This window comes from Elgaria multicarinata, chromosome 23 (genome assembly GCF_023053635.1).
Source record: "Elgaria multicarinata webbii isolate HBS135686 ecotype San Diego chromosome 23, rElgMul1.1.pri, whole genome shotgun sequence".
NCBI lineage: Eukaryota > Metazoa > Chordata > Lepidosauria > Squamata > Anguidae > Elgaria > Elgaria multicarinata.
Window position 1 is genome coordinate 169,199 of NC_086193.1, and position 136,015 is coordinate 305,213.

Here is a 136,015-nt window from a genome sequence, read left to right on the forward strand (position 1 = left end):
TGTAGCTGCAGAGAGGTCAAAGGTGAATGCTTACCTGTCAGACAACACACACACACACGCACGCTTGCTTTCTATATAGGAGAAGTGGATCGGTCTCTATGCCGCAGGATAAACGGACGAGGTGGAAGATGATTATTATTATTATTATTATTTATATAGCACCATCAATGTACATGGTGCTGTACAGATTACACAGTAAATAGCAAGACCCTGCCGCATAGGCTTACAATCTAATAAAGTTGTAGTAAGCAATAAGGAGGGAAAGAGAATGCAAACAGGCACAGGGTAGGGTAAACAGGCACCGGGTAGGGTGAAACTAACAGTATAGAGTCAGAACAAACTCAATATTTAAAGGCTATAGGGAAAAGAAAAGTTTTTAGTTGAGTTTTAAAAGCTGTGATTGAGTTCGTAGTTCTCAAGTGTTCTGGAAGAGCGTTCCAGGCGTAAGGGGCAGCAGAAGAAAAAGGACGAAGCCGAGTAAGGGAAGTGGAGGTCCTGAGGCAGGCGAGAAGCATGGCATCAGAGGAGCGGAGAGCATGAGCGGGGGAATAGTGTGAGATGAGAGAGGAGAGATAGGCAGGAGCTAGACCGTGAAGAGCTTTGAAGGTCAGCAGGAGAAGTTTATATTGGATTCTGGAGTGAATTGGAAGCCAATGAAGAGATTTCAGAAGCGGAGTGACATGGTCAGAGCGGCGGGCCAAGAAGATGATCTTAGCGGCAGAGTGGTGGACAGAGACCAGCGGACTGATGTGAGACGAAGGAAGGCCAGAGAGAAGAAGGTTGCAGTAGTCCAACCGAGAGATAACCAGTGCGTGAACGAGAGTCTTGGCAGAAGAGACAGACAAAAATGGTCGAATCCTGGCAATATTATACAGGAGTTCTGCCTGTTCTGCACTCCCAAACCGCAGGGCTGTTGTTGTGGTTTTTAAAATCCACTGAGAGGCTCTGCAGTCACAAGGGGGAAAGGGTTTTTCAACCAAGGCTCCCCAGACGTTGCTGGACTACGGTTTCTATTATCCCCAGCCAGCAGGGCCAATGGTCAGGGATGGCAGCCTTATAGCTCAACGATATCTGGGGGGGCTTCTCCGGGTTGGGGAAGACTGGTGAACAGCTTCCCACTTCTTCTCAAGGGAAACTCTCCCTCCCTAAACAGTACGTAATGAACGGCGGTGGCCAAACTCTGGCTCCATAGCTAGAGAGAGCTCAGCTCCTTTTCCCTCTCGGTGTTCGTTCTGAACCAGCTTTTTACTCGGATTATTTCTGCCCCAGACGGAGGGGGAAGCAGAGACCCGGCAGCTCCTGCTGCCCAAAGAGGACATTGCAAGGATTCCACGGCACTTTTGGCCTGGGCCCCAAAGCGGGCCAAGAGATCTCTTGAGGAACTTCAAATTCAGACAGCGACAAGGAACTGCATCTCCGGACCATCTCTAGAGCTCTGCTTTGACCCAAAAGCCTTCCAATAAAACAGTGGGCTGGTTTGTGTAAAAGGGAAGTTAGATTCCCCCCCCCACATTGCCCCGAAGTAAGATGATTTCTAGCTCTCCTCCGTCTGATAGCTTTCACATTCCACAGCATTACAAACACAGGCACAGGACAGGACAGCCTTTGGATAGATTTTATTATTTATGAACTCAGGAATTCTCCTCCACCAGAGAGGAATAAAAAAAAAATTCAACACCTGGGAACGGAGAAGTTCTGCACAAGCTTCATTCACATTCCTGACACTTTGTGTAGCCCATGAAGGAAGACGACAAGACTCTGCTCTTCTGTGCTCCCAGCCCACACCCCCGCCCCGAGAAAGGAATGCAGATACCGTCAACAGGAAAAAATGACGCCCCGGGGAGACCACAGCAAGCTGATCTGCGAGGAGGAGAAAGGAACGAGGGCTTTCACGGATCTCCACCTATGCAATGCTTTCCTGGAAGTTCTCGTGCTATTTCACTGGCTCAAGACTTGGGGGTCAGAGTTCTGAAATGGACCGGGAACATCTCCCAGCTGCACGGCACACATCCCCTCGCAGTGCACAGAGCCAAACCACAAAGTGAAAACACACAGAAGCCCCAAGGTCCTTCTCCTGTATAAAACGAGTGTAAAAAAATAATTCTCCTGGGGCGACGTTGGTCTTCCAAAGTCCTCCTGAGATGTGGGGGAAAGGGCTACCCGTCTTGCTGCTGAATGAAGGGATTCGGGATGGCTTCCATCCCATCCTGGGGGCAAATGAGGACCACAGAGGTCCCTCTGCAGACCACCAGCCCCAGCTGGCGGGTGTCCTCTGTGAGCTTATATTGATCATCTGGATCTGAAAGGAAAAAGCCCCAGAAAGAGTTACCGGTCTGGGCCCAAGGGGAGACGCGCCAGCATCCTCCCACTGCGAAGCTGGAAGAAACCGAGAGGAGAGCGCTGGGCAAAGGCACCTGCCGCTCCGCTGTGAGGCAGAGTGGTTCAGCCACCCTCCTGTTTCTTGATGCCTTCAAAGGCTGAACTGAGCTGAACCTCACCGCCCCTCAGCAAGACGAGAGGCTTCTGGGCTCAGCGCAGGCAACAGGATAACCTCTGCCAAGCAAGGATCCTCGTGACGTCTCTCGCAGTGGCCGTGCACTACGAGGGCTCAATGGGAGCAACGAGGCCGGAGGTCTGCGAATACTTGGGGCAAACGCAAGGGGAGGAAAGGCGCCCTCCTGCACAGCTCGTGGGCTTCTGAGCGGGCGTCTTCCATGGCTACGGATGAACCCAGGACTCACTGGACCCACATTGGTCGGACTCAGCCGGGCTGTCGTGCAGTTCTTACGCAAAGGCTAAGCGACCGATCCAGGCAGGGGGAAGCGGACCCGTGAGCACGAGCCGGAGCCCCGGCTCAAAGGCAGCCTGATCCTTACGCCCACGGAGTCTCATACGTACCTCTCATATACTCAATGGTACCATCCAGCACAAGGTTTAGTAGTGGGTCAAAACCTTTCAAGACACCACTGGCTGTAAGGAAAAGAAATCAGGACCTCTCATTAACCCGCTGAAAGCAGCAATCTGTGGCGATGAAATCAAGCCCCAGATGTTAGACTGGCAATTCCCAAAATAATGAGACAAGCAGGGCAGGTAAGGGGGGGCCAGAGGAATTACAGTGGGAACGTAAGTTTAACGCCTGCCCCGCTCCCAATTCCACCTGGTGAAGAATCCTGCAATTCCAATTCCACTTCGCTGTCCCCCCGCCCCCCCCCCACTGGGATGGCTTTTAGAAGCCAGGCAAAACCATTCATCTCCCAGGCTACTGAGTTATTGCAACGGATCAACTGGATTTCACTGCCGCCATTGCAGTGTTTGAGTTGTTATTTGGTGATCTATTGTTTAAAATAAAATAAGCTACCTTGAAAACTATGGTTGAGAAGCGTGTTTTAAATAAATACATCCTGTATTTATCGAGGAGAATCCTCAGCATCCTTGCAAAACTACAATTTCTTGGGGGAGGGGGGGACACAGCTAAACCATTTCGCCGAAGGGCCCGTCCTCAAGAGACTTTGGAGTTTCATGTCTGCGAAGTCTGGTTGGTGAGGGGCTGCCACGCGCACAGGGCCACGGCCGCCCCAGTTCCACGGGAGAGAGAGAAGATGACAATGTGCAAAGGAGACTCCAGCGGAGCAGCCGTTCAGGAGGGGGCCCTTACCTTCCCGGCCGCCCTGGAACTTCACACGGATGGTTTTGTCGATGTATTTGGAAAGATCCAAGATGCTCTCCTTCTTCTTCTTCTCCTTGTCCTAAATCGGAGCAGGAAAAGGAAAGGGCTCCCATGAGCTCATCACTCGGCTTGCATTACGGTGAAGCTGAGAGAAGCAGAAGGCTGTGAAGGAGCGCAGCTCCCAGCCAGAGCCCCTGGCACCTCCAGAAAGACCCCCCCCCCAAAAAATCCCCAGAGAGCGTAAACGGCACTCGGCCAGGTGGACCAAGGGCCCGACTCAGCACAAGGCTGATTACCTAACCCTCCCCGAGTGAGGGAAGCCCCTCCTACGGCGGCATCCCCAACCAGGACAAACAGCTGCCTCTACACACACACACACACACACACACACACACACGTACGTAGGCACGCACACCCGGGGCTACTCCCAGGAGAGGAGGATGGCCAGGGGGTAGGGGCCCGTGGGGGGGGGGAGTAACAGGCAGGGTCAACGCTGCAGGTGGGCGGATAGAACTGCCTCCCCTGCCCGCAGCTGGACCACCAGGCCCAGGGCAGCCCATTCCCAGTGGCGGCAGAGGCCCTCGTGGAGGAGTCAGGGGCAGAGACTGTGTGACCGGGGTGGGGTGGGGCGGGCTTTCCTTTGCTGCTGCTGCTGCTGCCACCAGAGATCCTTTCCCCCTGGAGACGCCTGATAGGGAGCCAGACACACCCACACCCACCCCACCCCCTTCAGCCTGCCTCGGCCAGGGAACCCTCCCTCGAGCGGTGGGGGGCTCTCCCCCTCCCCCTCCCCAGGCTTTCAGGCGTGGGTCCTTTCCAGCCCCCTCTGCCTGGGGTCGCCCCTGGGGCGCCTCTACCGCGCAAAGCAGGGGCTCCTCCGCCAGAGCGCCACGCGCCCTTTCCCCTACGGACGCAGCAAGGCCCTAGTCCTCATGGCCCCGAGAAAAGGCCGGGTTTCAGCAGGAAGGTCGGAAATGGCCTGATGTAGGGCCAGGCCCCCACGGAGGGGCCTCACGCCAAGGCAGGCCCACACGGGCTGGCAGCAGCAGCAGCAGGGGGCTCTGCAGGCGGGGGCTCTTCTTCCCCCTCCCCGCAAACCCGGAGGCGCTGCCGGGGATGGGGCCGTGAGGGGCGCCTGCCTGCCTGCCTGCCTGCCCGCCCTTCCGCCCGCCCACGCCGCCCTTCCCCTTCCAAGCTCCTAGTCCTCAGGGGCTGCGGGGAGAGCGGAAGGGGCCTGATTCCGGGCCCGGCCCTTGGCTCTCGGGGCAGAGAGCTGCCCGGGACGGGGGGAGGGAAGACGCTCCCCTCATTTACATAAATCTGCATAGCCGCCCCCATCCCACCCGGCGCCCCGCTCACCGCCATCTTGCTCTCCACAGGCATCCCGCCCCGGAGCTCGCCGGCCCCGCGTCACTTCCGCTCGGCCCCCGCCAGGCCCCGCGCGCCCGCCGCCTTTTCTCCAATCGCCGAACTGCAATTGAGCCGCTGGGCCCGCCCCTTCCGGACACCATAGAGCTGGGCGGCGGAGAAGTCTAGACTGTTTCAGTTGTTGGCGTCGCTCTAGGCTTCGGAGCCTCCATGGTGAGACCGCTCCCTCCCGGGGCCGTTTCCGTTTCAGACCGGAAGTGCCGCCCCTCAGTTATTAGGCTATTAAACGACGGGCCCGAACCTCAGTAGGGCGGTCGAGGGGATGCCCGGGCCTCCCATTGGAGGACTTCCGGGTGGGCATGGGGAGTTGGATGGTGTCTTCCAGGGACCCAACCGCGACTGCGGTTCCTGCGCCCACGAAAAGAGCTCCCAGCCTGCCTAGAGCCGCTGAGGCCGGGCAAAGATCCTACAACTCCCAGCATGCCCAGCCAGCGGTTGCGCCTCTCCATGCGGCCTGTGACGCTCTGGCCCCGCCGTCTCTGTGCGCCTGGACCGGCCGCGGGAGAGCATAGAGAGGCGAAGAGAGAGCGGCCGCGGTGGGTGGGAGGGCGCAACTTCCGGATCGGGTTGCCGGGTAACCAGGTCCTCACTTCCGGCCTGGACCGGAAGTAAGGCTCCCCCCCCCCCTCTGCCCGCTCCTCCTCGCTCCTCCCCGGCTCCAAGGAGGACAATAGAGGCGGCGATGGCGGCGGACGCGGCAGCTCCGGCTGCCGGGCGGCGAGTCCAGCCTGGGTCGCGGCCGCTCCGCCTCCTCCTCTCCCTCCTGCTGCTGGTCTCCCAGGTGAGGGGGGGGACGTGGGCACGCGCGGGTTCTCTACCCCCCCCACAGTCCTCTCCTGGGTCCGGAGGGGAGGGGTCTTCCGGCTGGCTGCGCCGCCTCCGCGACCCTCCTCCCCCTCCCCCTCCTCTTCCTAACCGGCTTCGCAGCGCTGCCTTTTAGCCCCGCCCCTGCCCCTTAGCCCCGCCCCTGCCCCTTAGCCCCGCCCCCTGACGCCACGGCCTCAGTTTTCCCGCTCCATGAAATGGGCCCGATCCTCCCTGCCCCTGTTGGAACACGGAGCAAAGCTCTGCAGCGCCCCGCAGGCCAGAGGAAGGCCAGGAGGGCTGGGTCGGACCCCCACCCGGGGCCCCTCTCTGGCCCAGGGAGCCGCAAGAGGGACACGGCTGCAGCAGGAACCCTCCCACCCGTGTTCCCCAGCAACTGGGGCGCATGGGCTATACTGCCCCTGATGCTGGAGGTGGCCCATAGCCACCAGGGCTAGGAGCCGTGCGCCCAGCTTCTCCCGAGCCACCCAAATGGGTGGCCGTCACCACATCTCGTGGAAGCGAGTTCCAGAGTTCCTGTGTGCTCCGTGCCCTGGATCTCCCACCCGTCAGCTTTATGGGGTGATGGGTTCTAGCATTCTGGGGGAGGGAGGAATGCGAGAGCCCTGATGGGTGGGAGGTTCAGGGCAGATTCACGGACCTCAGTTCTCCCCCTCTGTGAAATGGGCTCCCTGCGTGGTCTTGCCGGCTCCGCGCCCACAGGCGCCCCTGGAAAGCTGCCCTGGGTTGCGTCGGCTGAAGAGAGGGCAGTTCTGCCCCCCCCTTGCCACTCGAGCATGGCCGCATTTAAGACACTGCTGGTGTGAATGGTCAGCCTGGCTGCCCCCTAGATACCCCCCCCCCGTGAAACCCAGCCGGCCCCCCTTCCTCAGGAGGGTGGGCAGCACGTCTCTGTCGCGCACCCTGGCACCTGCGCACGGAGCCACGCAAGACAGCGGTGGCGCGTGAGGCCTGCTTTGAACTACTGGTGGCAGAGAAAGCAGCCGAGCGCAGCGGGACGGGTGTGGGCGTGTCAGTTGCCGCGTCCCCCGGGCCGGTCGGGCTGCCCTAAAGCCACCTGTGTGTGTGTGTGTCAGGGCTCCTGTGAGTTCGGCATGGTCCACGTCTTCTCGGAGAAGGAGAGCGGCCCAGGCAAGGACTACTGCATCCTCTTCAACTCCCAGTGGGCCCACCTGCCCCACGACCTGGGCAAGGCGGTGAGTTGCTGCGGACGGGGTCGCGGGAGGCCTCCTGGGCCCCTCCCCCGAGGGGCAGAGCCCTCCAGCCGGGAGCTGCCCCCCTCCCTCCCTCCCTCCCTCCCTCCTAATCTCCTGGCTCGCTCGTCTCCCCCTCCAGTCCCTCCTGCAGCTGCAGGACCAGACGGTGTCGGTGCTGTGCGCTCCGTCCGACGTGCCCGACGGCGGCTTCAGCAACACCATCCCCATGGTGATGCGGGGCAACTGCACCTTCTACGAGAAAGTGCGGCTGGCGCAGATCAACGGGGCCCGGGGCCTGCTCATCGTCAGCCGGGACCGGCTGGTGAGCTTCCTGCCTGGCCTGGCAGCGAGGGGGCTCAGGGGAGGGGAGGGGGGAGGCTGGCTGGGCCGGGCGGGGCCCGAGGGCGGCACACGCACACAGACGCTCCCGGCCCGTTGCCCCAAGCAAGCGGGCATTGAGAGCGGAGCTGCCTCTGGACCGGGCTCTTCATTTCCGTGCTTGGGGGAGTTCGGTGCTTCCTCCCCGCCCCCTCAAAGGCGGATCTCCTTTGGACCCTCCTGGTTTTACTCCTCGTTTCGGCCCCCCTCCCCTCGATATTCATATTCCTCAAAGCCTTCCCGAAACAATTGGAATTCTCCAGCCGCCACGGACCTTCCTCCGCCCTGCAGGGCTCCTCGGGTCCCGCGCGGAGCATCGGCTTTCCTTCTGGGAGGGCGCCAGGCGCCTCTGCCAAAGAGCCTTCTGTTCCGAGGCGGAGGCTGGGGGGCTCTGGTGCCACCCCTGGCCCCCGGCCAGCCCCCTCCTCTCCTGCTCCCCTCTCGCCGTTGTGTTGCGCTCAGGTTCCGCAGCAATTCACGTCTTCAGCTCACAACAAAGCAGGTAACTCGAGCCGGCCGACGGGCCAGGACCCTCCCGGAGGGCCGAGTTCCGTGCTTCCAGCACCCACTTGAGCTTCTGGGGTGGGGTGGGGGGCTCGGGACTGTCGTTGGGCATGTTGTGCGTGGGGCTCCCTCCCGTCTTCCTCTGCCGGGACTGTTCTCACCTCCAACGTGGCCCCTTCCCAGGTGCCCCCCGCCGGGAACCGGAGTCAGTACGAAGAGATTGACATCCCGGTGGCCCTGCTGAGCTACACGGACATGCTGGACATTGGCCGGGTAAGTCGTCGTCCCCCGCCCCCCCTGCCCGCCCGTCTCGAGGCCTGAGCAGGCGCTTTTGAGGAATCGCCACGCAGGTGTCAGGTTTGCGGCTGAACTCTCTTCTCCCTCCCTCCCTCCCTCCCTCCCTCCCTCCCTCCCTCCCTCGGCCTGCGCTGCCGTTCCTCCAGAGCTTCGGCCACTCGGTCAAGGTGGCCATGTACGCCCCCAACGAACCCGTCCTGGACTACAACATGGTGATCATCTTTGTGATGGCGGTGGGCACGGTGGCTGTCGGCGGGTACTGGGCTGGAAGCAGAGACGTGAAGAAGTGAGTGGGGCTCCCGCAGGAGCGATGGAACCGTAGAATCCTAGAAGGGTGGAGCTGGGAGGGGCCTCTAAGGCCATCCAGTCCAACCCCCCTGCTCCATGCAGGAATCCACCTTCAAGCATCCCTGACAGAGGGCTGTCCAGCTGCCTCTTGAAGGCCTCTAGGGTGGCAGAGCCCGCCACCTTCCTGAGTCACGGGTCCCATTGTGGTCCCATTGCATCCATTGTCATACTGCTCTAACAGCCAGGGAGTTTTTCCTGTTGTCCATCCGGAATCGGGCTTCCTGTCGCTTGAGCCCATGATTCTGTGTCCTGCACACCGGGAGGGTCGAGGAGAGATCCCGGCCTTTCTCTGTGATGACCGCTTAGGTCCTTGAAGAGTGCCATCGTGTCTCCCCTTAGAACGGCCCTCGCAGCAGGGAGCTCCCGGCCCCTCAGCAGCCTCCGGGCCAAGCCCTCGGGGGCGCCTGGCGTGGGCCAAGGCCTCTTCCCTGCCCCTGGGCTTGTGCCTCCGCCTGCTCCTCCTGGCTCGCAGGGGGCCGTTCATCCCTCATTGCCGGCATCTCCCCTCCTCCAGGCGGTACATGAAGCACAAGCGGGACGACGGGGCGGAGAAGCAGGAGGACGAGACGGTGGACGTGACTCCCATCATGATCGGCGTCTTCGTGGTCATGTGCTGCTCCATGCTGGTCCTCCTCTACTACTTCTACGATCAGCTCGGTGAGGGGCCACTGGCTAGGCGGAGGTGGGCGGGCGGGAGGCTCCGGGGTGAGCGCTGGCAGGGGCAGGGAGGGAGCCCCCTCCGTCAGGGTCTCCACAAGCAGAGGAGCACGAAGCACGCCTCACTCGGACGTTGTCCTCGGTGGGTTTCGAGGGCTGTCTGTCGCCCAGCTGGGATGACCCCTGTTGCTTCGTCGGGTGGGTTTTAGTCCCGATTCGCCCTATGGATTAGGGGCAGAGCAGTGGGTACAGCCAGCCTTCCTCGGCTTGGACTGCGACTCCCAGAGTACAGCAGGGGTGGGGAGCCGGGCCGAGACCCCCACCCCTGGCGCCAGGGGGGCCTGGCTGCCTGTGTGCCTCCCGCCTGCTGGGACCGAGGGGCTGACTGGGCCGCCGTCCCTCCCTCCCTCCCTCCCAGTGTACGCCATCATCGGGATCTTCTGCCTGGCGGCCTCCATCGGCCTCTACAGCTGCCTCTCCCCGTTTGTCCGGAGGTTCCCTGTGGGGAAATGCAGGTTGGAAGCGGCGTTGCGCACCGGGGGGGGTGGGGGGGTCGTCGTCGCCGGTTCTGTGGGCCCGAGTCTCTGTGTGTGAAAGGGGCGGGACTCGGGCGGGGAAGGCGGGGCTTCGAAATCCCGCTGCCGCCGCTGGTGGCGACCTTCCAGTTGGGGCGCTGAAAAGTCTGCCCATTGGTAGGGAAAAGTCCTGCAACTCCCAGTGCAGCTCCACCGGCTTTGGGTCGCTCCCTAAGGAGAACAAGGGGAGCAGCGTTGTCCTGCTGGTGCCTAAGTGGGCAACTTCAGGGTGGCTGCGAGGCAATGCCCCCCTCCCCCCCAGAATGTACCTGGGGCTTCACGCCCATCCCATGGCCAGAACTCCCACCTACACCCACCCCTCAACTGACTGCTGGAATTTGGAGGTGCGGCCATTAAAAAGCCGCATGTTTTCTTTCCAGCCAGGCATGGGTGGGGGCTGGGGGGCTGGGCCTTGCTTTGCATTGACATTGTGAGGCTGCAGATACGCTGGGGGGGGAGGCGCATCCCCACCCCTGTTCTGGTGTCTGAAGTGGGGGGCCCAGAGCAAGTTGAGCCAGGGGGCACTTTAGAAATGCATGTTCGGCTGCCTCGAGCAGGTGGGATCCATACAGGGAGATGGAAGACGGGGTCTTGAGGAGGAGGCGGGGGAGGGACGCCCTCCTGGCAGAGAGCGCCTCCGTGGCTGGCTGGCTGGCTGGCTGTGGTGGGTCTCACTCCCCCAGCCTCTGCTGCGCCCTGGAGCTGCCTTCCGCCACGTTGCCCTCTGGGAGCCTGCTCTGACGGGCAGCCGCACCTGCTCCAGCCAGGAGAGCGAGCGGGAGAGATGCCCCCCCTTCTGGTGGCTCTCGGCAGTAGGGGGGCTTTGGGATTGAAGGGGGGGCGGCTTCTGCATGTGGAGCAGGGGCTCCGGCTCCTCCCCTCACATTAAAGAGGGGGAGGGGGGCTTTGAGCGGCCCCCTCCCTCCCTCCCTCCCTCCGCTTCACGCCACCCGTCTCGCTTCCAGGGTTCCGGATAACAACCTGCCCTACTTCCACAAGCGCCCGCAGGTCCGGATGCTGCTGCTGGCCGCCTTCTGCGTCGCCGTCAGCCTGGTGTGGGGCGTCTTCCGGAACGAGGACCAGTGAGTCCGCCTCTCTCCAAGGGGGGCTGAGGATGCCCGGGGGCCCTGGGACGGCTGCCTTGAAAGCTGCCGTGTGGCAGGGGGCCCGTGTGCCCTGCCTCTGCCCCCGGAAGGGGGCAGGGGATCCGCGGAGCCCTGCGCTCAGCCGCGGCCCTTTTCCTCGCAGGTGGGCCTGGATCCTGCAAGATGCCCTGGGAATCGCCTTCTGCCTTTACATGCTGAAAACCATCCGCTTGCCCACGTTCAAGGTAAGACACCCCCACTCCCCCAGGGGGCAGGGGGGCAGTCACAAGATGGTGGTGGAGCTTGGGGCTCCGGGCCGTGGGGCTGGCCCTGCCCCCTGCCCCACAGCACCCAGGGGCTTTGCAGAGGCTCCGGAGGGACCCCTTCCTTTTCGAATCCTGTGCTTCCGGGCAGCCCACTGGGTCCCCTCTTAACAGCCCTGTGAGGCAGGCGAGGCAGAGGGTCCAGTGACTGACCCGAGCCCACCTGTGGCGAGGGGGTGTCCCAGCTCTCATTTTGGGTCACTGGAGGCCAAGTGGGCAGCCAGGTTGTGGGGGGAGGGGGAGGGATTGTCCCTTCCTCCATCCCCCCTCACCCCCAGCCGTGGTGAGCGCTGGTAGGTGAAGCCCCCTTTCCGAGGAGACGCCCGTCGCCTCCCTGCGTGCCCACTTCGTCTCTCCCCCTCCCTCCCCCCCTCCGCCCAGGGCTGCACTCTGCTCCTGATGGTCCTCTTTGTCTACGACGTCTTCTTCGTGTTCATCACGCCGTACTTAACCAAGGTGCGTGGCCCTCCAGCCTCCCCGGGGGGCGGGGGGCGTTGAGCTGCTCTCTGCCTGCGGTGGGGGAGGCGGGTGGGGGGCGCAGCTGGGAGCGAAGGGGGCGCGGTCAGAGCCGGGCGGTGGAAACTGACTCCTCCCACTGCTCTTGGGCAGGTGGGGAGCCTCGAATGGGAAGCTGGGAGGAAAGTGGGGGGGGGCAGCCTGAAGGGATTCCCCCCCCCCACCAGGGTGGGAGGGGAAGGCAGCCCTGGGCCGGTGGAGGCTGCCGGTGAGAATCCTGAGCAAGGCGAGGCCTGGTGCTCCTCGCTCTGGGCCTCGGTTATTATTATTATTATTATTTATTTATATAGCACCATCAGTGTACATGGTGCTGTACAGATAACGCCGTGGGGCCCCAAAAGAGCTACCTGCAACCCCCCACCCCACCCGCACCCCGTACACTTTGAAGGAGAGCACGCGGGGGGGCCCTCGCTGCCGGAGGCAATTGCTGCTCCCACAAAGGCAGTGTTGGCTGGGGGTTGCTCATATGTCTTCCCTCATGCGTGCAGGCACGGAATCTCCTCCTCTTCCTCCTCCGAGGTAGAAGGAACGGAGAGTGGGGATCTCATCCATCTCACCTCAGGGAGGAAGGGGGATCTGTGGCCTGCCGGTGAGGACGGCGTTTTGGGGGCTCTTCCGGCCTGTGGGGCTCTTCCCGTATGGAAGGCCGCTGCCGTCCACACTGGGTCCCATCGGTCGGGGAGGCTGGAAGGTCACTGATAAGTGGCGTTCTGTCTCCCCCCCCCCCCCCATTCCTGTTTCTTCCAGACAGGGGAGAGCATCATGGTGGAGGTGGCCGCCGGGCCCACGGATTCCGCCACTCACGAAAAGGTGGGGCCCGAGAGCTCTGGGGCGCTTTCATAGAGCCACTCACGTGTTTTTATTCATGTGCAATAGCAGTAATGACCAGAGGATGTGCGTCTGTCTGCCTGCCTGTGCTGCAAAGCCCAGGCACGCCTCCCGGGAGGGGGGCCCCCTAAGGTCCGTGCAGCTCTGGGGCGGTGGGTCCTTCGAAGCCCCGTCATTGATTTAATTTAGCTAAAAGATGTCCTTGTGGTAGAAGTTTTTGCTTCAGAGACGGTGTTGGTGGCTGCAGTCTCCGCCCGCGCCCCCCCTTCTCCCGCTGTGTGGGAGGCAGGCTGGGCCTGGGGCCCGCGGTGCAGGCGGACGTACAGCTGAGCCGTCCCGGAGCCAGGCAGCGCTTCCGTGCCCTAGCTGGTGGGGAGGAAGGTCTTTCCTACAGGCTGGGGCCGGGGGCATTGTTGGAGGGAAGCCACAGCAGAGCACGGAAACCAGGCTGAAGGTGGGAGGGCCCAGGCCTCCGCCCCCCCCCCCAGCCTAACCTGTGGCCGTCTCTCATTGCCACAGCTGCCCATGGTGCTGAAGGTGCCGCGGCTGAACTTCTCCCCGCTGGCGCTGTGCGACCGGCCCTTCTCACTCCTGGGGTTTGGGGACATCTTGGTTCCAGGTAGGATTTCTCAGGCATCGGGGCGGGGGGTGGGTGGGCTCGGCCGGGCCACACCTGAGGAGGCACCGGAGCTCAAGGGCGGAGCACAGCCCAGGCGCCGGCCAGCCAGCGGTTCTTGGGTAGCAGCAGGGCCTGGATGGAGAAGCCCCCGCCCTGTACGAGGAGGAGGAGGAGACGAGCTCCCTGGCTCTGAGGCAGAGCGGCAGCCCCTCCTCACGAACCTCCCTGGGGGGTGCCTGGGGGGCTCGATGGGCCCGCGAGGCCTGATCCATCTGGGCTGTTGCTCTCCTGCCGTTGTGGGAAGCCGAGGCTGCCCTGGGCAGGATCCGGGGGCCGTCGCGGGAGGGGCAGGGCAGCTGGCCAGAGAGGCGGGGGTCTTTGGCACAAGACACAGAAGGTGGTGGGTGTTTGGGGGTGTTCCCCCCTCCTCCTGGTCTCACCCCGCCGTTCTTTCTTTCTCTTCCCTCAGGTCTCCTGGTCGCCTATTGCCACCGGTTTGACATTCAAGTCCAGTCGTCGCGCGTCTATTTTGTCGCTTGCACTATCGGTACGTCCGGCTTCTTCTTGGCCTCCTCCCCCACCCCCCATCGGAAGCCCCCCTTCCCCCACCCCCACCCCGGCTGCTCTTCTCACTCTTCTGCAGCATCTTCACCGGCTCCTCGCCTGGGCTGGTTTGCCCCATAAGAAAGGGCCTCGGATTGCCGTGGGCCCCGTCCTGTCTCCAGCGGGTGCCCTTTGGCTGGGGCTGGCAAGACCCAGAGGGCGGGGCCTGTGCCGGTCAGTTTGGTGCCGCGGTCGGTGGGCCGACCCGGGCCGTGGCGAGACTCACCCCCCCTCCGCGGCTGACCGGCTCCCCTCCCCCCCACCTTCTCTCTCCCCCTCCCTCTCCCTCTCCCCCCCGTCCTGCAGCCTACGGCATCGGGCTCCTGGTGACCTTCGTGGCCTTGGCGCTGATGCAGAAGGGGCAGCCGGCCCTGCTCTACCTGGTGCCCTGCACCCTGCTGACGAGCTTCGCGGTGGCCCTGTGGCGGAAGGAGCTGGCCATGTTCTGGACGGGCAGCGGCTTTGCGGTGAATAATGCCCCTTTGCTATGAGTCTCCTCGAGAAAAGCGCGCCTGTTAGACATGCCCCTAACTGGGATTAAAGTTGAGTAAAACTCTCGTCCGGGTTCTCCCAAAAGAGGCCGGAGGGGCTCTCTGGGCGCGTGTGGCTCTCCTCTCCCTGCCCCTCTCCCTAACGTTCCCGTTCCGGCCTTCCGAAAATGCTCCCCCCCCCTCTGTCTGTCTGTCCACGTGAAGCTTCTGTGTTTGTGGCATGCAAATCCGCAGAGAGGGCGATTAGTCCTGAACGATGCCGACGGGGCTGAAATCCCGAGTTCCCCCCACAAAGGCTGCTGCACAAGGGAGGGGTTTCCTCACATGGCCACGTTGCTAAGCGGCAGGGTGGGCCTTTCTCAAGATCCGGCCCCGGCGTAGATGGGTTTCCCAGAGGCCAATCCGTGGGGACTCCGGCTGTCGGCGTCCCGCTGCCTGCGGGAGTGAAAGAGGCTTGGGAGGGGCCCTTGGGTCTGACCCAGCCTCAGGGCTCTTCCTGCGCGCCCCACGAGGGAGCGGGCTGTGGGGCGCAGAGGCCTGGATCCGCCTGGCAGCCGTCCCACCCACCCCTGGGTTGAAGTGGGGCTGCCTTGCGCCCCCTCCAGCCCCCCTAGTGCTGCTCCAGGCAAGAGTGGAGCGGCGCTATTCTGGCTGCACTTCTCCGTGGGGAGAGGCAGGACACGGGCCGGCATTGCGGTATGGCCCCAACGGAAGGCAGTTCTGGCCTTGTGTGGGGAGGGGGAGGGGGAGGAGGAGGGGGAGGGGGAGGGAGCTTAGGGACCTGCTGCTGCCAGAGACCCCGACCCCCCCGCCTCCTCCCAGGTGGGGCGGGAGGGGCCCCAGGAGCAGCCGTGGGCAAGGGCTTTCTTGAGCGGCCCCTGGGCGCCATGCCGGATAGAAGCAGGAGTGGGTGGGGTGGAGAGGACCCCGGGAATTGTAGTTCTTGGAGACAACGGCAGATCCGTAGCTGAGGAGGCCTTTGCAAAACGACATTTCCCAGAATTCCTCACGGGGGGTGGGGGGGTGGCGTTGTACCTGGGCTAGTCTCAGCTTTCCAGGTCCAATGGGCTCCCGTTTGCAGCCGGCTTGCCTGGTCTGCCCACCTGGGAGGTCCCGTTTTGGGTGCCGTTTGCCCTGGCGTGCTTCTCTGGGAGCTGGTCTGTTGAACTGGTTGCAGAGGCCGCCTCTTTCTCCCCCCCCCCCCAGTCATCCTAACGTGGTTCGTTCTGCTCTCCACAGAAAGACCTACCTCATCCCCCCTTGGTGATCTCCCCCGTCAGCTGCCCTGCGCCCCCGAAAGAGACGGGCTCCCTGCCACCCCCGCCGGAAGCCGACGACGGAGCAGCCAGCCCGGTTCTCCCCACCGAAGGGCCGCCCACCGCCCCCTTGAGCCCTGGGGAGCCGCCCGAGGGGGCCGCCCCGGAAACGGTAGAGGAGGCAGAAGAGGAGGGGGCAGAGGAGCAGACGGAGCCTGGCGAGTCACCGGCCGAAAAGCCAGCCCCCCCGTTGCCCCATATAGAAGACCCCGCCGCCCCTCAGGACCATGGCCCAGGAAGCAAGAGCCCCCCGGCGGCAGGGCCGAGCCAGTCTGACTAGGAAGAGACCCCCACCCCCACCCCCTTTCGCTTCCCTCCCCTCCCCCCATCACAGACCAACCCGAGGCAAAGCAAAGGACCCGTCCGTCCCCCGTCTGCCCCCCCCCCCCCCCGGCCTCCAGCACAGGAGCGCGTCTCATATCTGATCATCCCACACAAGGAAAACTCCGTGGCTGGACTCTGGAGACACGCAAGATAACGGCATTTCACACCGAATCCTGCGTCCCGTCCCCCAACTGAATATGGTGCTTTCACGAGGCTTCCGGTAGAAGTCCGGCGGTCAGTTTAAAAGAGGAACGAGCGGACGGCTCCCCTTTTCCCTCTCTCATGGCGCTGGGATGGTATTACGATAACTCTTTTGTAAAAAAAAACAAATGTAGACAGTATTTTCCGCTTGCGCGGCTGTGGAATCGCTTTTGCGTGGCCTCGGGCGGCGTGGTCAAACCACTTCTCCTCCCCCCCGCCTGCCCGCAGGCCTTTTTTGCTTTTCTGGGGTGGGGGGAGGGAGACGGTATTCCTCCTCCTCCTCCCCCCTGGAAGGAAAAGGATCCGTTCCGCCCTTCTGTCTCGTTTTCCCTTCCATCCAACGGTTCAGATACAAACATATCAAGAAGCAAGCAGGACGCTGGCAGGGGTGCGGTTCGTGCCGACTCCCGTCTTTCTCTGGGGGGTGGGGTGGGTGGGGGGCGCTGTGGGACGCCAGTGGGCTTGGGAAGGGCGCTGGAGCTTGTAGGGGGGTGGGGGGGTTTGTAGAGACCTCTGGTTGCAGCCCTCAGCTGAGCAGTTTGTGAGCCGGTAAGGGCGTCCCAGCTTTGGAAGAGGCGGTGGCTGTACCCCGAAGGAAGGGGTCTGCTGGCGTGCCACGAGCTATGGAGGTGGCGCGGCAGCGGTGACAAGAGGGTCCACGTGAGCTCAGTGGATTCGCCTGGGCCCTGGGGTGGCAGCACCCCTGCCAGGCCAGAGCCTAGCGTTCAGCTGCTGGGCTTCCCTGCCCAGGGAGAGGCTGGACAGGGTTGGGGGGAAGAGGAAGGCCGCCCAGCACTCCTGGGCAACCACCAGCCCTGGCCACCGTCTCCTGCCCGCCCTCCTTCTCCCCCCCCCCCCCGGGAGGGGCTGAGCCTGGGCCGGTGTCTTGGGTTCTGCCCCTTGGGGCCAAGATCCAAGAGCTGTGGCAGAAGAGAGAGAAGCCCCTCCGTGGCTTCCTGTGGAAGAGGCCTGTGGGAATTTCCGCCGCCGCTGCTGCCGCCGCACCTCCTCCTGCTGTGCTCCCTGGAAATGGCCCCAGACAGGTGGGGGGCTTTGGGGGTGGGTGGGCGGGCAGGAGAGGCCGCCGCTTGAAGCTCGAACCCTGACTGGGGCCGTGATCCATTGGGCTGAATTTCTAGCGTGTCTGCAAGTGGGGGGGAGGAGATTTAAAGCCCACAGGCAGTGGCTGACCCCCCCTCCAGCCCCCTGAAACTGAAAATGGAGGGGGCAGGTTCTGAAATCGGTCTGGGACCGGTTTTACCATCTAAATCTCCCCTCCCTCCCTGTATAGGAACTGCCTGAGGCCGAAGCCTCCGGCTACCCACCTGGCTGGTGAACCCCCATAATCCTGGGGGTCCTCAGCAGAGCCTTTCCTCATCCATGGGGTGAGGGTGGGGGGCTTGCCAGGTCGTGGGAACAGCCGAGCGAGCCAGGTTGTGCCAGCTGCTGTGTGGCCTCCACCATTCGCCTAGGGATGGGGGGGACGTCCTGAGAGAGTTTGGGGATGGACGGATGGACGGGCACCTTGCCCTGTTAACACCTGGCCGCAAGAGGGCTGCAGGCAGAGTTTACGCCTCTCCATGCCAAGAGTCTTAAAATTTGGGGGAAGGGGTGGGGAGGGTGTCCCCTGTCCTGGGCGGAGTGTGCGTGAGGCGTGAGTCTTCTACGTTGTGTTTGGGGGGGCCTCCCCTCCCCTCCCCCCACACACAACCAGGCCCCTGTGAGCTTTCTGGGTTTCTTCGTCGTCTTTCCATGATCATGTTCCGTGTTTGTGTCCTTTCGCTTTGTATGGCATAAGCTCTTTAGCCCTAGATATCAACGTTGACCAGATTCTGCGGCGCTGCTGGCGATCCGGCCAGGTCCCGCCTGCCTGCCTGGGTCCCGAGGCCTGGCTTTGGGGTGAAGGCTCCCCGGCCCCGTCTGGCGTGGCTCCGTGGCAGGTTGCGTGGGCAGTAAGCGGACGCAGCGTTTCGTCTTTCTCCAGCAGAATGACAGATGCTTGTCTTAGATACAACAGGATTATGCCTTAATTTAAGCCATTTTATAAATAATGTATATGGGACCTTTATTTTACAAAAGCAGGTTGAACAATAAACTTGAAGCATCAAGGTCGTTCAGAGCCGTGGTCCAGGCGTCGTGCTTTCGCTTTCTTTCTTTGCTCCATCCATATCTGACGCCTCAGCTCTCCGCCTTTGGGGCCCGAAGGGGGGGGCTGGAGGTGGGCCTCTGGGGACCCCCACATAAATGGGGCCGCTCAGCGAGCGTGGCGTGTGGCATCCACGTGGGGAGGGAGGGAGGCGTCTCTTGCCATACGCAGAACCACCCACCGCTCAGCCTGGCCTTCGACAGCCCTGCAGATGCTGGCTCTGCTGTTGAAGGGCCGAGCTCTCTCGTGCACCGGGATTTTCCATGCGGGGGGTGGGGGCAATTCCGGCTCTTGCCCCATTCCCGGAAATCCAAACCACGGCTGTGGTTTCAGCACTTCAGGGTTGCTCTCGCAGCTGTGCTCTGTGGGGGCCCCCTTGGATTCTCACACCCTTCGGTTGTGTTTGACTGCAACGCCTATTATCCCCATCCTGGCTCGGAATGATGGGAGTTGCAGTCCAACACTTCAGAAGGACACTCATTTGGGGAAGGCAGAGTGAAGGTGTTGTATAGAGGGCAGTTCCTCAGTCTCTGGGGGACGTGGGTGCTGTTGCGCCCGTGTCCCGCTTGTGGGTTCCCCGTGAGCAGCTGGTCGTCCGCTGTGTGAACAGGATGCTGCTCTGGGTCCAGGGAGCAGCTTCACTGTTGGGCCAATTCAGAATGTGTGTGTGGGGGGGGCATCCTACGTGCCCCACGCCACTCTGGCCTCTTTGGGACATGGTGTGCTGCTCAGCCACCAATGCGGCGTGAAGGAGTGAGGCTTTGCGACGTGCGTCTGTCCTTGGGTTACCACTTGCTTTGAGGACCATGTCTCTGGGTGGTTGGGGGAGGGGGTTACAAAATGCTGGAGGTCCAGAGGAGTCCGGGAACCAGAAAGACCAGTTTCGGTGGCACCAGGGACAGCAAAACCTTTTCAGAGGGAAGAGGCGGTTCTTGAGTGCAGTTCGAGGGCGAGTCCAGGATGCGTTTTCCTCCGAGGCTTCTGAGTGGCCTCGGTGTGGTCCCAAGGGGGAAGGAGGGATGGTGGCAACCACAGAGCCGGGATGACGGGCTGCGCTGGTCGGCAGCCACTTGCCACGGCTTAAAGGCCCCCTGCTTCAGGAAGAGTCTTGGCAGCTTTTTTCTCAAGCACGATGGAGCTTTCGTGATGGAGGCTTTGGCTATTTGGGCTGCAACGCAAGGGGGATCTCCAAAGGACGAGCTGAAGGGGGGTGCAGGACCTCAGCCTGGGAGTCCCACCCACTAGGGTTCTCCAGAACACTCCTTCCTCCCCCTCCCCATGACTTCCAATCGGTCTGTGCTTTCCTCGGTTCCCACCCACCACTCCCAAAGGTCCCGATGCCTCCCTGAAGGAGGCTTCGTTGCTGGCAGGAAGAGCTGTAAGATAAAATAGGCAGAGGTTTTGGGGGGCCCTCCCCTTTTCCCCCGCACACCCCATGGAATGCGTCCCCCGAGAGTTTCTGCCTAATAGCGCACGGCCCCCCACTGGCTCTGCTCGAAAGCCTGATGAAATGAGCCACGCGGAGACCCCTCTCTGTTCAGTTTTGGGGTCCGTTCCTGCTCGGGCTGCTCTGCGTGGTCCTGAGGGAACATCTGCCCCCGTGCTCTTTAGCCAGGGTGCAGGTGCAGCAGCTCACAGGCATCTCAAGAGGACGGTCCCACGTCCCAGCATCAGGGTTCCTTTCGAAGCTGGGAAAGGAGCCGTCTGCTCTGCCGGAGGCCCCCAAGAGCTGGTGCTGAGCGACATGCCCTGGCAGGCTTCGGTTGCTCATTGGGGGCTTGATCCTGGCCTGGGGGACCCCCAGAGCTCCGGCGGGAGCTCCCTCCCCAGGGCTCTGTGGGTGCCTGGGTGCAGCTGAAGCAGCATCCCATTGTCCTGGTCTGCGGGGGCCCTGGGCACCCAGTCCGCTCTCCTCACTGGGGCTCCGCAGGGGCGCTCGTGGGTTGTGAAAGTGAGACGGACGGCGGGAGAATAGCTGGCCTGGCCCAGCGCCCGTTGCTGGCGGGGAACAGGAGGCCTCCTCTCCTTTCGGGTAACCTGAATATGACTCATCAGAGAAGCGAATCAAAGGAGGCCTGCATAATTACAATGATCTCTTGTGCTCATCCGTAATGATAAGGGCGCTGAGCAACAGAGAGCCGCTCTGTCTGGAGCTTGGCAGCGCTGGGCTCTCTGGCCACCCCCACCCCGCCCCGGGCCCACCTGTGGCCGGCACCTTCCTTCAGCTGCTGCTTCATCGCCATTCATCCATCGTCGTCAGTTTATTTGTATGCCGCTTTTCCAGGTAAAACTGCTCAAAGCAGCTCACAGCAAGATCAGAAGAGAGAAGGTTACAGGATGCGCAGCGTTTTCTGTTAATGAACAAATACACACCAAGATGAAACGACCCAAGAATAATTCCTACTGAAATCTAACAAAAGAAAAAGCCAAAGCCTAAATCTAGACAGGAAGAAAAATGAAATCTAAAGCTCAAGCACAAGTCCACATTCTCGAAAGCCAAGTGAAGAAAAACCTGAAGGGCCCATCCTGTGGGGCTCTGGCCACCTCCAGCAGCAGCCGCCGCCTTTGCGCTGGAGTCCAGAGTCTGCCAGGGACACTCCCAGGCCGGGCGCGAGCGAGGCGGAGAAGGGGGCCAGGTCTCACAGGACTCTCAGGTAGATGGACTCTGTGCACAAGCGATGAGGCCGGTCTTTCTATGGTGCTGTTTTTAGCTCGTAACTCACCCAGGGCACAAGAAGGCTGGAGTGGGATGTCTAGCCGTCCAGCGGTGCGGTGGCAGATTTGGAGGTGCAGGCACTCATTGCAACAGCCACGGACCCACGGAGAGTCCCCAAATCCAGCCAGCTTCCCTGATCCGCATCAACCAACCAGTTCCAGCAGTTGGGTCTTTTTGCAAAGCGAATGGGTCTCAATTCCCATATCAAATCTGATCCCACCCTCTGCAAACACCTTCCACTACAACAAGGAACCCCATGTCCCCAAATGTTGGGAGGAAGGCAGCTAAGCTCAGCAGGGACAAGGAAGGACTTCTTCACACAGTGCAGGGTTAAACTATGGAACTCACTACCACAAGATGTAGCGATGGCCGCCAATTGGGACGGCTTTAAAAGGGGGTTGGATCAATTCCTGGAGGAGGAGGCGAAGGTGGTCATGGCTACCAGCCCTGATGGTTCTGTGCTACCTCCAGTATCAAAGTCAGTAAGCCTGTGTGCCCCAGTTGCTGGGGAACATGGGCGGGAGGGTGCTGTTGCACCATGTCCTGCTTTGTGGGCCCCTGTGTGAACAGAGTGCTGGACTAGATGGACTCTGGGTCTGATCCAGCCTCAGGGCTCTTCTTACATTCTGCATCCTGGGAGATGCTGTCAGCATCCCCGCTAATACCAAAAGTGCCGGGGCTGCCTCCCTCCCTCCCTCTGTGCCCTCCCCACTTTACGCCACTGCTGCCTTCATGAGATCGTTGACCGCCTTTGAGGTGCTACAAGGCTCCAGGTTGCTTCTGCTGCTGCTCTCTGGCAGCTGCAGCACCTCGGGTGGGCAAGGGGCCTCCAGCCCAAATGCCGGTGGGTTTCTTTGGCTCAAAACAAGGCCGTCCGCCTGTCTTTCCTCCTCTCTGCAGCTCCTGGGTCCCGTTCACGTTCTCTTCCATTTCTCTGCCTTTTGCCTCTTCCCCGGAGAGCTCTTATTTGGCAGCACCAAAGACCCAAGTTCCACAGGTGGCTGAGTCAGACCCATCAACCCCAGGATTGCTGACACTGACCAGCAGCAGCGGCTCTCCGGGGTTTCAGGTGAGGGTGGCGAGGTTTCATTCCCAGCCTTTCCTGGAGATGGAAGCTGGGATCTGCAGCGTGCCGGACGAGTGATCGGCCGCTGGGACTGCCTCGCTGGGAGAAGGAAGGGCCCGGATTGGCAAAGGGGCGCCTGAGCCGCTCCACGAGTGTGTCTGGGGCTGCCTTGGGTCAGTCTTGGATCTCCTGTCCAATCAGTTCCCGTTTAATGACCTTCTTGTGTTATGTGGGAGGAAGGAAGTTGGCAAAGCCGCGTATTCTAATCTATGGCCCCTTTGCCGTCTGTTTTTAACTTTTATTTTATCATCCCAGAGGGCTCAAAGGCTTCCCTGGATGGGGCGGCGCTTGACCCGAAGGCCCAGCAGAGGAGGATGGGCGGGTTGGACGTTCTGCTCGGAGGGCCGCCGAACCTCGCCGCTGTGCCCAGCCCCCCCCCCGGGGGGGCTTCCGGGCCGGGTCAAAGAGCCCCAGCCCCACCGGGCCTGACCTGGCCTCTGGGCACTCTGTCCAGCCAAGGCAGGTGAGCAGGAGCAGAGGCCCAGCCAAGCAGGCCTCCCAGCTCTGCTCCTGCCCCTCCTGCGCCTTTAAGCCCCCCCTCCTCCTCCTCCTCCTCGCCTGCCCATCAAAACGCCCCGTCGGCTCCCCTCTCCGGGCGGAGTCGCCACGGGGGGAGGCAGCGGCGGGCCTGGCCAGGGCCAAGCGAAGGCAGCCGGCAGCTCCCCGGGGCGGCCAGGTGAGTCCCGCGGCGCCGGGCTGCCCTTGCGCTGCCCCCCCCCCCGTTGCTCCGCGGCGCAGAGGAAGCGAGCGGACTGGGGCGCTGGCAAGAGACCGGCAGGGCAGGGCAGGGCGTCCCGACATTTCAGCAGGCGCACCGGGGCGGCGGGCGGGGGGCTCTCCCCTCCCCTCCCCTCCCCTTCTCTCCTCTCCTCTCCCTCCTCGGCGTGTGCCTTTCCGCACAGGCTGCGCCTCAGAACTCCGCGGGTTGAACCGCGGCACTGACCAGGAGGGTCCCGAGTTGCAGCGTCAAGGGGCGCGCGGCGGGTGTTTGGAGGGGGGGGCTGTACGCGCCGGCTCCCCCGAGGCATTTGCATTTCAGCCGCCGAAAGCAGGGGCCGAATCCTGCCCGCCAGGCTGCGCCCCTTTCTGCCCTCGATCCCCCTCTTGCGCGAGTAAGCGAGCCGGCGGGGGGATCCGGGGCCGGAGGGGGTGCGCGTGCCGCGGCAGCCTCCGCGGCGTCGGGCTTTCTGTCCGCTGCGCCGCGCGAAGGGGCGCGCGGGGGCGCCTGGCGCCGCTCCTCGTCTTTGCGGGGCGCCTGCTGGGCCGGTCTTCCTGCGCCGGAGCCAGAACGGGCTGCGCAGGGCGCGGAGGGCCGGCTGGCCCCGAAGGGCGCCCGCCCGCCCGCTCGCTGCCCCCTGCCCCTGTTCAGAGCGCCTCCTCGGCGTCCTGTGGCGCCTTCCAGCTCGCACCTGGAACTGGAAACGGGACCTGGGTTCGAGTTCTGCTAGAGCCAGCTGAAATGGCTTTCTGCTCTGGTCCCAGACTAGACCGGAGCTACTAAGCCACGAAGTTTGCTTTAATGAGACTCATTTGGGAAGGAGATCCGGGTGGGTGGGGGTTGCGATGGAGGGCCAGCGGGAGGGGCCGGGTGCACTGGGGGTAGTGGCAGGGCCTGCCGCCCTGGAGAGGCGCATGGAACGCATGGCTGGCGCACGAAGGGTGCTGCACGCGTACGGCAACATCTCACTCCGGGGCAATAATGGTTTGGTGCGACATTCCTCTCTGGACGCGAACTGAGGGGTGTCCTCAAGGTGTCTCTGGAGGTTAAACCTCTCCAGTGAGGGCATGGGTGCATCTTGTCTGCATCACCCGTGTGCCCAAATGCACAGGCGTGTGAATGCTCATGGCTTTGGACGGCAAGAGACCCTGGGGGGGGGGCTTCCTCAGTGAGCCCAGCGTCTCACCCCAATTGTCACCAGCTGCTGTTCCTCCAGGTTCCCACTCGCTTGCTTGGCAGGCTGAGAGCCCCCAAATTTGGCCATCATGTGGAATCCCGACTTCACAAGTGTGGGAAGCTGCAGTCATGGAATCCTGGAATTGTGGGTTTGGGAGGAACCACAAGCATCAGCTAGCCCAACCCTCTGCAGTGTGCAGGACAACCAATTGAACCAGAGGCAAAAGAGGGTGATGTCCTCACAGCCGGAGGCCCCAGCTTGGGGTCTCCTGATCCTGGCTTGTGTGCCACCCCCACCCCACCCCTCCAAATGCCTGGAAAGCCCACTTCACGTAGCAGCTGAGCCCGGCCTGAAAGCGGAGCCCTTTTCTCCCGGGCAGAGAAAGCGGAGACTCAAAGCCACCCCCGAGGGGGAGATGCCTGCCAAGCCAGAGCAGAGGCCTTCTCTTTGCCTCCGTGGAGATAAGGTCTCTCCAAGGCAGGTAGACGTGGTGAGGGAGTTGACGTAGCACGTACAGTGCTCTGGGGCCCCCTTCCCCGTCCCGCCGATCTTGATTACGGCTCCTCACTGGAAGAGATTGTTCCTAGCGATTTGAGACTGTAAGAGCACTGGGGCAGGGACCTCTTCCCTTGTTCCTCTGCAAAGCAGCGCCCTGCCTTCAGGTAGCTGTTTCTCTCAGCGTCTCTACGAACCACCACCACCACCACACCTGTGCCTCCTGTACCCCGTCCCCCATCAGTCTCCTCCCCTTAGCTGGGGCTGGGGGGGGGGCGTGTCACTCCCCAAACTCTCACAGCTCACACAAATCCCCACCCAGGGCTGCCAGGGAGAAAACCCATCTTGGGCTATTAACCGGCAGTTTTCTTAACAAAAGGGATGGGGTGTGTGAACTGTTTTGCGGGGGAAGGTTCCTCCTCGCTGGGAGATGGTTGGAGGATCCGCAACTGAGCCAGGGCCTGTTTTGATGCCTGAAGTTTTGGGAGGAACGTCGGTCGAGGGAGCCGTGGTCGGTGGGTCACAGACCACATCGTTGGCTTCAGAGTTCCAAACCCGGAAGTGCTTCCTGCACCCCTGAGGAAGCCAGGGCTGAGCCTGCTCCTGCGTCGTCTCTGAGGGCAGCCCCAGGTAGAGCCCCTTGTAGAAGTCAATCCCGACAGGGACAGCACCGAATTTTGAATTGGTATAAGCCCGTGAGCATTTCTGGGTCTCGGGCCCGTTTCCTGGTCCAAGGCACATCGTGTGCGTGGCTTGGCTTGGTCCCTGGAGGCACCTGATCTGCGGGGGGCACGTCTGCTGCTTTGGAGCTCGTGGACTGGATTGGGCTGATCCGCGGGGGCGGAGGGGGACTGACAACCCACGTGGCTGATCTCGCTCGGGTGCGTTGGGCTTGTGGACGGGTGCAATCGTTGAGCACAGCTGAGGCAGGGAACCGTCTGCTCTGTGTTCTCCCTGCTGTGTGTCATCTGAGGACCCTTCCTCATGTCCCCCAATATGTAGGGAGAGGAGGAGGAGGAGGCTGAAGGCAGGTGGGTCAGCTGCCGTTTGGACGAGGCGTGGGGTGGCGGCGTGGGGAGACGGCCAGAGAGCTTCCAGGGCTTCCTCCTCCTCCTCCTCCTCCTCTGTTGCTCCTCTCCTGGTTATTCTTCTTCTTCCTGTGGCCGCTGGTCCCTGCAGGTGCCAGAGAACGGCCCCGAAGCCAAGCAGGGGCGCCAGAGTGGCTCATTGACATGCAACCAGGTCAGAGCCACCGAGAGCTTGCTTCTATCAAACCACGGCATTGTTTGCAAGGCAGCCGGGACGCTGCTGTCTCCTCGGGCCGGCTGGGAAGGGACGCCCCCCCTCCAGCGCTCCTTGCTTGCTCTCTTATCGGGGTGGGGGGTGGGGGGGTGCTTTGAGCTGCCCCAGATGCCTTCCTTTCCCCCTCTATGGCTCTGTTTTCAGTGGCACTTAAAGGTGCTTTATTTGGTGGGTCGAGAGGACCCAGGCGCCCGGGCCAAGGATTTCCTCCTCTTGTGCTAGGATGTAAGTCAGCTGCAGGGACATACAGCCTTCTGAGATCTACTTTGGTTTTTACTAAAAAAAACCACGCCACCAAACCAAACACCTGAGATCCACCCAGCAGGACCCAGTGCAAAATAGGCATTAAGGACGAGGGCGCCTTCTGCCTTATCAACCCACCTGGTCACCGAGGGCATCTAAGGGCCTGATCCTGGTCGTTCCACATGGAACTTTGGCCTGATTGGAGTCCGCTTGGAGAAGAGCCTTCCGTGTGGTGGCCCCCGTTCTCCGGAGGTCAGGAAAGCGCCACCGCTGTGTGGTTCACAGGGCCTCCTGGAAGCATCTTTATTTCGGGGAGCCTCCCCTGACTGACCAGCCACAGTTTTTATTGGTACTGTGTCTGTTTGTTTTCAAATAACGTTTTTAAAAACCATTTTATCTTTTATTGTTCACCACTCCAGAATCTGTTTAGATGTGGAGCAGTATATAAATCTGTATGCCACCCTGAGATCCTTGAATTCGCGCTCCCTAGCAGGGCCCAGAGCACCTGTCCTGTCACTCAAAAGTCCCCTCCTGTCTTCCAGAAACCCAATTCAGACTTTTTAGTGAGACAACGGGGGTGGGGGGAAGCGCCCCCTTCCCATCCACGTCACGTCACCCAGGGATGACCCAAGAGGCCCCAAAGACATACCTTCTGCCGAGCCCTGAGGGGCACAGATCAGCAGCCCCACCGACGGGCCCACGTCATGGGCTTGTGGGGCAGAAGGATCCACGGGGATCCTCCGTCTCCCCCCACCTTTCCTGGTTAGGCTTCGGGTGGGAATTCCCAGGCTGTGAATGAGCAGCCGGGTTGTCACCGGAGGAGGGGAGAGTGAACGAAAGCGCCCCTGTGCCGTCCGTGGAGAAGGCAGCCTTTAAGAGACCAGAGGCCAGCTTTGGACTGGCGCAGAATCCTTCTTCGGAACAAGGGCCTCGGAGCAAAGTGATGCCTGGGTGTGCGGATGGCGCACAGGCTGGCATCGCTCTCCCAGAGGGCTCTTTATTGATCGGTTATTGATGTAAAGTCTACTGGTGCCGCTCCTCAGCCAAAAGAAAGCAGCTTACAACCAATCATGTAACCCAGATGATCCCTGCCCCGGCAGGTTTACCATCTGAACTGGTTCGCACGTAATGCTAACCCATTGTTAACTCCTTCCTGGACCCTAAATGATTTTGTCTGCTCTTGTATTGCCATGTAGAGAGGCTGGGTTTCCTTGGATCACTTTTGCCCATCTGGCAAAATAACCTATGAACAAGCCACAGTTCTGGGTTTGCGAGGATGTTTAAACAGCCCAGAGTTCCCAACCCAGCAATAAAGAATGCCTTTTTTCTCTGGGTTGTTTGTGGTCAACAAACCACGGTTTGTTAGTGTGCCTGGGTTTGTACATCACAACAACCAAGAACTGAACAAACCATGGGTTAGCATTCTGTGTGTGAGCCAGGTCACTGAGATGAGACGTTCACTGTCAACAGGAGGAAAAGCTTCCTCCAAGCTGCAACGTAAGAACCAGTTCATACAGTCACTACCAATGACACTGACAACTAAGGATTCCACGTTTGCACATTTGGCTCAGGAATTGCCCAGCCAGCCAGCCACCCTTCCATCCCCCAGGGCAAAACCCGTCTGAGTCTTTCCCCTGCCTCTAGATCCTCTGCAAATTGTGGGGCAACCATGGATCTGCCTGCCGTAGCTGTGAAGCCGGCGCTGGAGGGCAAGAAGGTGCCATCCCTGGCTGGCAGCGCCGTTTGCTGGAGGGCAACCGTGGCCACTGTCCTCGTGGGTGCCCTCACGGCCATATGTGGTGGGATCCTGATGGGTGAGTCCAACAGTAGAGGTTTGTTTCTTCATACGTATCGGGTGGCGGTGATTGTTATTTTACCCTGCATTTTTGACTGCAAAGGTCCTCTTGTGTAAATAATGCGTAGAAATCATAAAACTAGGGAACGTTGCTGATGCAGAGCAGAGGGAATTGATCCGATGGGCTTCTGGAGGGTAGATTTCGGTAGAACATTAGGAGAAAGTGCTAGATCAGCTTTCCCCATCCTGGGCCCTCCAGTTGTGTTGTCTGATGGGAGTTGTAGTCTGAGACATCTGGGAAGGCTGACTTAGGCCTGTACAGGTTGCTGCTGCTGCTGCCGTTGCACTTCTCAAAGGACACGATAAACGTGTTTGCTTGAACTTATAGCCACAGCCGCTGTGAGTGTGGGGTGTGTGGCGTGGCACCACGCGTGGATTGCCCCAGAGTGCTTGATTACCACGGCCTCTCCTAGGCCACGACCACCCTCCGCCAGATGCTCGTTGGCCTTTTGGGTCATGCCGGAACAATTGCGGCCAATTTGGAAGCGCTGGGGCTTAGCTGCGCCCCCAAGGAGAACCCCCAAAACCAAGGCCACCCCGTCCTGCCCCTTTCCGTCCCCACTGGCAGCCGCTCTTTTGCAAAGCGAAGGGCTCCACCCCTCTCATCCCAGGCCGGGCCGCCCCAAAATACTTTGCAGGGCAAGAGGGGTTGTTGCTTGAAAATATGATTTCCGCACCCCACCCCACCCCACCCCATCCCACCCCCCAGGATCACAGCTTGGAGGGAACCGGAAAGTCTCGGGGTAGAGGTCAGGTCAGGGGCTGTGGGGCATCGCTGCTCAGAAAACGGTCCCAGGGCTGCGTCCCTGTGAGCCCCGATGCCAACGTCACTACCGAAGCTGCCACCCCCAGCCCCCCCCCCGCCCGGATGGCCGCTCCCAGCCTGGGTCCCCTGTGGCTTTTGGTTCGGTGCTTGAGCGCCCCTCTCCGGACGTGTGGGAGCGCCGCCGTCCATGGCTTTTTCTCCGCAGCCTTCCTGGCCAAACGCGAATGCCTCTTTGAGCACCTGGTGCAGCTGCGCGGGATCCGCTACGAGAGCAGCTTGCAGTGCCCCGGCTCGGACTACCACCGCACCCTCACCCCTGTGCTGGAGAGGCTGGTAAGGCTGCCCCGTGCAAGGGGAGGAGACCAGCCCCGGCCCCTTCCCCAAGCAGGAGGGAGGCACGGAGGGCGCGGCTCCTGCAAGGCCGCGCCGACGGCTGCTGGGTGGGATATCCAACCTCTAGAGATGGCGGGGGTGGGGGGCGAGGGGGGGCTGAAGAGGAGAGGCCCGCCGGCAGCAGGGGGCCTTCTGAGGCAGAGCCGGGCCCTTGCTACTGACCGAGCGGTGCTCCTTCTGTTAAAGATAAAGTCAGGTTCTGGTCCTCGTGGTTCTGAAGAAAGGGCTGAGTTCCATAGGGGCGCAGGATCTGAGGGGGCCCTTGGCGCTTGGCTCCCTCCTGTCTGCTTTTGCCTTTCAGTTTCAGAGCAGTTTCCAGAACTCCCCCCTGGAAGGCAGCTGCTCGCGGTGCTCCATCTTGCAGTACAGGTGAGCTGATCACCTGACTGATCCCACCCCCACGCTGCCATTGAGGGATGGGGCGCAGACGCAGCGGGGGGGGGCACTCCCCGGTCTCTCACGGCCCTCTTGTTTGCACTCGGCAGGAAAGGCAACGCTAGCTCCGTCATGGTCGACTTCCGCCTGTGGTTCTCCGCGCCGCTCAGCCCCGGCGCGGAGGAGGCTGCACTGAGGCAGGGGCTGGTGGCTGCTCTGGGCTCCCGGGGGATCACGCTGCCGGCCTACGGCACCATCTCCTCGGCCTCCCTCACAGGTACCGGTGAATCTCAGCCTTCTGCCACAGAGCTGGAGGAGGAGAACGTGCCGCTTACCTCGTCTGATCCTCACAACAGCCCTGCGAGGTAGGGTAGGCTGGGGGGAGGGAGTGGCTGGTCGTGCCACGTCTGCCCAGAGATTCGAACTGGTGCCTCTGCAGCCCCTGTCCGGCCACTGCGCCACCCTCGGGCAGCAACACCGCTCCTAAGGCAGGACGCGCTCAAGGCCCAAATACGCCGCTCCGTTGAGGCATTCCGGCCACCGCTGGAAAGCCAGAACGGGTCTTCCAGCCCTCCTCTCCCCCTCTCTGGGATGCTGCAGGGAATGTGTGTTGGGGGACGATGACGGACCGTGTGCTCCTCCGAGGTCTCTGTCCAGCTCCCTCTAAGTGCAGGGAGGAGTGGGACCCTCTCGGAGCAAGAAGGCGTGGGAGACACCAGGCATGGGGGTGGGGGGGGTCACGTATGATGGCAACCTTTGTATTTGGGACCGGGCCATGAGGGCTTGCGCCTGCCAAGGCCCCGTGGTTTCAACGCAGGGCTTGCAGGATGTGCCCGAGGCCCGTCTGGAGCGGGAAAGCGCTTTGGCGATGCCCCACCCCCCACATTTCTCCTCGCTTTCGCAGGGTCAAGCAGCATCCCCCACCCTGGAAAGGCCCTGAAATCAGGTACGCCCCACACTTACAACTCGGGGTGAGTGCATGTGCGTGTGTGTGCGCGCGTCTGCCCAGGACTCCGGTTCAGGAAGACGAACTCCGGCGTCCTCCCAGAGCAGCGGAATGTGCGCTTTGGCCGCCGCTGTTTGCATGGTCTCCCTGGCGTGGGGACCTGCGGTTTCGGGTTTTTAACGATGTGTGTGCTGGGTTTCTATTGTGCTAGTGTGATGTTTTAAGCAGCGTTACAGATTGCGCGATGCCCAGACCATTTGTTTTACAAGGTGTCCAATAAAGATGCGTAAGGATTTTTTATGGCTGCCTTCTGAATTTCATGGCATCTTTAACAACTAGCGGATCTATTCTGCCAAAGACTCGTCCCTGTTCATCTTTAAGATGCCGCAAGACTCTTGGTCACTTTTGCCGCAAGGCAGACTCAGGAACAATTAACGTTGTGATTTGAACGCACGACCCAACTGAATTGAATTTGCATCGCGGCTGGTTTCTTGGCATATTCAATTCTGCTACACAGGGAGGGATTGGAGGCCCTTTTCCTCCTGCCTGTAGCCCTCCAAACCTCTGTTCTTTGATGGCTTCTGAGGTAGGAGCAGACGTGTTCGACCTCTTTTCAAGCTTATCTTCACAGCCATAGGGGCTAGGAACTTGGCATTTTATATTATTCTTAGAAAAGAGAACCTGATGGATGACATTGTCTGGAAGATTTTGAATGTTCGCTCCTGATATGAACTTCTGTTCTTGTGTAGATGGTAGATTGCAGCCCCATCAGATCTCCCCCCACTCCCCATGGGGGGCTGAGGTGTAGCGGGGGCTAAAGTGGGATGCAAAGAGCGCTCTGCCCCTTGGAGCCTGCAAACCAACGTTAGAGACTCTTCCCTTTGCCCAAGAGCAAAAGACGCGACCCTGAGCCAGGCTGTGCCTTCGGTCCGGTCCCATACTTGCTTCACGCCCCAAACCCAGGCTGCTGTGAGCCTGAGTTATTCTGGGCAAATACCTCCAGGGAGGACTGATATCCAGGGAAACCCTTTCCTGCCCCCCAAATTCGGGCAGTTGCTCAGACCCCCAAAAGTCATTCCCCCGAGATGGTGAACAGCCCCAAAACATGCCTCTGCCCCCCACCCCCGCTCTGGCATGCCTGGAGGAGAGGCAGCACGTTGGGGTCACTTTTGCCCCGTCTCTCCTCCTCCCAGGCACGTGTCCCGGGAACACCTTTGCCTGCCGCAGCGGCCAGTGCGCGAGGAAGGAGAACGCGGAGTGTGATGGGCGGCGCGATTGTGCGGACGGCTCCGACGAGGCCGAGTGCGGTGAGTCCCCTTCTGGCAGGCCCCTGGGCAGGGATTTTGCACAGCTGGGGGCCCGGTGTGCGCGTGTCACTCGTTCCGTGCCACGTCGAGGTCCCTGTCGCATGGCTGGCAGAAATTTGAGGGGTCAAGAGGAACTGAGTTCCTGACGCGTCCTGGTGCGATTTAAACCGCTACGCAAATGTGCAACTTTTAACTGGCTGATCTGCTGGAGCAAGCAATTAAATAGTTTTTAATTGTCTGCAATTGGGCAGCAGATGCGGATGTGTATGTGTGTGTGTGAGAGAGAGAGGGGTGTGTGTGTGATGCCTCTTCTAAGATGCCTCCTCTGACACCCGCAAAGGTCACTGATAAAAAAAGGGTGTGGGGGTGTTTTCTTTAGGAAGATTGTGCTCTTGAGTGCAAATTCATGCAGATTCAATCCATTCCTGAATTGGACTGAAACTCACGTGACTAATTTAAGATTTCTTTAAGAAGTTGATAGCTGTAATATTGGGGGTGGGGGGGGGGAGTGGCCGAGGGTTCTCATTCTGTTGCACATTTCAGAATAGTTTCCAGAATTCCTCCCCCCCCCCACCGCTAAGGGCAAATTTGGGTTTTTTTTCGGGTGCACACAGCTCCCATAACTTGGTGAAAAGGTGGATTTTGCTGGAATTCAAGGGTCAAGATTTAAAGGCTTGTGAGGATCGAGTTTTATTTCTTGTTCACAAGGAGGCATTTGGGGTTTGGGGCAGACTCCGGCCATGTGCAATCATCCCGGACCCCCTCACAGCAGCCCTGCTTGGGACCCCCGCCCGGCCGTGGGGCAGGCGATGCTCCCAACCGGCTCTCCCCTTTCTCTTTCAGACTGTGGGGCCCGGCCAGCCATGCAGGCGGCCAACCGGATAGTTGGGGGCTCGGAGGCCTCGCGGGGGGAGTTTCCTTGGCAGGTCAGCCTGAGGGAGAACGACGAGCACTTCTGCGGGGCCACCATCCTGGCGGCCAGGTGGCTGGTGTCGGCGGCTCACTGCTTCAATGAGTAAGCCCTCCGCAGCTGCGCCAGGCGGGACGGGGCTCTCCTCTGCCCAGGCGGGCAGCGTCAGTGTGAATGAGAGCAGAGCGGGGCCAGGGGGTCCCTGGCAGAAGAAGGCAGGAGAGGGGGAGGCCCTGTGGTGGTGGTGGGGGAGGCGCCCCCAGCCTAGGGATTAGGATGACTCTTGCGCTGTGCCGGAGGCTGCGTGGGGAACGGGGGGCTTTTGGACTGGGGATTTCGAGAGAGAAGCAGCAGAGCATGCATGGGGCAGCGGGCAGTTGCAGGTGACAGAGATGACCCCCCTCCCTCCTCTCTTTCTTGCACACTCACTCTCTCGTACACACACACATACACACACTTCCAGACTGGCAGGTGTGCAGGTTCTGCCCTGTTCCGAAATGGCTGAGGTTTCCTTGCTGCTGGATTTCCATTCTCTGGCTCCCCACCAGCGGGAAGCCCCTTGGTTGGTTGGGGGTGGGGGCTGCTGGGGAGGGGGCTGCTGGGGAGGGGGCAGCCGGCCGCTGAAGCTCTCCCGCCTCAGGTTCCAGGATCCCAGCACTTGGACGGCCTACGCAGGCAGCACCTGGCTGAGCGGATCCGGCAGCAGCGCCGCCAAGGCCCCCGTGGGCCACATCCTGCGGCACCCCTCCTACGACACGGACACGGCCGACTACGACGTGGCGCTGCTGCAGCTGGCCAAGGCCCTGCCCTTCTCGAGATACGTCCAGCCTGCCTGCCTGCCGGCCGCCTCCCACGTCTTCCCCCCGGGCAAGAAGTGCCTGATCTCGGGCTGGGGCTACCTCAAGGAAGACTTCCGTAAGCCACGCTTCCGCCGGGGGGGGGGGGAGAGCCTGTCTCCGAAAGGGGCGACGGGTCCAGCGAAATGTGGGGAGGCCTTGCTCCAGCGCGCGCTCTTCCCCTCCCCAGTGGTGAAGCCAGAGCTCCTGCACAAGGCGGTGGTGGAGGTGTTGGACCAGACGCTGTGCGCCAGCCTCTACGGCCCTGCGCTCACGGACAGGATGGTGTGCGCCGGCTACCTGGAGGGCAAGGTGGACTCCTGCCAGGTACGACGGGGTGGGCGGCTCCTCCTCCCCCTCCCCCACGGGGGGTCCCGGCCCCCCCCTCCCCTCCCCAGCCCCCTCCCTCTCTGCCTTTTCCTCCCGCAGGGGGACTCCGGCGGCCCGCTGGTCTGCGAAGAGCCCTCCGGCCGCTTCTTCCTAGCGGGCATCGTGAGCTGGGGCATTGGCTGTGCGGAGGCCAAGCGCCCGGGGGTCTACTCCCGAGTCACCAAGCTCCGGGACTGGATCCTGGACACCATCGCCACCTTCAAGCCGCCCCCCGCCGCCCCTCCCCACCACCGTGGCCCCCCCGCTCCACCCCCCCGCCCCCACCGAGGGCACCAGCACCGCTGCCGGTGGGCACTGGTCCAGCTCCGCCACCGCCAGCACCCCACCGGTCTCCATGGCCCCAAGCAAGCCGGCGGCCACGGTGCCCCGAACCCAAGGTAGGGCCTGTGCCCGGCGTGGGGCGAGGGTGGCTTTGTGCCAGGGCCCCGGCCGATGGGTGAGTGCTCCCTGTGCCCGTGCAGAGTGCGGCCGGCGGCCGGGCTTCTCCAAGCCCGTCAAGATCGTGGGTGGCTTGGAGGCCTCCCGAGGGGAAGTCCCGTGGCAAGTCAGCCTGAAGGAGGGGCTCCGGCACTTCTGCGGGGCCACCATCATCGGGGATCGCTGGCTGCTCTCGGCCGCCCACTGCTTCAACCAGTAAGTAGGAGCCGAGGAGGAGGAGGAGGAGCTCACCTGGCCCCACCTGGCCCAGCATTGCCGCCACTGACTGGCAGCAGCCCCCCGGGGTCTGAGGCGGAGGCATTTCTCCTGCCCTTCCTGGGACCTTCTCCAGCCCAAGCCGGGCCTCATTCTCTGGTCCTTTCCCTTAAAACAAATCAAGATTCTAGTCCACGTGGTTCTGAACCAAGGGAAGCTGACTTATGCCAAGTCAGAGCAGCGTTGCCAGCGGCAGATCGCCAAGCGCCCCAGTTTGGGCCAAAGCACCCCAATGGGACTTGCGGGGGGAGGCGGGGGGGCACGTCGTGCTGCCCCGCCCCCGCCAGCCCGCACTAACGGCCGCTCCGTGTCTCCTGCCTGCCCGTGCGGGCAGCACCAAGGTGGAGTACGTGACGGCCTTTGCGGGCGCGACCTCGCTGTCGGCCGTGGAGAGCTCCTCCGTGAAGGCAACCGTGAAGCGCGTGGTGCCGCACCCCGCCTACAACCCGGCCCTGCTGGACTTCGACGTGGCCGTGCTGGAGCTGGAGCGGGGCCTCCCCTTCGGCAGGGACATCCAGCCCGTCTGCCTGCCCCTCGCCGTGCACAAGTTCCCCGTGGGGAGGAAGTGCCTGATCTCTGGCTGGGGCAGCCTCCGGGAAGGCAACGGTGCGTGGCCGTGGCGGGACCCACGGGGCTGCTGGGGAAGGTGATGCTGAGCTTGTGGGCTTCCCGTGGGCTCCGCATGCAGGACCCTTGTCCTGATGCAGCCTCAGGGCTCTTCTGGCGTTCTCGGGAGTAAGGCTTCCCCCACACACCCAAGAGAGTCACCCCTGGGCATGGCGCTCCCCCCGGCAGGAGCCGTCTGCTTGGGAATGCCATCTGTCCGTCCGTCCGTCCCCTCAAGCGGTCATGGCGACCTCCTCGTGGGTTTCCTGGAGGCCCTTGGGGGGTGGCGGCTGCTGCTTTGGGGACCAGGGGGGTCTGGATGGGACTGAGCCCCTTTGGTCTGACCAAGGGCCACGCTGCTGACGCCTCCGCCTGCTCTCTCCCGCTTTGCGGCCTGCAGCTTCCAAGGCCGAGAGCCTGCAGCGCGCCTCCGTCGGCATCATCGACCAGAAGACGTGCAACGTCCTCTACAACTTTTCCCTCACTGAGCAGATGATCTGCGCCGGGTTCCTGGAAGGGAAGGTCGACTCCTGCCAGGTACGGAGCACACACCTGCAGTAACGGGGAGACCTGTGGCCAGGTGGGACGGAGGGGGCTTGAGGCTCAAAGAAACTGTTGGAAACAACTCTCCTCGGTTCATGGGTTTTTTCAAACATTTGTGCTCTCTCGTCACTTGCATTTTCTTCTACCTTTCAATGGTGGTTTTTTATGTTGTTGTTGGGTTTTGATGTGGGAATACAATGGTCTGGTTCACATTATAACACTAAGCCATGGTTTGTTTAAACCAGAGGGTGTTACCTCACCCAGATTGATCTGTTTAATACAAAAACAAAACGGAGTATGGGTTGAGTATATGTTGTCGTTGAATTCTGGGTTGTTGTCGTTATGTGAGAACCCTGCACTATGGTTTAACTATGGATTCAGGTTAACCACAAACAACCCAACGGCAAAGCAAGGCTTCTCTTCCTGGGTTGCTTGTGCAACCTTTCTCCCTCGGCCAGATCCAGCAGGGTCCTTCTGGTGGTCTTTGTGCATCTCTGCTTAAGCCGGTCGGGCCCTTTGCTCTCTCCTTCCAGGGTGACTCAGGGGGTCCCCTGGCCTGCGAGGAGACCCCGGGCGTGTTCTACTTGGCGGGGCTGGTGAGCTGGGGTGTGGGCTGTGCACAGGCCAAGAGGCCCGGGGTCTACGCCCGGATCACCAAGCTCAAGGCCTGGATCCTGGATACCGTCTCTCCCCGGCCCAGCACCGTGGCCACAGCCACGTCCAGCACCACGGCCACAGCCGCCACCTCCAGCCGGCCTAGTCCTGGCCAAAGGACTACCCAGCTCGAGCCCAGCACCACCCCCGGGATGACAACCAGCACCTCGAAAGTCACCCAGTTGCCAGGTACGTGTGCGTGAGCCGGAGATCTGCCCCTTCCCTGACGCTTCAGAGAAGGATGGTGCTGGACCCGCCTCGGGGAGGGGGCAGGCTCAAAGGACCCCAGGTATTTAGGGCTTCAGCCCCCAGCATCCCTGTGCGTGAGCCATACGCTGGCAGGGGCTGCTGGGAGCATTCGGAGACGCGCCCCTGACCTGGCAGGAGTCCTTGAGGACTAGCGTCCCTTGTTTTGGGGAGAACGAAGGGGTCACCCTTGGTGGCCCGGGGAGAACAAACGCTTTCTGCCTCTGAGGAAGCCCACAAAAGCTCCTGCCAGAATCAACGCGCAGATGGGGCGGCGCCAGTCCCAACACACCTGGAGGATGCCTGGTCGGAGAAGTCTGCTCTAGGGTGCTGCGACGGCCCTGATGCAGCCTCCTCCTCCCCCCCCCCAGTAGGAGGGCGATTTCTCCTTGCTGCCTCCTCCACCCCCCCCCCCCGTGGTCAGACCCCCTCGTGCCCCACATGGGCCGCAACAACCCCGTTGCTAGGCAGGGCTCTCTCCTCCTGTGTGGGGAGAGGAGCGGGGAGTTCTCATGTCCTGTCTCTCCCCCCGACCCCCCACAGCCGTGCCCTGCACCCCAGGCGCCTTCAAGTGCTCCAGCAAAGTCTGCATTGGGAAAGCGAACCCCGAGTGCGACGGCGTGGTGGACTGTGGCAACGGCCGGGATGAGTGGAACTGCAGTGAGTGCCGCCCCCTGCCCCACTGCGCCCCCCCCCCGACCCCCAACTGGCCTGAGGACCCTGTACTCCACTCCGCATCTACCCCGATGCACCTTCCTAAGCTTCAGCTGAACCAGCTTTCCCCAACCGGGTGCCCTCCAGGCATGTTGCTAGCTGGGGAAGGCGGGAGTTGTAGTGCAATGCAATCCAGCCGTCCCCTCACAGCCCCGTCTCCTTCGCTTCCTGGCTTTTCTGCCGTTCCCCCACCCCTTTCAAATGCCTCTTGAGAGGCCTTCCCGAAAGCCGAGGGATAAGCAGGAAGCAGCTAGTGTTTTTTTTGTGTGGGAGGGGCAGCCCTGGGATGTCCCCGCCCCCCGGGCCCTCGGAGTGAAAGTGGTTCAGGGCCCTGCATTATGCGGCCGTAGATGGCCTCAAAAGCGAATGGCACGGGGGCAAAGCCGCTGGGCGGAACATTGACCCCCCTCCCCTCTCCACAGATTGTGGCTGGAGCCCGGCCTCGGCCTTCAGCAAGATCGTGGGGGGCAGCGGGGCGGCCCGTGGGGAGTGGCCGTGGCAGGCCAGCCTGTGGCTGCGGCGGAAGGAGCACAAGTGCGGGGCCGTGGTGGTGGCCGAGCGGTGGCTGCTGTCGGCCGCCCACTGCTTTGACGTGTGAGTCTGGACTGGGGTGGGGCAGCCCCCTCCTCTCTGGCTGCGGTGGGAAAGGGCTCCCTGTGGCCACAGCTCTGCCTCCCAGGAAGGGGGCACACACCCCATATGCGGAAGGACCCCTTTGCAGAGCAAAGAACCCCTCAGCTTTGCACTCAAACTGGGCCCCTCGACCCAGTCAGCAATGCAGCCCCCCCTTCCCGGCCTCTCTCTGCACTTGTGGGAGCCTCATAGGACGGGGTCCCAAGGCAGCGCCCACTGTAAAACCAGCCCGTGAGCGCCGGAACCAACGCTCAACCCGCCCCCCCCCTCCTCCTCCTCCTCCTCCTCCTCCAGTTACAGCGACCCCAAGGCGTGGGTGGCCATCCTGGGCACGCCCTTCCTGAGCGGCCTGGACGGGCGGGTGGAGAAGATCGCCCAGATCCACCGGCACCCCTTCTACAACCTCTACACCCTGGACTACGACCTGGCGCTGCTGGAGCTGGCCTCCCCGCTGCGCTACACCGGCGCCATCCAGCCAATCTGCCTGCCCGACAGCGCCCACGTCTTCGGCCAGGGGGCGCGCTGCTTCATCACCGGCTGGGGCTCCACCAAGGAGGGAGGTAAGGGCGGCCCCAGCACCCTCGGAAACCCTCCAACGCACCCACCCGAACTCGGGAGCTCCTTCCGGGGATGCGAGGTCTGGGACTGTCAGAGCCTGGGCAAACGCTGAAACGTCACTTGAAACGTGGCCGTCCGTGATACTCTGCCTGGTGCCACCGCCGCCCCCTCTCCTCCCCCGCAGGGCTGATGTCCAAGCAGCTGCAGAAGGCGGCCGTCCAGGTGATTGGGGAGCTGGACTGCCGGAAGTTCTACCCCATCCAGATCAGCAGCCGCATGCTCTGTGCCGGCCTCCCCCACGGCACCGTGGACAGCTGCTCCGTGAGTCCCGCACATCCCCCCCCCGCAGCGTGGCGTGTGCAGCCGTGGTGGAGGGGCGCCTGGGCGCACTGGGACAGTGTGTGTGCGGGCATGTCCACGTGGAGAGGAATCCCCGCTCAGCCACGCCCCTGCCCTCTCGGGAGCGTCCACTGCGCCAGAGGTCAGCTGCCTCTCGGGAACGCCTCACCCGCCGCCTGCTTCCCTCCGCAGGGCGACGCCGGGGGCCCGCTGGCCTGCAAGGAGCCCTCCGGCCGGTGGTTCCTGGCTGGCATCACCAGCTGGGGCTACGGCTGTGCCCGGCCCTACTTCCCGGGAGTCTACGCCAAAGTCACGGCCGTACGCAGCTGGATTGGGCAGAACCTCAAGGTGTGAAGCCGCCGTCCGCTCAGGGAGAAGAGGCAGGACGGGGAGCTGCTGCTGCAGGAGGCCGGCTGGGACGGGCCCCGCCCCGGAGTCCCATGCGGCCTCCGCACACAACCCAGGGGGCGAAACCTCAGAGACGTTTCCTCTGCGTCCAGGCACGACACAACCTCACAGGAAGGGGGGAGGCAAGAAACGTGCCCCCCCCGTACCCACCACCCGTTTCTATCCCCCACCCCCACCCAAGCCTTTGTGAGAACAGTGGGGCGGGCAGAGAGTGGCATCCCGGCTGGAGCAGCTGGATTTGGGCCCACGGAAAAGGCTTCCCTCCAGGCTGCTGGGCCGGAGGCTGCGTTCCTTCCGCTCTCTGCTGTAGCTCAGCGCCTCTGGGCAAAGGGGGGGATTGGGGCCTGCTCTAGCCGGGGCCCAGGGAAGGGAGGCCGAGGGGAAGGCGACGCTGCAACCCTCCTTCCAAAGCAACGCGGCATTAAACAAACCTCTTTGTGGACCGGCCTCTTGTGTGAGGGTTTTGTCCCCGTTCCGTGGAGCGGGGGCCTTCCCCATCCTGCGCCGCTTGGCTCTTGCTAAGGCAACAACCTCCCTAACCTTCACAGAAGGCTCAGGACCACCCCCACCCCCACCCCACCCCGCCCCCTGACTCCGCTTTCCTCACCTAACCCTTGGGAAGCAAAGCTGGAGTCACGAAAACCCGAGGCAGGGCTCTACCACCCCCTGGGCCGTACCGCTTCAGGTGCCTAGGAGGTCTCATCTACGGCTGAATGCTCCTCCAGAACAACCAGAATTCCATTCCTGTGGGAATGTAGCAGGGAGAAAGGCCCAGCTTCCTCCCTAAGCTGCTAGCCTTCTGTGTGCGGGGAAGCTCTCGTTCTACCTTCCAACCCACCCCCGGCAGTTTAAACTGGTACAGCCAGAGCCAGATGCTGAGTGGCACAGATGCATAGATGCGGAGTGGTAAATAAAAGTTGTAGATAAACAACAGCAAGAACCGGGGAAGACAAGGAGCAACCGGCCTGGCCCCTGGGCAGGGCCAGCCAGCACCGCAGGTGGGAAGCCACCGCCTCTGAGCGGATGGGGAGACCCACAGCAGGACTTCAGCTGGGTGCCGGAGCGGACGTGGCCTTCTGGTTGGGAAAGGGTCCCTGCAGCCCTTGGGGAACAGCAGCGCCCCAGGGATTTCCCCTGCCCGGGGCGGAGAAACTTCCGTGGATCGAACCCAGGACCCCGTGCTCGCACACACCCGAGCTGCTCCCGCTGCTTCTGCACCCCGCAGGAAAGGGAGGAGGCGGCACCACGGTTGTCATTTTAATTGCTTCCAGAAGGACCCCAAATCCAGCCCGCCCCATGCACCCCGCATCCCTGCCAGCCACCGCCTGGACGAGTCCCTTCCCTGAGTCCGCGATGGGGCTCTCTGTCTCGCCCGCCCGCCCGGGTCACATGTTGGCTCGCTCCCGCTGCAGCCGGGAATTGTAGGCCCGCGAGACGGTGTTCCAGGCGTCCATGTAACGATCCATGCACATGGCGATGCATTTCTGCAAAAAGACCGGAAGAAGGAGCAGGTGAGGAGTGGGCAGGAAGCCTCTCCCCGGGCGGGGGCTGAGCTGAAACGCCTCCCCTCGCCTGCGGTGGAGGGTCAGGGCGAAGGGGAGACCCCCACCCACCCGCCAGCAATGGCGCCATGGCGAGACTCTGTCCCGGGCAGCCTCACCTGCTCCGAGTTATCGAGGGAGCTGCCGGGCTTCCCGATACACTTCCGGAAACATTTGTCCGTCATTCTCTGCAAGGAGGGAAAAGGGCATCAGAGACGCGGCAGAAGGGGCAGAGAAGGGGGCCTCTTTTACTGCGGGGGAAAAGCGAGCCGGAGCCCACCCACCCCGCTGCCCCAGGAAGGCCGCTGACCAGAGACTTCGGACTCCAAAGGGCCCCAAGGGGCAGAGAATGTCAACGAAATCTTCACGTCTCTAGATGAACAAACAATGAAGAGCCTTGTGGCACCTGGAAGATTAACACATTTAGGGTGCAATCCTAGCCATGCTGAGAGAGAGAGAGAGAGAGATGCTAGCGGTCCTCAGCGTTCCTCTCTCTCTCAGCATGCCTGGGATTGCGCCCATATTCCGGCAGGCATCGTGGGCAGCTGTGCAAAAAACCTGGGACTAGCTCGGTGCAAAGGCAGCCTCCCATTCCTGAAGACGAAATTAAGTTCCCAGCCCTCATGGTTCTGAAGAAAGGGGGCGGTTTAAACAGGGACTCCGCCACCCACTGGACCAGCCAGCTCTGGGGGTGCTTGTCAGGATCAGGCCTGCGCCCTTGTGCGGGCGAAAGGCTGTCCGGGCACCGCTCCCGTTTGCGCACGAGAGTCGCCGGGTCACAGCCCAGCCCGCGGCTCGCGGCGGGGGGCAGCCAAGGGCCCCAACAGGGGCAGGGCGTCGGAGGAGCCCCCCAGGGCCCGAGGGAGGAGATGCCGCCGCCTCCCGCAACCCGACGCCCTGCACCTCCCAGCACCCCCGCCAGCGGGGCCGCCTCTTTGGGGGAAGGCTGCGCCGCCTCTGTGCACGGCGGTGGCTCCCTTTACCCCTTCCAGCTACTAATCCTCAACGAGAAGGGGAGCCTAGCTTGCTGCTGCGTCAGGCCCAGCTGGGTCGAGCCTTCCAGGTGCTGCGCAAGAGAGAGGCGGTGGCGGTGTGTGTGGGGGGCGCGCGGGGGGGGGGCTTGAAGCCCACCTGCAGCCAACTCAGGGCTGAGCCGGGAGGCTTCACTTTTCGCTACAGACTGTACGCGGACTCCCCATCCCCGGGCATGTCGCCGCGGGGTGGGCTGGGGCAGTATTCCGAGGGTAGGCTGCCCCTGTAAGGGGAGGCTCCACTGCCTGCCTCCTTCCTGCCTTCCCTGGGGGCCTTCGCTGCCTCTGGACGAGGTGGACCCGGGGCCTGAGGGCAATTCTGCCGTCCCTGCCCCCTTCCCCCCAAACTGCCCCCACCCCTCCCTCCCCCTCTCACCTGGAGCAGCTCCTGGGCGTTGGCCACGGCGATCTGCACCTTCACCTGCTCCATCAGCGCCCCCGGGTCCAGCCGCGCCCCGGAGCCGCCGAAGTCGCCCGACGAAGACGACGCCATGCCGAGCCCGGGAAGCCCCACTGCCCCCGCCGCGGCAGCAGAAGCAGCAGCAGCAGCAGCGCATGCGGCCCCGAGGACTACGGCTCCCGGCACGCCCCGCGACACTTCCGCCGGAAGCGCCTCGCCCTAGAGGCAAAGTGAGCCGGGCGGGTAGGGCCGCGCGCCACCACGTCCGGCGCTTCTGCAGCCGCCTCCGCCACCTCCCTCCCTGCAAAGAAAGGGGAGGGGAGGGGAGGGGAGGCTGTCAGAGGCCCAGCGCCCCCCACCCCCCGCCTCAGCACACTCAGCAACAGCAGCGCTTTGCAAGTAAAGTGGAGGAATGAATTCAGCTTTGCCCGGCAGCTGCCATGCTGGTTGGGGATGATGGGGTTGGGAGTCCCAGGCGTTGGAAGCCACCAGAGCGAAGGGATTGTGTGGTGCAGAGTCCAAGAGCGGCCAGGCTGCACCACGTGGGAAGGGGGTGGTTGCAAATGGGCAACAGCTGACACGAAAGTCCTCCCACTGGCCTGCCTTGCAGGGGTGTCGTAAGACGCTCTATCCCACCCCCACCCGCCTCCCATCGCATCGGGCAGCCCCCCGCCCAAAAGAAACTTAACATGAGACAAAACATCCACGTGTTTCCCCACCACCAAAAGAAGCCCCGAGGGGAATCCAAAATTGATGTTCTTATGTCTGTTTATTGGGAGGGAGGAGGCAGGGACCCCCGCCCCCCAGCAAGAAACAACCCGCATTTCCTCCCGGACAGAAGCTGCCCCTTTTCTGCCCCCGCCCCGAAAAAGCCATTTGGGCCCCGAAAATAGCCCGCAAGTCTCGTGTAGTGACAAAAGCACCGCTCCCCTTTTGCGCTGCCTTTCCGCTCCTCCTCCTCCTCCTCCCGTCAAGGCGGAGCACAGAGGGCGATCACCATGGAGGCGTCAAGGGTGATGGCTAGAGCGACTCCCCTCCCCGCCACCGATGGAGGCCCAGAGTGGCCCACCGATTTCAGACCAGACGCCCAGGCGGGGCGAGCGCCACCTAGCGCTTCCCCTGCGCCGTTGGCCTCCTCGCGCGCAGCCCTGCGCTGCTCCGAATGGGCGGCCGCGTTCTCGGGACCGCGCCAGGGGCTCCCGCGGGGCCACCCGGGCCGTGGCAAGCAGGCCTTGTCTCCCCCCCTTGGAAAACGCGATAGCGTCAGGCAGGGCATGTGCAGAGCGCCAAAGAGGCTCGTGTATGAGGTTTGCTTTTGAGGTCCGTCGGCCTCTTGCCACCCCGGACTGGTGCTTCTGCCCCAGCGGAGGGGGCTGCAGGGAAGAGAAGAAGAAGAAGACCACGAAGCACCGTTCACACACACACACACACACGTGGCAGGCACGCAATGAAGAGGATGTCTGTTCGAATCTACGGAGCTACAATTTGTCCCGTTTCTCTCTTTTTGCTTTGCTGAAATGTTACAATAAATAATTAATAATAAGAGTCCAGGGCGTGAAACGACTTATCTGCCTCCCTGACTAACCCCGTTCGGCTGCCTGCAAAGGGTCAGGCTCCCCTTTGGGGCTGAGCCTCCTCTGCCCCAGCAAAGAGGCTGTTTCTGGGCAGGAGAGACGGAGGAGGGAGACAGGCAGCGTCCAGCCATCCAGGGCCTTCTGTCACGGCCAGGATGGTCTCCTGTGACCGGCAGCAGCGGAACCCGGGCGCTGTGGGCCCTGCCGTGAAGCTGCCCCATCCCGGCTGCTGCTGCTGCTCTGGCTGGCAGTGGTTTCGTCCCCAGGGTCTCTCTCAGACAGAGACGGGCCCCTTCCCCAGCCCTGGGGCACCGTGAAATCCTGCCTTCGCCAGTTATGTCAGGGAATGGTGCTGAGGCCGCCTGAATGCCTTCCCAGTGGTGGCCCCCATCTGCGGAAGACCCTCCCAGGGACATCCACCCGGCACCTTCACGGCGGAGCTTCAGCGAGAGACTGCCCTCTTTTAAACTGCTACTCATAGAATCATAGAATAGCAGAGTTGGAAGGGGCCTCTAAGGCCATCGAGTCCAACCCCCTGCTCAATGCAGGAATCCACCCTAACGCATCCCTGACAGATGCTTGTCCAGCTGCCTCTTGAAGGCCTCTAGTGTGGGAGAGCCCACAACCTCCCTAGGTAAATGGTTCCATTGTTGTACTGCTCTAACAGTCAGGAAGTTTTTCCTGATGTCCAGCTGGAATGTGGCTTCCTTTAACTTGAGCCCGTTATTCCGTGTCCTGCACTCTGGGAGGATGGAGAAGAGATCCTGGCCCTCCTCTGTGTGACAACCTTTCAAGTCTTTGAAGAGTGCTCTCATGTCTCCCCTCCATCTTCTCTTCTCCAGGCTAAACATGCCCAGTTCTTTCAGTCTCTCTTCATAGGGCTTTGTTTCCAGACCCCTGATCATCCTCTTTTCATTTCATTCCATTTCTATACTGCCCAATAGCAGAAGATCTCTGGGTGGTTTGCAAAAACACATGCCACACAATCATGATGATAAAAGCATGATATTGTTTATTTATTTTTAGCTGTTTTAATTTTTCAGTGTTAAAAATTTCAGATTATTTTTTAATATGCTGTATTTTTATGAATAGTAAAGAGAGCTTTCACTATGGGGTGGTATAGAATTGAAAATAATAATAATAATAATAATAATAATATAAATCTCTAGCTTACAAAATTTTAAAGAATTTAGACAGCTGAAGGATTTACAGTAAGATATTGGATATTCTGTTTGCTTTGGATTTAAATCTTTACTGCTGGCTCCTCAATGGTTTAAAACTTTTTAAAGTGTTTAATATTGTATTGTTTTGATATTTTCCTTGTTGCAGTATTATTTTTGGTTCCTTTGTTATTGTTGTTGTTTCCTGGTTTTATGGCTGTAAAATGCCGCAAGGGCGTTTGCCAGTTGAGCAGTGTACAAAATCTAATGAAATAAACATAGCAGAGTGTTGCCGTTAGATGTTTGGCCCGTGCAGAGAGACCACCTGCTCCACTCAGCCTGGAACGTCCTCTTCTCAGGGTCTTGAGGTTTCTAGTTTTTTGACCTCCTTTTAGCTGGAGATGCCACGGAATCACTTTGGGACTTTACAAGATAAAACAGCTGCTCTACCCACTGGGCAGCAGTCCCTACGCCTCCTATCAAGCCGGGAGGGGCTGTAAGGCAGAGCCCCCCCCTTTTTGTGTTGGTGGGCACATTTTGAATGTTGTGGGTGCTCTCACAAAATGGCTGATGGGCCCATTCACGAAATGGCTGCCACAGTGGGTGTGGCCAGCCACAAAACACCCATTGCCCAGAAAAGCAAACTGGTGAGACGATAAGAAATGTCCCCTGCCCGAGAAGGCAGAGGTGGAGTCCGGCTCCAGCGTTTTGCTTTGCAGCCTGCCAGGCATTTTTTTAAAACAACAACAACAACAACCAGAAATCTCGCATAAAATAAATATCAGGAGAGGTCGTGAGCCTGGTGGGCACCAAGGCTGCAGGGTCTCTTGCAGGGAGGGGGGTTTTTGTGGGCAGAGAGAGGTTCTCCCTGCCCATTTGCCCATCCTGCTGCCCCAGAGATGCTCTTGAACTGGAGATTCTTCCTGGGCTCCAGCTGGGGGGAAGCGTTCTTCTTGCAAAACAGCGCTTCCACTCGCTGGAGTGTGCCAGCCTGCGCCAGAGAGCCAAACTGAAAAGGACCTGGCTGAAGGCAAAGGTCCCTCTCGTGCCAGAAGCGGACTCCGTCTGTTTACCCTTAGCAGATACGGCTTAGGCAGACGTCCTCCTTTACAAGCGAGTGGGTCAGGCTCCCTTTGCGATTCCGCTCCTTCGCTTTTTCTGGAAACAGCTTCTTGCTTGGAAGTGCTGCTCTCACTGTCAGTTCTCGCTTCTCCCGTCCTCTCCGGTTTGGTTTTATGCTGTGCATCTTCCCTCCTTAGCTATGTCATCAGAGGCACAATGCATGTTTAGACGGGGGGGGGGAGTCCTGCAACTCCCAGCCAATTTCGTGCTGGACCACCACAGTGGAGGGGGCGGGGGGACCGCTTCTCCATCACCCCGAACCAGGAAATGCATCACGAAGGAAAAAGAGAGAGAGTTTGTGCCTAGGGATCCCTGCACATTGTAGCCATAATAATTGGGAGATAATTGAAGACCGGGTGTCTCACCCAGTCCTGAACTGTGACCGGGTGAGCCGTGTGCCTCCCTGCCCAGTTGCTGCTGCCTGTTGGTGGGCAACTCCAAGCCCCCACCCCCGCTCTGCTCTCCTTTCTTAGGGATCTTGATCCTTGGGCCGGACACCCTTTCAAAAAGGGGACGACTTTGAATGGAGGACTTTAAAATACAACACCTGGCTACTACCTTTGCCCCCCACACCACCCAGCCTGTTGTCCCAGCACCTCGTGCTACTTGGAAGCTGGGCAGCTGCCCGCCCGCCGTGCCGGCCAAGTCCCCATTTCCCCCTGCCAAGGGGACCTTCCGTCACGGCCCCTGGGCGCGCTCTCCCTGCTGAATGGAACGTGGCTGCCGGGAGTCACATTGTTCCAAGTTAGCACAGGAATAAGCACCTAAATATTTCATTGGCGTTTGCTGCCAAGCGGCATCACAGGGGCGTTTTGACAGCGGCAGCGACTTTCATCTTTAATATCCCAACCTGGTAGCTCCAGCTTTGCAAGATGGATTTTATACCCCGAGTCTTTGCTGGAAACGTCAATGCTGATATGAGTTTGACGGATGGGTCCCGCCGGGCCTGTTAAAGCAAATGCCGAGCCGTCCTCGGATTCCCAGCCCGGGGAGGGCCGTAGCTGAGCGGCAGCAGAGGCCTTGCTCTGGAAGGCCAGGGAAAAGACCCAGACCCTGACACCCCGGGCAGCTGTGCACCTCCGGGCTCTTGACGGCCACCTGCCGCCTTGCCCTGCCTGGGTTTTACTTTTCCCCCTTAAGATTTTCTAAATCCTGAACTGGCAGCTGGTCATGCTGCTGCAGAGCGAAAGGCTGCCCTCTGACCTCGCCTTTAAGGGGGTCCAGGAGAGGGGTTCTGTGCCTTTCAGCTCGGAATGTGCCTCCTCTCTACTTTTCTTTTATAGTCTCACCGGTTTGCCTTTCCACGGTGGCCGGCCGTTTTGTGGATGGGCAAGGAGCCCCACGCCTGTGGACAGCCATTTTGCGAGAGCGCCCATGACATGCTCCCAAAATCCCCAATGTGACCCCCTAGGATTCTGCGCGACGTGGGCAGCGGGGCGGCCCTGAACATGGCAGCTTCCTAAGTTCCCATTGGGTGCTTTGTTTAGAACCATGGGGACCGGAATCTTGCTTTGGTTTTAAAAGCTCCGTGGCAACGTCTCGGCTTTGCAGGCAGAAGGCTCCGGGTTCGATCCCTGGCGGCAGCATCTCCAGGTAAGGCTGGAAAAGAACCATGCCTGAAACCCTGGAGAGGCGTGGCTGCCAGTCCGTGTCGACAGTACTGGGGTAGATGGACCCAGGGACTGACTCTGTACCAGGCAGCTCCCTATAGCTGGTGCCCCCCCCCCCCCCGCTGCAAGGCACTCCTCTGCTTGGGCTGCACCCGCCAAAGGCCAAGACAGATCGTGCCCAGATCTGTCCCTCGGCCGGCTCCCAGGTCAGGACCCCTGAAGGGGCCGCAGCCCGGCTCCCGGAGCCTTTAGACCACCACGGCCCCCTCTCTCGCAGCAGTGCTCATGGCTGGGGAGGAGTATTGTCATATTCATTTCTAGCCCGCCTCGCCCCAGTCGGACTGGCGCGGAGGTTGCCGCTGCCGCTGCCGCCGCGGGAGCAGCAAAGGGCGGCTGCCGGCCAGCGCTCCTCGGCACGGAGTCACGGCGGCGCGGCGCTCCGGAGGCGAGCGCTGCTGCTGCTGCTGCCGCTGCCGCCCGGGCGCCAGGGGCTGGCTGGGTCCAGGCGCGCCCCTGCGCCCGCTGCGCGCCGCCGCCGCCGCCGCCTCAGCCAGCCCGCACGCCGGGCGCCGAGGAGCCGCCGGCCGGAGAGGCTCGTCGCTGGGCAGCCGCTGCGCCCGGGCCAGGTGAGCGGGGGGGGGGGGGAGACACGTGCCGCCCCGGGGCACGTCGGGGGCACCTGCGGGGGCTGGAGGGCGGGGGAGGAAGAGCCGCCGCCGCCCGGGGAAGGCTCGCCCGCCTGCCCTCCCCGGAGTGCCGCTCCTCTCCTCTCCTCTCCGGGGCGGTGCCTCCTGATCCGTGCGGGGAGCCCCCTGACTCCCCCAGGCAGGCGTCGCCCGCCCCGCCGCCCAGAGGCTGGGTGAGGGGCGCCGTCCTCCACGGGGGACGACGACCGTGGGACTGGAGAGGCTGCCTTGTGCCCCAGCCCGTGGGGGGGGGGGCGCAAAGCGGCCTGGAGAAGACCCCCACCCCCGGCCCGCATCGTCCATCTGCCCTGGATCAGGGAACCCCCGCGGGCGGAGCAGCATCTCCTGGCCACGCGGCGGCAGAGGAAAGAGCCCCCCGGGGGGGGGGCGCCAGCAGCAACAGGCTTTCCTCCTCGTGGCTGGGGGCGGGTGCAGGTTCGCCTTCTGGGCTGGGTCCCCAGCCAGGGGTTGGGGGCGATGGCAACGCCGGCCCGTTGCTTGGGGCCTCCGGCTGCCCTCTCTTGGGAACAAGACACTGGGCCGGAGGGAGCGAGCCGAGTCCGATCCAGGCGGAGAGCGGCGCTCGCCTCCTGGCGTCCCAGGATGGAGTGCCCGGGCGGCCGCCAGCCACCTCCGGAGCCCGGCTGGGCTTCCATCCTGAGGCTGGTCCAGCGCATTAGGGTTGCGGCTGCGTGGAGAGGCCCCTCCGGGGCAGGAGACTGGGGGCTAACGGTGGGTTGCCTGCCTGTTCCCCCCTCGCCCCGCCCTCCCTGCGGGCTGAGCACTGAGGCACGTCCGTCCACCTCTGGGCCGGATCCGTGAGGTCCCCAGACCATCTTCCCTTCCGCAAAGTCGTCCTTCCTCAGGCCTTGCGCCCCCGGGGGGCCTGGTCCAGCAAGGCGGTTTCCGTGCCCTCATCCTGCCCCATGCAAAGTGGCGCCTGTGTGCAGTCCCCGAAACCTTTGGCAGCGGCTTTATCGTGACATGGAGCTTCTTCACCTCTGGGGCTCTTCGGCCTCCAACCCGCGGTTCTCCTTTTGCAGAACGGGTCTGAAGCCCCTCCGAGATCACGCAGGGGGGGCATCCGGAGGCCAGCTGCTGGGCTTCCGCGGGCAGCGCCCTCCGCAGCAAGGCCCACCTGGCCCCAACACGGTCCTCTCTCCACAGCAGGAGGGCCGGGCGTCCGCCTTCCTCTCACCGGCACCTGGAGGCCTCGGGCGGCCCTGTTGCCCCTCCGTGGTTTCGGTTCTGGCGTTTTAGTTGCCGTGGTCACGTTTTGCTCTTTGGGTGAAAAGGGTTTGCAGCTGCTTTGTATGCCGTAGGGTTTGAATAATGCTGCTGTGCGTCGCCTTGCGCCTAATTAGTTCCATTGGGGATAACGGCAATCTTCTTCATCATCATGATCCCGGCGTGGTTGTTCCCATGTCCCTGTTGGACGCCCCACTCAGGGCACGAAACGCTGCCTCTGAACCTGGAGAGGGGGGCATCCGGTTGGCCGCTGTGGGAAAACGGGGTGCTTTCAAACCAGCAAGAGCGCCCCTCCTCATTTGCCCACCTGCAAGAGCAGTTAGGTGGACGGCCACGCGAGAGGGTGGCCTTTCCTGCAGTGGCCTCACACCTCTGGAGTGAGTTGCCATCAAAGGCCTGCCAGGCTTTTAAAAAGGCCCTGAAAACATAACATTTCACTCTGGCCTCTCCCGTGGTGTGTTTGCAGTTTTTATTGCTGTTCCTCGCGTGTCCTTATCATTTTTAATGCCATGTAGGTTTCTATTATGTGGTTGTTGGGATGTTGAAAGGTGGCCAAGAAATATTTTAAATATGTTCATCAATGCTGGTCTGGGGGCAGGTGGGCTTGGGTCTGAGGTTTGAAGTCTCCCTTGAGTGGTCCCGGCGATGTCTGGCATCCAGTAAGGTCCAGTCTCGCCCCACTGATCCTGCTTTGGCTGCGTTTTCCCCCATAGCCAGTCCCAAATGCTGTGTGACTGTGTGTCTCAGTGTGCACAGATGGCTTCTCCTCCATGTGGTCTGTTGCACATGATACGACGGGGGAGGGGAGAGGCAGGACTCCTGGGTTCTGCTCCTGACTCATCTCATGCATCTCTCTGCTCTGGAAACGAGGGCAGCTCCCCATGTCTGGCGCCTCAGAGGGCTCACTGGCCTTTGGCTAGCATTTCTCACCTGAATGGAATATTTCTGAATGCTGCAACGCCAGGCTCACTGTCGGGCAGAGCTCCCAGGGCGCCCTGACTCCTTCTGTAGCCATCCCTCGTACCTCTTCGTGCCATGGCGCAACACCTCCCCTCCCACCCACCTGCCCTGCACACCATTTTCCAATTCCCCACGTTCCACTGACAATGTTTGTCTGCTAGCACAAACAATAGGGTGACCATCTGGAAAAGAGGACTGGGCTCCCGTATCTTTAACCATTGTTTAGAAAAGGGAATTTCTGCAGGTGCCCTGCCCTCTTTTGTATCTGATCACACTAGGCGGAGCTCTTGCAGCTTTCACTGTTGTGATGAAGAGGGGATTCCACCAGGTGCTGCGTGCTGGAATTCCCTTTTCTATACAGCTGTTAAGGAGACAGGAGCCCTGTCCTCGTTTCCATAGGGTCACCCTAACAAACAAGCCAAAAGCATCCTAGGTTGCAACCCTCTCGGTGTATTTGCTTGGAAGTACGTCCCACTGCGTTCGAGGGGGTTTTCTCCATAGGGAATGTGTTTGGGGATTGCAGCTTTAAGGCACAATCCTATGAATGTTTAGATGGAAAATGTCTGACAACTCCCAGCATTCCCCAGCCAGTATGGGAAAAGCGTGCATGCATTCCCGCCCTTACAGCATCACAATAAATCTGTTTATTTCAAGGTGCACCAGGCCCTTTCTTCTTTTGTTGAGCTTCCGAGGAGGAGGAGGAGGAGGAGGAGGAGGAAGAGGCATCTTCTGCAATTTGAATAACGGGGGCTGAGGGTGGGGGTGGATGGACCCTGCCGATTGCGCTCTCTTGCAGCCTCACTTACTTCAGGGGCGCGGTGCAAGGCTGAAAAATGGAAAGCAAAGCGCTTTGTACCACAGGAGGTGCTTATAAACGGTTCAGAAATGTATTTCGGTATTTAGAAGCCTAAGTTGGAGGGATTTGTGTGCGTACAAGTATAAAACCCACGGCGCCGTTGAAAGAAGCCTCTCTGAGACAGCCCCACAGTTTTCACTTCTGGCCATTGGTGTCTGCCCACAAACTGCACCCCGTGAATTGGGGCACGCACAAGGACGGAGCATCAGCCCGAATCGCCCTCCTTACAAGACTTGCTTAATGGATGATGGTTGTTCATTTAAAATGTGCTTCGAGGAAGCCTGGAGCAAATGCTTGGCTTCCGTTTTGCCAGTGGAGACGGCTTTGAGCGTTTTGATAAACGCGCTTCGCGCTCAGCACCCCGAACTTCCCCTCCTTCGGTCTTGCCTGGCCTTTCCCGAATCTGTCACTTGCGAACGGTCGCCTCGAGGGATTCTCTCCGAACCTCGGACAGGCGGTGTCCAGCCGGCTACTGCATCGGCTGATCTGATGTCGCTGTAATCCAATCGGGACTTTTATTCTGGTTCGTTCCACGTTTGGCAACTTGTCCCTCTTTCCAGGCGGTTTTGGCAGGCTGCATCGGGCGACCAATTCGAGGGCTTTTGCCTCTCGGTCGGAATGAGGCGGCACGCTGGTTGGAGGCGTGCCAGTCCAGTCCCAAATCTGCCCTCCGTGTTCGTGATAAGATGCTGCTGCTGTCGCTGTCACCGAAGCCTTATTCATCTTCTTGAGTGCCATGTCGAACGCAGAACGTGGGTTGCGGCTTCTGCCGTTCTGGGACGTTCTCGCTTGGGCACGCTCTTCTCTCCTGCTGGGTCAAACGGAAGATTTGTGATCCATCCGCTCCCTCAAATATCTTTCCTCTAAGTATCTGTGGATGGCGGGTCGTGGCGGGCGGTGCTCCAATTCCCATCAGAGCAGAACGGTGCTGAGAAACGGCGTGCTGCAGCCTTCCCCCCTGATCAAACCTCTACGCCTCAAACGCCACTAAGAGCGGTTTATTCTTTTGTCCTCCTCTTCAGCCCCAAAAGGGCTCCCAGAATGGCTTGCAGAGATGAATAATGAGATGATCCCCACCTCTCAGCCTTACCATCAAAAAGTCATGACACAAAAGGAAAAGGGTTGGGGAGGGAGGAGGAAAACAAAGCAAAACTCAGGCATGAGTTCTTAGTTTCAAGGTTCTTAAAGGCATTCTGGCTTGCCGTGTGTGTGTGTGTGCGTGTGTGTGTGTGTGTGTGTGTGTATCCGTGTCCAGGTATCTCTGCCATGCTTGACTCCTCCTCCAATCCCCAGCGGAGCTAAACACTTTGGTGGAGTAATTTCCCTTGGGAAAATAGCATGTGTGTGTGTGTGTTCTGGGGGACTTAAACACCCCTCCCCCAGGGCCACTGCTGTGGCCAAAACCGGAACCACCCACAGCTGCTTCAACAGGAGCGGAGGGGGAGGCCACGGGGAGATCTAAACGGAGGTCTTCCTTTGCCCCCTTTGGGGGTGCCGGGGGTCTCAGTGTAGCGATGGGCCCCAACCCGCTTAATGCTGCTGCCCTGCCCCTGGCACATCCTCTGGTGTCAACACACCCGTCATGGTTTTGCTCGCTGGAAAATGCCTTTTGAGGCCCCCGTCCGCGGCCCGTTAGCTCTGATTCTGGACACGTTTTTTGTTAGCTCCGCTCAGCCGCCGTTTCCCTCTCCGGGAACCTCCCAGATCGTGCCTTTTTAGTTTGTAAGCTGATTATGCGGAGAGACAGGCCTGTCTGGATGAACTTGTGTCCGGTGCTTCAGGCCTCGTGAGTGGCGCGTGCGTGTGTGCGTGAGGGGGCGGTGGGGAGGCTGGCGGCCCGGCCTTTTCCGATCCGGTTTGCGTTCCTTGGAGCCTGGCTGCCGCTGCCCCTCGGACCATCCCCGGATTGGGAGAGACACGAGGCCTCCGGCCGGTTGGCAGGGCCAGATCAGTGCCGGGGGCCCTGCGGACAGAGGCTGCTCCTCTGTGGCTCCTCTGCTCAAGTAACGGCACGAGGGCCTCCCACGGCCCTCTTGGAACATGGCCTGGATTCCCAAGCAGCCTTCGCTGGCCCTCCAAACAGCCCGGGCGTTGAATAGACCGGCCCTTGCCCAGCCTCCAAGCCTTTGGCCATATGGGCTGGAGCTGACAGGCTTTACAGTCCAACTGTAAAGGGCTCAGCTGGCTCTTCCTGCACCGCCTCGTGCTCGGAACTGGGCTGCAGCTGAGCTTCCCTATGGAAGAGCCGTCTCCACCCCACCACCAGCAGGACCCCCAAGCTGGCTTGGGTCCAGCCCCTCTGCCAGGCTGCATGGCAGGGGCTGCAGAAGAGAGGCGTCCCGGCGCCCAGCCTAGGAGCACCCCAAGAGCACCCGCGGCCGGCCAGGGCTCCACAGGGGCACAAGTACTGCGTTATTTACCCCCAAGCTGCCCCCAGGGTAGGGTGGTGGTTGGAGCGTCGGACCGAGGAGTTCTGGTCCCCCTGGGTTCTGGTCCTCCCCCTGGGCTGGCCGTGAAGCTCCCTGGGTGACTTTCAGCCAGTCACATTACAGGGGTGTGGGGCATGATGGGGGTGGCTGTCCCTCCTTTTTGTTCACTAAATCAGAGGTACGCCGTCCCTGAACAGGGGGGCTTCTCCCATTTTAGCCGTCTTCGCCACTGTAACCCCGGCCACAGGCCGTGCCCAGCGGTGAATTTCCCAAGCGCTTTTTCGAGACGTCTAATCTTTGACCATTGAGCCATAATTTCCGTGCCTTGTTGTCCTGCTCTTCCGTGGGCTGAGTGGTGCCCCGAAGAGGGGAAGAGCGCTGTGCGGAGGGAGCGAGCCCCAGTGGGCTTTGCAGGAAGGGGGCTTGGGGGTGGGGGCAGGAGGAGGAGGAGGAGGAGAGGTTTCACCCTGGTCTGAAGCGGGCAGCCAAATCTTTGCCGAGCCCCCATTCAGGCCGCCAAGGGAGACCCAGCAGGAGCTCGAGAGAGCCGCGGAAATGGGCCAGGGACGGATGGCTCGCCTGAGCACATCAGTTTGACTGCTGGGCATGATTGGCTCAGCCTGACAAGGGAGGCTATTTTTAAAGTGTTTATCTGCAGTTTAGCTCTTCTGACAAAACAAATACTTGGTCGAGGCCGTTTGCAGAAGCGCCACACACCCGCCCGGCCAGAAACGACAACAAGGCGCCCGGTGGAGGCACCTGGAAGAAAGCTGGGTCCCCCCCCCCAGTCCACGAGAGAGGCAGGGTGAACCAATGGCTAGAGCAGTCTTGCCCAAACGGTCACCCTCCGGACGTCTTTGGACTACAACTCCCACCCTGGATGCCGTAGTCCAAACACCCCAGGAGACAGACTGGGCCGGGTGCAGGGTGGGACTTCAACGCGGATATTTGGAGGGCCGTGCTCTGGCCTGGTCTTTGCAAGGCATCCTCCATCGGCCTCAGTTTCTCTTTTGTAAAACAGGTATACCAATAAGTGGCTTACCTCGCCAGGTGGTTGTGGGGGCAAAACATCATAAAGACAGCAAAGGTTCCCGCAAGTTGTCAGTAAAACTTTTCAAGGCATTTAGATATTTACTACAATCTATTGTCATTCTGCAGCCAGACCATGGTTTTTGTGGGGTGTGTGTGTGTGTTATGAACCACTGTTTAGAGCCCTTCCTCACTGTACGGTATCGCCGCTGATTACAAATAAATCGTGTCCCTACGGCACCGGAAAGGGTTCAGCCATTTTGCTAACGAAGTGGGCGTTGGAGGGTGAGGGGCGACTGGCGTCCCTCGCTGCGGCTCGGACCACCTTACGCGGGTTCTGTAAGGCCCGTTTCGCTTCACCTTTCCTTTGGCACCGCTTCCTTGACGGCCCTCGCTTTCCTTTTCCGCTTTCCCTTTTTAAAAGGTGGTCAAAGGACTGGCCTGCAGCCACCCGGTTGGCCCCCTTCTCCGTGGCCAAGTTGGGGCCGAGCGGCAGCCAAGCAGGGGGCACAAAGGGTTGACCGGCTGACCCTTCCCCACCGCCTTCCCGGATGGACCGGGTGCTGCCGCCCGGATCTCAGAGGAGACTGTGGCAGACCGTGCGCATCTTTCGCTCCCTTCCTGAGCCCATCGGGCACCCCTTTGGGCTGTGCAGCCACGGCCTTCCCCTCCGTGGCACCTTTTCCCTCCCAATCACATCAGCGCCTTCCTTTGGGGCCCAGCAAGGAGCCCCCGGCTGGGCTGAGCACCACCAGCCCCGAGCGGAGCAGCGGTCCCGTGCTGAACCGTTGCCTGTCAGGTTGCATTTCTTGTGGGTCCCTAGAAGCGGGGGGGGGGGGGAGCGGCACAATGCCGGCTGAGCTTCAGAAGCTGCAGGCAGGAAGGCAGGCGGGGGGGGGTCCTGCGTGGGCCAGCCGTTACGAAAGAGCTCCTCTCCCCTCCCCAGCGCTCTCCGGGGACCGAAGCGTCGTCACCTGCAAAAGTGATTTGCGGAGGCAGGTACCGAAAGCGTGCATTGGGAGCCCCCCCTCTCCGCCCCCCCCTCCCAGGATGCCGCCCTCCGCGGCCTTTCTTCCCACCCACCCACCCACCCTCCCTGCCATGAGCTTGTCAAGCTGACACCCACGTCCACGTTGTTCTGCTCAAAAGCCGGGAGTAACGGCTTGCCTTCATCTCCCTGCCGAGTCGGAGCATTCAGCTTTCTGATCCCCCACCTGGAGGGGGAGGGAAGGGGAGGCTGGCAGGCCAGCAGGGTCCTCAGACGCGGCGGATCCCCTGCGGTCACAGTGGGTGGGATCACAGCGCCCGGGAGCTGGCCGGGGCTCCTTGCTGGCTTGTGGCCTCCAGAGGGAGAGCGGCTGAAAACAGCTTGGAAGGGTGCCGGGGTTGATGCCATGCCCCAGCGATGGGGCTGAGACCCACGGAGGAGGCAGCGAGGGCGCTCCCCTGCGTGTTCAGGAGCAGGGCATTGGCTACCAGATTCGGGGTAGAAAGAACCTCCTCTTTTCCCTCCGCCTCTTGACCACTCCTGATGGAAGAGTGATGCTTGGCTGCCTGAGTCTTTGGGTTGATCTGTCAGGACTTGGCTGGAGTTAGGAAGGTTTGGCAAAGGCCCGTCCTTCAGTAAGGGATGCAGGTGGGGGGTTATATTTCAATTTATCTGCAGCGTTGCAACAAAGTGTTAATGCTAAGACTTTCCCTCTGCTCAGGCTTGCAATCTGAGTGACACGACACAAAAGGAAAAGGGCTGGGGAGGGAGGAGGAAAAAAAGGAAGGCCACCAACTCGGGCACCAGCTCTTCGTTTCGAAGTTCTCCTCGGTGTTCCTTCAGTCAGGAAAGGGCGAAAGAAGCTCCCTGCAGCTGCTCCTCTCTGGCTGGCGGATGGGGCCAGGTTGGTTCTCCCCTTGGCCGTGTCGTCCTTCCTGGAAAGCAGGAGCTGCAGCCTTGTCCAGCGGCTCTCCGTTCTCTGGCCCATATGAAATGGTTGTGGATTTAGTGCCCCAGCCAGCCTTCCTCGACCCAGTGCCCTCCAGATGCCTTGAACTGCAATGTCCTCAGCAAGCACAGCCACAACTCCCATCATCCGTGGTTGAGGAGGATGGGTGTCGCATTCCAGTGCATCTCACGGGCACCAGGTTGGGGATGGCCAGAACCACCGGGAGTTTTTTGGAGAAGGCCTGATGTCGCCCGTCTGTTTCCTGTGCTTCTGCGCTCATGTCCCGCTTGTGGGTCTCCCCGGGGGGCAGCTGGTTGGCCACCGTGGGTCCAGAATGCCGGACGAGGTGGGCCTTGGGTCCCGCCCAGCATAGGGGCTCTTCTGATGCGCTTAACCGCCTTTCCTGCTGCTGCCATTTTCCAGGATGGTTCAGCAGCCACTTTGGCAAACGCCTTTCGTGTGTTCAAAGACAACCCCCCCACCCCCAAACACACAACACACACCCAGATGGTTGTGCAGCCTGACGGAAAATGCTGCTCAGCGCTCGTGCCAGTCACAGCGTTCTGCAGCAGGCGCAGCCCTGATCTGTTGTGAAATGAAACATGCTCACGGCGTAAGGAAGCTGTGACAGTCGGTTTGCTCAGGCGGCAGGAGGCAGCGCAATGGAGGGGAGGGGAGGGGAGGGAGGGGGGAGGGGAGGGGCGTGGGAGTGGGCTTGCAGGAGCAGCGCGCTGCCGTGACGCGTGTGCGAGGGGAGAGGTCCTTCTTGCCTCCGTCAGTCAGAGGTTCAGGGGGGATCAATTCGCCCATTAAAACCCAAGCAGTAAATCAACCAGAGCCGCCATCTCTCACCGACTGTCTTTCGGATGTGTTGGATTACAAGCCCTATCATCCCCAGCCAGTATGGCCAAAGGGCTTCCAGGTTGGGCGGGGGTCCCCGTTCTTCTCCCCGTCGGTAACATGAGAACAGAACCGGTTTATTGGATGCCCTGAAAATTGGAAGGACGGCGGAGGATTCTCCAGGCTTCAGCTTCTGTTCTGAGAAGCCAGAGGTTCGTGGCGTGGAGGAGGGTGGAGGAGGGCCCTGGAGTCAGAGCCACATCCCCCCACCACCACAAATGGGCCCCTGCGCATCAGTGGAAGGAGAGGGGCAGGTTTGGGTCGGGGAGATGCAGCATGTGACCGAACTGGTTCTCCAAAGGCAGGTGAAACTTCTGGTCGGCATTACCTGGGGTAGGAAAGCGTCTCTCCTTCACTCCAAATTGCTTCCTGAGATGATTCTCCCCCCCACACACACACACGCCAATGCCCTGTGACCTGCGTGACGTGGATTGAGACCCTCCTCTGTGTTTTTATAAATCCTGGTCTCTCTCTCTCTTTCTCTCTGTGTGTTTAAATTGGATTTCAAGTGTACATTTGTTGTGTTTTTTATCGGCAGCCATCTGGGAGACCTTTCTAGGACTGAAATGCAGGCTGTGACATTCTTACAAACATACCAAGGCAAGGCATTCATGTGGGACTGAGGCCTGAGGGCCGATTGATGCACGACGTGGACTGGGTCCGTGACCAGACCTCCCGGGTGTGTTAAAGCGCAAATCCTATGCATGTTTAGACAGAATAAAGTCCTGCAATTCTCAGCATAGCTGGCTTGGGCATGCTGGGAACTGTAGGGTTTTTCTGTCTAAACAGGCATAGAATTGTAAGACTTTTTCAGTCTAATCATGCATAGGATTGTAGGACTTTTTCTGTCTAAACATGCATAGGATTGTAGGAATTTTTTAGTCTAAACATGCATAGGATTGTAGGACTTTTTCTGTCTAAACATGCATAGGATTGTAGGAATTTTTCTGTCTAAACATGCATAGGATTGTAGGATTTTTTTCTGTCTAAACATGCATAGGATGGATTGCGCCCTTAAAAGTGTATCTGGATGCTCGCGTTGGGAAGGGGACACATTCTGATTGGAGAAAGGGTAAAAGGACCCTTTGTCCCACTGCTAAGCTGCCATAAGTATGCCCATCAGGAATTCTGGTTGTGCATCTCCCCAGGCGCGTCTAGTTTGAGCGTTGGGCTCCTTGAACTTGCGTTATTATGACGAGGCTTCGTTTCATGATCCACATCTGGAGACATTGTGCGCCTGTGCAGAACCAAGGCCTCTCTTCTTTCTAGCAGGGAGGGGCTGAGTTTAGGTTTCACCAAGCCGGCTAGGTTTTGAAATGGGGATGAGCCAGCAGGATGATGCAGCAGCAAAGAAGGCGAATGCAATCTCAGGCTGCGTTTCCAGAAGTTCTGCATCCAGGTCACGGGAAGGAAGAGTTCCGCTCTATTCTGCATTAATCGGCCGGGGCGGGGAGAGGCATTTGCAGCCCCAGGCCGAGTCCTGGGTGCCCCGTTTCACCATTGTATTTTATATCATCTTTTTATACAGTTTGTTTTATGCTTTGAATGGTTTTAATTTTTGTGAACCGCCCAGGGAGCTTCGGCTATTGGGTGGTATAAAAATGCAATAAATAAATAAATAAATAGGGCATTGACACGTTGGAGCGTGTCCAGAGAAGAGCGCCCAGGACGGTGAGGGGTCTGGGAACGGAAGGATGGATGGAAAGCTGAGACATGGCAGCAGTCTTCAAATAACTAACAGGTTGTCAGGCTGAGGACAGAGCTGACGCATTCTCTGTGGGCCTGAGGGCGGGGCGGAAGCCACTGGGTGGAAACGGCAAGGAAGTGGGGCTTGACTAAACATTTGGAGTGGAACTGTGGACTTCACACGAGTGCCGGAGGCCGTGCGGATCCCACGTGAGGGGAAGGAGGTGGAAGTCACGACTCCAGGGTTGCGGCATAATGCTCTGATTGCAGGTTGGGGGTTAAGTGCCTCCTCCTCCTCCTCCTCCTCCTCCTCCTCCTCCTCCTCCTCCTGGGGTTTGTTCCCAGAGGAAGCTGCTGAGCGAGCCGTGAGAGGCGGGTTTCAGGTGGGGGCTGAAACGTGAGAGGCCAGCCGAGAAGCCGCGGGAGCTGAAGTGCTGAACGCAGGACGTAGGGAGGGGAAGGAAAATGCCTCTTAGCGGGACCTCCTGAACTGGGAGGCACGAGCAGCGCTGGGCCCGCGTCTGCGTCTGGGTCTGCGTGCGTCCTCCCCCCCACTCCGCTCCGCGTGTCCAGGCGGCAAACTCCCTCTCAGCGTCTCGACACTGATCATTCCTTGGCGCTCCGTGGATGGAGGGCCAGAATCAGACCGACAGGAACCCCAGAAGTTGTGTGATACAGAGTCGGACCCTTGGCCCCATGTCCCCCAGTATTGTCAACACTGACCGGCAGCAACAGTTCTCCAGGGTTTCAGGCAGGATCCCTTCCTTGCTCTCTTTGGAGACTCTGTCGGGATGAGACCTGCGACCTTCTGCCTGCCAAGCCACTTAATAAGAAAGCGAGAGATTAGTCCTCATGGTTCCAAATCGAGGGTTGATTTTAGATTGGAACCAAGGAAGCTGCCTTGTACAGCGTCAGATCCTAGGTTCATTGGTTGACTGTCGACCCAGACTGGCAGAAGCGGCCCTCCCTCCAGGGCTTCAGGCAGGGTTGGAGACCACCACCACCACCACGTCCATCACCTCCAGGATGGCAAAATCCGCGTCTCGGCTGCTGGCGGGCTCTTAAGACCGCCGCTGCTGCTCAGTTGACAGTGACAAGAGCCAAAAAGGGCCGTCGCTCGGAGACGGCAGCGGCTCTGAAGGCCACCAGCGGCTGGCTTGCCTGCCTGACGGCTGCCATCCCCTGAGCAGAGCTGGGAAAAGGCCCTTCTTGGCTGTGCTGTGTGTGTGTCAAGACAGACAGACACACACACACACACACACACAGCTGGGGGAGAAGCTTCCCAGCCCCACTAAGCAACAGTGGATCCGGTGGGGTGAGGAGTGTGAGGACGAGCAAAAACTTGGGGGTGCGTCGAGCTGTTTGAAGACTCGGATGCCCATGCGCCCCGTGGAGAAAAGGTGCGCAGCTTCTTTCCCTGCCAGGCCAGGGGGGTCCTCTAGTTTGGCGTCTCCCGAGACCACGTCCCCCGGACCTTCTGAAAGGAGGGAGAACGGCGGCCGCCGGCGGGCCGTGGTTCTGGAAATGCCAGAGGCGCTGAGCCGGAAGAGTGCTCCGGCCGTGGCTACACAGCCCAGAACAAATGGCACTCTGCACATGTTCTACTACAGCTGGCTTTGAAACCACTTCCGGGCCTTGGATCCCGTTGAGCCCAGACCAAACGAAGCCCCGTGGCTGAGCCTGTGACGGAGTGAGGAGGGCTACCAGTCGCGGGGGGAAGGGGGGGGACACACCATTTCGCACTCGCGCCCTGCTTTGTGGGTCCTCCGTCGACCGCTGCTTGGCCCCTGAAGGAACGGAATGTTGCACGAGGTGGCCCTTGGGCCTGATCCAGCCTCAGGGCTCTTCTGATGTTCTTAAAAGAACAGGCCGACACTGCAGGGGCGTGGGTAGGAGAAGATCTCTAGATGCTCTCCTGGCGGGCAGCCCCGGCAGCGTCCCTTTCAGCCCCTTCTGTGGCGTGAATTCTGGGTTCCTAGCCACATTGGCCCACGCTGGAGGCCCTACAACTCGAAAACGAAGCAAGCCCCGAAACGTCTTTGCGGCCTGTGCGATGACCACGACAGCTGTGTATCGAGCGCCAGCCCGTGGGCTTCCTCCAGAGGGTCTCTGCGGACAAATCCGAGCACCTGGTGCCTGGGTGATGGTCTCAGCCTGAGACCGCAGGGACCTCGTCTCAAACCTGGGGCGGGGAGGGGGGGGAGAGCGGACGGACAGTCTCACGATCATCTGCCTCCCTTCGAAACGCTCGTCCTGTTTGCAAGCAGCGTTTCCTCCCCTCCGAAGCCGGTTTCTAAAAGCTCTGCCTGTCGTTCTCCGGCTTTTGCGCATGGATTTATGCAAATGCCCGTAGCCTCTCTGGCTGCTGCCGTGTCCCTTCCTGGACGTCGGCCGGCATCAGCTGGGCCCAGAAGCAGGGAAAACGAGCAGAGATTTATTTCTTCTCTCTCTCTCTCTCTCTCTCTTGTATATAGCACTCAGATAAGCGATGGTGATACAGAGATAAAGGAAGGTGAATCTCTCCCCTCTGGCGTGGAAATCTGCCGTGTTCTCAGGGTCTGGCAGGTAGCCAAGTGGGTGATGAATTTGGTCAGTTCCCTGGCAAATGTCTTCAGAGCGAGGTGTGAAAGGTTTGAAGCGGCCTCCAAGGTGAGTCCCTTGTCCCAGGCAGGTGGAGACAGGTGGCGAGGAGGCGCATGAAACCCGCACAGGAGTGTTGGGTGGCTTCTGTGCGCATGCCGGTTTCTCTGGGTGCTCAGGAGCACCATGTGTCCGGGGCTGCTCCCACCCTCCTCAGAAGACCTGCAGGGTGCTGATCCGTAGCAGGGATGTCTAGAGGCGCGTCCGGCTGTACCCCCCTGTGCGCATGGCTCCCTGCCTCCGCTCCCCCGGAGGGAGCCCGCTTGCGCTGTCCCTTAACGCCACACACATTCTCCGGTCCGTGGCCGGCTAAGCCCATCCAAATTGGGCGGCTGAGCTGCGCCCCCCCCCCATTCACATCTCATTCCCACGTTGGGTGCGATCAGCTTTCCGTCTGGAACATCTGCTCTCCCTGCTCCCAGCAGCTCACGGGGTCATTTCAGGTTTTTACCGTTTTTCTTTTAGAGTGGAGGAAAAAAGAAAAAACCCTGTGGACAATTCCTGACGGCAATTGTCCCAACGCCAGGAGGGAGCCGCGTAGATTTTGTGTGCGCAAAACTAGCTTCTGTTTTTTGAAGTCCTCTCGGGTTTTGGAGAAGAACCTGGAAACCTCCCCGTGGACATCTCTGTCCTGCCGGCGTTTCTGCCGTCCCCGTTCCTTGGGGTTAAAACTTCCGTTTGGGAAATGGGCCCCTGGAGGGCGCATGGAGGGGGGGGCAGAAGACGCCACTGTGTGTGGATTCAGGAGTCCCCGGCTCGTCCCCCTGCCCCATGGCCTGGCACAAGCAGAATGAGACCTGGGCAAGGGCAGAGGGGCATGTCCAGAGCTCAGAGTGGGCACTGGGAAGGGAGGAGGGGTGGGGTGGGGGGTGTCTCCCGTCGGCAGCGCGGGACGGCCCACTCTTGAATGCTCATCTCTCTCCCAGGACGGCCCTGCGACGCTGCCCGTCCTGGAGGACTCTCCAGTCTGCTTGCTACTCTGCTTTTAGCTGGTCCTAATGGAAGTGTGGCCTTCCTGGGGCTTTGGGGGTTTTGTTTGGGAACGGCCTGGCACTGACAATGGGCCAGGTTGCGTGTGTATTTCCATGCTGCGTTGACTGGATGAGAACGGGCGGCAGTGTCTTCCTTTGCTGCTTGCGGTGTAGGGCAGGGAAGGGGCGACTTTAGTTCCCTTTGGGGGTCTTTTTCTGACAACCCCCCCCCCTTGGCCCACTGACGGGTTTCAAGCCAGGAGTGGGCAGGAAGTTGGTCCCCAGCTGTTTTGGATTTCAGCTCCCAACATTCCAGACCCCCGGCCATGCTGGCGGGGGCTGATGGGAATTGAAGTCCCCAGGCGCCTGGGCATCTCCCTTCTGCCCACCCGCCCCCGTTCCAAACGCACACGCCAGAATCGTCCGCCTCGCTCTTTTTCCCTTCCCGTGATTCGGAGGCCGCCCGCTTCATTTGCAAAGCGTTGCCTCCCAAAGGCTGGAGGCATTTTGGACTTTCCCGTTGGCTTGAGGATCGGTTTTGATGGGCTTCAAGTCTGCACCTCGTATATGGAAGGACGTTGTTTGGATGGGATTTGGAGACGGGGGTGGGTGGGTGTATCGGACCAGCCCTTTGCAGCTCTGGGGCTGCATTTCTGTTTTGCCAGAGGGGGTTTTTTTGGGGGGGGGGCAACCGAGGTCTAGGGCATTCAAGCCTGGTCTTGTAAGAAAGCCAGAAGCCGGCACGTCCCAGAGCAGTGAGGCCGGTCCGAATCTGGTCAACAGCAACGCACGAGTCGCCCAGTTTCGCTTGGGAAATGGCCGCCTTCTGTTCCCAGATGCCCCCTCCGCGCCCCCCACCTCCCCGCTTACCTGTTGGAAGAAGGTGCCGCCGCCCCCCTCATAGCATCCCGGGCCCGCTCCCTCCGGTTGCTAGGCAACCTTGGCTGCTGCCATGCGAAGGCTTCGCTCTCTGGCTGCCAATGGAATCAAATTCCCTGTTTGTTTCTCTCCATGGGAAAGGGGAGGGGGGTGGCAGCCCTGCCTCAGAGTTACGACCCCCGTCCCGCTCATGCAGAGCCTGACGCCCCTCAGCCTGCTCCGGTAATATGGGTCTGGCGAAGGGTGCCTCTGGGCCACGTGCAGAGTGCCGCCTGCTCATGTGACAACTGGAGGCATGCCTGGGATTGGGGCTTCTAGGGCCCTGCGTGTGGAGCGTGGAGGGGCTACGGATCAGTGGCGGAGACCCTGCTTTGCATCTCCAGGTAGGCCTAGGAAGAGCCTCCTGCCTGAAACCCTGGAGAGCCGCTGCTGCCAGTCAGTGTCGACACTAAAGGGCTGGATGGATGCAGGGTCTGACTCTGTGAGGCAGCTGCCGGTGTCCCTGGGGCGTGTGTCTGTGTGTGCGTAGGTTTGGGATGGCTGCCTTGGGCTCCTCCTTGTTCTGTCCCACGCAACGGGGTCTCGTGGCCTTACCAAAACCTCAGCTGCCACTTATTCAGAAACAAGTTTCTAGGAAGAATTCTGGAGAGAGGCGGGGCTGAGGCGAGGAGAATGCCTGCGCTAAAACTGTGTCGCGCTCCTTGGCTCACTTTCATGAGTCGTCTGCCGCCCTGATGTTTTTAATGGATCAGGAGGAGGAGGAGGAGGCAGGTTTCATCCTGCGCGGTGCTTTTAATCTCCGGTGTGGGGGGCATTCCACAGGTCCCTCCTGTTTTTTAATCAGTTTGGGGACATTAGCTCTGCTAATTAATTGAAGTGAGATGGGGGGGGGTTGGATGAGGAAAGGCTTTGAGTAGAAAGCAAATTAGTCTCGGCCTCCTGCCGTGGAGGAAGATGGATTGGATCGCGGGAGCAACAGGAGCGGGGAAATGAGGGTGGGAGAAACCCTGGAGGAGCAGATGTGCCCAAAGCCCTGGCTGATATCCAGAGCAAGGCGCCCCCAAGGCGCTCACCTCATTAGCGGTTAAGGGAGCCGAAATCTATTTTGGAAGGGATGGACGGGGGTGGGGGGGGGCAGCAGCGGAGAAGAGAGACCCATTTAATCGCCACCACCTCGCCGTCTGGATTTGCCCTCTGCCGCCCTTGGCCACAGAATCGAAGGCAAAGGCCCTGAGATGCTGCGGCAGAGCGGGAACGGAGCCTCCCCGTTTCTTCCTTCGGGCCAAAGGGCTTGCCTCGATGTGGGTTCGAATCCCACGCTCCAGTTGTATTGGACTGCGCTGCCTTTCTGTGCATGTGAGGGAAAGACTGCAGGAGCAGCTCTCTGCTGGGTCTCACCGGTCCAAGCGCCGCCGGAGTGCGTGAGCCGTGTTGCCTGTGGGCAAGGATGGCACTGGGTGTTGCCTTCTGTCATCCCTCCCTTCGGCCAAAGAAGGCTCCCTCTGCACCGTACAAAGCTCAGAGGGAATAAGACTTGCCATCTAAACGACATGGCACAAAAGGAGAGGGGATTAGGAGGGAGAAGGAAAAGAGCAAACTCAAGCACTAGAGTTTTAGCTGCAAAGCGGAGTGTGGATCTAAACATGGGGAGGGGTCTGCGGCTGCTGCTTCCTCTTCTCCGACTTTCTCAGAAGTGACCCCTGGGGGCAGGCAGAGGCGGGGGCTCTTTGTTGGGGCTGTATCCCGGCAGCACGATGGAGGGTGCTGGACTCCCACCCTCTCCCCCTCCGCTGGCCTAGGCAGGTGTCCCAAAGGAGCCTGTGCCCCCCCTTCCGCTGGGGGGGGGAGAGATGCGCAGGTGCCACCTTCACGTCCGGAGCCCGTGCGCCTCCTCTGGACCAGAAGCCTCGGCAAGGTGGGAGGAGGAAGCACTCCCCCCCCCAGTCCTTCCTCCTGCCCCCCCCCATTCCTCTCTGGCACTCTGGGCTTCCTTGCTAGGAGCTGACACGGGCTGGCAGCTCCCCGGCCCTCCAGCCTTCTCCGGTGCCACCTGAAGTCCTCAGCCTCCACCACCTGCAATTAATAATGTGTCGGTCAGAGGTCTTCTAGGAAAAGAAGAAATCCGCCTGTGTGAAGGGGGCCAAAATCCCCCCCCCCCGCTGTGGTTTTCTTCTGGCCCGGAGCAATGCACAGATTGGGACCCACCCGCTGCTCTGGCACCCCGGGGGGGGGGGGCGGTCTCTGCAGCCATTGGCAGGGAGGGGGAGGGGGAGAGGGAAACTGGGCAGCTTAAACTGTTTTGTTTTGTTTTGAAAGAAAATGTTCTTTTCACGAAATGTGAGCGCCGAGATCATTGCCAAGTCCTAGTCGAAGCACGACGAATGAAGGCTGATATTTTTATCCCGTGGAGCAGACGGTTCTGTACCCAAAGAGCCAAATGTGTGTGGCTGCGTCCAGGTGGACCCTCTCTGTGATGCACCCGCGGGCCGCCCTCCTCCTCCTCCCTCCCTCCCCGCTGGGCCCAGGTCCAAGGCTCTCCATTTCAAGGGAGCATAATTAGGGACCTCGCTCTGCCTCCCACCTGCCCCTCCCGGCTTCTGCCAAGTGCTGCGGCCTGCATAATGGATGAGCTGCCGTAACCGGACCCCGCAATCCACTGCCACCTCGGCCGGGCGCCGGCTGGCACAAGGCGAGGAGGACGGGCCAGGGTGGGCGCTGGGCTCGGCTGGCATCCCTCCGCCCCTGAAACTGCTCAGCCTCTGCTTGGCTGCAGAAAGGAGCCTTGAACTCTGGGACCCCCCCACCCCTTCCCCATCTCCTTTGCTTTGCTCCTCCGGACGGGCTGCTTCGTAAGCAGGCTCCACAGGGGCAGGTGGGGTGGGTGGTAGGATGCTAGTCCTCATCGTTCAGATTCAAGGGCTGATTGGAACTGGAACCTGGGATGCTGCCGCCTTCTACTGAGTCAGACCCTGGGTCCGCCTAGCCCAGTGTTGTCGGCATGGACAGGCAGCAGCGGCTCTCTGGGGCTTCAGGACGTTTTCCTAGTCCTTCCTGGAGATGCCAGCAGGGATCGAACCGGGGACCCTCTGCGTGCCGAGCGGGGAGGGGCTCCGGCCCTGAGCTCCAGGCCCGCTTCTGAAGCCCCCTCTTCAGGGCTCCTCCGCCCTGCCGCCGCTCTCGGTCTTTCTGCCCTGTCCCTCCTGCTCTTCAGCTCGCAAACGGGGCCTGAAGTGGAGCCCTTTGGGCGACCCCCCGCCAGCGTCATCCCTGAAGAGCAACGCTTCCCAATTTCCCCGGCTGGCTCAACAGCTCAGATCTAAGGTTTTGCCAGCAGCCCATGCAGGAGACGGCCAGAGACGATTCCGCCCTGAAGAGCACAGCGGGGGCTGGGGCTGGGGCTGGGGCTGGACGGTGGAGGGACGGACGCCGCCTCTCGGGGAGTTTGGGGGCCTTCTGTCCTAGAATGGTATTTGGACCACTGTGTCTCCCCTGGGCGCGTGGAGGGTGGGGTCAAGATCCAGCGTCTCTTTGGCAGGTACAGAGCTGGCTCATGGCAAGGCAGCGGAGGAGGAGGAGGAGGAGGAGGAGGCTCATAAAGGTGGGAAACATTTTCCGTAAGAGCCAGGTCTCTGCATTGGGCATCCAGGCCAAGGCTTCCCTAAACTCACCCGCCTGGGAAGGAGAGCACACACACCCCTCGGTCCCAAACAGATTTAGCTGGAAAGGGCCGTCAGCTTCCTGCCGCCGCTTGTCCAGGCCCGAATGGGGAGCAGCTCCTTCGGCGCCTTGATTCTCCCTTGATTTGCCTTTGGAAATTGGTTCCTCGGGTTCTGTCAGAGCGAAGTATCGAGATGCGGCATGACGGACGGCATCCGGAAGGCAGCGCTTCCCTGTTGCGCCGAGGGCCGGGAGGCCCTGCCTGGCCGAATCAGGGCATGGCTCCGCCTGCCGCCCTCCGGTGCCTGTCGGTTGGGCCCGGCCACCGCACTTCTGATGAAACAAGTGGCCCAGAAGGCAAAGCGAGGAGGTGGAAAGCACACCAGCCCGCTCCGCACAAGGCAGGGCGATGTCCCTCCTGGAAGTCTTGATGGCCGAAGGAATTCCACCGTGGCTCCTTGCCCCAGGGCGGCCGAGACGGGCGCGTCTTCCTCGGCTCGGGTTGGTCTCTGGCTGGGGGTGGGACGATTGCTGGGCCCCAAGGCGTCACCTTGTTTGAGTTCTCCATCCTCTTGACTTCCCAGTTCCTTCTGCAGCCGTCGTTCAAGGTCAGCCTGACCCACTTGGTGCAGGAGGGAGACCTGAGCCCCTCTCTGCCCGCAGATGTGCAGCACCGCTGGAGCGCACCCACCGGCCAGCTGGGAGCATCTCTGCAGATGTTCTTCTAGCGACCCGGCAAGAGGTTAGAGGCCGGCTAGGCTGGTGCAGTTGTATGCGCTTCCCCGGCACCCCCCTGCTTCAGAGGCTGCCCTTCCACAGAGGGTGGCCCACGGAGAATCCGTCTCTTAGCGAGGGAAGAGGAAATTGAGGGTCAGGCCAGTCTTTAGGGGAGCCTCACAGTGGCAGCAGGAAATGAGCGTGAAGCGGAAGAGTCTTGGGCATGGGAGGTTGGGAGGGAGCAGGGGGCTGAGGTTTTCCCAGCCTGCCCAGATGCTGCTGGGCGGCGGGAGAGAATTCACTGTCCGTTCGTTGCCCGGCTGTGTTCTGGCTTTTCACACTGCCCGATAGTTTGAACTGGGTTTCACCACTGCTGCGTTTTATTGGTGAGCGCGTCCCTCTCGAGCACCAGAGCAGCAGAGTGCAAATAACCCGTTGAGCGTCTTGCCCGTAAAGGGATGGATGGACTGGACGAGGGGGCGAGACCAGCAGGGCCCGGCCGGGCAAAGGGGGTCTGTGTGGGGCCGGCGAGAAAAGGCGCAAAGGGAGGGTGGCCGTCGGTGCCAGGCCGCGTTGGCGAGAGAATCCATTGAGGGATTTAAAGAACGATGGAGCTGGAAAGCCGTCCATGGGTCCAAGGGGGCTCAGCTCCTGGTGTAGGCGGCCTTCCTCCTCCTCCTCCTCTTTGAGCCAGCCGGTCTGTTCTGGCCCAGCGCCCCCAGCTTGCGTGCCGTACCCAGAGGAAGCATCCAAAGCATCCCCCCCCGAATGCCCCGGGATCCCTATTGCTTTAGAACAGGGGTCCCCAGCGTGACGCCCCTGGGAGGCATCATGCTACAGGGACACCCAGACGCGCCCATGGAGCGTTCCCCTTCTGCCCCCTTAAAAGAAATTGTTTTAAGGAGAACCCTGGAAAACGTGAGGACCGCCTCCTCTCTCCCTCTCTGGCCTCTGACCTGTGGTCTGCCCCTGGAGCTCGCTTTTGACTAGCCAGGACCCCACGACCAGCCACGTCCACCGTGGGAGGCCCATTTACTGTTAGCGCCCACAGAGGCTTCTCAAATCCCCAAGTGTGCCCACGGGTCCGAAACACTTGGGGTGCCCCGTGGGGCAGAGGCCTCTCTGTCTTGTGCTTGGTCCCCAGGGCTTCTCCTCCAGTGGACGTGTGGGGTGCAACCCTCCTTCCCCGTTGGAGACAGAAGCTTCGGGGTGTCTTTTAAAATAGGGCCCCAGTCACATCCCGGCAGCCCTGACCCAGAGCTCCCCAGTTTTCCGGTTTCGGCACACAGAACGTGGAAGGGGTCGAGCCCCGTAGATGTGTGGGGACTGCCCGGTGGGCAGCTGGGCAGGCCACTTCTCTCTTCGGGGACCCCCCTGACTTCAGCTCCGCTCTGCTGCTCCCCCACCATTTGTGTGTCTTTCTGCTCCCCCCCGCCCCCGCTGCCAATTTTAATCTGGCCGCGCCAGTAAGGGATGAAGCCGCTCTGACAGCCGCCGTCTCCGGCTGTCTGGTATTAAGAGAGGAGAACAAAAGCCAGCCGGCTGCAATTTGTGCTCGCCGCGTGGGACCCACTGGCGGAACAGAGGGAGCCCCCTCTCCTGGGGGCCTGGGGTGAGTCGGAGAAGCTCTTCTGCCTTGGCTACCTCGATGGGGGGGGAGAAAGGGACCCCCCTCCGGAAGCTTAGCACAGGCAGGCAGGCGGGCGGGCGGGCGGCTGGCTTGGGGAAACCAGAGAGTTCTGTGGGGCGTAAGTTTGGGGCAGTGGGAGGAGGAGAGAAGGGGTGTGGAGGGAGGGCAGCCCAGCGGCACCCACGCCTCCCGCTCCCCAAGGCCTGTGGCTGGGACAGCACAGGCCAATGAGCCTGAGTTGTACGGCTGGGACTGAACAGCTCAGCACCAGGGTGCTGGGGACCCCACAAGGCTATCTGTCCATCAGTCCCCACTTGGGTTCCTCCAGGGGTGGAGAGCCCCCCTCCTCCCATGGCCCACGGCTCCACGGCCAGACTCCTCGGACCTGTTAATTCAGTCCCGGATTCGGCCTCGCTCCCCTTGACGCCATCTCCTAATGGGGTTTAGACACTCTGGCGGGCAGCTGAGCAAAGTCTGAACAGGCAAACATTGCTACAGACTCAGAAGGCAACCCAAATCTATCAAGTGCTGTGTTGAAGCTCTATTTATGCTACGGTTTCTTTCACTGCCGATAAATGCACACACACACACACACACACACACACACACACACATAGAGAAAAGCTTCCATCGCTCATAGAAGAACCCTGCTACGTTTTCTTAACGAAAGCGCTTAATGGATTTCAGATTACGACCCAGTTTGGCTCGCTAGCGGCGTGCCCAGAACCCAGTTCGTGCAGGTCCTGAAGCCAGACTGCGTTAACGTGGGCATTAGGACCTTTTTCTCTACGTTCAACCCAAATCTGCCTTCCTGTAACTGAAGCCTGTTATTTCGTGTCCTGCAGCCTCGGGTGATGTCTCTGATTGATTGTGTACAAGTTGTTTTTACATCTGTGTTGTCTGTGTGCGTGTGCTGTCTGTTTATATGTTTTCATGCAAATGCTTTCACACGTTGGATAATGTATTTTTAATGGTTCTTAATCTCGGTGAACCACGCAGACAGCTTTGGGTGTGGGGGCGGTATAGGAATAGGATAAATGGAATGAATGCAATTGACAGGGGGTGATGGTGGCAAACAGGCTGCCTTCCTCTTTGACAGGACAATGGCAGCCCTTTTGGAACTGGAAAGGGCGCCCAGCTCCCCTTCAGCCGCCTCTTCTCAAGGCTAAACATTCTCCGTTCCGTCCACCTTTCCGCCTAGGGCTGCGTTTTTAGTCTCTTGTTCCCATTTATTTGAATCCTTCTTAAAATGTGGTGTTCGGGACGGCCCCCCTTGTGTGCACCTCACAGCTTCCCGTGGCCTTAGCAAGTAGAGCCGCTTCTCAGGGGGTGCGTGTCTGCTTGCATCACGCCAGGGGGTGCAGAGGGCAGGACAGAAAGGGGCCTCCGTGTGCCGGAGTTCACAGGCCTTCCTGGTTGTGGCCCCTGCAGCGCGTCCGGGGCTGGTATCGTACCCGCCACTCTCCTGCGAGACGGAGCAATGCCCGGAGGGATAGCGTCTCAACAGCTATGGCTGCATGCACTGCTTTGCTCCCTGGGAAATTGTTTGCCACGGGGCCTCTGCTTTTGAGCAGTCTTCTCAAAAGACTCGATGGCCTTGTAGGCCCCTTCCAACTCTGCTATTCTATGATTCTCCAATTTCATGCCTTCCGGATTTATGCAGGCACGTATTTATTTCAAGCTTTCTTGCCCTGCTCTTCAGCCGGAAAAGACTCCCAGAGTGGCTTACAAAGTGTAATACGTTCAGGCTTACTATCAAAAAGTCACAACACAAAAGGAAAGAGGATGGGGAGGGAGGAGGAAAAAATCAAAACTCAGGCACTAGTTCTTGGTTTCAGAGTTCTTCTAGGTGTTCTTTCTAGCAGGGAAAGGGAGGTGGGCGCATAGCACTCCTGCAACTGGGTTCCCTCTGCCAACAAAAGGGGGAAGACTCAGAGAGTCTCTGCCCGTCAAAGCAGAAAATGTCAGAGGAATAGACGGCCCTCCTGATCTCTGTTTCTGCCTTGTTCTAAACTTGACTCCCCACCACACACACACTTCCCTCCCCTCCCCGTATGCAAACTCCCTTGCTCCCACGCCCAGAGTTATGCTGTCATGTCTTTCCTTTGCTTTTCCATCACAAAAGGGGCTCTTCCCTCCTTCATTGCTTTGTGAGATTCTACCCTGCCCTTTCTCAGAGCACCTTCTCATCATGATGATGGACGGGGGCCACTGGGCGAAACTGAGAAATGCCTGACCTTGTTGGGGAGGGCGGGGTGGTGGCGGATTTGACGTGCCCATCCTGAAATGTCTCTCTTGCGTTTGCTTTTCCTCTGCCCTTCTACCATCTGCCTCTGACACAGCCATGGCATTCCTGGCTATTTTAGCTTTTAATCAATTCAGGCTTTGCAAGGAATCCCCCCACTGGGGTGTGCAAATCCCCCCCCCCGAGAGGTTCCTAATTAAATCCCCCGGCCCCATTTAGCCATCCAGTCACACGAGCCGCAGAAAGCCCTGCCCCAAGGAAAAGATGGCAGCGTGACATTTTCCATTAAATGTGTCCCGGGGCGGCATTTATGGGGAAGAAGGATGGGGCGGCCAAGGGGAGGTGGGGTGGGGGCTGCGGTGGCCAAGGGAAGGGGCTTTGGCCGGGGGGGGGCTGCCGTGAGAGGCCCTCTGCTCCCGGGACCTCGTCCATCGCCCGATCAGAAGCAAACGTGAGTTTGGGCCAGAGGGAATTTCTTTTACTAAAACTCCAGTGCCCAAGTCTTGATAAACACAAGTCTCAGTTCTCAGCCAAGCAACTGGAGGCGGCCTTAGGGCCCTACTGCTTTGGAGTGCGTGTCAGGGAAATGCCCTGACTGGACGCTTTCCCCGGGCATAGAAGTTCCCACACAGCAAAAGGTCCGGGAGACAGCGGGACCAAGATCGTAGCCAGTCAGGCCTCCTCGGGAGTAGGTGGGCCGATTGGGGCAGGCCCAGAGGACAGCAAAGAGGGTGGAGGAGAACGAGTCCCTTCGTATGAGGGCTGGTGGAAGGAACTGGCTCTGTTCACCCTGGAATATGGGGGATGCATCTGCCGGCTTCAAGTCCCCAAAGGGGCGTCTCACAGACTGGTTCTCCCTTGCTGATCCAGAGGGCAGAACTTGGTTTTGGAGGGCAGATTTCGGCAGAACAATAGGTTGGAACCTTGTGATGGGAAGAGGCGTTTGATGATGAAATGGGCGACTTCGAGGGCTGGGCGAGCCCTCCCTCACTGGGGATCTCCCAGCAGAGGCTGTGCAGCCATCTCGTAGGGATGTCTTGCAGTGGGCTGGACTAGATGGCCTCCAAAGGACCCCAGCTCTGTGGCCCTGTGATCCCCCTGCCTGCCTGGCTGCTAATTTCTCTGCGAGCGCCAGGCCCAACTGTGTCGGACGTCAAGACAGCCCTGTGACAAATATACCAAACAAGCTAAATACATTTTGAAACGGGTCCCCAGGGCATCGTTGGGGTACGCGCGCGCGTAACTATGACACAGGAGAGGAATCCAAGAAGCGACGTGCTAATGATATAAAACTGAATAATTTATTTAAAAATGCTTTAAATACCCCAGAAGCAGCGCCTGCTAAACGAGGAGGGTTCTGCGGAGCAGGACTCGGAGATGGCAGAGGGGCCGGTGAGGGGGTGTTCTTGGCACCCCTCTCTGGGGCTGAAGATGCAGGACCCCTTGGGGGAGCCCAAAGGCAACCGTGGGGCCACAGAATCCCTGGTTGCCCGGCGTAAAAGGAACAAGCCCACATCTCTACACGGCACAGACCGCCGTGTGTGTTTGATGTGTGTGTGTGTGTGTGTTTCTAAGCTCCTTCAGAGCGGAGCTCACGGCGGGAGACGTGGGAGGGCCGTGACTCAGTGGCAGGGCAGTTTTGCAGGCAGAAGGACCCAGGTTCAATCTCCAGGTGAGGCTGGGAAAATCCCGGAGAGCCACCGCTGTACACAAAAGAGAGGTAGACGGACTGAGGGTCTAGCTCCACAGAAGGCCGTTTGCCGTGATCCTGTTTAAATCTGCCATTGACTCTGAACCATGAGGACTGGAAACTCAAGGTTAGTTTTAGAGGAACGGCCATAGCTGAAAGGTCCCAGTCTGGCTTTCTTGCACTGTTTGAAGAAGGACTTCCTTTTATCTGCCCTTTTATCAGCTTCATGGGATACTGACCCGTTTGGCTTCTAGTCTTATGGGAGAGGGAGAACAATGTCTCCCTCTCCACATTCTCCGCACCAGGCATGGATTTTGTACACGTCTCTCTCATCTTACCCTCCTTTTCTCCAAGCTAAACCATCCCAGCTTTTGTAACCATCCCTCACTGAGGGAGAGATTAGGGAATATTCCCAGTGACTCTCTGTCTGGATTGGGAATATCCCCCCAGTCTCTGGGGCTTTCTGCAATCCTGGCCAGGCCAGGGCATTTCACCCACTTTCCATTTGGCCATGGTGACACTCGGGATTTCCAGAGCGATCCGTCCTCTTGCCACGAAGGCGTCGTGAGCGTGTCACAACTGCCTGGGTGGCTTCCATGGAATCCATCCCCTCTCCGAAGGGACCCGTACTCTGCCTCCCCTGAGACCACAAAGTTCAGTGTATTCTATAACAATCACAATCACAATGATAATAATACAGCAACAGCGAGAACGGAGAGGGGAAATCGAAACAGCTGCCACGCAGACTCCTGCCTCTCCTCCTCCCCTTCCGAAAAGAGAGGAAAATGAATCCGGTGTATTTTTAGCCACCTAAGAGGAGCCTTTCATTATGATTTCTCAAGGGCGAGGGCCTGCGGCTATTAATCCATAATCTGCAAAGAATGGCTTCTGCAAGTGTGGGCCTTTTCCTTTTCTTTTTCCAAACATGAAATCTGTCAAGGATGTTTTGTGACAGGGGAAAATCCTCTTTGCTCCGTGTGGCCATGAGAACGCGCTCGTTGCCTGGGGTGGGCGGGTGTCAGGGTGGAAATCCCATCGGGCTCACAAGGCATTGAAATTATCATCAAAATCTCTCTCTCTCTCTCTCTCTCTCTCTCACACACACACACACACACACACACATTGCTCTTCCAGATTTACAGTACAGCACTGGGGGAACCAATGCCAGAACCAGGGGATATTTGGAACTCAAAGAGTTTGGCCGTTGGTGGCGATAATAATTTTTGTGTTCCTCTCCCCGTTGAACATCTATTTAATGAGGCATTATAGAGGCACCGGCAAGAGCCAAAGGGTGATCTATCATTACATTTTCATCCCTAAGAATTCCAAAGTTACTTCAGAGGAAATGGTGAAATCTCAGTAGTTTAGGGTTTCTTTTCAATACCTCAGTTGATAGATTAGAACCAGCCAAAAGAATCCTCGTCTGGACACGGAAACTAACCAGCTCTAACGAAAGTGAAGCCACGTGCCTGGTCTTCGTCGTTGATAGGGTGCCGCCCAGGTAGAGGGCACAGCCACAGCGAGCAAGGCTCAGCCCCAAGGGGGTTACAGTCTCCCTTCTACCAAGGAGGAGGAGGGTGGGAGGCGGAGGCAGCTGCCCCGGCCAACCGTCTGCGGGTACGTGCATTGATGCCGTGGAGGCTGAGGGACAAAGCCCCCCCCCCAGTCCCTGGGGGAGCTTTCAAAGGGGGTCCCGGGTTCATTGCCCCCTCTCGTTCAGTGTGGCATCTCCTACTGCTGCCTTTCTCGGACCCCCTTCTACCCCCTGGGGGGTCGTCTCCTTCTATGGGGAGGCCCTTTTGTCGCCGCCCCAAGCCTTTGGGGTCTGTGGTGCTGAACCGCTTTCAGCCCCCAGGTAGAATTCGATTTCGGAGAAGCTTCACATCCTTAATTCCTGCCTTAGGAAAGGCCTTGCAACGTTTTTGAACTGGGGAAAAATGGCACAAAAGGCAGGAATCCCTTCGGGGGTTGGTGGAAAGTGGGGCGGGGCTGTCTGGGGGGGGGAGCACCAGACTGCCTGATTGAGCCTCCAGAAATGCCGGATTTTCCCCAGGGCCGGAGGGTCCCCACCTTTGCTTTGGGTGCGAGCAGGGAAACATGCAGCCCTTGCCACAGCCTCGGCACCTGGATCTCGCGCTGGGAAAGGCACGGTGCTCTGGGTCAGCTCTTGGGTGGCCAGCAGGGGCGTTGCTGGGCCAAGGGTCTCCGGCCCCAGATCCCGGATCTTTTGCCTTGAGCATCTATTGATGCCGGTGAAAAGTCCCCGCCCCCCTCCAATCCATTGCCACGAAAGGGGTAATTTTCAAGGGGGAATCACAGTTTGGAGAGGAGAGGGTTAACCTTCCCCATGTGCTGCAACACACACACACACACACACACACACACACACACACACACACACACGGCTTTTTTTATTTGTCCTTTGTTTTAAATTGAAGAATTTCAATTTGGTGCTTTTACTCTTTCTTTTTTCCTGTTTCATTCCTAGGTGCACTGCTCTGGAATCTATTTTAGATATGGAGTGGTATATAAATATTGTGAATAATAATAATGATGATAATAACCATTGAAAAAGCTTAATTGCATGGAGGGAGGAGGCTTGAACGGGTTCTTTAAGAAAAGAAGAAGAAGCTTCACTAGCCACACTTTTCTGTGCATTTCCCCCCCACAAAGTAATTGTTCACAAATTAATTACAATCAGAGAGGAACTGCTAATTTTGGATGACCTGGAGATAGTGGGGTGGAAATCAATTAAAGGATGTGTTTTATGTGCTGCGCTTTGGAGGGGGAATGAACGGGCTCCGCCTTCTAGGGCACGTAAGTAAAAGCCTCGTCATTCCTCCTCAGTGTGCGGACGGGTGCCCCACGGACCGGGGCCCTGAAGCCTTGGGGGGGGGAAGCAAGCAGTGCCCCCTGGTGGCCAGGCAAACGGGGTGGGGGCGGGGCTCTGCGGGACGGCCACGTTGCCCCCACCTGCCTTAACCCCGCTTGGGCGCGGAGGGCAGGAAGCACAGACCCGGCGTGTGCTGCTGAGGTTTACCCCCTTTCTCTCTCTCTCCCTCCCTCCCTCCCGCAGGTGAGTGGGAAGATGGTCGCGCGCCCCTAGGACCATGCGCCCCACGATGCCCTGCTGCTTCCTCCTGCTGCTGGCCTCCCACTGCGCTCTCCTGAGCACGGCCCCCGTGGCGGCCTGCCCCGCCCGCTGCGAGTGCGTCCCTCAGATCCGCTCGGTCTCCTGCCACCGCAAGCGCCTGGCCGCCATCCCCGAGGGCATCCCGACGGAGACCCGGATCCTGGAGCTCAACCGGAACCGCCTGCGCTGCCTCAACGCCGGCGACCTCGCCCCGTTCCCGCTGCTGGAGGAGCTGGACATCAGCGAGAACCTGCTGGCCCACGTGGAGCCGGGGGCCTTCGGCAGCCTCCCGCACCTGCGCAGCCTGCGGCTGCGTGGCAACCAGCTCCGGCTGCTCCCGCCCGGCGCCTTCAGCCGGCTCTCCAACCTCACCCTGCTGGACCTCAGCGAGAACAAGATCGTGGTGCTGCTGGACTACACCTTCCAAGACCTGCGGAGCCTGACGTGCCTGGAGCTGGGGGACAACGACCTGGTCTACGTCTCCCGGAAGGCCTTCTCCGGCCTGGTCGGCCTCCGGCAGCTGACCCTCGAGCGGTGCAACCTGACCGGCCTCTCCGCCGAGTCCCTCTCCCGCCTCCCGAGCCTGGAGGCCCTCCGCCTGCGGCAGCTGGGCATCGCCGCCGTAGAGGAGCAGAACTTCAGGCGGCTGCTTGGCCTGCGTGTGCTGGAGATCGATAACTGGCCGCTCTTGGAGGAGATCCCGCCCGGCGGCTTCCACGGCCTCAACCTCACCTCCCTCTCCGTCACGTACACCAACATCACGGCGGTGCCCACGGCCGCCCTGCGAGCCCTGGCCCACCTCCTGTACCTGAACCTCTCCTACAACCCCATCAGCGCAGTGCCCAGGGGCGCCTTCAGGGACCTGATCCGGCTGCGGGAGCTCCACCTGGTGGGGGCCCTGCTGGCCACGGTGGAGGCCCAGGGGCTGTATGGCCTGCGGCAGCTCCGGCTGCTCAACCTCTCCAACAACTTCTTGTCCACGCTGGAGGAAGGCTCCTTCCATTCCGTCAACACCCTGGAGACGCTGCGGCTCGACGGGAACCCGCTGGTCTGCGATTGCCGCCTGCTGTGGATCCTGCAGCGCCGGAAGACCCTCAACTTCGACGAGCGGCTGCCTGTGTGCTCCTCGCCGCCGGAGATCCAGGGCGACGCCCTGCGGGACTCCCCGGACTCCGTCCTCTTTGAGTTCTTCACCTGCCAAAAGCCCAAAATCCGGGACCGGAAGCTGCAGCACGTGGCGGCGTTCGAAGGGCAGGCGGTGGCCTTCGCCTGCCGGGCGGACGGGGAGCCCGCCCCCTCCATCAGCTGGGTCTCCCCGCAGCACCGGATGATCCCCGCCAAGAGCACCGGGCGGGTCGCGGTCTTGCCCAGCGGGACCCTGGAGATCCGCTACGCCCAGGCCCAGGACAGCGGGACGTACATCTGCATCGCCAGCAACGCCGGCGGCAACGACACCTACTTCGCCACGCTGGCGGTCCGGGGCCCCGCGGCGGATGGCGCCCTGTACGCCAACCGGTCCTTGTACCTGAGCGAGCTCAACGACACGGCCCACAACGAGACGCAGGTCTTGCTGAAGTTCACGCTGGACCTCAAAACCATCCTGGTCTCCACCGCCATGGGCTGCATCACCTTCCTGGGCGTGGTGCTTTTCTGCTTCCTCCTGCTCTTTGTCTGGAGCCGGGGCCGCGGGCAGCACAAGAACAACTTCACCGTGGAGTACTCCTTCCGCAAGGTGGACGGCCCGGCCACCGCCTCGGGGCAGGGGGGCGCCAGGAAGTTCAACATGAAGATGATTTGAACCCCGGGCAGGCTGGGAGGGCGGGGCTGCTGAGGGAGGAGGAGAAGGGGGCACCTGCTACTAATAAGGCAGGGGGCGGACGGAGGGCCCTCTGGGAAAAGGGGGGCAAAGGCGGGAGCACCGCCGCCCCCCTCCATCAACACAAGGGCTTCGAGGCGAGCGGCAGGGTCCGTCCCGCTGCTCTTGCCACCAGAGATGTTACGGACACGGCTGTTGCCCTTGGCACGGTGGGGCGAAGCCTGGGGCCCACTGCGACCGAGGGAGCTGCAGTCACCGGGCGCGTACACCAGCGCCCCCAGCCCGGGGCACGCGTGGCAGCCACGGGGTCAGCGTCATGAACAGGGCGGCATTGGGCTTCGGACGCACCCCACGTTTCAGGGTCACACCGTGGGCAGCTCCCGGACCTGGGGCTGCCTCAAGGGCTGCGGGGTGGTGGTGGTGGTGGTGGGCTTCCGGCCTGTTCCCTCTTGCGCTCCCCGAACCCATTTACTGTGCTTCCACCCCGCCCCCATGTTCCCGCGACGGGCAAGGCATGCACACACATAAGCTGTGGTTTGGAAGTCCGCTCACTGTAGCTGGGTTTTTTGGGGGTGGTGGGGGTGGTATCAACTATGCATTTCTCAAATACGGAGAGTGTAATGACTTGGCTTCCAAGACCCTTCATTTCTCTCTCTTTTTTAAGTGACAATTCTGAAATCCTGGGGTTGAGTCAAGGGTTGTTGTCTCTCCCCCACCCCCATTTTTACACCGTTTTCTATCCGTGTGCGCAGGACGGGCGGCTTCGTGTCCGGCCGAGGCGGCTTCTTTCTGCGCCCGTCCTGCCGGGCCTGGCAATAGGGGGGCTTCGCTGGGGGAGGCGGTGGGTCTGTGCAGTGCCTTTCAGAGCCCTTTCTAGCAATTTCAATAAAAGGGTGGGGGGGGCGGCAAACGTGTGTCCCGGAAACCTTCCTCTGCGAAGCAATAATCGGCGTCTTCCACGTGCAGCAGGGGTGAGCGCCTCTCCAGCCTTTTCTTTCCCCTGATCCCCAGTGTACAAACAAGGGAGAAGAACCACGGTGGGGGGTGGCTGAAATCCTGAGCGCCTTTGCTGGGAAGGAAAGCGCGCCCCCTCCCCTCCCCTCCCCTCCCCTCCCCGAGAGCAGTGGGACTAAGTCCACCAGGCTGGGCTCAGGTCTAGTGATGGGTGGCTGGTTTAGAACAGACTTCTCCTGCGTAGCATCCTCTGGATGCGCTGGACTGCAGCTCCCATAATCCAAAATGATGGGACTTGCAATCCGTCGTATCTGGAAAGGCCTAAATTGGGCACAGCTTGCTTTGGAGAGCGCGGCAGCCGTGATGAACCGCATCGCAAGAGCTGCGTTGATGCATGTGGCGTTGCAGCTGGCGGAGGTGCGCTGGTTGCTGACCCTCTTGGGTCACGGCCGTGGCGCTGCCGGCTCTTCCGCCGTGTGGGGCGTTGTGCCGCTTCTCCGTTCCTTCTCCAGGTGGAGCCAGAGCAAGACGGGGGGAGCGGGGAGCCCACCGCCCGCCTGTCCTCCACCCCAGGGGCCTGGCTGGACCCCAAAGAGCCAATTGCCCCGGCACAGCCCAGAAGTGGGGCGCGCGGCAGGGAGCGGGAAGGCCTCCCCTCGCTGCCCGCTCTGGGCCTCTCCTTTGCGTGGGAGGTTGGCTGAAAACAGAGTGGGCTCGTGCAGCTGGGGGGTGGGTGGTCTCCCCAGGAACGTTGTGGCTGATTTCTCCTCAGCCGGCCCAGAGCCGGGTTCCGTGGGCGTCGCCTTCCCCGGCCGCTGGCTTTCCCTACAGCCGCTGTGGCGTAGCGGCTCCAGGGCTGGGCTGGGAAGGCCTGGGTTCTAGTCCCCCTCCGCCTCAGTTACCTCACAGGATTGGGGTGAGGAGAAAGACGTAGAGGAGGAGGACGAGGAGCCTGTGAGCCGCCCTCAGGTTCCTTGTAAGGACAGGAGTGTCACCCTAACAATTTGCCCTCTTCTTCGGCCTACAAACCCCAATTGCAAAAGGCTCAAGCGGAAGGGGGCATCCTGCCACCTCAGAAAGGGACGGGGGCACATGCCGAAAGAGGGAACGTCCCTCTTCCCTCGTGGCCCCTTGCCCAGGATAGAAGCCCGGAGAGAGGTGGGCTGCCTGCCCAGAGAAGGGCTTTGTGCGCCTCTGCGTGTGTGTGCATTTCTCGCATCCATCCACACACGAGCTGGGAGATTTATGCTCATTGACGATCATGTCCTATTTGTGCTACGTGAGGTTTCGGCTGACATATTTCCCCGGCATCTGTTTCGGCTTCCAGTGAAAACACCAACTGGCAGCCGAGACCAGGGGGGCGCGCCGGGGGGCGGGTGAGGGAGGGAGAATCTTCTTGACAACAGGAAATTAGTATTTTTCAGAGGAGAGCAAGAGAGGGAGATTGAGAGAGAGGCGAGGAGGTCGGCGGAGGAAGAGAACGTTCAGCAATGGCTGCGTGGCGAGGATTGCATTTGGCGTTGACCTTCCCGCGGAAAGCGTGGTGCCCCACCAATGCGGACAAATCGGATGCCGAAGGAGCCCCATCCTCCCGCTGCCTTTGCCCCCGGGGGTCTTCACGGCGGGGAGGGGCAGCTCCCCCACGCCTGAAAGATTTCGCAGGCTGATCGGAATCTGTTTCAGGCCGCTGCTCTTTTGGCCCCCTTAATAATAATATTGGCCAGGAGCCCTCCGGCCTCCAGAGTGCTCTCAGCTGACCCATCCCTCAAGGCGGCCTCCCCTGGCCTTCCCAACCAGGTGGTGCTAGTTTTGGACTCCAACTCCCATCAGCCCCAGCCAGCGTGGCCAATGCCCAGGCGTGCTGGCAGTTGCCGTCCTAACAATCTGGAGGGAAGGGGAGAACTGGTGGATCCCCCATTTCTCCCCCATCTCACGGTCCTTCCTCAAGGCCCATCTCGGGTATTTCCAGGTTCTGACCCCGGGACACTGGAAGCAGGCAACTGGGTGGAATAAATGCAGCGTTTAGGCTCCCAGCTGGGTTTGACAGGAGGAGGTCTCCCCAGGTGACTTAGGCTGCCCCCCGACTCCTCAATTGCCTCCCCCTCAGCCGCTTGGCCCCGCTTCTGTGATGTCACGGCATGCCCTTGCCCGTGCTAAATTCTCAGGGGAAAGCTGCCAGCCCCACAATGTGAGCAGGAAGTCCTGGGAGGGGGAGGAAGAGGGGGCAGCGGAGCAAAGTGTGTGGGGGGGGGCGGCGCTCCACCGGACGGCATCTCGGAGAGGTGGATTCAAACACTGCCGTAGCCTCCTTGCGTAAATCGCTACCTCTCAGCCTCAGTTCCCCTGCCTATAAAACGGGCGCAACTCGCAAGGCAGGGCTAAGAACCTCCCCTCGCGCGAACCACTGCCAGGCCGCTGCTCCAAGCGGAGCCAACGGGCTCTTTCCCTTGGGGACGCACGCAAGGCCACGGAACCACCAGGCCGCCCAAGAGGCAACGCAAATTGGCCACGCTGGCTGGGGAACATGGGTGCTGTAGCCTAACGCCCTTGTTAGGGGGGGTCACGTTTGACGGGGAACACTCGCTTCAGCCGTGTGCCTCAAGCATGGTGCCACTCGGCCGTTTTGGACCACAGCTCCCAGCATTTGTGACTGGTGGTCATGGGCATTGTAGTCTAAGCCATCTGGAGGGCCCTGGGTTGGGGGAGGCTGGTTTATGAATAAATTGGCCATGGCTAAGGAGTTACAGCATAAAGAAGCACCAGCCTTTGGCTGTGCGGTTGAGTTCCCAGAAGCCGTCCCGGACTCCGGGCTCCAGCGAAGAGAAATGCAAAAAGGGGAGGCAGGGAAGCTGGGCTGACCTCCGCTCAAGGCGTCCCTCCCAGCTCAGCGGCCACCATGGCGCCCTGGGGCAAGGCAAGGTCTCTCGAGGAGGCTTGGTCCGGAATGGGCCATTAGAGCCCAGTGGCTTTGCAGGAGACCTGCCCCATGGGAGAGGGAAAGGGCTTTTTGGTACAGATCCACCTGGATTTGGGATCACCCCTTGGGTCAGGGAGACCCTCACTTCAAACGTGACCCCGGCCCTCACCGCCCCCTCCTCCTCCCACCAACGTGGGCCTCTTTCAACTGCCACCAACAGCCACCCCGCGTGACACAACACCGCTCTGCCCAAGGAAAGGAAAACCTCCAACCTGGGGCAATTTTATACCTTCCACAAAGAACTAGAAAAGTAGCTGAGCACTGTAGGGTGGGGGGCGGGTAAGCAAATACACAAACACCGTGGGGGGGGGGGAATTCATTGTGGCTGATGGGGTATGGTGTGGTGGATTGGAGGGGGGTAGGGGAAATGGAATCAAAATAGCCAGGAGTGCGGTTGTTTTACGTCCCCATGAAACATCTTGTTTGTACGGAACATGCACATTTTTATATGTATCGAGGCATGAAAAACAATACAGCGACGTATCGTACACCTATATGCACACGCCCGTCTCCTGTGTGGTATTTGTTACTCTTTCCTCTTTCACTGCCCGCCCACCCACGGACAAAGGTGTAGAGCTAAGAGAAGGGGTGGTGGAAACGGAAGCCCCACACAGACATGCGTCCCTTTGCAGAAGGCCGGGTCTTCTGTCCTGCAGTGGTTTGGCGTCATGATTCCCTTGAGGTAAAGCTGGTGGCGAAACCACGGCGGAGGGCTGAAGTGCCGTTTCTTCTTTAGGCAGAGACACGACCCCCGGCCCCTCCAGCGCTGCCTTCCTCTGCTAGCCCTCCTGAGAGGGGCCTGCGTGCTCCGCGTTTGCATGCCTGCCCGTGCACTTGCAAGAAGAGAAGTCTAGGGGAAGGGCTTCCGAGGCGACCCACGGAAGCGCCACGTGCTTCTGCCCCCTGCCTCTTCCCCCACCTTTTGCTGGCAGATGCACCAGCCGGGCCCGCTGCTCCGCTGCTCCTCTCCCGACAAGATGCGGGCGCCCTCGTGTGGGGCAGGAGAGGCCCCTTTCCGCCACTGCCGCAAGCGCTTGGCACGATGGCTCTAGATCGCCTCTGTCCCGCTGGGCATCTGCCTGGCCACTGTGGGGACATAGAGCGGGAGGCCCTTGGGTCGCATCCAGCAGGGCTCTTCTAAGGCGTGGATGACACCTGCTGGGTAGAGGCTTCTGCCCGGCCAGGGCCAGGGGAAAGACGCCTTCCATCTCAGCTGCTCCTGGCCCATGTCACAGGGCCTTTTGTCCCGAGCGTTGGCAGCGCAAAGCACCCAACAAATGCCCACGCTCCAAAAACCAGCAAATGGCCCTCAGCAGCTGCCGTCTCTTGCCTGGAGTCTTTGTCCCTGGAAGGCTCTGGGGAGATGCGGAGTCCCGGTCCTGCAGCGCTGGGCAGGAGTAAAACACCTCGTCCGAACCTGGACAGCAATTTCTAAGCAGGCTCATTTCTGAACGGCTTCCCCGTAGCCGCTCTTTAATTCCAGCAGGGCCGATGCCAGGCTGTTTTGCGCCCTAGGCAAGGCGAGCTACTTGCACCCGCCCCCCAAATTGCCAACTTCAATTTTTAAGAACAGATGTTTTGTAGAAAAAAATAAAAAGCACAAAACTTGAACTCATTGGTTTTTTTCTTAAAACAGCTAATCTTTATAGAACCGGGACCCTTAAAATGCAAAGAGAGATCCTATCATGCAAGTACAACGTAAACGGCAACTAATGAATGAAATGAAATGGACAACCAGCAAGGCATCGATCTGTCCCAGTAACTGTAAACAGTTTTGACCTCGCAGAGACGCAGCTTTTGCATCACGCATGCAGCTGTTTTATTTCTTAGTCAGCGACGTCTCTTTCCACACATTATCCAGATATCCTTGGTTGCTTCCAAAGTCTTCTAAGGTTGCAGCTCTTTCCACGTGCTTTTCTCCTGGGAGTCAAAGCGGCACAACGAAGGCTGGGACCCGGGATCCTTCTTCCTCCAGAGAAAAAGCTCCTTGCGCGGAAGACCCCTCCACCAGATTTGGGGGGAGGCTCCCCCTCCACTAAGACTTTCCTGTTCTCCCAAGCTTTCTTTAAAAAATAATAAAAGTCTTGTACTCTTGTGTTTTACTATCTCAGTCCCTTGCAATGCTGTTTATTATTCTAGTTCCTGTTGTATCGTATTGCTATCTCGGCACTTTTATTAGTTCTATACTGTTGCTTTAATTTGTTTGTTTTATCGTTATTTTAAAATGCCTGTCAAGATTTATGAGGTGTTTAATAAATGGATAAATAAATTTAAAAAGGGGTTCACAGGGATAAAGAAACAAAAGTAAAGGGTTCACAGGGACCTCAGACCCAACAATATCTTTAATAATCCGAATGTTAGGAGAGAGGCAGTGTGGTGCAGTGGTTAGAGTGTTGGGCTGGGACTCGGGAGATTATGGTCCCCACTTGGCCATGAAGCTCAGTGGGTGACTTTGGGCCACTCTCTGACTCTCAGCCTAACGTACCTCCTCACAGGGTTGTTGTGAGCATAAAACGGAGAGGAAAAAGGACCTCCTGAGCCGCCCTGGGTTCCTTGCAAGAGGCAAAAAGGTGGGATATAAAGGTAATAAAAAATAAACGTCTTTCATCTTAATATTAAAATACGACAACCACTCACAAATTCCCTGGGGGTGGATATTTTCACCGAAAGGCCTTAACTTGCACACTGTTAAGTGGGAGGCCACGGCCGGTGGCCTCGTTTGCAGCTTTGCATTCCCACAGCCAGCCTCTTCTCCTGGGCTGTTCAGCCCCCGGCCCTCTTTCTCTGCAGCAAGTGGGGGGCCACGCCGGGAGCTCCGGGCCAAGTGGGGGTGGGGGTCCCACGTCCCACACCGCCCCTTCTGCTTGGCCTGGGCCCTGTCACGTGCGGCCTCTGTTATTATTATTATTATTATTTATTTATATAGCACCATCAATGTACATGGTGCTGTACAGAGTAAAACAGTAAATAGCAAGGCCCTGCCACATAGGCTTACAATCTCTTTGGTGTATTATCCAGTAGGTGCTGCAGATCCTCATAGAACTGATCTACTTCTGCTTCTTCAGCATCTGTGGTTGGGGCATATATTTGGATCACTGTGATGTTAAATGGCTTACCCTGAATTCGAATTGAGATCATTCTATCATTTTTTGGATTGTATCCAAGCACTGCTTTAGCCACTTTATTATTAATTATGAAGGCTACTCCATTTCTTCTGTGATCCTCTTTTCCACAGTAGTAGATCTGGTGGTGATCTGATGTGAAGTGGCCCATTCCAGTCCATTTCAGTTCACTGATACCCAATATATCTATATTTAATCTTGACATCTCACCAATAACCACATCCAATTTGCCCTGGCTCATAGATCTTACATTCCAGGTTCCTATGGTGTGTTGATCTTTATAACATCGGATTCGGATGTTGGAGCCCGGAGGCCGACAGATGGAGGATGCTGAGGGGGAGACACAAGCCAAGGAGAGCCAGCAGTGGGGCGGGAAGCCTCCGTGCCCACAAGCGGGCAGAGCAGGGGAAGAACCAGGCCCGTGTTCGCCAGGAGTGGGTTTTTGGCAGCAGGCTGGCTGGGCTGAAAGCAATGGACTGAAGTCTCTAGAAGAGAATTCTCCAACCTGGGACCCTTTGGAGGTGCTGGACTACAGGCCCCATCATATGCCAGATTTTATACACACACACACACCCGTAGGGTGACCCTATGAAAAGGAGGACTGGGCTCCTGTATCTTTAACAGTTGTATTGAAGAGGGAATTTCAGCAGGTGTCATTTGTGTATATATATGGGGAACCTGGTGAAATTCCCTCTTCATCACACCAGTTAAAGCTGCAGGAGCCCTGCCCTCTTTTAAACCTGGTCACTCTAGTATAGCTCCTGCAGCTTTAACTGTGGTGATGAAGAGGGAATTTCACCAGGTTCCCCATATATACAAATGACACCTGCTGAAATTCCCTTTTCTATGCAACTGTTAAAGATACAGGAGCCCTGTCCTCTTTTTCATAGGGTCACCCTAATAGAAAGGAAAGTTTGGGAGGTGTGATCAGATGGTCAACCTAAATAAATCAACATGCAGGCATATGAAACCGCCTTTTTAGTCCATCCACTTTAGCACAGTGCCATCTGTTTTGACTGGCAAGTTCTCATCTGTCCTCTGGCTTGCTACCAGACCCTTTGAATTGGACCGGACAGGAATCGAACTTGGGACTTTGTGTGGACAAAGGTTATGCTCTGCAGCTAAGCTAAGGCTGCCTATAGTTGAGGAAGGGAGCCGTTCATTCCCCTGTAAAGGCACTGAGAAGTGAAGTCTGCCGAAGAATGCCGCTTCCCAAGCATATACAGGGCGGGTGTTGAAAGCACTCTGCAGACGCTCAGAGGCACTCTCATCATTACTTCTACACCACGTTTGCTGGGGTTGAAAACAGGTTCTGGGGCCGGAATGGGTGTGTGTTAGGGTTGCAGAGGTGTAACAGGGGTGCAAGGGGTGAGTTCTGGGGGTGCAGCATAAAAACAGCTAACGTTTAAAACAATTAAAGCACATATCTAACATTGTTATTATTATTATTTATTTATATAGCACCATCAATGTACATGGTGCTGTACAGATTATACACAGTAAATAGCAAGACCCTGCCGCATAGGCTTACAATCTAATAAAGTTGTAGTAAACAATAAGGAGGGAAAGAGAATGCAAACAGGCACAGGGAAGTGTAAACAGGCACCGGGTAGGGTGAAGCTAACAGTATAGAGTCAGAACAAACTCAATATTTAAAAGCTATAGGGAAAAGAAAAGTTTTTAGCTGAGTTTTAAAAGCTGTGATTGAGTTGGTAGTTCTCAGGTGTTCTGGAAGAGCGTTCCAGGCGTAAGGGGCAGCAGAAGAAAAAGGACGAAGCCGAGTAAGGGAAGTGGAGGTCCTTGGGCAGGCGAGAAGCATGGCATCAGAGGAGCGGAGAGCACGAGCGGGGGAATAGTGTGAGATGAGAGAGGAGAGATAGGCAGGAGCTAGACCGTGAAAAGCTTTGAAGGTCAACAGGAGACGTTTATATTGGATTCTGGAGTGAATTGGGAGCCAATGAAGAGATTTCAGAAGTGGAGTGACATGGTCAGAGCGGTGGGCCAAGAAGATGATCTTAGTGGCAGAGTGGTGGACAGAGACCAGCGGTAAGTTTATCTATTTCTGTTACAGTTAAACTTAGTTGTACTATACCCTCCTTTATTTCCCATAAAGCACAGTTCAAAAAGAACAAGACCACCGTACTGGAACAGGGCGGCCATCTCAGTCATCATTGGCTGCCTGGCTAAGTCTGTCTTCATGCAGCTGGCATTTAGCTCTTGCTGGACTTTTGCCAACTCTACCAGTAGGATGAAACCTTTTTGGTTTCTGGCGAGTGGCTGGGCATTATTATGGTCCTTAAATATTTGTAGAGGGGCATGATCCGCTGGGTCTTGGGAGAAGCAGTCAACACCTGCTGTTGGCCGCGTCGGGGAGAAATCGCCTGCGTTGTCCTTGAGAGTGTCGCCTTGGTTGCTGTCTGCACTTGACTGGCGAAGTCTGGGTCAACGGCCCTCTTGCAGCGTGATGTGTGGATCCGGGAAGATCTGGGCGCCAGGGTCCTCTTGTCCACTGAAGAACCTTGATGCAGACGCAGACTTTGGCCGGTGGTCGTGGCAGGGCTCGTCTGGGTGTCTTTAATCTGTGAATGAGAACTTTAAACTACATCATTAATGCATGGCCATAGTCTTAACACTTGATCATCTGTTAGTTGGAGTTTGGTGGCCTGAATTTTATTAAGGGGAGAGTCACTGGTTTACCCGTGACGGTTCCATAAGGACTAAACTCTTGTTCTTAAGTGCCAGAGGCCGGCCACACATCATAAAGATTGCCAACTAGAGTAATTATGCATTATCAACTGCATATAGCTCAGATCATACACAAGGTATGAGCTTGCCCTTCCTTGGAAACACGGTGTGCCCTGATATCCTTGATACTCCCTTTTCTTAATTGCAAAAAAGGGATTTCATCAAATTCCAAGACCCCAGGTGATCAGGCTGGAAGTTTGGATTTCATGAGGAGGAATCAGGAGAACACACACACACCATGCTTTGCAGCAAGGTCACAACGGAGTTAGGGCATCAAGAAATGGTTCATGTGGTGAGTAAATCTTTATTACAAAATAGCTTTCTGCTTAAAGAGGAAGGACTTAACCAAAGCATGTTGGTCTGGATAGCGAGGCAGTTAGATAAGAAACACGCCTACAACAGTTGTAATTTTTTTAGCAGACAGTGTAGCTGTAAGAATATCTTGAAACTTTAGTCTAGATCAGCTAGCTTTATGAGGTGTCTGCATAAGCTGGCCAGGCTTATTAGGACACTCATTTTCTAGTGACCAATTTGACCACAATAGTGCATGTTCTAGGGTGATTTTGCTTTTTGCTCACACCATGTTCTCATCCGTTGCCTCTGCCCTTGAATCTACCATGGATTCTGCATCGTTATTGCTTTGTGGGCTTTTTAAAAAATGAGATTCTTTCTTAATTGCTTGAACTCTAAATGCAATTTAACTCTTCAGAGACTGACATTTCTACTCCTTCTACAATTCAATACAAAGAGATACTGAAAGAACTGGGCATGTTTAGCCTGGAGAAGAGGAGATTGAGGGGAGACATGAGAGCACTCTTCAAATACTTAAAAGGTTGTCACACAGAGGAGGGCCAGGATCTCTTCTCGATCCTCCCAGAGTGCAGGACATGGAATAACGGGCTCAAGTTAAAGGAAGCCAGATTCCGGCTGGACATCAGGAAAAACTTCCTAACTGTTAGAGCAGTGCGACAATGGAATCAGTGATCTAGGGAGGTTGTGGGCTCTCCCACACTGGAGGCCTTCAAGAGGCAGCTTGACAACCATCTGTCAGGGATGCTTTTGGGTGGATTCCTGCATTGAGCAGGGGGTTGGACTCGATGGCCTTGTAGGCCCCTTCCAACTCTGGTATTCTATGATTCTATGATGCATTAAAAATAATCATGCTGGAAGCTTAAATATACAACAGCCTAAAAATTCTTTCTTTCTTTGACAGGAGAAAACTCCCTCCCCTTTCTTTCGCAGTTCTTGTCTCTAGGCTCCACAACACCTTTTGCTATGTGCCAGATTTAAACTCTTCTTCTACCTGTCTCTAAGCCACAAATCATTCAACTTCTTCCTAGCTATCTTAAACATTTTAAACGTTCTGGAATTTGCAGGTCCTGGCCCATAAGTTTTGTACATATACACTATGGGTGTCAGCAACAGCTCTGCTCACTTGCTTCCTCAGGTACCTGTTTTACTGGCCTGTCTTTTGCGCTGGGCCCAGCCATGTCAAACCTCATCTGCCCCTCCAATGGACCAGGCCCACTTTTCTAAGTCTGTTTTGCTGGGTCTCACAGAAGTCTTGGGCTGGGAGTCCGGTGTGATCCAGACCCACGCTGTCTCCTGAAACAGGAGGCTAAGCTAATAGGGATGTCAAAAGGTCTCTTACCTTGGGTGCGCGCTGGAATGGTGGTCTCCAGAGAGCTTCTGCCGGTGTGGTTCTGATGAGCGCTGTCAAATCCCAGACAAGGCTCCCCCAGGTATTGTGGATTTGAAAGACAAGGACAAAGAGACCAGTGAGACACTAGCAACAGAATTATTTCCCACAGCAAAAGAGAGTTAGCACAGCAGTGGGCTGGACCCCAACAGGAGAGGGAACGCCCAGAGAACAGTTACCGCAGCCTTTTTATACCGCCAAGTAAACAATCTCAGTGCAAATGTCTCTTTTCTGTGAGAACTATTTAAATACATTCTGAACTCAGCCTTCCATATTAGAAGCCTGTGTCCTGTTAATTCCAAAAAACATGTTCATGAACATGCCTGTCAGTTAAGTCAGCCATCCCATAAAGAGGTAGGCCAGACAGCTAAATCCCTGAACTTCAAGTGCAGCATTCTCCATAAAGAAGAAGCTGCCATGCTTCCTAGGGCATCTTCACTAACCTGAGACATTCCCATGAAGGGAACGCTGCCTGTGTGTAATACAGTCCCAAGTCAGCGGTCCTCGTGAAGAGGAGGCAAAGAAGTCCGCTAAGTTACAGCACTTAGACCATAACGTTCTCCATAAAGGAGGGACCGCCCGTGCTTGGAAGGGCACCATGGCTAACCTGAGGTATCCCATAAAGGGGATGCAGGCTGTGTCTAACACAGTTCTAAGTCCAGGTCTGGCCCAAGGTGTTTTGCTGCCTGAAGCAATCCCCAAAACTGTGCTACTCCACACAACCCAATAAAACATGACTAGGCTATGAAACAATTAGGTTGACCTGTGCCAGTTGAGGGACGTGCAAGTCTGCTTGTTGCTTGCGTCCTTTGCTGGGAGAAGGACCTGCAACCCCGTGGACTCTCTTGGACCTCTTAGGCTATCCTTCTGGGAAGGCTGCCTTGGGTTGGGATGTGAAGTCGCGTATTGCAACCGTTCCGCTCCGGCCTAGAATGCCCCTTAGAGAAGGTGGTGGCAGGGGATAATGGGTCTGTCCTATGGCGGTCTTGCTACAGGGTGCCTCAGGGCTGTAGTTGACCCCCAAGCTTCTCAACATCTGCATGAAACCGCCGAGAGATGTTAACCAGGAGCGCGGGCTGAGGCATGACCCATGGCACCTAGCTCCACCTCTCCTTCTCAGCTAAGCAGAGGTGGGGCAGTGGGAGCTCTGAACCAGCGCAGGGGCAGAGGAGTGGGCTGGATGAGGGCCCAATAAACTGAGATTCAATCGAGACAAGACAGAAATACTGTTTGTGGGTGGCTCATCTATCCGGTTAAGTGTCAGTCACCCTGTTCTGGAAGGGGGTTACAGACTTCCTAAAGGGTGAGGTCTGCAGGTTGGGGACAATGATGGATCCGTCATCGTCCACAGAGGCACAGGCTCCCTCAGGGGCTCAGAGCACCTCCTGTTAAAGGGATGTTTTAGTTAGTTCTTTTTAGTTATTTTAAATATTATTGGACAGTAATTTTAGTACTTTTCTATCCCGCTGGTTTTAAGTTTAGTATAATTATTTCTATGGTTTGAATCTCGGCTAGTTTTATTCTGTTTTAATTTTTAGTTATTTTAAATGCTTGAAGAACTTTGGGATTGGGTGCAATAAAGAAAAAAAATGAACTAAAGTAAAATAAAACACAACTAAAATACAAATGGAAATTAAAAAAACGGTGACCTCAGTTGTTTTGGACTACAACCCCCATCAGCTCCAGCCAGCGTCGCTGATGGCAGGGGATCATGGAAGTTTTAGGCCAAAACAACTGCAGCTGTTCCTCCCTGGCCTAAGCTGATGGAAAGCTACTCTGAGCCACGGAGGGAGCCTGTGCCTCTACGGGCAACGACGGATCCATGACCATCCCCAAACTACAGACGTCACCGAATGGGAAGTCTGTAACCCCCCGCCAGAACAGGGTGAATGTCACTAAACTGGAATGATGAACCACCCGCAAACAGTATGTCTGTCTCGTCTGGATTGAATCTCAGTTTATTGGGTCCTCATCCAGTCCATTCTCCTGCCCGCACGCTGGTTCAGAGCTCCAACTGCCCCACCTCTGTTAGCTGAGAAGGGGAGGTGAAGCTGGGTGTCATGGGTGATGCCTCAGCCCGCACCCCTGGTAAACGTCTCCCGGCGGTTTCGTGTAGATGTTGAAAAGCTTGGGGGTCAAATCAAGCCCTGAGACACTCCGTAGTAAGACTGCCGTAGGACAGACCCATCATCCCCGAACACCACCACCTTCAGGATTCTTGGCAGGAGCGGGACCGTCGCAATAATGGCTTCACATCCCGACTCAAGGCAGCCTTCCCAGAAGGGTGGCATGAGAGGTCCAAGGGAGCCCACGGGGTTGCAGGTCCTCTGTCCTCCTCCTGGCACAGGTCGACCCAAGTGTGACCCACCCTTCTCTCAGGCATTTTCAAACGCCTGGACCCAGCTGTACATCCCCTTGTTAGAGGTACGCTTCCTGGCTAGGGATGTGGGTTATCAGGAAATCCAGTCCTTTAAGGGCTTGTGGGACTTCCAATAGGACGCCAGTAGAGTTACACTAAGAATTTAGGAATCGGGCGCTCCTGAGCACATCCTCAGTAGAGGAATCAAGAGTGATCAAGACCACAACTGTGCTCACATGTAGTTTTACACAAGAATACCATCCTTAGTATTCTTCACAGTGAGCCATCATTTAAAACCCTCATAATGCATGAAGGAAGAGCTGGCCACGTTCGCTAGGGCACCTTCACTGACCTGAGGCATTCCCATAACGGGGACGCTGGCTCTGTGTAACACAGCCCTCTAAGTCAGCCATCGTCATGAAGAGGGGGCAAAGACGTCCGCTAACTTCCTTCACTTAGAGCGCAACCTTCTCCATAAAGGAGAAGGGCACCGGGCTGACCTGTGCCACCCCACACAACCCAATAAAGCATGACTAGATATTGAAACAATTACTAGTAAAGAAGCAAGAGGACTCACCATATCTTACCTGGTCAGGAGTGATGGGAGCGGGCCTGGTCCTCAAAATCTGCAAGCCAGGAAGCTGGGAAGGAATCTTGTTAAGCAGTGGTTAACCCTATCACTGCCAACCGTTGCTCCTCTAAACCACCCTTCCCCAACCTGGTGCCCTTCCATTTCACCGTTAAACACACTGGGATTTACTTCTAATTAAACACACGTAGGATTGTGTGATAAACCCTAAATAAGGGCACTAACCAACTCTTTACAGAGAAGCACTTTGGGCAATTCATAACAGTTAAAACCACAAAATGCATGAAGGCGGAGTTGGCCACGCTTTCTAGGGCAACTTCGCTGACCCGAGGCATTCCCGTAAAGGGGACACTGGCTGTGTGAAACACAGCCCTCTAAGTCAACCATCCTCATGTAGAGGGGGCAAAGCAGTCAGCTAAGTCCTTGCACTTGGAAGGGCACCATGGCTAACCTCAGACATCCCATGAAGAGAATCCTGGCTGTGTGTAACACAGTTCTAAGTCCAGGTCTGGCCCGAGGTATTTTGCTGCTAGAAGCAATCCCCAAAATTGTGCCACCTGGCACACCCCAATAAAACATGACTAGGCTATGAAAAAATTAGGTTGACCTGTGCCGGGTGAGGGACGTGCAAGTCTGCTTGTTGCTTGCGTCCTTTGCTGGGAGAAGGACCTGCAACCCCATGGACTCTCTTGGACCTCTTAGGCTATCCTTCTGGGAAGGCTGCCTTGGGTTGGGATGTGAAGTCGCGTATTGCAACCGTTCCGCTCCGGCCTAGAATGCCCCTTAGAGAAGGTGGTGGCAGGGGATAATGGGTCTGTCCTATGGCGGTCTTGCTACAGGGTGCCTCAGGGCTGTAGTTGACCCCCAAGCTTCTCAACATCTGCATGAAACCGCCGAGAGATGTTAACCAGGAGCGCGGGCTGAGGCATGACCCATGGCACCTAGCTCCACCTCTCCTTCTCAGCTAAGCAGAGGTGGGGCAGTGGGAGCTCTGAACCAGCGCAGGGGCGGAGGAGTGGGCTGGATGAGGGCCCAGTAAACTGAGATTCAATCGAGACAAGACAGAAATATTGTTTGTGGGTGGCTCATCTATCCGGTTAAGTGTCAGTCACCCTGTTCTGGAAGGGGGTTACAGACTTCCTAAAGGGTGAGGTCTGCAGGTTGGGGACAATGATGGATCCGTCATCGTCCACAGAGGCACAGGCTCCCTCAGGGGCTCAGAGCACCTCCTGTTAAAGGGATGTTTTAGTTAGTTCTTTTTAGTTATTTTAAATATTATTGGACAGTAATTTTAGTACTTTTCTATCCCGCTGGTTTTAAGTTTAGTTTAATTATTCTATGGCGTGAATCTCGGCTAGTTTTATTCTGTTTTAATTTTTTATTATTTTAAATGCTTGAAGAACTTTGGGATTGGGTGCAATAAAGAAAAAAAAATGAACTAAAGTAAAATAAAACACAACTAAAATACAAATGGAAATTAAAAAAACGGTGACCTCAGTTGTTTTGGACTACAACCCCCATCAGCTCCAGCCAGCGTCGCTGATGGCAGGGGATCATGGAAGTTTTAGGCCAAAACAACGGCAGCTGTTCCTCCCTGGCCTAAGCTGATGGAAAGCTACTCTGAGCCACGGAGGGAGCCTGTGCCTCTACGGGCAACGACGGATCCATGACCATCCCCAAACTACAGACGTCACCGAATGGGAAGTCTGTAACCCCCCGCCAGAACAGGGTGAATGTCACTAAACCGGAATGATGAACCACCCGCAAACAGTATGTCTGTCTCGTCTGGATTGAATCTCAGTTTATTGGGTCCTCATCCAGTCCATTCTCCTGCCCGCACGCTGGTTCAGAGCTCCAACTGCCCCACCTCTGTTAGCTGAGAAGGGGAGGTGAAGCTGGGTGTCATGGGTGATGCCTCAGCCCGCACCCCTGGTAAACGTCTCCCGGCGGTTTCGTGTAGATGTTGAAAAGCTTGGGGGTCAAATCAAGCCCTGAGACACTCCGTAGTAAGACTGCCGTAGGACAGACCCATCATCCCCGAACACCACCACCTTCAGGATTCTTGGCAGGAGCGGGACCGTCGCAATAATGGCTTCACATCCCGACTCAAGGCAGCCTTCCCAGAAGGGTGGCATGAGAGGTCCAAGGGAGCCCACGGGGTTGCAGGTCCTCTGTCCTCCTCCTGGCACAGGTCGACCCAAGTGTGACCCACCCTTCTCTCAGGCATTTTCAAACGCCTGGACCCAGCTGTACATCCCCTTGTTAGAGGTACGCTTCCTGGCTAGGGATGTGGGTTATCAGGAAATCCAGTCCTTTAAGGGCTTGTGGGACTTCCAATAGGACGCCAGTAGAGTTACACTAAGAATTTAGGAATCGGGCGCTCCTGAGCACATCCTCAGTAGAGGAATCAAGAGTGATCAAGACCACAACTGTGCTCACATGTAGTTTTACACAAGAATACCATCCTTAGTATTCTTCACAGTGAGCCATCATTTAAAACCCTCATAATGCATGAAGGAAGAGCTGGCCACGTTCGCTAGGGCACCTTCACTGACCTGAGGCATTCCCATAAAGGGGACGCTGGCTCTGTGTAACACAGCCCTCTAAGTCAGCCATCGTCATGAAGAGGGGGCAAAGACGTCCGCTAACTTCCTCCACTTAGAGCGCAACCTTCTCCATAAAGGAGAAGGGCACCGGGCTGACCTGTGCCACCCCACACAACCCAATAAAGCATGACTAGATATTGAAACAATTACTAGTAAAGAAGCAAGAGAACTCACCATGTCTTACTTGGTCAGGAGTGATGGGAGCGGGCCTGGTCCTCAAAATCTGCAAGCCAGGAAGCTGGGAAGGAATCTTGTTAAGCAGTGGTTAACCCTATCACTGCCAACCGTTGCTCCTCTAAACCACCCTTCCCCAACCTGGTGCCCTTCCATTTCACCATTAAACACACTGGGATTTACTTCTAATTAAACACACGTAGGATTGTGTGATAAACCCTAAAAAAGGGCACTAACCAACTCTTTACAGAGAAGCACTTTGGGCAATTCATAACAGTTAAAACCACAAAATGCATGAAGGCGGAGTTGGCCACGCTTTCTAGGGCAACTTCGCTGACCCGAGGCATTCCCGTAAAGGGGACACTGGCTGTGTGAAACACAGCCCTCTAAGTCAACCATCCTCATGTAGAGGGGGCAAAGCAGTCAGCTAAGTCCTTGCACTTGGAAGGGCACCATGGCTAACCTCAGACATCCCATGAAGGGAATCCTGGCTGTGTGTAACACAGTTCTAAGTCCAGGTCTGGCCCGAGGTATTTTGCTGCCAGAAGCAATCCCCAAAATTGTGCCACCTGGCACACCCCAATAAAACATGACTAGGCTATGAAACAATTAGGTTGACCTGTGCCGGGTGAGGGACGTGCAAGTCTGCTTGTTGCTTGTGTCCTTTGCTGGGAGAAGGACCTGCAACCCCATGGACTCTCTTGGACCTCTTAGGCTATCCTTCTGGGAAGGCTGCCTTGGGTTGGGATGTGAAGTCGCGTATTGCAACCGTTCCGCTCCGGCCTAGAATGCCCCTTAGAGAAGGTGGTGGCAGGGGATAATGGGTCTGTCCTATGGCGGTCTTGCTACAGGGTGCCTCAGGGCTGTAGTTGACCCCCAAGCTTCTCAACATCTGCATGAAACCGCCGAGAGATGTTAACCAGGAGCGCGGGCTGAGGCATGACCCATGGCACCTAGCTCCACCTCTCCTTCTCAGCTAAGCAGAGGTGGGGCAGTGGGAGCTCTGAACCAGCGCAGGGGCGGAGGAGTGGGCTGGATGAGGGCCCAGTAAACTGAGATTCAATCGAGACAAGACAGAAATACTGTTTGTGGGTGGCTCATCTATCCGGTTAAGTGTCAGTCACCCTGTTCTGGAAGGGGGTTACAGACTTCCTAAAGGGTGAGGTCTGCAGGTTGGGGACAATGATGGATCCGTCATCGTCCACAGAGGCACAGGCTCCCTCAGGGGCTCAGAGCACCTCCTGTTAAAGGGATGTTTTAGTTAGTTTTTTTTAGTTATTTTAAATATTATTGGACAGTAATTTTAGTACTTTTCTATCCCGCTGGTTTTAAGTTTAGTTTAATTATTCTATGGCTTGAATCTCGGCTAGTTTTATTCTGTTTTAATTTTTTATTATTTTAAATGCTTGAAGAACTTTGGGATTGGGTGCAATAAAGAAAAAAAAATGAACTAAAGTAAAATAAAACACAACTAAAATACAAATGGAAATTAAAAAAACGGTGACCTCAGTTGTTTTGGACTACAACCCCCATCAGCTCCAGCCAGCGTCGCTGATGGCAGGGGATCATGGAAGTTTTAGGCCAAAACAACTGCAGCTGTTCCTCCCTGGCCTAAGCTGATGGAAAGCTACTCTGAGCCACGGAGGGAGCCTGTGCCTCTACGGGCAACGACGGATCCATGACCATCCCCAAACTACAGACGTCACCGAATGGGAAGTCTGTAACCCCCCGCCAGAACAGGGTGAATGTCACTAAACTGGAATGATGAACCACCCGCAAACAGTATGTCTGTCTCGTCTGGATTGAATCTCAGTTTATTGGGTCCTCATCCAGTCCATTCTCCTGCCCGCACGCTGGTTCAGAGCTCCAACTGCCCCACGTCTGTTAGCTGAGAAGGGGAGGTGAAGCTGGGTGTCACGTGTGATGCCTCAGCCCGCACCCCTGGTAAACGTCTCCCGGCGGTTTCGTGTAGATGTTGAAAAGCTTGGGGGTCAAATCAAGCCCTGAGACACTCCGTAGTAAGACTGCCGTAGGACAGACCCATCATCCCCGAACACCACCACCTTCAGGATTCTTGGCAGGAGCGGGACCGTCGCAATAATGGCTTCACATCCCGACTCAAGGCAGCCTTCCCAGAAGGGTGGCATGAGAGGTCCAAGGGAGCCCACGGGGTTGCAGGTCCTCTGTCCTCCTCCTGGCACAGGTCGACCCAAGTGTGACCCACCCTTCTCTCAGGCATTTTCAAACGCCTGGACCCAGCTGTACATCCCCTTGTTAGAGGTACGCTTCCTGGCTAGGGATGTGGGTTATCAGGAAATCCAGTCCTTTAAGGGCTTGTGGGACTTCCAATAGGACGCCAGTAGAGTTACACTAAGAATTTAGGAATCGGGCGCTCCTGAGCACATCCTCAGTAGAGGAATCAAGAGTGATCAAGACCACAACTGTGCTCACATGTAGTTTTACGCAAGAATACTATTCTTAGTATTCTTCACAGTGAGCCATCATTTAAAACCCTCATAATGCATGAAGGAAGAGCTGGCCAGGTTTGCTAGGGCACCTTCACTGACCTGAGGCATTCCCATAAAGGGGACGCTGGCTAGGGATGTGCGTTATCAGGAAATCCAGTCCTTTAAGGGCTTGTGGGATTTACAATAGGAATCCTGGACATACACTAAGAATTTAGAAATAGGGCATCCCTGAGCACATCCTCAGTACAGGAATCAAGCGTGATCAAGATCACAACTGTGCTCACATGTAGTTTCACGCAATACCACCACTCTTAGTATTCCTTCACAGTGAGCTATGAAATAAAATGCAATACACAACTAAAACCCTCAAAACGCACAAAGGAGGGTCTTGCTCTGCTTCACCTTCACTGAGCTGGGATATCCCCATGTAGGGGATGCAGGCTGTGTGTAACACAGTTCTAAGTCCAGGTCCGGCCCAAGGTATTTTGCTGCCTGAAGCAACCCAATTAAACTTGACTAGGCAAACTATTATGAGTAAAGAAGCAACAAAACAAAGTTGAGTTTTTGTAATTCTGCTCTCACACATGTACAAATTATACACTTACCTTGACAGAAGTAATGGGATGTGTCATTCCATTGCATACTTAACTTGCAGAAATCCTGATTGGGAACTGAACGTTGTTAGGATTTATCACAAAGTAAGCACAAACTCTTTACAATCAAGCTCTTTGATCTACTGACAACAATTAAAAGCACAAAATGCATTTTGAAATAAAATGCAGATAGCCAAATGTTGGAAGGGCGCAAAAGGTTTAAACTAAGGACGACGGTACAAAACAGTATGAGAAATAGCATTTGCCAACTGTTGGGAGGATGCAAAAGGGTTTAAACCTAAGACGACGGTACAATACAGTATGGGAAATAGCACTTACAGAGAAACACACTCAACATTTTAGACTATTAAGAAAGCAAAAGGAGGAGACGCTTTTACAACAGAATGCCGGTGTTTTATTACATACACACAAACAAAACACAGGTTACAGATGCCTTTATTAGGTTATGGTTTCAATAGTTTCTAAGGAGAGAAAAATAAAAGTACATAATAATAAAAAACAGTCTTTCCTTTCTATTTGATACCTATCCTCCCAGGAATTCATCTTATTTTAAACCTGCCTAATAACTAATGTTAAATTCCTAGTGCGTATTTATAGTGTCGGACTCTTTCTTTTAAATATATATAGCAATTTATTACTTATTCCTTGCTTTTAAGGTTTCTGTATTATGGTGATATTTAAGTTTATAATAAAATAATAAAATTCAATACACAACAACTTAAACTGCGAAATGAAAACATGCAATTAGGAAACAAGGAAGTAATCTTGGTAAGGTATATTTAACCCAATCACTGCCAACAGTTCTTCCTCTAAACCACCTTTCCCCAAGCTGGTTCCCCCCTCCCCCATTTCACAGTTAAACACATTAAGATTTACTTCTGTTGACTTTGCAATAAACCCTTAAAAAATGACAAACTAACTCTTACAACAATGTTCTTTGGGCAATTCACAACAATTAAAACCCTCAAAATACATTGCAAAATAAAATGCAATACACCAGAATTAAACCCACAAAATGTTTTGCAATATAAAATGTAAAAGCGCAGTTAGGAAGCAAGGAAGAAGTCCTGGTAAGGGGTGTGTAACCCTATCACTGACAACCATTCAACCTCTAAACCAACCTTCACCAATCTGGAGTCCTCGCATTTCACAGTTAAACGCATGGGGACTTACCTCTGAATAAACACAAATAGGACTTCGCGATAAACCCTAAAAAAATGACACAAATCAACTCTTACAACTAATCTCTTTGGGCAGTACACAACAATTAAAACCACAAAATACTTTGTAAAATAAAATGCAGATAGCCAAATGCACATAAACAAATTTTGGAAGGATGCAAAACATTTCAACATGAGATACATTATAGCATGAGAAATTACTCTTTCAGAGAAACTTAATAAACTTTTTAGAGTATTAAGACAACAAAAGAAAAATGACATTTTTGCAACAGAATGCTTTTATTACATACACATAAGCAAAATGAATGCACACAGACAAAATAAATACACCAACTCAGGTTTCAGATGCCTTTATTAGGTTATGGTTACATTAATTTCTCAGGAGAAAAAAAATTAAAATTCATAATAAACACATTTCTTTTGATTTAATATCCTCTAACTTATTATATTTTAAATCTGCCTAATGACTAATGTTAAATGTGTACAGTAAATGCAATACACAACAACTAAAGACCATTGCTAACCTGGGACATCCCCATAAAGGGGACGCTAAATTCCCTGCACTTAGCGCATAACGTTCTCCATGGAGGGCCAGACATGCTTGCAAGCGACCATTGCTAACCTGGGACATTCCCATAAAGGGGATGCTACCTGTGTGTAACACAGTTCTAAGTCCAGGTCTGGCCCAAGGTATTTTGCTGCCTGAAGCAATCCCAAAAACTGTGCCACCCCACACAACCCAATAAAACATGACTAGATATTGAAGCAATTTCTAGTAAAGAAGCAACAGGACTAACAGTGTCTCTGAGAAAAGGTGTACATAGGACTAAGCTAAGCTGAGTTTTTAGAATTCTGCTCTCACACATGTACAAATCTTGCACCCACCTTGTCAGAAGTCCTCAAAGTCTTCAACTGATGTTAATGATCCTGCTGAGATGCATCATTCCTATGCACACTTACCTTGCAGAAAACCTGTGGACACAAACTCTTGCAACCAGGCTCTTTGGGCAATTCACAACAATTAACCCCATGCATAATTATGTCAAATACATCAACACCTCTGGCAATTAAGCCAATTAACACCAGCTGTCTGATTGTATCCTGGTGTCAGGGCCATGGTGTTATCATTTACCTTGTTTACTGATCACTGATAAAAATGCTTTTTGCAGTTAATTTTATTTTGACCTCACTGTTTACAATTATACCACTATCTGTATTGTTGAATGTTGTTTCCTGCCTCGATCCAGAGGGAGAGGTGGTTAATAAATTATTATTATTATTATTATTATTGAATAGAGCCTGTGAACCGCCCAGAGAGCCCCAGCTATGGGACAGTACAGAAATTTAAGAAATGAAATAAAATACAATAAAATGCAACACACAAAAATTAACCCACCCACCCCAAATTGCATAGTAAAATCAAACACAGTACACAACAATTTAACCACCAAAATGCATAAAAAACCGCAACACACAACAATTAAAACCACAAAATATGTAATAAAATGCGCTTTTACATATTATATTGCAATTAGGAAGCGAGGAAGGAATCTTGAGTTTACATTTTATATTGCAATTAGGAACCAATCTTGGTAAGCGGTGTCCAGCCCTGTCACTGCCAAGGAAGCCCTTTGAGGAATTCACAACAATCAAAACCACACAACAATTGAACCTCAAAATGTGTGATAAACACTAAAAAAGTTACACAACCCAACTCTCACAATAATAACCAACCCCAAATGCATCAGAAAATAAAATGCAACCCACAACAATTCCAACCCCAAATGCATCAGAAAAAATAAAATGCAACCCACAACAATGCAAAACACAAGAAACATTATAAAATGAAATCCCAGGCACTTAACTGTCTTTGACGCACGTAGATCAAGCAGACAGACAAGCTGAGAAGAGAAGTGAAAACGTGCAATTACACACCAGAACAAATAAAACACTTATGACTAATACAAACTAAACTTACTAATTGCAATATCCAAAGAGACACCTTTAGTTTTCAGATGTCCCTCAAACAGAAGCTGCATTTCAACAGGGCTTGTTGGCTCCTTTGCTGTTCAGTACAGCCAGGAGGAGAAGCGGAGCAAAGCCAGTGGCTCAAGTAACTCTTTGACCACCCCGGCCATAACTACAGCAGACCAGCCAAGAGAGCAGAACCCTATTTTATTCATTTATTATATATTTATACTACCCAAACCCCAAGGCTCTCTGGGCAGCTCACAATTAAAATCATAATACACAAAAATCAAGAATAACAATTTAAAAATGTCATATAAAACCAAAGTAAGTCACAGTCCAGGGAAAGCTTGTCTAAAACAGGTATGTCTTCAGGAGGCGTTTGAAGGATGTTACATTTTCCACCTCCCAAACAGCACAAGGGAGAGTTTTCCAGAGGGTGGGTGCTGCTACAGAGAAGGCCCCGCCATCAAGGATCTTTGGAAGGACAAGCAGGGGCCTCCTCTGATGATCGTAAATGTCGCCTGTGTGTTGAGGCTTGCCCCCAAGTGGCAGCTTGCCCCAAGGCAAGGCTTGTTGTTTTTTGAATGAGCCTCTTCCAGGTGAGGCTCCGGCCCAATCCCCCCACCACACAGTCCCCAGAGGCAAACCCTTACCAGCAAAGCTGCAGATCAGCAGGCAGGCCAAGCGAGAAGGCACTCTTGCTAGCAGGTAGAACGCAGCTGAAGAAGAGGGAGTCCCCAACAGCAAACCCTTAGCGGCCACCTGCAGGTTGAAACAGTCCTGGTAAGCAGGCAGGCCAAGCGAGAAGGCGCTATGCCCCCATGTGGTGGCTGTGCCCGGCTGTGCCCCCTCGTGGCGACTGTGCCTGGCTGTGCCCCCTCTTGGCAGCTGTGCCCGGCTATGCCCCCCACAAGGCGGCTATGCCCCCCCACAAGGCGGCTATGCCCCCCCACAAGGCGGCTATGCCCACAACACAGGGATAGTTTTTTTTTTTAATGTGCCACTTCCAGGTGAGGCTCTGGCCCAATCCAGCCACCACACAGTCCCTAACAGAAAACCTTTACCTGCAAAGTTGCAGATTGAAACAGTCCAGGTCAGCAGGCAGGCCGAGCAAGAAGGCAGGTAAAATGCAGGTGAGGCCCAGTCAGCCCTGGTAAGGCAGGCCACGGCAGGAGCACTGAAAGCAGCTATCAAAAAAAGAAGGGGAAAAGAAACTTTAAAAGGACTGGTTCTTTCTCCTCATGAGCAGGCGTTTGCTCCTGAGTAGAAATGTTCAGCCTTGAACATTTGTGTGGTCTGTAATGCTACAAAGTCGCATATATATATATATATATATATATATATATATATATGCTACAAAGTGGCATATATATTTGGAACTGGTTTTTCCAAAGCTGATTTTCTCACACAAACTAGGTGCTTTTACTACTGAAGCAATGCCCCTTAATGGTCCTTAAACCCCTTTACTTCTGTGTTTGGGAAGGGGGGATTGGGCCCCTTCTGTAGCTGAAGGCTTTAGACTGAGGGAACCCAGGACTTGTGCTTCTTTTCTGCTAACTTTATTATTTCATTTCATTTCTATACCGCCCCATAGCCAAAGCTCTCTGGGTGGATTACAAAAGTTAAGCACAATGAACATTAAAAACAGAAATACAAAATTTAAAACCACCAAAAGTTTAAAAACAACACCTTTACTCTGGAGTGTGTGATTTTGAATGGGTGATTTGTCTTAAAAGGGGACATGGAAGTTTTGGGGGTCCCTGAGAGAGATTAAGTACTGAAGAGTGGAGTGGGAGGGAGACAGCAAGGCCTCCAGACCTGAGGGGACCCTAACATTTACTTGGGGGTTTTCAAACAGGGGGGATAAAAATCAATGATTTTTAAAAAAAAAATTAAAAAATTGGATTGTTTAAATTGGATTTTTTTTGGATAAAATGCTTTTTGAGGAAAAATCTTTCTAAAGATAGTTTTCTATTTAAGATACATTAAAGCCCAAAGGTTATTCCCAAAAGTTATTCATCATGAAATAAGGATTAGTTTTTAACTATGTCGCATGAGGCTACATAGCCTGTAGCATGTACATTTTTATGATGGCTTTAATTTTTGTGAACCGCCCAGAGAGCTTCGGCTATTGGGCGGTATAAAAATGTAATAAATAAATAAATTTTAAAAAATGAGGCTGTTTAATTTTTTTGGTAAATAAATTCCATGAATCCATTCACAATGTCATGCTCCTCCAGTGGTTTCTGTAAGATTATTTTTCTCCTTCCAATAAAGTACACCACTGTCCAAATATGAATGATTAACTTATTAAACTGGAGATAGTTCACCTCACAATAATTTCACAATTATCTATGATGTGTTTCTAATAGTATAACCAAATCAGTATTATTATTATTTTTTGATAGAACTAAAACTAATCTGAAAAGTTGCTGTTCTAAAACTGAAACCTTCACCTGGTTGCAAATATTAAGCTTATACCAGCAAGAATGAGTCTTTGGTAACTCTGAGTTGTGTAAAATTTAGCAAGGAAAAGTGCACTTTTTTGGGGGGGGTCACCCCAAAGTCTTTCTGAGTAGTGATTTAAATCATGATTTCAATCAAATCCACCCTACAAGCCTCTTAATAAATGCTTCTTCCTTCCTTCCTTTTTTTACCTCACGCCATATCCCCTCAACCTTCACCCTCAGCCAGCTCCACCTGGTCTGGCTCCCAGCATTGGCGAGAGTGTTTGCGAGAGTGCAGCCAGCTGGTATTAATTGCATTCTGATTGATTTACAAACTGCCCTGCTGGGAGTTGCTCCTTCTGAGGGGATTTTTTTCTCTCCTCAGCGCTGGGGTCTCTGATTCCTGGCAAATGCCTCTTCTGTAGGGTGACCCTAGGAAAAGGAGGGCAGGGCTCCTGCATCTTTAACAGTTGCATAGAAAAGGGAATTTCAGCAGGTGTCATTTGTATATATGGAGAACCTGGTGAAATTCCCTCTTCATCACCACAGTGAAAGCTGCAGGAGCTATACTAGAGTGACCAGATTTAAAGGAGGGCCGGGCTCCTGCAGCTTTCACTGTGGTGAGGAAGAGGGGAATTTCACCAGGTTCGCCATATATACAAATGACACATGCTAAAATTTCCTTTTCAATACAACTGCTAAAGCTACAGGAGCCCTGTCCTCCTTTTCCTAGGGTCACCCTACTCTTATTTCAGGGCTTAAGGAGCTCCCTTGTTCCAAAGCAGCTCTTTTGCGAGTGAGAAGTAGCGGCTCCATTTTGAGGCAGCCCAAAAGCCAAGGCGTCTCCGTCCCCCCTTGGGAGAAAAGGCCAGGGAACAGGGCTGAGAGGAATCAGCCAAGGCTGGACCAAGCAATTCAGTCCCTAACAGACCTCTTAAAAATGCATTCTCCAAAGGCAAAAGTGTGTTGTTTTATTTTAAACCTGAGCAGAATATGAAATACTGGAGAGCCAGAGCGATCGTTAGTGACACACCTGGCCAGTCTGCACACCTGTCTTTTAAGGCAGCCATCAGCACGTAAAGCCGTCTTTTGTTAAAAGCAGGTTTCTGGCAACCACAGCAATTATTCCCTTTGATTAGGCGGGATGGAAAGGCAGCCCACTCTTTCTCCCATATCAAGTAGCATAGGGTGACCATATGGAAAGGAGGACAGGGCTCCTGTATCTTTAACAGTTGCATAGAAAAGGGAATTTCAGCAGGTGTCATTTGTATATATGGAGAATCAGGTGAAATTTCCTCTTCATCACAACAGTTAAAGCTGCAGGAGCTATACTGCAGCTATACTGTGACCAAATTTAGAAGAGGGAAGCTTTAACTGTTGTGATGAAGAGGAAATTTCACCAGGTTCTCCTTATATACGAATGACATCTGCTGAAATTCCCTTTTCACTACAACTGTTAAAGATACAGGAGTCCTGTCCTCCTTTTCATGTGGTCACCCTAAAGTAGCATCTTTTCCAGGCCTTAGGACCCATGGCACTGCACTTCTCTGAACTGTGTAAGTACCCTCGCGTTTGGGAGAGTCCAGACTCCCCTTCTTCCCTGAGGCATTTTATTTATTTATTAAAACATTTACATCCCACCCTATATCACAAGGATCTCAGGGCGGCGTACAGATAAAACCATACATATAAAATAGAATAAATATACAATACTAAAACATTAACATGTTAAAACCAATACGAAATTTTAAAACAGTAAAATCCAATTAAAAGAAGACAGTGTGCCTTACCCACCCACCCCACTCCCCTGGGCAAAGTGCAACACCGCTGCTGAAGTCACTGAGACTCTCTTCCCAGAGGAAAGGCTCCTGCTGAAAGCACTAGGCTTCTTGCTTGCCAAAGCAAAGTGCCATTAGTGGGTGTCTTGCCTCTTCTAGTCAGGCCACACACAGAGAGAGACACATTTTCCTTCCTCTTCACTGGCCTGGCTCAGACCACATGCTAAACCATGCTGCTTGACCACAAAATGCATGCATTCCCTTAACCATTTTGTGGTTAAGCAGCATGGTTTAGCGTGTTGTCTGAACCAGGCCAGAGAGACAGAGTATCTCACACTTTAACATTTGATTTTAGCAGCCCTGTGTTGGTAACAGTCTTAGTTATAGGGCTGACGGAAGGGACAAGTGATAACCCAGGCCAATGTCCCAGAAGACAAGTTTCAGAAGCTCTGGCAAATGCAGAAAACAGGCCCAGGGTCAAGACACAGGCAAGCAAGCCAAGATAATGGCCCTGTTCAGAAGACACATTAAACCATGGCTTTAACCAGGGTGCTTAAGCCTGTGGTTTAAGGCATCTTCTGCCAAGAGTCAGGCAAAGCAAAAGTGGTCAAACAGAGTTAGGCAGCCCAATACATACACAGCCCAGTAGCAGGGTCAAGCCGTAGTCCAAGTTCAGAGCACATGGGTTCAAGATGGGCAAAGAAACCAGGAGAAGTTGGGGAGAGATGGTTTCCAGCAGCCAGCAAAGGCTGTCTGCTGGGCTTTTCCTAATAAAGGTTGCTGAGCCACACCCAGACTCAGCTGCTGCCTATTAGAGCCGTTAGGTAGGGTGACCCTATGAAAAGGAGGACAGGGCTCCTGTACCTTTAACAGTTGCACTGGAAAGCAGGTGTCCTTTGTATATATGGAGCAACTGGTGAAATTCCCTCTTCATCCCAACAGTTACAGCTGCAGGAGCCCTGCCCTCTTTTTAACCTGGGCACTCTAGCATAGCTCCTGCAGCTTTAACTGTTGTGCTGAAGAGGGAATTTCACCAGCTTCTCCATCTATACAAAGGACACCTGCTGAAATTCCCTTTTCTATGCAACTGTTAAAGATACAGGATCCTGGTCCTCCTTTCCATACGGTCACCCTACACATACCTGTGTGCGTGATATCTATCTATGAAATCAGTAGCCTAAAATATTTAAATACGTGCGTGTAGTTGATTTATATTCAGACGTGTGCGTGGGTAGCTGATTTATGTACACGTGTGTGGGTGTGTATACACAATCTGTGTGATATGTATTCACGCAGGCAAAGTCCCCCGCAGGACGTTTGCCTCAGAAAACGGCCTGCGAGGACCGTGTCCTGCGTTACTAGCGTGGTTCAGACGTTCAGGCGCCCACATGGCTCTGAGGGAAACCCAGGCGGGGACAAACCACAAAATGGCGGGCGGGCGGGGAGGCGACTACATCCCCCAAGGTGCCCCGCGGCGAGCTCGCATTGGCCCACGGCGGGCGGGGGGGCGGGCGAGGGACTCGGCTTCCCGTGATGCCCCGCGCGCGCCGTTGCCGCCCTCCTCCTCCTTTGGCGCGGGGGGCCGCCATTTTGTCTCGGCCCTTCCCTTCGCTCCGGATTGAATGAGGAGCCGGAGCCGCCGCCATGTCCTCCTCCTCCTCCTCCGCCGCCGCCGCCGCCGCCTCTCCCGCCCCGCCGGCCCCCTCCGGGACGCCGCTGTCGCCCACCCGCATCTCCCGGCTGCAGGAGAAGGAGGAGCTGCGGCACCTCAACGACCGCCTGGCCCACTACATCGAGCGGGTGCGCGCCCTCGAGCTCGAGAACGACCGACTGCTGCTGCGCGTCTCCGAGAAGGAGGAGGTGGTCACGCGAGAGGTCAGGCGGGGAGGCAGGCAGGGGGGGAGGGAGGGAGGGAGGCCGACCTCGCGGGGGTGGTGTGCCAGGTGGTGGTGGGGGCACACGACAGCCCTGCTAGGGAGGCTGAGGGGGTGGGCCTTGTCCCCATGCGGCCCTGGGGGGCGTGGCCAAGCCTTAGCCCCTCCCCTCTCTCCCACCTCGCAGGGATGTTGTGCCAGGTGGGGGGGCGGGAGAAGAAAGATCACTGGGAGCCACACGACAGCCCTGCCAGGGAGGCTGAGGGGGCGGGTCTTGCCCTCACGCGGCCCTGGGGGCGTGGCCAAGCCTTAGTCCCTCCCCTCTCTCCCACCTCGCAGGGATGTTGTGCCAGGTGGGGGGGCGGGAGAAGAAAGATCACGGGGAGCCACACGACAGCCCTGCCAGGGAGGCTGAGGGGGCGGGTCTGTCCCCACGTGGCCTGGGGGCGTGGCCAAGCCTTAGCCCCTCCCCTCTATCCCACCTCGCAGGGATGTTGTGTGAGGGAGGGAGCAAGCCCCTCCCCACCCACTAATTAAGATCATGACCAGAATGAAGACTGGCTTGCTCTGCTCACGGGGAGCGACACGACAGCCCTGCCAGGCAGGCCAGGGCGAGGCTGAGGGGGTGGGCCTTGTCCCCATGCGGCCCTGGGGGGCGTGGCCAAGCCTTAGCCTCTCTCCTCTATCCCACCTCGCAGGGATGTTGTGCGAGGGAGGGAGCGAGATCATGGTCATTATGAAGACTGGCTTGCTCTGCTCAAGGGGAGCGACACGACAGCCCTGCCAGGCAGGCCAGGGCGAGGCTGAGGGGGTGGGCCTTGTCCCCATGCGGCCCTGGGGGGCGTGGCCAAGCCTTAGCCTCTCTCCTCTATCCCACCTCGCAGGGATGTTGTGCGAGGGAGGGAGCGAGATCATGGTCATTATGAAGACTGGCTTGCTCTGCTCAAGGGGAGCGACACGACAGCCCTGCCAGGAAGGCCGGTGTGTGGAGTTGCGGCTTGTCTTTATGCGGGCTGTTGAGAGGCGGGGCCAAGCATTAGCTCCTCCCCCTTCCTTGCATGTCCTTCCTCGCAGGGCTGCTGTGCAGGGCAGGTGCCAGGGAAGGAGCCCTCATCCCAGGTGGAGGTCTCAGGATCTGCCCCATCCTGATTATTATTATTATTGTTATGGCTACTACTTGTACTGTCAATGTTATTAAACAGGTTTTCCACAAGTTATGGGAGCTACGATAGCCTTGCAGTGTGAAGTGGGCCGTCAGCAGCCGTGGCAGTTACAATTATTATTATTATTATTATTTATTACATTTATAAATAATAGCCAATGCTCTCTGGGCGGTTTACAGACAATGCAATCCCTGTGTTTTGGTGGTGTGGGGGGCTAAGAGATGGCCGGGGGTTGACTGACACCCCCCACCCTGCCTGCCTCCCCCCCTCACTGCCCTTCCTCACAGGGCTGTTGTGCAAGAGGCATCCTGGCGGAGGATTTGTACCTGTATTGTTATTTCTGTTAAGTTTCTGCAGGGATGCAGAGGTCCAGAGTGGCCCTCAATGGCAGCCCTGTGAGGCAGGCCAGGGAGGTGGTGGTGGTGGTGGTGGCCTCCCCATATTGCAGATATCGCCTCAGTTCCTCTCCCCTCTCTGAATTCTGCCTGCATCACTAATTCTCACACATCCTTGCGAGTGCTTCCTGTGTATTTATTGTGTTGTGCCCTTTACAACCCCCCTGCAAGGTAGGCCAGCGGTCATCCCCTCCTACAGAGACGGAGGAGAGGACTGAGATGGAGAGAGGCAGGGAGGAGGCTTTTCTACCAAGGAGGGAGCAAGTGTGGGGATTATGGGTGTGTGTGTCTACCTAGTGGGGGGGGGGGGGAGAAGAACATGGTGGCAAACAGCTACGTTGCCCCTTTTCAGACGTGGCCGGTCAGGTCAGGCATCTGAGCTCCCTGTGAAGCCTTTGAGAGCAAGTTGAGGAAAACCTCTGGGGGTTTTGTGGGCCCAGAAGCCCCCGTTGCTGCTGCCACTGGGATCCTCCCTTCCACTCCAGATGAGAATTGGGCAAAGCCTCTGGTGTCCGGATCCATGCAGGAGGAGCGTGGGGCCACGCTTCGCTTCCTGCATGCATCGGGTGGCGGGTGGGTGACGGGAGAGGCAGCCAGCCACTCTTTTTGGTCCTGTGTGGACCCAGTGTGGACGTGGGGTGTCCCCTTCTCTGGAAGCCATTCCCACCCACCCACCCCCTGCACACACTGAGGCTTGGCTTCTGCATTTCTTCTCCTTCCGCTCTTTGCAAGCAGAGGAGAAACGTGTCCTTGTGTTGCCATTTGAAACGAGGAAATCCCGCCTAAAGCACAGCGGCTGCGTCACGGCCCAGCCAACGGTCCTTCCCTGCGTCTGAGCAGGCTGTTTTTGGCGGGGGCTCCTCTTTCGCCCCCCCCCCCAAGTCACGGCCCCTCTAGCTGCCTCCACCCACCAGTCCTGGATTCAGCCACGTCTCACAAGCTTTGGCGGAACGTGGTGCTCCCGGGTCTGTGTATTTCTTATCTGATAGCATTCCTTGTGGCCTTTGGGCAGGGTTATTATCGCGTGGGTGGAAATTTGAAAAGGCCCAGCGGGCGTGTCTGCACTGGAGCAAGGTGGAGTTGCCGCTCCAGGCAGCCAGCCGAGAGCGAGCGCGGCGATTTGGGCTGTTGCGGCGTCAGCCCTCTCCCTGGGATCTTCCTGGGCTTCGGGAACACGTTGTTCTGAGGGAGGGCATTTCCAGCCCAGGGCTCCCCACCCTCAGGGGCCTCCACCACTCGCGGGAGAAGGGAAGGCGGCAGGATTTAGACACATGAAAACAAACTAAAACAAAACATAACTTTCAACCCCGCTTAATTAATTACTGCGGTGAGGAGGCGGTGTGTGGGTCTGCTTTAGGGTTCTTCCAGTCTAGGGAGCCGAAGAAGAAAACACAGCAGGAAGAGGGTTCAGTGCAGCGCGTGTCTTTTACGGCGTGTAATTAAAAGCTTTGCTTTACAGTCACTGAGAATATCACTCGCACAGTGAGCACGGACAATTGAGGCTTTGTTTGCATTTATATTTATACTTTGAATTGTTTTAGTTTTTGTGAACTGCCCAGGGAGCTTCGGCTATTGGGTGGTATAAAAATGCAATTAATAATAATAATAATAATAATAATAATAATAATAATAATAATTCTAGAGGATGGCCAATGCAGCTGTAAGAGCATGAGAATAACACTGCTGGGTCAGGCTGGAGGGTCTTTGGGCCCTGAAACGTGGCTGGTTATGGCCAGGAATCAAGGATACGTCTCCTTTCTGTTCATTTGCCTCTTCGCTTGTATATTACATTTTATCCTGCCCTTTCTATACCTTCCATTCCCATTCTTTTTACAACCTACCAACCGTAAGAGGATCCTCAAAAGCATTTTGGGAATCCATTATTATAGTCTGTCTACCCAAATTGTCCGGAACCGCATAAAGAATTCCTTCCAAGAATTCGAAAAGATGGCTGAGGCAGGAAGACGTCCCCGTGCAGAATCTTCCTTGACACATTCTGCAAATATACGTGACCGTTTTCGCCTTAACGAGGCTTCCGGCTGTTTTCCCTCGGGCAGCACCGGCTGTAATTGCCTGGCTCCTCCCTGGGTAGAATTTGGCGTGGCCCTGGCCTCATTCCTTCCATCCCAGCTTTAGCTAGGTGATTCGACCCCTTAATCCTAAGCATGTTTCGACAGAGAACAGTATAATTCCCAGAGAAAAGTCCTACAACTCAAGTGTCATTACCAGGAACACAGACCGTTTTTTATTGCTAAAGGCAGCTTAGCGCGACACACTGAATCTCAGGACGCCTGGGATCCTTTCAGCTCGGCCTCTTTTCTACAGCGAGAGCAGCCTGCCTGCTACGCAGAGTTGTGAGGGCCGTTTTTGCCTAAAGGGGCGATGGAGGCATTTCACAAAATGAGGCTTCGATTCCTCCTTTCCGGTCTTGCCTCTGTTCCAGGCGCCTGCGTTGGGCCCTGTGAAGTTGGGGCATCCAGATGGGACCTGGGTGCTGCCCTCCAGAGGTGGCAAATGGCCGACCACCCAGCGCCTGGCACCTCTGACCCTTGCGTCTCTCCTCACAGGTGACCGGAATCAAGGCCCTCTATGAGTCGGAGTTGTCGGACGCCCGGAGAGTCCTCGATGAGACGGCCAGAGAGAGAGCCAAGCTCCAGATCGAAATAGGGAAACTGCGGTCAGAGCTGGACGAGCTCAGTAAGAGGTGAGGCAAAACCGCCCCGGGGGCCTTCCTCAGTCCTGCAGGGCTGGGGACGCGTCTCAGGTGTTTCTAGGCCCCAGCCTGGCCTTCAGGCTGCTGCCTGAGGTTCTCTGCCTCTCTAGGCCAGCTCTGCTGGAATGGCCAGCAGCGCGTGTGCATGGGCGCGTGCGTGTGTTTTGGCTTCCTGGGTGGTGAGAGTGAAAGAAAGCAGGCTGGAGAACTTCAGGCCTGTGTTCTCAGCGCAAGTATGCCAGGGCCTAAGCACTGCCTGCGATGCGCCAGTATGTGCAACGTGACCCCAGGAACGGCGTCTTCCCCCTTTGCCCCCTCCCTCTCCGTTTGGAGAGCAGGGATTTCCCCTCCTCCCACCAACGATGCAAGAGACTTTTTAAACACCTCCGTTGGTGACGAGTGGGGCTTTTCAAAAGACTAATGACAATGTGGGGAGGGGGGGGCATGTTCAGAGGAATGAACGCTAGGAAGGGAAGGGCTTAATGCTTTCCCCCCCCCCTGAAGAATCCCCCCTCCTGCATTGTATTTAGACGTTTCAAAAGCCTGCGTCGCCCCCTCCAAGCCCAAATGCAGCAGAGGAGGGGCTGGTGTGTGCGCGTGTGTATGAATGAGTGGGCATGTGTGAATGGAGTCTGGGCAGTCCCATTGGGGTCGCACGGCAGCAGTGGTGGTGGGGTCCTGCTCACACACGTTTGCCTATAGCCAACTCAGCCCTCCCCATGAGATTCCCTGCCCATAAAACAGTGGTGGAGGAGTTATGCTTGGGGAGAAGCAGGCAGGGCAGGGGGGCACTGAGCCCCCGTTGCTATCTGGCTGCTTGCTTCAAATCGCACACGCTCTCTCGGAGCTGCTTTTCCCCGGAAGACGTGGCTCTCGGGGAAGTGGTTTCACGGGGGGGCTGTCCCACGTCACGTGAAGCCTCCCCCCCCTTGGTGTGTTCCTCAGCCACCCTGATGGGGACGCTGAGAAATAGGCCTTGGGATCCTTAGACTGAAAGTGTATTTACGTGTAGACGGTCAGGCTGAATGTGGCACGAAATAGCTGAAGCTGCAAGCCATTGGGCTGTGCGGACGTTTTTGTCCCTGGTGCGGACGTTTGAGGGCTTCCTCTCGTATCAAACCCTGATTTTTTTTTTAAAAAAAGGGCAGGTGGGGGGAAGCCTAGAATAACGATCCATTTAGTTTCCTTGGCACTGAACGTCTTGCTGCTGCGCCTGTCCATAAAAACTCTGCTTTTGGAACAAATGCCAACATTTTTAGCATACCGAGGTCTTAACTTTCTGTGAACCTGGCAGGAGAGACGCCAGATGCCCTCTGCACTCTGCCTTGCACTGACTGGTGCATAGTCCAGTTCTGTCGGGCTGGGGGTGGGGTTCAATTACAGAGAGCCTTGTGAGCTGCACGTGCGAAGGCGCCATGCTTCCCTCTCCGTAGTGCTCCGGTGTAAAACCCTCCTTCGAGGGCTTCTCGCTCAGTGAATTTTAGGTGTCTGGAAGTGTGGGAAGCAGCCTGCAAAGGACGGCTGCCCCTTCCTGTACTGGTCCCGTGCTGGTTCTTGGCGGCCGCGTGTGCGGCAGAGGTGCCCAGCCCCATGGGGGCCTCGTGAGGCAAGGCCAGTCCAGGCAAACACGGCTGATCCTGAATGGTTCACCCACCAGGAAGCGGCAGCGTTCTTTGGACCTGTGACAGGGTCAGGCTTCTGCCCGCTGTCCTGGGGAGCGGCTGGGGAAATGCCAGCAGTGGCAGCAGCCCTTCCTCTGTGGGGAGAAACTGGCTACTTAGAATGGGGGTGTTTGGGCCAAGCTGCTGTGTGTGTGTCGAGGCTTCGCTAAGCGAGCGGCAGTTTTCGCTCCTGCCGCTGTGGAAGCAGGGATGTTGCCACCTACTGGGAATGAATCGTCACGGCTAAATCTCTCCTTGGTGCTTTTGTGCTCTTTAATTACTTCCATTGCTTATTTATATCATGAAATTACAACAAAAAGAAAGAAAGAAAAAGAGCTGACATACATACATAGATATGTATATATCTGTGAATATTTATTCATTATTTACAATGTTTACGTACCGCTCCATATCTAAGAAAGATTCTGGAGTGGTGCACATAGGAACGAAACAGGAAAAAAGAAAGACGGTTAAAAACAGCGATTTATGGAACGCGTATATATGAAAATACAGCTTCCTGGTAATTATTTTATTTATTTATTTATTACATTTCTATACCGCCGGAGCTCTCTGGGCGGTTCACAAATTATAATGTCAGCTGTAATGAAAGCGTAGCAGAAATTCGAATAAATGTCCGTTCGGGAGTGGTGCCTGTGTGCCAGCCGTTCAAAAAGCAAAAATGTTGCAAGGCCCTCAATCCATTGCGCTGTAGGAGGTGAGCATTTATCCTCGCTCTGTCGTAATATCAGTCTTTGGGGCAGTAAAAGGACGTGGAGAACCCATTTGCGCTGACCACTTATTAATTCCTTTGAAGCAGGTAAATAATTTAAAGGCGTACGTAAGTGAGCAAATAGTAAAGACTGTTCCAATACAAAATTTATCTGCAATAATAACCTCCTTCCTAAAAGAAGTTAACTGCTGGACGTTGCCAGAACGTATATTTATTTAAAAGAAGAAGCATTAAAGCTACATTGCTCTGGTAGTAATGAACCGAATTAGACAGGGATTTTTTTAAGTGATTTTGTGGCGTTCAGTAGACACAAAACTAACATTTTTGCCGAATAAGACGCACCCTGTAAATGCTTCAGATACAGACACCAAAGCAGCGACCCATTGGTTAAGCAAAAGGGGGCAATCCCTATTCCGTTCCTGCTTGGAATCCTACATATCGTATTTACATACCAATAACCAGCATCTGTAGGCACGGATCGAGGGGTCGCTTTGCCGCAGTAAGTGCTTCCAGTCATGATCCAAACTCTGGTGCTGTAAAAATGGCCGGGCCAGAGCTGGAGGCTCAGCAGTGCTGCCATTGCAAGGATTGCCATTCAGTCATCGGGGATTTTGTTGGCTGCGATCAGGGGTGAATTGGAAACATGCGCAAATGTATTCAGCTGAAGAGCGGTGGGGAGTTGCGTTAGGAGAGGCGTTGATTTCTCCCTAGATGGGAGCCTCGGCTGAGAGAAGTGGGAGGTGGTTCACCCACCCCGGCCACCGTTTGAGTGGGCTTGGCTGGGCTGTGGGGGGAGAAGAGAGGCTGCTTGCCTGGGCTTCGTGGACGTGTCCCTGCCTGCCGCCTGACCTGGGCTGCTCTCTGGCTCTTGAAGGATGCTCCCATGATCTGAGGAGAATGGAGAGCCAGAGGCAGCACCAGTGTTAAGCCGTTGCAGGATTCACTGGCACACGGGAGGACCCGTGGCAACAGGGCTGAATCGGAGCTCCCTGCGTCAGACCGGGTGGGCGCTTGCCCTCGCTCGGGTGCCGCCCTGCGCTGACGTCTCTTCCTCTGGCCTCCTTAGCTATAAGAAGAAAGATGGCGAGTGGTCCACGTCTCAGGGACGCATCAAGGAGCTGGAAGTCCTCTTCCATCGGAGCGAAGCGGAACTCACGGCCACCCTGACCGAGAAGCGGAACCTGGAGGCCGAGGTGGCCGACCTCCGTGCCCAACTGGCCAAGGTGAGCGAGGGGTGAATGAGAGGCTGGAGCGGAGCACGTGCCGCCAAAGGCCGGAGCCCCCCTGGTTGGGCTTGAGGACGGGAGCCTCACAGCCCAGCTCTGGCTGGGTTCTTTCTGCAGCCCCAGATATGCCAGACTGCAGCTCCCATCACTGGCCCTGCTGGTTAGGAGCGATGGGAGTTGTAGTCCGGCACATCTGGTGGGGGGCGCGCCAGGTGGAGAGATTTCCTGGGAGCAGAATACAGGTTGGAAACGTAACCCTTGGCAAGGACGGAGCGCGTAGCTGGAGCGTGTGCCGAGGTCCAGCCTGCTTTGGTCCTGCCCTCGAACCCTTTCGTTCACGTCGTCTCCAGGGAGCACGCTGGCCCCCTGGGTTAGGTGGCTCAGAAAACCAAACGCACGATCCTTCTCGGGGCGGCTTGTTGGATTTGCAAGGGGAGTCTGGAGGAGCGTTTTGGGGAGGCGTCCACAGAGCCTGGGGGGTGAGGGGGCGCAAAGCTCGAATGAGGACTCAGAAGGGCGTGGCGAGGTTGGCGCTTGAGTGCCTCTGCCTCTAACACCCACCCACCCACACACACCCATCGCCTGGTCTGCATCCTTATGCTCGGTGGTGGGGGCAGGATTTCTGGGTGCTTGAACAAAAGTAAGGAGCAGTACTTCCCAGCCCCCCTTCGTGGCTGGGGGGTCGGCTGCCTGGGTTCTTCACCAGCCCAGCACAGGCGATACGTATTGCTCAAGGCAGGACAGGGTGTTTGTAGAAGCGAGGAGAGTTATTGAAAGAAGGGGGCCCAATGAGCACGTGCACCGTGCTCATCCCCAGACAGCACAAACCTCTTTTCCCCACTCAGCTGCCTTCAGAGTTCTTCCTTCCTCAGGAAATGCCCCACCCCACCCCCAGCCACGACCACACACCAGCCACCCCCAGCCCTGCGTGGGCTGCAGGGATTGCTCAGCCCCCTTCTTCTTCGTTGTTGTGCTCCCCTTGGCCCGGCAGCTGGGAGGACGCTCAGGTGGGGCCTCTTCTTCTTCTTCCCCAGCTGGCTGGAGCAGCCTATTGAGCTCCCGCCCCCCACCCGGCTGCCAAAATCAAAACCTCGATGGAGGCCACCAGGCAGCCAGTGCTGTGTTTGCGCCTGCATGGCGTGGTGCCTTTTCAGAGAGGTTTGGATTCTTGCTCTGAGGAGCCTCGTTGCGGCCTTCTCTTCCCTCCTCACCACGGGGGCCCATCAAGCCTGACAGGCAGGCGCTTAGCCAGCAGTGTGGGGGGCCCTTGGTGCTTGGGGGGACCTGTGAGTGGCTCCGTTCTGAAGGCCTCTAATGGTTGAAGAACCTCGGGGCTTGCAGGGGAGATGAAGCGTTTGCAGAGGCCCAGCGGGGCTCCCCCTTGACGATGACGCGCCCTCCCTGAGCATGTGTGCTCTCTCTCTCTCTCCCCCCCCATCCGTCCTCTCCCCCAGTCGGAAGACGCCCATGCTGTGGCCAAGAAGCAGCTGGAGAAGGAGACCCTCATGCGGGTGGACCTGGAGAACCGCTGCCAGAGCCTGCAAGAGGAGCTGGACTTCAGGAAGAGCATTTTTGAGGAGGTAGATGGAGGCCCTGGGCCCGTGGGGGTGGCGGAACAGGGCTCGGACGGTGGCAGCGGTGGCAGCCATGACCGAGGGAGCGCCCAGCCCTTGCCGCCCAGAGCGACGGCTTCTCAGCCCCTTCCTGCAGGGGTGCCCCACGTGTGTGAATGTGCGTGGTGGAGCCACTCAGGGCCCCACTCGTGGCCGTCCCAGACCCCCTCCCCCCCTTCCTCTGCCACTGGGAGTCCGTTGTCAGGCAAAGGCTGCCACGGAAGCGCCTCGCCCCGCGGAGCCCCCTGACCCGGCCCGGCTTTGCTCCTGCAGGAGGTGCGGGAGACGCGGAAGTGGCACGAGCGCCAGCTGGTGGAGGTGGACAGCGGCCGCCGGCAGGAGTACGAGTCCAAGGTGGCCCAAACCCTGGAGGACTTGCGCAGCCAACATGACGAGCAGGTCCAGCTGTACAAGCAGGAGCTGGAGCACACCTACCAGGCCAAGGTGAGCCGGGCGGGGAGGGCGGGGGGCAGGCATGCACGCGGGGCATCGTGTCCCGCACTGCCCTGGGCGTAGGGCGGCTCCCAGGCTCCTCCGCCGTGTTCCAAGCTCTCCGTTCCGTTTCCCCCGGGGGTGGTGACCGGCTGCCTGGCCTGGTGTCCAGGGGCTCTTCTGGCTGGCGAAGGCGCCAGGCCCCGGGGTGTGACGGTCGGGGCCCTCTTTCCCAGCTGGAGAACGCCAGGCTCTGCTCCGACCAGAACGACAAGGCCGCCAGCGCTGCTCGGGAGGAGCTGAAGGAGGCCCGCGTGAGGATCGAGTCCCTCAGCTACCAGCTGTCTGGGCTGCAAAAGCAGGTGAGGACCAGAGCTGCCCCCCCCCCCGGCACCCCTTCCTCCTCCCCCCCTCCGCTCTTTCCCCTGCCTTCCCTCCCACCCCCGGCACCACCTCTGAGACCTCTGGGTCAGGCTCCCTCGGTCCGTCTCCAGGTGGGGGTCTTTCCCCGCCCTGCCCGGGACCTTCTGCTGCCCAGCAGGGGTTCTGCCACTGAGCCACAGCGGCCCTTTCCCCACCCAGGTATCATGCCCACAAGCTCCCCGCTGGGCAGCTCGAGTGCATCCCAGGAGAGGCATCCCCTGCTCTTAAGCTGGTCAGGGATCCTAAGTCATGGTGGGGGCTGCCCTGCCCCAGTGGGAGGAGACGCAGGGCCGGGGCCCGCCCTTGCTGCACGCGGCCTTCCCCTGGCCAGCATCAGTCTGTGCTCACTGAAGGGGAGAGAGGAGCCTGAGGCCTTCGCCAGGGACTGGGTGCGGGAGAACGTGGGCCCCACCAGCCCCGTTCCAGGCCATTCTGCTCCCTTAGCTCCCCCAAGCTTGCCGCCTGGGCCCCCAGCCAGTGCCTCCCTCTTCCTCCTCCCCTGCAGGCGAACGCGGCCGAAGAGCGGATCCGGGACCTGGAGGAGCTGATGGGAAGCGAGCGGGAGAAGCTGCGGAAGCTGCTGGAGGCCAAAGAGCGGGAGATGACCGAGATGCAGGACCAGATGCAGCAGCAGCTGCTGGAGTACCAGGAGCTGCTGGACGTCAAGCTGGCCCTGGACATGGAGATCAGCGCGTACCGGAAGCTGCTGGAAGGAGAAGAGGAGAGGTAGGCGGGGGTGGGCGGGGGCTTCTGCAAGGCTCCGGGGCCACGCACACACCCAGAGATGGCCCTGGCGGCAGCACTGGGAGTCCCTCACGTGCACCAGCCGTGTCCAAAGAGGCGACGGCCCACGGGGCTGGCTTCAGCCTGGCCTTCCTCCCTGCATGGGTGGGGCTGGCAGGAGACGGGCAGGGCGCTTGGCCCGGTTGCTCTTGGGAAGCCAAGAGGCGAAGAGCGCGCCTCCCCCCCTCCGCGCGCCCCCCCCTTCCGAGGCAGAGCTTTCCAGCCCCACAAGGTGGCCGCCTTGCCGAAGCCTAGCAAGTCTGGGCCCGATTGGGGCCTGGCAGGTCTCCCGAGGGCCCCCAGCTGCAACCCCTGAGCAGCTCCGTGACAGAAGCAAGGCAGGGCGCAAACGCCACGAGCACATGTTCATCGGCGTTGGCCCTCGTGCAAGCGAGAAGCGGGATCGTGGCTTTCTGGAGGGTGGCCTTGGCCAGAGCCCCGTGCTTTGCCACTCAGCGCCTGCCTCCCCTCCCTCCCCTTGCCAGGCTGAAGCTGACTCCCAGCCCCCCGTCCCGCATCACGGTGTCGCGGGCCACCTCCTCCTCCTCTGCTGCCGCCACCAGCAGCAGCGCCTCAGTCACTCGCTCGGGCCGGGGGAAGCGGAAGCGCCTAGCAGCCGAAGAGTTCTCCGGAAGCTTCTCCAGCGGGATTGGCACCGGCGCCGGCAGCAGCAGCAGCTTCCAGATGAGCCAGGAGGCCTCGGCCAAAGGCAGCGTCAGCATCGAGGAGGTGGACCCGGAGGGGAAGTACGTTCAGCTGAAGAACCGCTCCGACCAGGTAGGCCGGCTCTCAGGGCAGGGAGGGAGGGAGGAGTCCCGCTTGAAGCGTGCGCCGGGGGCTCCGGACGGGTCTGCTTCCTGCCGCTCGCGCTGAAAGAGGCCCGTCTCTTGCTCCAGGATCAGTCTCTTGGCAACTGGAGGCTGAAGAGGAAGATTGGAGACGGAGCTGAGATCGCGTACAAATTTACCCCCAAATACGTCCTCCGGGCCGGGCAGATGGTCACGGTAAGGCTCTTTCCTTGGGAGAATGTCGGGGCGGCGACCAAACGGGATGCCGGCAGGCCGGGGCGGCGTTTCTCAGACGCTGCTACACAAGGGCAGACCCGGCTCCAATGTACTCGGCCTCCTTCGGAGCCCTTCCCAGCCCAGGGCCGATCCCAGCACGTGGCCTCCCTGCCTCTCCCCCACGTGTGCCCACGGAAGGGCTTGTCATTCCAGACCGAGTGACTGGCCCTTACTGCGGGGCGTGGGGGTGGGTGTCTCTTGCCGCCAGGGCGGGGGAGCCGGGTCTTTGCCAGGGACGTTGGAAACTGAGGCTGGAACGCCCGACCCTGTGTGAGCCGAGCGCTTGGGCTGACCGCCTGCCTGTCTCACTTGCTAGATCTGGGCTGCTGATGCTGGCGTGGCCCACAGTCCGCCCTCCGTCCTCGTGTGGAAGAACCAGAGCAGCTGGGGCACCGGAGCCAATGTCCGCACCTACCTGGTGAACTCGGAGGGAGAGGTATGGCCTGGCCTGGACGGGCAGGGGGTGGTGGGGCCGCAGGGGGTGGACGGGCAGGAGCAGTGGGGCCGCTGGCCGCCTCTGTTGGGGGGGGCTGGGGAGGGAAGTGGGCAGCAGCGCCAGAAGGAACGGCACCGGTTTGGCTCGTTCTTGTTGTTGCACGTGCAAAATGTGGCGCTTGGGCTGTGCAGGAGGGGAAGAGAAGAGGGTGCCTGTGCCTTTTCCCTCCACCTGAGAACTGGGCGCTTCGGTCCTGCCGCTCCCGAGTTCCTTCGCGCCCTTTGCGCCAGCAGCAGCTTCACATCGGAAGAACAGCTGCTTGCTCCTCTGGAGCTCTAGCGGGGCTGGACGGCCTCGTGTCTGGTCCCATGAGCAATGGGGGGCCTTGGAATCCCCCCCTCCCAGGAGGGGGGCTTTTTCCTCACGTGGTGCTTCTCCCCGTTCTTCCCAGGAAGTTGCAGTGAGAAGTCTGACCCAGTCATCTGCTCTGCTGCCGGAGAACGAGGAGGAAGATGAGGCGGAGTTCGGGGAGGAAGACCTCTTCCATCAGCAGGTAGCCAGAAGCGAGAGTTTGTGGGCGGCAGGTGGCTGCTGCTGTTGTGCCCCAGAAGGGCGGCTCATCTTTGGCCGGGAGACGGAAGGCGGCAGTTGGGAAGAGACGGCGCGCCTCCCTCTGAGGACGGTTCCTCACAGTGACCCAGAGAGGAGAGGGGTGGGTGGGTGGGTGGGGGGCGCCATCGATTTCCCCTGCTGTAGGAGGAGCCCAGCCTTTTCTTAAAAAGTGCAGGACCCCAGTAATTCAGGGGGTGCCCAGAACTCTCCTGGAAGGCTCCCTCCCTTTGTCCCCTTTGCTTGAAGCCACTTCGGAGCCTGGCTCCACTTTCCGCCCGGCCTCCTCCTCTAGAGCAGGCCTGAACCGCTCCAGGCCCTCCCTCCCTGCCTGCCTCCTCACTCTCTCTCTGCCCTCTTCCTTTAGGGGGATCCCAGGACAACGTCCAGAGGATGCGCCGTCATGTGAAACGAAGCCCCCTCCTCAGCCCGTCTTTCCTCCTTCCCCCTTTTGCTCTTATTTTTCTTTTGCCCAGAGCCATTGAAAACTATTTTTATAAGTCTTCTGTGATTTTTTCTTCTCCCCCCCCCCTTTTTCTTTTTTAAAAACGGAATTGATCCTTTGCTACACTTTTTTAAAGAGAGGGCCGTGTCAGCCAGAAGAGCCGCGGCGTTCTGAGGTTCCCCCCCTTCCCCCTCGGACGACTCCTGGGCCGTCACTTTGGGCTTCAAAGCCAGAGGGCAGCGTGGCTCTGAGGGGTGCCCCCCCCGAAGACGTTGCCCTGGAAGGGACGGGTGCTTCTGACACCCCGTGGAAGGGCCGGTGGGTGCCCACCGCGTCATCTGGACCTTGTCCTGGATCAGACCACCAGTTGTAAGAGTTGGAGAAGAGCCCTCTGAGGGAGGCCCTGCCAGTGGATGGGCTGAAGCAGGAGAGGCGGCCCTCGGCCGCGGAGGAGGGCCTGCCCTGCTTCGCCCCGCCTTCTGTTCCAGCGGCCTCTGAGAAGGGACTGGTAGCTGCTCGCTTTGCAGAGATGCTGTGGAGCACCGGGTCCAGCGGTCAGGTGGGCTTCCCTCCTTGGGTCTTCTGCTCCCAGCGCACCCTCGGCCAGGCTGCCACATTCCCCTGGTGGGTCAGTGGAGCCACAGAGAGGCACGCAGGCGCGATGGCCCTCAGCTCTCGGATCACAGGGCTGTGCAGAAGCACCCAGGTGAGCCTCGTCCCTGCTTGGAGGGACTTGAAGCTGAGTGAGCCCCTGGTCAGTGTTGGGGTTTGCCTCTGGCAGAGGCTGCCGGCCTGGGAATGGCGTGCCGTGCGGTGGGAGAGGTGAGGGCTGGCTGGCTGTGCTGAGAGCAGTGGCCTCTCCTCTTTGTGATGGGGTGTGGGTGGGGGGAGGAATGCAGGGCCTCCGGCGCCTTGCAAAACCTTCTTCACCCGGCCTCAGTTGCACTACTTTATGCAAAGGAAGCCTTCCATAACTACATCGCAGAAAAATACTTAGAAAGACTCTTGAAATTGAAATCTTGTGTGAAATTTGGAATCTCAGAGCTTTCGAAATTCTGGATTTGGGTTGTTCCAAAGCGGATCATTTGAGTCATGGGCCGTGTTTCGCCAAAGCTCTTGTAGTGAGAACCTCAGCCCGCACACCTCCCCGAAATGTCCCCCCTGTAACCTGAGAGTCCGTTTGCAGGCTGAGATTTCGGATTCTGGAGGTTAAAGGCTGAGATTTCGCCTCTGGCAGGGGTCCTCTCAAAAGTGCTGGCCCTGAAGCCTCGCTGCGTTCTTCATTTTTTTATTTTTAAAAAAGGAAAGACCCGTGTCTTAAAACGTGTGCAAAGCTCACTTGAAGTCCTCGTGAAGCGTTTTCACACCAGTGGATCGAGGTCACTGAATGTCTGAACAGCATCATGATTAGAGGCCTTCAGCGCTCTCTGGCATTTGGGCCTCTTCTCATGTGCGGAGGGCACGGCTGCCTGAGAGGGAGAGGGGCCTCAGGCTCCTTTGGCGAAAGAGCAGCCAGCTAGTTAAGCTTAGCAACACTTAACGAATTCCACCAGCAAACAGGATTTGGGCTCCTGCTTTGACGCTGAGCCCACGCGACGGCTTCCGTGGCTTCAGCCGCCGTGGCCCAGCTCCTCTGGTCCGAGAGAGGACCACTGACCGGCGGGGAAGAAAAGTCAGACATGATAATAAAAATAAATAAGATTCCAAGGTGCTAATGTCCCACAGACATTTTGATGCCACAGGGTGTGTTAATGACCAATGTTGAATTAATGTAAAAGTGTTTTAGATTTAGACATTTTAATCCATTTCTGATTGATCCACTTGTGCAAGAAAAAAAGGACCGCGCGTACGGCGTTCTCTCTTCTCCCCCGTGCCCGGCTTCTCCCTTCCTTGCCGTAATATTCCCACTGGACTCAAACAGTTGGCTGAATATGTTGTAGATCCTGCTTTATGTTGTCATTCTCAGGCACGGCCCAAGAACTGTTTTGCAGCCAACGTCTTTGCACACTGCTCCCTCAGGAGAGTAAATGTGCTTCCCCAAAGCGGCTTCCTCCCTCGGCAACGCTGGGCGCCCCGCGTGTGGCCAGGCACCCCCCTTAAATGATGTGAATGCCCCGTTCCGTGCACACGTGCTACTGGGTGGAGCCGGGGGCTCCGTGAGTGCCGCCTGAGCCGTTTCCCCGCCCCAAGGCAGAAGCGAAAAGAAAAGGCCTCCAAGGCGTCTGTGAAAGCTGAGCCAGGGACTAGTTTCCTCCGGGGATCTATCTGCAGGGTCCCCAGGTGCTACCCGCAGGGGCTCAGGGCCCCTGAATCTACTGAGTTCCAGGCCCGTGTCCCGTGGTGGACTGATGCCTGGGCGTCCTTAGAACCTGCTTTTAATTCTGTGTTTCTTTGTCAAAACCTTGTTCTGGGATCCTCCTTTCGTTGGCCCTGAAAATGGCCTGGAACGGAGGCAGATGTAAACCTCCACTTCTTCCTCTTGGGGGGCTGAAATGAGAGCCGCAGTTGCATTTTCCTTCCGGGCCCTTTAGGTTGGCTTAAAGGTGTGTGTGTCCCCCTCCCCACTTCTCCCATGGACCCTCCACTGTCCACACTATTATCTGAGGCCTGGTCTCATTCTCCTGGCTCCGGCCAGGTATCCAAGCCAGGAAATCCTCCCATGCTTCTTTCTGACCCCCCCCCCCCCCCACTCTGCCTCTAGCCGGGAGAGCCCCGTGTTCAGCCTCCCACCTTTCCGTTGCCCTTGTCCTCCACGCTGCCCGTCTCCTCACGGACACGCCAGTTTAGGGTGGGTAGCGGTCACAGCGCTCCTTGTGCACTGGGGCGTGTCTTAAACTGCTCAGGGACGAAATCCTCTGCTGGTTCAGACAGTGGGGGGAAAGACCTACAGTTCCCAGCATGGAGTAGTGGGGCATTGCCACCCCACCCCACCCCACCCCGGTCTAAACATGCAGAGGTTGTGCCCATGGTGTACGAAAGGCCGGACTGACTCCTCCCCCCCCCTTCCACGGACCGTTTGAAATTCTGCCACAGGTCCTTCACAGTGCAGGCCCCTCGAACGTTCGGAGTCTTAAAGGCCGGAGCAGTTTGTCCTGTGAGGTTCAGCCTGTTCGTTTTACCTAGGAGAGAGATGTAGGGTCACTTCTTCCTCATGTGTGGGAAAAAAGTCTCGAATGCCTCGCCATCCCGCAGATGCTTCACCTTCATTCCCACCCTCCAAAAAAACTGCCAGTAGCTGACAGATGAAGCCGCTTTTGCTCCCTGCCTTGGTTTCTCTCCCCACCCCACCCCTTCCGCCACCCCTATGCGCTGACGCCCACCGAGTTCTGCCGGGGCCCCGATGCCAGCCCAGGAGCAGATGGTGGGAGCCATGCCTGGGAGGTGGCCGGAGACGCAACCATCCTCTCTGCCCTTGAAACCCGCCTAGCTTTACGCTTTAAAAAGCAAAATCCACAATATAATTTCTTTTGATCTCTTAAGCCCGTATTTACACATGATTATTGGTAAACGTTAAAGCAGCCTTGAAATGCTGAAGTCTAGAGAACAATCTGCTAAAAAGTACAAAACACTGGACCCTTGGGTGGGTGGGTGGCAGCTGGGTGACCCCCCAATTTCATTTTCTCTTTGATATATATAGCGGTGGTGATGCCGCTGGGCCCTTCGGAGGAGTGTCACACGCTGGACTTTTGAACTGACATGCCCAGTTGTGCGTGCCCACCTTGCCAATTCTGCCGCCATCAGTTTCAAGGAAGAGTTTTCCTGGGGTGGGTGGGTGGAGGGACACCCCCCACACAATCCCTGCTTGGAATGTGGCCCCACAACGGCGCGTCCCCCTGAGATAGAAACACGCGCTGCGCCTGTTGCCCGGCGGAGTCACACTAAGTTCTCCAGCAATAAAAAGCCCTGTGAAACACAAAAGGAGCAACAGAGAGAGAAGTTTTGCCTTTATACGAAACCATTTCCTTGTTAGAACTCTATTTTTGTAGGTGTCCGTTTTTTTGACTTGTATGTAAGCTTTGGTTTTTTAAAAAAGGGGCAGCTGCGTTTATAACTACCCGTGGGGTGGGATGGGATGGGGGGCTCCCGTGAAGTCCCCAAAAGTGTCAGGGTGCAGCAGGCGATGTGGGCGGCTGCGCACCTCTGGGGAGAAAACTGTGATCTAGACTTTCCCGTTTCAGAGCCGCTTTGCTTTATGATGGGTAATTGCATGCCAAATGTCTTTTTTCGATGATTTGTAATATACATTTTTTTTTTTGGACTGGAAACCTTTTGTACAACACTCCAATAAATGTTTTGCATTTTTACCGTGGCTCTTGTGTGGTGAGCGGGGGGGGGGGGCTCCCCCTGCTTTCCAGATCCTGCGCGCGCAGGAGGCTCTCGGCGGCCCCTCTCGCATCAAGAGGTCCCGGGGCCGGACGCCCCCAGCGGAGCCAGATGCGTCGTCTCCCCGTGCCGCCAGGCGGCGCTGCGGCACATGGGATCGGGGCCGCCCATGTGCCCGATGCGCAACGCAGGCGCAGCCTGCCGGCTTATTCTGGTCCGTGGGGGGGGGGGGGGCGTTCCTCTGGAAGACTTCGGCGCAAAGAGCCCCGGGTCCTTCTGCTGGCCCGTCCCCCGTGGCTGCCTGGGCGGCATCCAGTGATACCCCTTCACAGAGTAGACCCACTGAAGTGCATGGGCCTCGTTTACGTCGGGCTGCCATCGCATCCTGCCCCGTGTCTGCTTTCCTGTAGTTTCTCGTGCTCGAAAGTGCATTTCTTTCTCAAGGGGGGCGTTGTGGAGCCGGCCGTCCCTTTGCCCTGGAAGCTGTTCGGGGCAGCGGCCTCTCCTCTCGCGCTCTGCACAGCGCCGGCGCCGGGAACCGTCTCCCTGCCCGGGGACCAGTCAGCAGGATGCTGCCTGCAGCCGCCCCGATCCCTCCTCTCTAGCAAGTTTGGAGCAGGGCTGGGCTGACCCCCCCCCCTCAACTCCCCTTCGCCCCCCGACGGGCTGCAAGCAGGAGGCGCGCTCGGGCCCCTCGAGAGGCGACGGGCAGGGAAGAGATGAAACATCCACCCCGCCCCCAAACGCGCCTCTCTTCCTTCGTTGCTCCTGTGGCCATCCAGCCGCGCCTTCGATCGGGCGTGGGGACATTTTGCACGCCTGTTCTCCGCGTCGTCTGAAGCCTCCGCCCCGAGAAGGCATCCGGGCTCCCTTGGCTGGGGGACACGGACCCTGGCCCGAGCGGAGCCTCCGTTCTCCCGCCCCCAAGGTCCCGCGAGGTGCGCCTGAACGCGGCGGCGGCGGCGGCGGCGGCGCCCGGACCATCCGACGCAGGTCCCGGACGAGGAGAGACCACGGGCTCCTTTAAGGCGGCGCTCCGGAGGCTGCTGACTACAGCGCCCATCGCTCCCAACCATGGCCGGTGCTGGTGGGCGCTGGAGTCAGGAACGTCTGCCCTAAGGGTCCCAAGTGCAGCCGTGCAGTTGGGGAATGCTGGGAGGTGTCGGGCTTTCCCCAGCTTAACCGAGTTAATCGTGGCAGAATCTTCCTGGGGTCAGAGCTTGCTTGCGTCCGACAAAGCTGGGCTCTGGTCCAGAAAAGCCCCTCGCCACAGTAACTGTGTAGCCTTCTGGGTGCCACAGAACTCTTGTCTGTTCTCTCAGGCGCGTTCAAAGAGCGCCCCCTTCCCTGTGGCACTGGGCACTGCGGAGGCTGCCTTCAAGAGGAGGGCCGCCGCAGGACTCTTCTCTTGTGCGTTTGCCGCCACCGACAGCAGCAGCTGAGCGCCTCGCTGTCCCTGCCGTGCGTCCAGCGGGAAGAACCCCCGGCCGGGGATCCCCTTCGCTCCTGCCGCAGCGCCCGGTGCTCTCCGCGCTCCGCGCATCTCCTGCCTCGCCTCGCCTCGCCTTGCCTTCCGGCGGCGCGGGGGGCACGGCCAGGCCGGGCCTCCCTGGGTCTCCACCCCCTGGCTTATAAGAAGCCCCGGCATGTGTCCCTGGCTGGCCAGGCGCTCGCGGAGCCGCTGGAGGGAGCAGGGCAGGGCAGGAGGCGGGGGGCTGGACGGACGGACGGACGGGGGGCGCTGAGCTCGCGCGACGCTCGCTATGGGCAGGCTGGCCCCCGCGGCCCCCGCCAGAGCCCAGGGCGAGAGCCTGAAGTACTTCATCGAGGATCCGGCCACGGGCACCCTTTACAAGCGAGGCCAGCTCTTGGGGAAGGTACGTCTCCTCCGGCCGCGGCGGCCTCGAGCGCGCGGCTGCCCCCCTGGCTCGCGCGCCTCCTCGGCTGCCCTCTTCGCAGGTGTCGCTCGCTGGCTGGGGCGCGGAGCGGCGCCCGGCGGCTTCCCCTGCCCGCCGCGGCGGCCGGGGGCACCGCCGGGGCTCGTGGGGCCGCGAGAGGCTGGCCTGGCCGCCGGCGTTCCGGGCGTGCGAAGGCGCTCGGCCAGGCGGCTGCACGGTCGCGAAGCCGCGCCCGGCTCCGCTGCGCTCTGGCGAGGAGGCGTCGCCGGGGCCATGCCATCCGTTGGGGGAAACTGAGTCACAAGCTGGAGAAGCCGCTCAAGGTCACGCGGCTCTCCGAGCCCAGGCTCAACGAGGGGCCCCCTCTTCCTCCCAGGTGTCCTGGCCGTAGTTCCTCACCCCCTTTCCTTGCCGCAGTGGACCCCGCTTCTCTCTCCCCCCTACCCCCCACCCTGGGGCTGGGATGAAACGCCCGGAAGGTAGACCGTCTCGATGCCCGCTCAGAGGGGAGCGCTCAGAAGAACCCGCCTCCTCACTAACGATGCCGCACGTTATTCTAATTACTTCAGCATTTTAGGAATGATCTTTCCTGTAAGATTTGTCCATTTCGTAATATATTATTCATGCAAAAATTCTGATTATACAGTGCTGTGAGCACAGGCGAAGGTTAAGACAGTTCCCTGCCCTTGAGGAGCTTACAGTAAAAATAAATAAATAGACGGCTTGGAAAACCGCAGAGAGAGGGACGGAGGGAAGGAGGGAGGGCGGAGGGTTTGAGACGGGGAGAAATGCAGCAGAAGCAGAGGCAGCCCGGCCTGCCCATTAGCGGGGAAAGACCCGAAATCCACAGGAAGGTAAACAAATGCCTTCATTAGGACCAACCAAAAACATCACAGGAAAGTCAGCAGACTTTTGGGTTCTACCGGATTCTTCATCAGGCAGGATGAAGAGTTCTGGAGAACCTGAAAGGTTGCTTATTTTTTTGAAGTATTTTATCAGTTGGACAAATGCAGTCAGATGTACTTAATCGGGGCAGTGGTGGCGGCTGCTAGTTATTCTGGATCTCTTGCATTTGTGGAGCCCTGATTCCCACATCCTCGCTCTCTCTACTTCAATGAATGATAAATCTCCCCCTCCTCCAGAACCCAGGAGTCCTGTGACCCCTGGCCCTTTCCCCCCCCCCAGCATCCCCCCCCCACTTACACTAGATCAAACATTCCAAATCCAGATCAAAACTCCCTGATTTTATTTTGGCTTATCTGCTCTGCTTTCCTTTCTCTGGGATGTGGGCAGACATGTCCGGGCTAGTTAAAGGTGGTGAAGGAAGCCCAGCCCACGTGGGAAACTAGCCAGCAAACTGGGGTGGGGTGGGGGAGCGGCATGCAATTTCTGCATGGTTTGCATCCAGGTGCCTGTTCCTTTTGGTGCCGGAAAGAAAGAAGCGTTGACCCCGTGCACAAAAAAACCAAAGGTAGGCACCTGAAGCATCGGCCCACCAGATCTAAACGGAAACGCGAGAGACAGGGGCAGTCCGCCTTTGGATGCCAGACGCAAGAGAGAAACAAGAGGCAAGGGCTTGTGGCCATCTCACTGGGGCATCAGGCCAGCCGCCGTTGGAAACTGTATACTGGGGAAGAGCAGGGCTCTTTTTTTAGAGGGACGGTGCAGCGGTAGCCGTGCCAGCTGAATGGAGCCTCCCTTCTCAGGAGGTGACCCCTGGACCTGATCCAGGCGTGTTCTTCTTAGGTTCTTCCTTTGCATTTGGGGGGGGGAGGGAAGGGGGCTCCCTGCCTTTAACAGCAAAGCCGGCAAGCGGCAATCCAACAGGTGAAGCATCTCCCTTGGGTGCAGCTATCCAAGGTGCTGGGGCCCAGCCAGGGAATGCGTCTCCTCCATGGGCTCCTGTGCGTTCTTGTCTCTCTCTCCCTCTCCATCCTCTTCTCTAGTTCTGGAAAGTCTTTCTATGGTCCTAGTCCTTATTGCTCACCTCCAAACCAGCCTCCTCCTCCTTTGCAGTTTCGGTGTGTCAGGAGCCCCTCACCCCCGTCAGGTCTCTTTCCTGGGGGGCTCCTTACCGGCTGTGCTCCACCCTGGAGAAGTAAACGGAGCAGACCCCCACCCCCATTTATCTCCCATAATCCTTGGGCTCAAAGCCATCAATCCAGTGGACCGGGAAGAGGCTCTGGACGCAGCCCTGCTGGCCTTTACTGGGGACCCCGTCTCGTGGAACCGAACGGGGCTTACTCCTGAGTAGGCAATGCACGTACTGCCTTCTCTGGCAGACGAAAGCAGAGATGTGGGGTTTGGCTTTAAAAAGGAATTAGGAAAGGAGGGGGAGGCCTATTTTGGGTGGGGGGAGAACAGAGATTAGCCACGATGGCTGGGCATAATGGAGCTGTAGTCCAATGCAGCAGGAGGGCACCAGGTTGGTGGTGGGGAGGCCGCCTCAGGAGTTCTGTGCACAAAGATCCCCAAATATCCAGCCTGTAAGCAGAGGGTGAAATTGCGTGTCTCCGGCATTGAACCATTTGCCACAATTTTGTCTAATCTGTGGTAAGGATGTAAGAGGACCTGGAGGGGGGGGGAACTCCCCTCTTTTCTCCCCAGGGATGATTAATTAGCAGACAGATGCACTTTGGCATATGCGCCTCCTTTCGAAGAGGGTGCTGGTAATTATTATTATATATTTTTAAAACAAAATCTAGTAGACGAAGGAGAAACAAGGTCAGGAGATTTGAATCTTTTTACCAGAAACTCCCCTCCCTCTTTTTTAAAGCTGTATAGTGGTGGTGGTGGTGGGAGACTGGACCAGTTTTGGGGGAGAACCATTTCAGTTTGGTAAAAGAAATGCACCAGTTTTAGAGCGTCACAAAAGCCTTCATCATACCTTTCTGCTTGGCAAAGGCATCTTGTGGGACTCAAAAGCTGGCTAAAGAGTCGCCCGCCAAAGAGGGCTGCAGCCTGGTCTCAAACACCCAAGGCTCCAGGACGTGAAAACACGGGCTGAAGTCACAGGAAGGCAGATTTCGGAAAGGCGTCTTATGGGGACCAGCAGTCAGGCATTGGAGCCAAGGGTCTACGGAGGAGGAGGAGGAGGAGAAGGAGGAGTGGGGGGAGCAGGGGAGGGGGCTCCCTGTCTCTGGACAGATCCAAGTGGGAACCGGACAAGCAGAAACCTGCCGGAGAGGTTTGAAACCAGGTTTCTGCGCTGAGCAGGACCCAAACGGCCCCGTTACGCCTCTTCTGGGAGTCTGGGACCTGCCCTGTGGGTCTAGTAGGTAAAAAGGTTGGGGGGTTCCGTCTGCTTTCTCCTGCTTTGTTGAGGGCTGCAGCCCCCTCACGCCCCCCTTTCCCTGCAGGGCGCCTTCGGAAGATGCTACAAGTTCACGGACACGTCCACCAACAAGATCTACGCGGTGAAGGTGGTCTCCCAGTCACGGGTCTCCCGGCTGGACAACAGAGGGAAAGTGAGCAAAGTCAGGAGGGTGGGGTGGGGTGGGGTCTCCGTGGGGCAGATCACGCCCGGGCTCTGCTGGTTGGAGGCCAGCTCCGTCTGTGGCTGGGTCACTCACCCCCTCCCCACTCAAGTAACTGCGGGAGGCGATCGGCCAACTCCCCCCCCCCCCGCCTGCCTATGTGGCTGGAGAGCGACCCCACATCCTGTGCTCTGTCACTCCAAGCTGGGTGCAGCAGGGGGGGGCACCTATTCCCCCCCCCGACACCCGCTGAGGTCTGTGGGTGCAAATACTCAGACTAGCTCCAGGCCATGTGCAGAGTCCCACTGCCGTGGCGGGCACGAGTGAGAAACGGTTTAACCATTGCTCAAAGCACACGAGCCGGTCTCTGCCCCAAGGAGCTTCCAAAGCCCTGGCGGGGGAGGGTAGAGGAGGGGGCTAGCCCGGAGGGGCCGCCTTGCCTCCTCGCCCGCGTCCTCTGCTCTGGCAGGCTTTGCCCTTGGAGCCCTGCCCCACCTGCCTGCCCGCCACCCCCCACAGCTGGCTCCAGCAGCTGGCCCGGCCCCGTGACGCCGCGTTGGCGTTTCTGCTGCCGGCGGAGCCTGGCTTTCTATCGGGCGCGCTTTGTTCCCTGGCAGGTCGAGCGGGAGATGGAGCTGCACGGCCGGCTGAAGCACCGGCACGTGGTGGCCTTTCACCGGCATTTTGCTGACCAGGAGAACATCTACATGGTGCTGGAATATTGCAGCAGGAAGGTGAGCGGGGGGGGGGGAGGGAGAGGAGGAGGCAGCGCAGTGTGCGTGTGTCTGTGTGTGTGTGTGTGTGTTCCTGCTGCTGCTGGGGGTGGAGGGGGGGAAGGGTTTTAGCCGCACAACAACCCTGCGAGGCAGGTTAGGCCGAGAGTCGGTGGCAGGCCAGAGTCACCCAGGGAGCTGCCATGGCTGAGTGGGGACTATAACCCGGATCTCCCGAGTCCCAGCGCAACACTCTAACCGCTACACTGCACTGGCTGAGGCTCATGGGAGTCGGGAGTCAAACAACATCCGGAATGGGCTTGGGTTAGCCACAGGTGAGGCAAATGCACTTTGCATAGGCCCAGAGGCACTCTTCTCCTTGATCATGATTGCAGCAACCAGACTGTAGCGGAGCTCAGAGGCAGCTTCCCCCCCACCCCCATGGTGTGTGTGAAAGGGTTTGCAGGAAGGCAGCTCAATCTGCATAAAGCCCACCGAGCGTTTTCACTGGGGGTTGCCAACTGACCAGGAAAGAAAAGTGTGTGTCAAGGAATGGCCTGAGTTGTTCTGGGGCTTCTAGCTGAGCTCAGATCTGCCGGAATCAGCCGGCATGGAGGGAAACGCGCTCGCTTCTGCCCGTGTCCACCTGTCAAGTTGCTCTCTAAGGCAGAGGAGCGGGGACTGCTAAAAAGTTGGCAACCCCCGCCTTCGCCACGCTGCCCTCCTTCCCCAGGAGCAATCTGGGGCTGCTGCTGGGGCCATAGCTGCTCCCTCAAGAAGGGCTGCTCTTTTGAGAGGCTTGTATCGACTTGCACAAAAGGCAGACAATTCAACAGGCGAAGCGTCTCCCACCAGATGGGGCAACTGAGACAGAAATTCAGCCACTGAAGTGTCCCCCCCACACACACACACACACAAGATGGGGGAAGATTTATCCCTTGTTTGTTCTGCTTTTTGTAGTCCCACGTTCTGAGTTTGGCGGCAGCCAGGAAATTGCTAAAAATCAATGTCGTCTCTCTTCTTCCTGCCCCTCCATTCCCTGCCCCACACATTTTTAGTCCCTGGCCCACATCCTGAAAGCGCGGAAGACACTGACGGAACCGGAGGTCCGGTTCTACCTGAAGCAAATCATCGCCGGCTTGCAGTACATCCACCAGGAAGGGATCATCCACCGGGACCTCAAACTGAGTAGGTTGTCAAAGGCTGAGCTGGTGTGTGTTTGGGGGGGGGGGAGTTGGGCTGAGGGCAGCGCTGCTGAGTGGTGGGACTCTTGCACACTTTCTTGGAGAGACCTTGCACCGGGCTTCAGTGGAGTTTCCTCCCAGGTAAGTGAGTGCAGAATCTCAGCCTTAAATTGGGAGCCCGGACTCCTGGGTCCTTGTGGGGGGGGGGGGCAGGAGAGCTTGAGCAGCTACGCTTTCCCCAAAAGACCCTTAAAAAGAGCCAGGCTGGATCAGGCCCAAATGGCTCTATGTAGCCACTATAGGGTGACCCTATGGAAAGGAGGACAGGGCTCCTGTACCTTTAACAGTTGCATAGAAAAGGGAATTTCAGCAGGTGTCGTTTTTATGCACTGCAGTTAAAGCTGCAGGAGCCCTGCCCTCTTTTGTATCTGGTCAAGAGGCAATGGTTGTGAGGCAGAGGGAATTTCTCCAGGGGTTGCAAAGGGCACCTGCTGGAATTCCCTTTTCTAAGCAACTGTTAAAGATACGGGAGCCCTGTCCTCCTTTCCTTAGGCTCACCCTGCTTGAGCTCCCCAGTTAATTCTGTGCTAACGAAACGCACGGCCCCGCTCTGCAGGGCTGTCGTCTGCATTCCTTTGGGCCTGCTTTCCTTGACTTCCTGCTGCCCTGACTGCCTGGCTGCTCAGCCCTCCGTCCTCAGCCTCTGTCTGGGACCCGAGAGGGCCGTGGGGCGGGGAGGGCGCTTTGGAGAGGGGGGTTAAAAATACACCGGGGTGCAGCCGGCCGTCTCAGGGCAGAGCACATGCCTGCAGAGTGAGCTCATGGCTCGATTGCAGGCCGGCCGTTGGGGCTCTCCGGGCGGAGGACCTGGCTGGGGAATGTGGTTCGGGTTTGGTGCCAGCGTGTGCGTGTGCACGGGATGCATGCAAACACACACACACACTTGAGCTGCCGGCCCCGGAGGCCACAGGGGTGGAGACGGAGCCTGAGCAAGAGAGCGCCGCGTTCTGCTCCCAGAGAGGCGCACAGACGGCGGAGCACGAAGACTCACGCAGAGACACACCGGAGCTCCCTCCTCAACGCACCTGCTGCCGTTAAGAACAGGGCCCTTTTACACAGCTGTCACCAACTCTGCTCCCTCCGGGGGGACTTGGGACTACAACTCCCAACGCACAGATGGGAAGTGTAGTCCAATGTCGGGTGTCCCCGCAACACTGAGCAATCTCTCCGGACTCTCCGCCTTGCCAGGTAACTTCTTTGTGACGAAGACCATGCAGGTGAAAATCGGGGACCTGGGGCTGGCGACGCGGGAGGAGCAGGCCAGCCGGCGGCGAGGGTGAGTCTCCAGGGCGGCGGGCGTCACGGAGGGCCTGGGCTCGCCCCAGTGGAGGGAACCCGGCCCGTGAACCGGGGGGAGGCTGTGGAAACATCCCGAGAACGCGCCGGCCCTCTCACGGCCCAGTCCTGTTTCCTCCGGTGGAAATCCTGCTGCGCTCAGTGGGGCTCCCTCCCAAGTCGGTGCGTTCAGGATTGTGGCTCCGTCCTTGAAGGCCACGTTGCAGCCTTTAAGTGGGAGAAACCTCCCCGTGCACATCAGCGGTGGGCAATTCGTGGCCTTTCAGACGCTGTCACCAACAGCTCCTTGCCAGCACGGCCGGTGGGGGAGTGGGGGGGTCTGATAGGGACTGTAGTAGCCCAACGTGTTTGGAGGGCCGGAACGGGCCAATCCCCAAACGTTTCGTTCTGGTAGGACAAGCGGTCCAAAGACGTCACACCTGGAAATGCCCATCCGAAAGAGCTGCTTGAGAGCAGGAAAGCGTTGCGGGGCTCGAAGAAGGAGCCCGTCAGCTTCCCTTGGCCTGGGCCCCAATCCCCACCCATCATGCTCTGTAGATTGGGGCGTTCCCCGTGATCCTCCGCCTTTGCGGTTCCTACCATGGGTGGATTTGCATCCCCCGCAGCTGACGCTGCGCCCACCTGAGGAGGCTCACTCTGGCTGATGCCACACAGAAAGAAAAAGCCCGTGGTTTTCGTGGAAGCGTTTCTCCGTGGGTTGACCTGTCGTGGTCGTTTCCTTCCTGCCTCCCTCTCCGTAACCCCCCTCCCCATGCCGTCCCTCCACAGCGTGGTCTGCGGGACCCCCAATTACCTGGCCCCCGAAGTCATCGCTAAGAAGGGGCATTCGTTCAAGTCGGACGTCTGGGCGCTGGGCTGCATCATGTAAGTCGCTCAGGGCTGCCCCGAGGCCTTTGGCCGTCTGAAGCACAGAACCGGCGCCGTCCCCATTCCAAACGCTGCCCGGCCCAGCCGGTGGATCCCTCTTCACCTCTGGCAGAGGGAGATCAAA

At 57.6% G+C, this 136,015-nt stretch overlaps 8 protein-coding genes across 9 annotated transcripts in view; 5 read left to right on the forward strand and 3 right to left on the reverse strand.

Annotated features, from left to right (window-relative positions):
* Positions 1 to 1,601: 1,601 nt before the first annotated feature.
* On the reverse strand, positions 1,602 to 5,111 carry LSM7 (LSM7 homolog, U6 small nuclear RNA and mRNA degradation associated). The gene is made up of 4 exons (XM_063146917.1): positions 5,027 to 5,111; positions 3,656 to 3,746; positions 2,899 to 2,970; positions 1,602 to 2,299 (listed from the first exon to the last, which is right to left on the reverse strand). The coding sequence occupies exons 1-4, from the start codon at positions 5,048 to 5,050 to the stop codon at positions 2,157 to 2,159; spliced, it is 330 nt and encodes a 109-aa protein (XP_063002987.1). The 5' UTR covers positions 5,051 to 5,111; the 3' UTR covers positions 1,602 to 2,156.
* Positions 5,112 to 5,777: 666 nt separating this feature from the next.
* Positions 5,778 to 16,585, forward strand: SPPL2B (signal peptide peptidase like 2B). 2 transcript variants are annotated; one of them, XM_063147268.1, is made up of 15 exons: positions 5,778 to 5,876; positions 6,997 to 7,116; positions 7,256 to 7,438; positions 8,182 to 8,271; positions 8,442 to 8,581; positions 9,158 to 9,300; positions 9,719 to 9,815; positions 10,841 to 10,957; positions 11,124 to 11,205; positions 11,665 to 11,739; positions 12,547 to 12,609; positions 13,147 to 13,246; positions 13,716 to 13,793; positions 14,156 to 14,316; positions 15,580 to 16,585. In XM_063147268.1, the coding sequence occupies exons 1-15, from the start codon at positions 5,778 to 5,780 to the stop codon at positions 15,934 to 15,936; spliced, it is 1,905 nt and encodes a 634-aa protein (XP_063003338.1). In that variant the 3' UTR covers positions 15,937 to 16,585. The 2 variants fall into 2 exon arrangements, 1 of the variants encoding a protein (XP_063003338.1); XR_010026455.1 differs by having other exon boundaries at positions 5,799 to 5,876; positions 14,156 to 14,391; positions 15,580 to 15,663.
* Positions 16,586 to 27,843: 11,258 nt separating this feature from the next.
* TMPRSS9 (transmembrane serine protease 9) lies at positions 27,844 to 39,314 on the forward strand. The gene is given in 20 exon segments (XM_063147288.1): positions 27,844 to 27,918; positions 28,931 to 29,058; positions 29,420 to 29,487; positions 29,604 to 29,770; positions 30,398 to 30,439; positions 31,633 to 31,746; positions 32,590 to 32,761; positions 33,297 to 33,571; positions 33,683 to 33,819; positions 33,922 to 34,067; positions 34,069 to 34,259; positions 34,344 to 34,515; positions 34,910 to 35,181; positions 35,582 to 35,718; positions 36,258 to 36,567; positions 37,168 to 37,284; positions 37,761 to 37,932; positions 38,266 to 38,531; positions 38,714 to 38,850; positions 39,061 to 39,314. Coding segments are annotated over 20 exon segments (3,189 nt in total). The 5' UTR covers positions 27,844 to 27,914; the 3' UTR covers positions 39,223 to 39,314.
* A 1,206-nt stretch (positions 39,315 to 40,520) lies between these two features.
* TIMM13 (translocase of inner mitochondrial membrane 13) lies at positions 40,521 to 42,394 on the reverse strand. The gene is made up of 3 exons (XM_063147019.1): positions 42,225 to 42,394; positions 40,937 to 41,005; positions 40,521 to 40,760 (listed from the first exon to the last, which is right to left on the reverse strand). The coding sequence occupies exons 1-3, from the start codon at positions 42,339 to 42,341 to the stop codon at positions 40,662 to 40,664; spliced, it is 285 nt and encodes a 94-aa protein (XP_063003089.1). The 5' UTR covers positions 42,342 to 42,394; the 3' UTR covers positions 40,521 to 40,661.
* Positions 42,395 to 48,031: 5,637 nt separating this feature from the next.
* Positions 48,032 to 50,685, reverse strand: LOC134413161 (collagen, type I, alpha 1a-like). Its single transcript, XM_063147289.1, has 2 exons — positions 50,579 to 50,685; positions 48,032 to 49,088 (listed from the first exon to the last, which is right to left on the reverse strand). The coding sequence occupies exons 1-2, from the start codon at positions 50,683 to 50,685 to the stop codon at positions 48,032 to 48,034; spliced, it is 1,164 nt and encodes a 387-aa protein (XP_063003359.1).
* Positions 50,686 to 76,967: 26,282 nt separating this feature from the next.
* Positions 76,968 to 78,825, forward strand: LINGO3 (leucine rich repeat and Ig domain containing 3). Its single transcript, XM_063146939.1, has one exon. The coding sequence runs from the start codon at positions 76,985 to 76,987 to the stop codon at positions 78,803 to 78,805; it is 1,821 nt and encodes a 606-aa protein (XP_063003009.1). The 5' UTR covers positions 76,968 to 76,984; the 3' UTR covers positions 78,806 to 78,825.
* A 29,326-nt stretch (positions 78,826 to 108,151) lies between these two features.
* On the forward strand, positions 108,152 to 122,129 carry LMNB2 (lamin B2). The gene is made up of 12 exons (XM_063146856.1): positions 108,152 to 108,382; positions 112,507 to 112,643; positions 116,110 to 116,266; positions 117,724 to 117,849; positions 118,156 to 118,326; positions 118,551 to 118,676; positions 119,243 to 119,463; positions 120,006 to 120,297; positions 120,417 to 120,524; positions 120,901 to 121,020; positions 121,472 to 121,573; positions 121,997 to 122,129. Exons 1-12 carry the CDS (start codon positions 108,152 to 108,154, stop codon positions 122,036 to 122,038), a joined length of 1,833 nt encoding a protein of 610 aa, XP_063002926.1. The 3' UTR covers positions 122,039 to 122,129.
* Positions 122,130 to 128,160: 6,031 nt separating this feature from the next.
* The window catches only part of LOC134413162 (serine/threonine-protein kinase PLK2-like), a 12,960-nt gene continuing 5,105 nt past the window's right edge, over positions 128,161 to 136,015 (forward strand). Inside the window, exons 1-6 of the mRNA XM_063147291.1 lie at positions 128,161 to 128,274; positions 131,655 to 131,762; positions 132,389 to 132,505; positions 133,543 to 133,672; positions 134,917 to 135,004; positions 135,793 to 135,888. Coding sequence (XP_063003361.1) covers positions 128,161 to 128,274; positions 131,655 to 131,762; positions 132,389 to 132,505; positions 133,543 to 133,672; positions 134,917 to 135,004; positions 135,793 to 135,888 — 653 coding nt within the window. The remainder of the gene's footprint in view (positions 128,275 to 131,654; positions 131,763 to 132,388; positions 132,506 to 133,542; positions 133,673 to 134,916; positions 135,005 to 135,792; positions 135,889 to 136,015) is intronic.

Coding starts and splice junctions, on each gene's coding strand:
- LSM7 (XM_063146917.1), bottom strand. CDS start 5,050: ATGCCTGTGGAGAGCAAGATGGCG. Junction 3,747..5,026: donor CTGTGGAGAGCAAGATGGCG/GTGAGCGGGGCG, acceptor GCTCCGATTTAG/GACAAGGAGAAGAAGAAGAA. Junction 2,300..2,898: donor TACCATTGAGTATATGAGAG/GTACGTATGAGA, acceptor TTTTCCTTTCAG/ATCCAGATGATCAATATAAG.
- SPPL2B (XM_063147268.1), top strand. CDS start 5,778: ATGGCGGCGGACGCGGCAGCTCCGGCTGCCGGGCGGCGAGTCCAGCCT. Junction 9,816..10,840: donor TTCCCTGTGGGGAAATGCAG/GTTGGAAGCGGC, acceptor TCTCGCTTCCAG/GGTTCCGGATAACAACCTGC. Junction 13,247..13,715: donor TGGGGACATCTTGGTTCCAG/GTAGGATTTCTC, acceptor CTCTTCCCTCAG/GTCTCCTGGTCGCCTATTGC.
- TIMM13 (XM_063147019.1), bottom strand. CDS start 42,341: ATGGCGTCGTCTTCGTCGGGCGACTTCGGCGGCTCCGGGGCGCGGCTG. Junction 41,006..42,224: donor ACGCCCAGGAGCTGCTCCAG/GTGAGAGGGGGA, acceptor CCCTCCTTGCAG/AGAATGACGGACAAATGTTT. Junction 40,761..40,936: donor CCCTCGATAACTCGGAGCAG/GTGAGGCTGCCC, acceptor GTCTTTTTGCAG/AAATGCATCGCCATGTGCAT.
- LOC134413161 (XM_063147289.1), bottom strand. CDS start 50,685: ATGGCACGAAGAGGTACGAGGGATGGCTACAGAAGGAGTCAGGGCGCC. Junction 49,089..50,578: donor TTCAGAAATATTCCATTCAG/GTGAGAAATGCT, acceptor CTCTCCACGCAG/CCGCAACCCTAATGCGCTGG.
- LINGO3 (XM_063146939.1), top strand. CDS start 76,985: ATGCGCCCCACGATGCCCTGCTGCTTCCTCCTGCTGCTGGCCTCCCAC.
- LMNB2 (XM_063146856.1), top strand. CDS start 108,152: ATGTCCTCCTCCTCCTCCTCCGCCGCCGCCGCCGCCGCCTCTCCCGCC. Junction 117,850..118,155: donor GGAAGAGCATTTTTGAGGAG/GTAGATGGAGGC, acceptor TTGCTCCTGCAG/GAGGTGCGGGAGACGCGGAA. Junction 121,021..121,471: donor TGGTGAACTCGGAGGGAGAG/GTATGGCCTGGC, acceptor CGTTCTTCCCAG/GAAGTTGCAGTGAGAAGTCT.